Genomic DNA, 144,179 nt, shown 5'->3' on the forward strand with positions numbered 1-144,179 from the left:
ATATCATTATTACTGTCAAGAACAGAAGCAGCAATTGTGTCAGACACGCAGTTGTTTTTTCTTTTTTTTACCAAAATTCAAACTAGTTATCAGAAGGATAATTCAATAACATTTTTCTTCAGACATTGTTTTTTTATTGACTTAAAGATTAAATCGTGTTAGTTTCATATACCTATTAAAGGGTTGACGTTCCCCGCCCCTTCATCTATAGCATTGATGCAGAGTTTTAAGCTGAGTTCGTGGACTCACCATTATTTTAAGATATTTTATCGGAGGAAATCGTGCTAAAAATATCACTCTTATCTCTGGAATCCCATTCGCTTCGCAAACATGATTAAAGAAATATTGAAAACGCTAAAATATCCCAAATCGGCCTTCCAAAATAAAATGGAAAAACACAGTTCAGTTAGAATCGGCGGCAAAAAATCCCCATCATTTTTAATTGAATTACTTAATTTGGATGCGTAATGTGACAGGCATTGAGGCATAAAAAGTATTTTTGAATATCAAATAGATCCTCTAAGCAGTTATTCTTGAAAATTAAATATTTTTAGATCCGTTTCTAATTTTTATGATAAGATACGTCCGTCAGTCTGTCTGTTACTGTTCAGTTAAACAGTTTCAGTTTCGATCGATATACGCGCAAAACAAATGGGCACATCGTATGAGTAACTATAATCAGGTATCTATCTGTTAGTTACGGTCAGGTTTTAATTTGAAAAGTGAGTTGTCACGCTTGAATTCCCGTTAGTCTTCCACGAATCTAGATACATCAATGCATCCTTATAAAAAAACACTGATAGTTTGTATTCGTTTTCGCTAGGCTTTCACGATTGCTTCCAATAGCATTTTCATTGGAATGTCAGTCTACATAATTTCGATTGTTGTCTATTACGGAAACTGCTAACACACACACACACACACACACACACACACACACATATATATATATATATATATATATATATATATATATATATATATATATATATATATATATACTAGCAATGCGCGTTCGGCTTTGTTCAGGGTTAAAATATGTTTAAATATAATATTTTAATTTGTCCAGATTTCATCTATACAGTGTGTCCCAAAAGAAACCGATTGCTTTTAAATTTGATTAACTTCCTCAATATTTAAGTAATACAAACCAATTTTCATATGTAGGTAGATGAGCCCCTCCGTGACTTTTGAGATACAGTAAGATATCATAGTCTACTTATTCTAATTTTATTTACACACATTTATCTAGGATATGTTTTTCACAAGGTCTAATTTTAGTTATAAAAAATGATGTTACTCAAATGTCCACTATTTTCATTTTCACATTCTTCTGCTCTCTACAGGCCATTGTCGAGCACATCACTTAATGTTTCAGGACTTATGGACCTAATTTCCTCCTCTGCATTGTTTTTAAGAGCATTTATTGTGGCTGGTTTGTTTGCGTATACTCGCTCTTTGAGGTAACCCCAAAGGAAGAAATCTGCACATGTGAGATCTGGCGAGCAGAGTGGCCAATTTATCTCACAGCCACGAGAAAATATTCGGTTGCCGAATATGTCCTGAGCAGATGTAATGTTTCCCGTGCTGTATGCACTGTTGCACCGTCCTGCTGGAACCACATTGATCGAGAGAATTTGACTTGATTTCCTTCTTACTGATGGGGATATATCCCCGGCAACGCTCTCTGCTAATCTCTGACGATTCTCATCACTTCTTGCCGTACGGGGTCTACCAGATTTAGACCGAGCCACCATAGCTTTTATTGCATTGGGAGTAGGGGAATTACTTGTGTTCAAGTTTGGTCGAAATTCTTTTTGAGTTTCTGATATTGACTCAATCAACCGAAAATACGACTACGATAATTATCCGCTCCTAGCTAGTGAAACGACTCATAATGACCTTGAAAGGGTTACTCTAGAGTATCTGATAAAATAAAAGAAAAATATGAAAAAACAATAAGAAAGTTAGGAATTTTTAACCATCAGCTTCTTTTGGGAAACCCTGTATTATTATAGTATCGTGGCTTCAAAAGTAAAAACAACTGAATCGAAACAGAAAGCAAAACTGTAGCATTCAAAGTCAGACACGTTATCACTGTGCTGACGTAATACAAATATGATCTGGTTAAAATTTGGAAAGTTATAAATAACTAAGATAAATGTACAAAATGTATAACGATTTTTTTAAATTTTGACCTATTTGGATCCCTTTAAAACTATTTTCATCGACTAAAGACCTACAAAATAACAGCCAATAAAGATTCCAATGATTTGAGGTCCTGACCGGCGATCTGCGACGTTTTACAATAGAGATAAAGTTTGAAAATATGGAGACAAACAGACATGTAGCATGTTATATATGTATATATATATATATATATATATATATAGAGAGAGAGAGAGAGAGAGGAAGAGAGAGAGAAAAAGAGATTAATAGAAAAAGAGAGAGAAATATAGATAAATATAGTTAATAAGATGGTATTAATAACACGTATTATATGCAAAATTCATATCTATATATCCATATATAAAAGAAATGTAAATAATACATAAAATAATAAAAAAAAAATAGACAAAAACCATAATTTTCGATTGATTTCATGATCATAAGAACAGAACACACAAGGTGTTTGTATACATATATATATGTGTGTGGGTGGGGGTGTTTGTGTGTGTAAAATTGTATTTCTGCCTGGTTGCTTGTTCACAATGACCCATAGATAACGTCACATCATCGTGTAAATATAAATGCATATATATATATATATATATATATATATATATATATATATATATATATATATTAATGAGGAAGAAAATTAAAACTGTACGTTGAAATTTTAAATCAATATTTATTATTCGACTGAATAATCCAAAAAAAACAATTTACAAAGTTTCAAAAAATACTATTCTTGTTATTTTTCTCATCAGAGAACAGGAGGAAATCAGCAAATTATATGGTTTGAGGTACCACCTACGTGGCCATATATATATGTATAAACTCTTTAACCACTTTACATATCCTATATATCCACTATGTGATATAACCTATTTTCTATCTTTATCGAATTAAATGTAGTTCTCCTATCTCCCTCTTACCATATTTACAATTTATTACACTTTTCTTTCCTCGCCTCATTATTTCGTTCCTAATATAGTTATCGCTAGACGTCGCATGTTATCTAGAACATTCCCGCCTCTTCTGATGAGGAGAAACAAGCTTCAAAATACCGAAGTATTAATAGATTACAAATTACCCCTAATTAATTTACTGTCCCTATTGAATATCCGATTAAATTTATATGCATTAGTATATAAATTTATATTGTCGTTTTTTATTCAGTATCTTTTATATAAGCTCCACCTCAATTTGCTGAGCGTTGCATTATCCCGATACGTCTCATCTTAAAGAATTTATCTAATTCTTTTTCCTCTACACACACACACACACACACACACACACATCTATATATATATATATATATATATATATATATATATATATATATATATATATACACACACACACAGAGACCAGAATAATGAGATAAATTAGATCACAGATTAATGAATCTTATGGTTCCAAGTCTTACAAAATACTTTTGGGGTGTAATATGTTTGTATAAAATAATCCCGACTAAATAAAATTTTTCAATATACTAGACAGAGTTAATTAAAATTTACAGTTTATATATAAATTTCACTAAAAAAAAAAATACATAATTTTCAAAATAAAAATTTATTTTTTGGACAAAGACTACAATATTTATAATAATTTTCGTTGATGGATTTGCGATGTATGCTCATCCCCTTATCTACTTCTATCAAACCAGAATCAATATTTTGCAAATGACTTTTTTTTTTCCTAGGAGATCAGCCTACATCGAAAAACCATGGATTAAGGAAATAATTGTTTAATTTTGTATTCTTTATCCAAACAATGCATTTTTGTTTGGAAAATTATATTTATTTCTGAATGAAATTTGTACATAAAAACTGCAAATTATATATGTACATTATATATATATATATATATATATATATATATATATATATATATAGTATATCAATATATAGTATATTATAATATCAATTTTATCAACGTGGCTGTGCTTGTAACGGGCAGTGCGAGACTAGAGTTGTTGACATAGAAATAAGTATAAACAGATGACAGGGACCAAAATAAACTGGGATAAGTCTGGAGTGGGTACCTGGAGTGGGTACCTATTCAGGGACCATTTTTACTGGATAGATGGGCCTTGGCTTTACTCGGCATTTTGTTTGGCCCTGTCCTCTATTTGGTGAAAAAATTGGTCGGAAGAATTGGAAGCGGTCGAAACCACATCCCATAAGAAATCTAACATTAAAAGTCGAGCAGAGGTCTGTAATTCATACAATTATATTTCATCCTTTACCCTCTATCAGTGCTTCCACTCCCAAATACCTTAATAGTTTATCTGGTTTGTGCTCTTTTCGCGTTCTTATGGCGAGATTCGTAGACACACGCTTAGGCTGATGTATTTGCACTGAATGTGTACACCTTGTGAGAAAAACGATGACTTGTGGAAATAAGATATTAAGAAGCTTTCCCGGCTGTATAAAGTGCGTATTAGGCTGAAGGAAAGGCACAAAAGTTGCCCTTAAACGAGTGCCGCTTTTATTGCGAGTGTAGACAGTCCTTGGGTTGAAAGAAAGCCCCTCTTATATCCGTCACGTTAGAAACTATATAGTGCTCGTGTGTGGGGATCTGTTCGAGAAGAAAAGATTGAGGAGCTCGGTTTTACATAAAACGAATTTAATCGCTGTCTTCTATATTATGTATTGTGAGGTAATTCTGTTTTGGAACAAGTGATGAAGACACCCTGTTTATCCAGTTATATAATCGGTCTTCTGAACCTATTTCTTAGCTTGTACATAACCTATTTTTGTATATAACCTATTTTTTGTATATAACCTATTTTTGCATATAACCTATCTTTTTTATATAGCATACCTTTGTATATAACCTATTTTTGTATATAACCTATTTTTGTATATAACCTATTTTTTGTATATAAACAATTTTTGTATATAACCTATTTTTGTATATAACCTATTTTTTGTATATAAACAATTTTTGTATATAACCTATTTTTGTACATAACCTATTTTTTGTATATAACCTACTTTTATATATAACCTATTTTGGTATATAACCCAGTTTTTGTATGTAACTTATTTTTGTATATAACCTATTTTTTGTATATAACCTACTTTTATATATAACCTATTTTGGTATATACCCCAGTTTTTGTATATAACTTATTTTTGTATATAACCTATTTTTCCATACTTTATTCACTAAGACACGACTGCTCTTCATTTTCTAAATGGACTTTATTGACTAGGGAAACAATTGTTTGCTACATATTTTTCTTACTACTTTTACTTTCTGTGGAGTCTTTTATGATGTAGAAGATCGTCAGTAACCAACGGTGCTGATAATCACAGACAGTGGCTTCCACTAGCTGCCACTATAAAACTATACATGATAATGGAAGCCAGATTATTACATTTTGGTCCACGACTGCCACTGTCCGCTATTTTCCAGGGACGGCAGTGGCCACCACGAACAACCATAGTTTAATTTGTTTTTCAGGGAGGACCTTTAACGATTATGTTCTGGATCCGTCAGGCTTTCATCGCGCAACGCCGGTTAACAGGTCCTGCTAGTGTACAACATATGAAAACACGGCGTCGAAGGAGATTTTGTAGATGCATTAATATATTAATATATATATATATATATATATATATATATATATATATATATATATATAAATAATAAACAAGGTGGAGATAAAAATAAAATATTTAAACAGTTAAACAAAGCATTTGTTCGTTATCCTGATGCTTTTGAATCGTTTAAGATAAACCAGATTATATTGATAAAGGAAATCCAAAACTATATTAGCAATGTATAAATGTATTTATAATTACATATAATAAATTTATATAGTTAAAAAAAAAAAAAAAAAAAAAAAAAAAAATGTATATATGTAAAAATAAAATATTTTTAACCTTTATATATCTAATTTTAAATAAATAAGAATGTAAATATACAAACTACTAACTATAGTGGGGGTGATAAGTAGTTAAATGGATTAATCCAAATCTTATAAATACAAGAATGATAAATTAAAAAATTAAAAAATGTATCCATTTTAAATGTGGAAATTGATGAATCGCACAGGTAAGAAATTCATTTTTATACTATGAAAAGGTTAGTAATTACAATTAAGAATAGGAAATTGGGAAAAAAAAAAAAAAATTTTGTAACTTGTCTTCTTCCTAAGATTAAGGGTGGTGCTGTTTGATCAACACTGCTGGGGAGCCATGATGTAATACACTGTTTTGTTTTTAAATCCCCGAAACAGTGTTTCATGGTAAACAACTGATGATCCCTTAAAAAATATAAAAATTGGTATTATAGTAAATTTGAGAGTTGATGCAGTGATTGCAGGTGATTAAATGACTTACTGACTAGATGTTTTTTTAATGAATGATAAAAAATAATTTTTTGTGTGGTTTCAAATGTTAAAAACTTCAAAGACTATATATATATATGTATGTAGGTTTCATGTTTGAAAAATTCAGTTGAATTAAAAGGACACTCGCTTAAGAAAGAACAAAATACATACACCACTTTGATCTTACACTGAAAGCCGGAGATTAATAGATATTCCAATATAGTAAATATTAGTATTATATATCTATATGGTGATATATATATATATATATATATATATATATGTATATATATATAATATATAAAGCTGAATGTATGTGTGTGTGTGTGAGTGTGTGTGTGTGTGATTGTGTGTGGTCACGGTTGGCTATTTTAAAATAACTGATTACATATAATGATAGATGTATCGAGACACATAAATGGGTATGTTTGATCTGGCAGAACGGTAGTTCATTAAAAGTGAGGGGTTTGAGTTCGCGCCTGGCCCACAAAGTATGGAAAAAAAATTAAATAAAACCTTTAGAAGTGTTTTTGATATAGATGTACATAATAATACTTTGATAAGTATGTTTTAACTTAAATAGGGATGGTATAATAAAATTGTGGAGTCTGCGTTCGCGCCTGGCCTCCATAGAATGTAATAGGCACAAACTTTAATAAAGACTTTTAATATCTATTTGCGTAAGTATACTTTGATAATTACGTTTCAAGTTTGAAGAAATATGGTATAATAAAATTGTGTTGTTCGTTCGCGCCTGACCTCCATAGAATGGAAATATGTCACAAGGTTTAACAAGGTTTTTTGATATAGATCCACAGAATATTGTGATAAGTGTTTCAGTGTGAACAGGTATGGTATAATAAATTATGGGGTTTACCTATTTAATTTTTTCTTTCATCATATTTTGCTTTGGTGTTGATACACCCAAATTCGAAGCTATCTCTTTACAACGCTTCCTTTTCATTTTTGCTATTTGCCAAAACTGGTGGGAAATAAGCCGCTGCTCAGCTACTTTGGACTTGACGGACTGAGCATACAACTCTCTTGCGTTCATATTACTTTCTTACAATGGTTGCTGGCAGCCCTGAAAGCGGCTTTAGTTTCCATACATCTATTACGTTGGAACGAGTGGAAAAAGTGATTTCTGTGCGCAATGGCAGTAGCACATTCTGGAGAGAACCATGGCTGGCTGTTAGGTTTTTGCAGGAACTTTTTCGAGGGTATGAAATGGTCTATACCTACAATTAACCATTCCGTCAAGTCTGATACTATAGAGGACACATCCCACTTTATCATGGAACGCAGAGGTAGAACCGATATAAATGTACGGAAGCTATCCCAGCGGCCTTAGTGTATTGATATACTGTACGATGGAGAGGTACGTCTTGAGACTTATTACATTTCATTTTTACCTTAATTGATACAACAGAGTGGTCGGAAGATCCAAGAGGAGACATAGCAGAAACTGAACATAGTTCAGAACAAGTTGTGAGAAACAGGTCTACTAAACTCGCATACTGGCCCTCATTGTCGGGCACACGGGTGGGTTCGTGAACAATCTGAGTGAGGTAATAAGCAATGGAGAAATCATGACAGACCCTCCTCATCATCGGTCCTGTTTGAGTGGGTCAACAATTCCACGTTGTGAACCTTGAAGTCTCCACATACGTGAATGTTAGCTGAAGGATAAGCAGATAGGACATGCTCAATTTTCTCAGATATGCTTTTAAAGATAGTAACTCCGCTGTTGTGGGGGCGATAGAGAGTAAATATAAATGCAGTAGTGTGAGCTAATGCAACCCGGAAGCACATATAGGGTAAGTTAGGATCTTCTCTGGAGATGCCCCTACCACATGGAAAGCCATCTTTAATATAGGCACATATTCGATGTCCATGGTGATCTTGGGGTCAGATTTAGAAGTTAAGTTAGAGTATCCTTTAATTGCGAAATGGAAATAGCCTATCCAATGTCAGTTTCGCTTAAAAATAAAAGGTCTGGTTTAGTCTTCTGTAATTGGGTTTCAACCTCTAGAAGGTTAGAACGTAGACCCCTGATGTTGGAAAAAGAGACATGGTAGTGGGGTTCTACGTTGGAAATTGGAGAACCGGGTTTAATTGTGTATTTTTTCTTGAAACTTGTCATGATGGAATTTTGGAATTCGTGGACTAGGTCGTCAGATTTGCTTAGAGCAGGACAGAGAGGGGGAACTAAGAGAGAAAAAAAACGAAGAATTATTTTGTAGAACATGATAAGTTGTAGCTGTAACAATTACCCACTAATATGGCATCGAGAGGACCCACCAGAAGCTACTGCATAGTCCAGAATCCATTCACAAAATGGCAATACAGCAGCCCCAGTACTTTGCACCTCCTCATAGGACAGCCTCCTTAGTGTTTAATCCAAGGTTCAGGTCACTGACTATCATGCGGATAACGTCAGCCCAGGTAAAACGTTTACCACCAGCACCCTTATTAGTGACATGGCTACAAGGATAGACACAGAACCAGAAAATTTCCGCCATTTCTGCCAACTGTTTGCAAAAAATACTGCCAACCTGGAAAACAGCTTTTCTTCTCCCTTTGTCAGAATAATGACTTATTAAAAAATAAGGACCGAGGGACAAATAAGGAGAAGAGAGAGTAACGGAAGCTGCCGATAACGCATCCGCAATGCGTTTTCTACTCTTCATTATTTTTTTTAAATTAATGAGTATTATACTTAATAAAAGTCCAACGGACGTGTTTAAGGGAAAGTATGGTGATAGATTCCCCTTTCACAAACTAAAAATCAATACAATTACCTACTTTTGCTAGTATATATATATATATATGTATATATATATGTGTGTGTGTGTGTGTGTGTGTGTGTGTGTGTGTGTGTGTGTGTGTGTGTGTGTGTGTGTGTGTGTGTGTGTGTGTGTGTGTGTGAAAATACGATTGCACTATTCCCGATTCTGAAAGTTAGCGAGTTAGTGATAGATTTCATTAAATATAAGTTTAAAATTAAATTAAAGGGTCTTATTTCTAGTTTTCATACTCTTCATATGTGAGCATTTAAACCTTCTTTTACTCAAAACAGCACAATCTATGCACATGAAGAGATAGAAACGTGATAATATATCTGCACTCAGAAACTATTGAGTCGCTGGCACATCTATAGTCCTCTATTTCGTGCCGGTATCAGGATTAAGCTTGCGATTCAATAAGCTTCAATGAGCAAAACTAGACAACATTTCATTCATTGTGATATATGCATACAAGGAGAACATTAGGTCTCTTAAAGTAAAGTAAAAAGTTAAAATTGGATATTGCTGAAGATGGGCCTCAGTAGTAAATTCTTGGGGATTTAATATTCTTGATATTCATAATGTATCTTACTAATAAAATTGTGTCTGAGATTAGTATATTTGCTGATAACATTACACTCGATAATAGTCATGAGGAAAAAACGAATGTACACATATCAAAGACAGTGCCAGATACTCTGTTAATGACTATAAAAATAACTATTTCAAATACTGATTGCCACGACAAATAACATCCTATATGAGAGCCCATTTTTCAAACCTTAACATCCATAGCAAACAAGCTGAAAGGAAGGTGAGCTACTCACACACGAAATTATCTTATATCTTTACAAAGCCAGACTTCTCCCACGCATCTGGGCTGGAGCATCTTCCAATAGTTTCTCACTATAGACAAGGCCCTAAAAAGAGTCTCAAATCTAATAAGTCTCGCACTATCGACCAAGCTTCCACTGTTATATAGTGGGGGTGTATATAAACATTGTCCTCTTTAGGTATCTCTAACGTTGTGACTCTGCTATTGGCCAGCATTTGGTTGACAACCTGTGCTGTGCCGATAGATATAAAATAGAATGGTTCGAGGTGCTGCATAGAGCGGACTCCAAAATTCATTTAAAGATTGGAGTCTGTCTCTATTGCGGTGCGTCAACCTTCTTTGTGCCGGCAAAAGGAAACATCCAACGTATTGTTTCTGTTTGGGGAACTTTGAATCTTTTCTCCCGTTTTTTTTCTCCCTCTTTTTGCCAATATTTTAATCGTTTTTAAACGTTAATAAATTTATTTTAGTGTCCCCGTACTTTTGGCACATTTAATAAGTTCCCTATTAGTACTCTTTATTTTCGACATAATATTATTCTGTACGCTATCGATTTTCTCCTGATGAGATGATAGCCGAAAGAGCTCTTGAGAAACTTCCGCTTATTATTTTCAAAGCTGTATATAAATTCTGCACCTCTAAACATTTATATATATATATATATATATATATATATACATATATATATATATGTCTGTATATATGACTACTTCATTTAATCACATAAATTAATGTACGAAGATATAATTTTAAGCGTAAATTTTCAGTATTTACGTCAACAGTGCTCAATACATAGGGAGAGCCAGGTAGCAAGTTATGAAAATATATATTGCCATATATATATTTTCATAACTTAATACACAGATAATCTTTGCCAAATGAATGGATAAGATTATCGGTGGAGACATCTGCAAAAGACACATGCCTTTTCAAAGTTTCTTTCGTGTTTCCTACAATTGAACATGCTTCTATTTTAGAAAACGGAAACGTAAAGACCTGAGTTATATTTAGATATAATCTTTTATTTCCATTCTGAATTCCTTTCGTCGGAGTTGGGCACACTTCGGACAAGTCTACATTTTACTATCTCACCCCTTTGACTTCCGCGGCTGTCAAGTCCAAACCTTGGAACACAAGAACCCCGTCTATTCGCTAACGCGTAGAATACCAAACTAATCTCTCTACGTGTGTCTCTAAACCGTCTGTTTTTGATGACTTGACCAATAATAAATCTACTTAGCACAAAAAACAACCGTCCTATCATTGCCACGCAATTTTATTTATGTTAGTTTTGAAAACTAACATTCCTTTTCATCAATTAAACATTATTGGTACATATTTTAATATACATGTTTTAATATCAAATACCTAATCCGCTTCGATGACATTTTTATGATATTCAAACATTAATGTTTGTTATCGAAAAATTTCTCACGTACAATCGCTCAAGATCCCTAAAGAGCATGTTCCGGTAACCAATAACGTAAAACCACCCATGTTTCATCGCGACGAGATTGCATCCTTATACCCGTTTTACAAGTACGTAATGAAAGGTGATATGATTAACTCGTAGCATTTGTGCTACCTCGACGTACAATCTGCTGACTAACTACAACAGCAAAATCCCACCTCTTCACTATTGACCTCCCTAGACGTTTTACACTAATAATTTATTCCCTCTAACTGATAAACTTTAGAATTTCCTCCCTGTTTCCTGCTTCCCAAATCCTACTAGCATGCTGACCTATAAATGTAATTTAAACAGATATATTGCTGTTCAACTCCGGCCATTCCTCTCTTAAACACGACCCAAAATAGTTGTACCCTGTACTCCAGGTAACAATATAGTATTGTTCGGTGACGAAAAAAAAATAAAGGCAAAACAACTGCAAATACTTGAGAGTGAATTATATAATAAGTTATAGAGTACATATTATTTTCTGAAAAAAATGTAATACGATTATAAAATATAACTGTAAGTTTAGAACATTAAAAAATATTATTTTTACTGTATCTTTGTTTCAATATCTCTGGATATAAATAGAAATTATTTTAGTCTGTATGAATAAGAGACGAAATTCACTCTATATTCAAGCCAATGATGGCACTGATTCTTAACCACTAACTAAAGTATTAATAACGTTTGTAAACAAAACAACTATTTTCGAAGGTAAGTGGTGTTATTTCTAAAAAGGTGGAGGTAAGTTGAGAAGCAATGAAAATAGTGTGATTTTCTTTCGTCATTTATGTAGACGAGTAAATAAATAATTCTTAGAAAATAAAAAATCGTCCAGACTTAAAAATTATAAAAACAAGAATGAACGAATAACAGAAAGAAATGAAGAAAAACATGACACATACAAAAAAATATGAACGGTTAAGTGCTTGATACAATGGGAACATATACAAAACATAACAGATATACAAAACATAACAGATATACAAAACATAATAGATATACAAAACCCAATACGAATGCAAAATATTTTAGTTCAGTTTTTACGAAGCAGAATACTCAAAAAAAAAACATTATAAAAATGGCCAGGTAAAAGACAATGGAATGAAAGACGAAGGTAAAAAGTCCATAACATTATTTTCCAAAGTATGTGTGCGCATTTTTATTTGTTCCTGCATTTCAAAATCTGTTGCAATATTTAGCAAATAAAAAATGACTGAATTTAACTGCTGATTAAAAATATATAATTGATACTAAATAAATAATTATTGATAGATTTTATTTGATTGCTATTGAGCAATATAATTATTAAAATAATAACTTGAAAAATCAATGTATCTCGGACAACCGCAAAAATCACGAAGCTACTGCTACCACCACTCTAATCTATAAAACTACGCATTTTATTTGAGTTTCAAATTTGTGAGAGTATTCATTTTAAAATTATAGATAAAACACCATAAAACGTTTACTTTGCTGTTTATAAGTACGTAACTCTAACTTATTTGATGCGTGTATTTACAGTATATTTTTATCTGTTTCATGTCAATAATTCTGTTTTACAATATGATTTTTTAAAATAAAACAGTCAATATGTACGTTCTTAAGATCGTGTAAGAAACAGCCAAGAGATTTCGGAGCGCTGAAAGGTGCACTGAATACACCTCCTTATTTTACCGGAATAAACAATTCTTTTATGACTAAATCGAAACATTTGATCCTTCTTTTATTTTATGATTACTCATTAGGATTTTGGTATCAACCTAACTAGGTTGATATGATAAGTTTGCTTTTTGGGATGAAGTTTAAAATAATACGAGGGGCGTTTCAAAACAAATGGGTCCTACTTTTTTTTTCTCGAATTAGATGATACTGCACATTGTATGATTATGATGAATGAACGTATGCATTCATGACCTGAAAGTTTCGTCTATCTATTCCTGATATATAACAAGAAAGCATATCATAGAAAAGCATATATCATGTGTTAAAAGCAAAAAAAAACGCTACTGAATGCATGACAAAAGTGCATTTAGAAAGCTGGTGACAATGTAGAAAATAAATTCTGGAAAAGAAAAGGATGCTCGTTTTATTTGTGCGATTCCTGTTTTCGTAGCTCTTCAGTTTTTTGTAATTATAACATAGGAGGCTTTATATTTCAGACGACACTCGTAGTTTCGAGCAATAACACTGAACTGAAATAGAACTTGGTATGATTCTTTTGGAAAAATAATTTGTCTAACTATTTAATTCATAATATGCTAAACTTATACTTAGATAAATAGCTAATGTGGTTATTTATTATTAATATGTATTATAATATTATTTATTATGTTACTATGTATTGTAATATTATTTATTATGTTAATATGTATTGTAATATACCTGATCATATAAATAACGATAATGTTAGTCATACGAGTTTTTTTTAACCTTTTATGAATGAATATGTATGAATTCAGCAACATTAGGCTAAATATGGAAATAGCATTGTGCCGTGATTAGAGACGCGGGTTCGGCGTAATTGGTTTGATTTTTCATGGATGACAAATCAACGCTTAGGAAAAGCTATATATCTGCTTCCTGCTATTGATTAAAGAACCCACACTTTTTTTTACTTTTGCAATAAACATGTCAACCATTGTTAGAAATGCAAACAGTGATGGTTGAAACTTTAATATTTCAAATTGATTCAATAATAAATAATAATTTATGAATGAATTGTGTTTTAATAATATGCAGGTAGTATAACGCTTTGCGAGCCTGAAATTATTTATTTATTACTATTTTCAGTTTTGTTATAACTTCTGAATATGGCAATGATGTATGTCGAAATATGTGAACATTTCTTTACTGCTTTGTCACTTCAAACAAGACTCAGTGCCACTTGGATGTAAGGAGATATTATTTAATACAAATTTACCAGGGATACTATGTAAGGAGTTGAACAGTAAGATGTATGTTCACATTACAGTTAAATCTCTGCATATCAATACAGCCAGGGGAGCAGAGACACGGGAGGGAATTCTAAAATTTAGCTGTTCAAGAGTAAAAAACTATTTCAGCAGCCGACTTTCCGGCATCTAGGGATCTCTACAGTGTAAGGGTGGGATTTTTCTGGTTGTCGTCTTAGTCAGGGGTATTTACGCCACGAGGATGCAAAGACTCGGAGTTCGTCAGAGCACTTCCCACCAAAATACTTGTAAAATGTGCATAGAATGCAACATTTCGTCCATGAAACAGTGGCTTAAATTTGGTTGACAGTGAGTGACCTATTATGTTGCTGACTTGTTTTGAACCCAATCTTAGAGTGAGAGATTGGTAACCGGTGCACCAGATCAAATGTCGCAAGAATGGTAGCCTTAAAGAACATTCTCCTATGCGTAAGTAACTTACTAGCAGAGTAGAGACAGCCCACCTTCTTCGCAGCAGCCTTTGTAATGCACTCGATATATTTGTTCTAATTCATATTCCCTGGGAATGTTCGGTTTAAGTACTTTCAATTAGCATGACTGAATGATAGAACACATTATAAAAATGCTTATACAAGTAAAAACATGTCCACATAAACAGAAATATTTAAAATGTATATACTGATGAAGATGCTACTTTAATGTAATGGAGTGATATACAAACAGATAGAGGAAGGAACGGACGTATCTTACACATGTGTATAAGTGGTATATTAAGGTCATTCAATGATGGAATATACGTTAATGATTTAGAACGTTAATATTATTTGTGTTATGAAAACAATATTCGAACAAAGACACGGTTCCATTATTCGGTTAATATTTTGAGTGAAAGTCTCTAAATTTTCAACTGGAATTGTTGTGATCATAACATATCTACACAGATAAACTATTTAGCTGTTTCTCTCGGCAAATATAAAACTAGAAATGTCCCACAGAAACACAAACGAAGACTTAAATAAACACTCGGACACTGAACAAAACTTAACATCGTTCGGGCAGGTAAATATAAATCTATATTATGAACGGATATGTCCAACTCGGAGGTGCGTGCGTATTTGCATGGCGTCCGACTTCTCTTGTTTCTTCTTCTGTCTGCAAATTCATATTCATTTTGGTTGCCGTTGTGTCTCTCGAATCCAAAATGTCGTATCGCCTTCCCTCTTCCGACCAAAACCCAGCTTGATTCTGACTAGAATTCCGACTTTCTGGAAACACAGGCCTCAGGGGCAGTATGTGTATACGGTTGACAAAGCGAAATAATACCTTCAATATCTCGATATATATCAAAATGCTAACTGCTTTATTGAAGTGGTGACTACAGCTTTCATTTGAACAGTCTAAATTTTCCTAACCTCCGACATATTTTGCAAGATAGCCGAAACTGCCAATTTCCAGGATCGCTATCAGCTTCTATTTGTAATGGCGTTCCCTACAGAGAAACAAGGGGTAAACAAGAATAGATATATATATTAAGATATATGAACTCATGTGATATCAACATCTAACGTGACAGACTAAAAGATGGGTATTCCTTATTCCAGATGCTTATGGACGTATCAAAATTCTCGTCTGACGCATACAGATAAGAGTCCAAAAAGCGCATAAACCGCTTGTAGTGACGAGTGGGCATATATGATATAGTATTTCAAGCTTTACTCTAACGCATTGACGAACTGATATGTGTAAAACTTATATTTCAAAGGAAGAGGAGCATTTGTAATCGATTTAAAATGTTCAGAAACGTAGTTATAATAAAATACAGTTTAAATACCTGAAATCTACGATGTGTTTGATTATTTACTTCGGAATTTGATTAGATTCGAAATTTACCGTTTAAGTAAATCAATCGTTATTGCCATCTTTAAATTCATTAATAGTTTGATTATACCGAATTATACATAAAGGCTGCTGCAAAGAAGGTGGGCTCTCTCTACCGTGCTAGAAAGTTACTTACGCCTGAAAGTATTCTGTACATTTACAAGGCCACCATTCACCCATTTCTGGAGTATTGTTGTCACATTTGAGCTGGTGAATCTGCTACTAGTCTCTAACTCCTAGACAGGGTTCAAAAGAGAGTCGCCAACCTGATAGGTCCTGAACTGTCATCTAAGCTTCAACCTCTCTCCCATCGACGAAATGTTGCATCCCTCTACTTGTTTTACAAGTATTTAATGGTGAATGCTCCGACGAACTATAAGCCCTTGTATCCCCCTGGACAAACTTAACAAGCAGCAAAGTTCCACCCTACACAGTAGAGATCCCTAATTGTAAGAATGCCTTCTACGCTAATAGCTTCTTCTCCAGAACTGCTAGACTTTGGAGTTCCCTTCTGGGTTCCTGTTTCCCCAACTGTACTGACATGCAGAAGTTCAAGTGTAATTTGAACAGACATTTCGCTGCTCAACTCCCTACATAATATCCCTGCAACTTATGTTCCTGGTAGTAGCCCCGTATATCAAAGTGGCACTGTGATTTTTTTCCGGGTGGAAATGTAATAACAGAATTATTTGTTTAATGATAACTTTTATTATTTTTCAGATTCTAAAATTATATTTTTTGTACAAATAAAACAAATGCTGCATGTTCCATGCGTCTTATGCGGAAAGAACAAAGATAAAGCAGCTGGAAATTTCAAAGATAGCTGAGAAACGTGCACCTGAAGTCAGTTACATGTGAAGGAAACGTGATAATATAGTTTAAAAAAAAGACGTTAAAAATTAAAATGGTGCTATAATATTGTCACAGAATAAACTTGTATCATGTTATGCGTTTTGAAATTAGATGATTGGTTTCATCTCTTATATAATATTTTGATTGGAAAAACAGATGGTAAATACAAATGTATTATGTCCAGACTATTAGCATGTAACTCTAGAACAACATTTTAGACACATTTTGTCGTTATAATAAGATCATACACTTCATTCTAAGAGCAACACTATTACAATCGCAGTATCTTTAGAGGAAGTAGTTCCGATTTTTCCGTCTAAATCTAAAGTTCCTCTGCCACCCCCAGTCGTCCCCGGGTGAAAATATACACAATTATACCTATATTCTCATAACACCCTTAGTAATTGGATCATAAACTCATAGACAACATTATCTTCCAATTTCCCAATTAAGAAATAATAAATCTCCCCATCTAAAATTCCGCTAATTGTCATTGACTGAGAGCTGACAAATTCATCATTCCGGATTACGCATCTTATTTCATAAACGAATACTATACACTTTTTAAAACACGGCATCTCTCGCTACATGAGGCAATCGTTTTATTTATATTTAACCAAAAAACAAAATATTTGCTGCTAATAATCAGAAATTTGAGCAGTGATACCCTTGCAATTACTTTTGCACACATTATTCCCACACAACTACACCTACAAAAATCAATCACTGAAACAAAAAGCATAACATTTAAGCATTGTTTTTTCCGCTTTAGCTTCTGCTTAATGTACCGACAACGATGTATGTTTTGTATTTTCTTTTACTTTGTTTTCTAGCGGAGAGTTACCTTATTTGTTTTTTTTATTTCATTTTTTTCTGTGCCTATGAACACATTACCATCGTGCAAATATCCCTCCCTTATTAAAGAAACAAAGAAAAAAAACTAAAATATTATTTAATCCCTGTCGCATGCTCTCGTCCGCGTTAAATATTTACGGGTAGCATTGCCTTTCCGATTTAGATTCTCCTTGACGAACCAACAACGATGGTATTGTTTTTTTTTTTACTTTGTTGTATAACGAGGCGTGTCTTTTTATTATTTTTATTTAATTTTTTCGGTATACGGTACAATCACGTTGACACACCAGTTCCCGCTTGATCACCGAAGTTAAGCGACGTTGAACCTGGTCAGTACTAAAATAGGTGACCATTTGAGACTTCCAGGTGCTGTATGTGCTCTCCGCTTATCTCGGCATTGCTTCCAGTCATCCTGATTTTCTTGCCACTGGACTCAAACAGCGCCGATTCAGGAGAGGTGTGGTTGGAGATTGTGTAACCCTTGTCTCATAATTACAAGCACAGCTGCCCCTACGAGGGTATCCTATGTCTTTCGAGAGTGAACGGGTGCACAGATCTATTTATTTTTTTCTATACCTATCCACACATTAACATCGCGCAGATATCCCCCCCATTTTTTAAGAAGATACAAACCCCAAAACAGGTACCATTGTATATTTTTCGTTTTCGGCATTAACCGCTTAGAATTAAGTTGACGCCCTAATATTTTATGCAGGTATGTATTAAACTAAATTAGTTTGCCTACGAGATCACTTATTTATTATATATTTGATTATAGACTAACCCAGATCACTTATTTATTATATATTTGATTATAGACTAACCCAGATCACTTATTTATTATATATTTGATTATAGACTAACCCAGATCACTTATTTATTATATATTTGATTATAGACTAACCCAGATCACTTATTTATTATATATTTGATTATAGACTAATGGATCTTTTTTTTTTAAATAAAGTTTTACCTTACTTCCACCTACACACAGTTTTCTTTAAAATGACGACTTTTATGGGTTTTCGACTATACTGATTAAGAAAAGCTCATCTATATTTAGCAAATACAAGTACTTTCCAAAATATTAAGCCATACATTATGCACTTTAAACACTTTTCGTCAGATTACTACGCACAGGTGAAGAACAAATCTAATTTTACCCGACCTGCCACTTCTCATTTTTATTTTTGGTTCATATTATTTGCGCGTGGGGATCTGACAGCGATTATGAAGGTTATATTTGGGGCAAATATTTTTACAGTCCCCACCCACAAAATGGGTTGTCTATTCTGAATGCCGTTCTTAATATGGGGATTTTGCGGATGATCATTCCGAAAGCCGTTCCTTACATGAGGAAGTTGGGGTTGTCTATTTCGAAAACCGTTCTTAACATGAGGAGGTTGGGGGTTGGGCAATAACAAAAAAAACGTACTTTAATTTTTTTACGAGGGGAGGCATGCTTCCACCGGGCAACACCAGTTAACGGGTCATGCGAGTACGTAATATGAATGATTATGAGTTGTTGGTTTTTGGTTTAAGTATTTTTCGGAATCTATAATTAACTTTAACTTGCCTTCATTTTTTGTAGATGTTGTTAAATTGGGCTAGAGTGTAAAAATATGTATTCAGGCGGCGGTTTAGAGTAGTGTTCGTAAAATCAATGTAGGAGTAAGCTTTGTTTTTATGTAATGGCCATTATATTCCTCAAGGGACATCAAAATTTATAAATAACATTGGTTCTTTTTGAAGTTTTAAGGGTTGGGAAGGTGTTGCTTTTATACTATAAGACTATTTGAGGTAAAAAAAAAATATAGTTTATACATACCTACAGAACTAAAGGAAAAATATGATCTGCATTAATCCACTATTGCGCATGGAATATGATTACACATATGGATGTTTAGTTCGCGGGTTTGAATATAAAAAATATCGTAAATTTAAAAATGAGATCAGAATATAATTCAAACTTTTCACTTTGTTGTTCCTGTGTTTTATATCCTACACGGCGAATTAAATATTTACGTTTTAGTTGCAAATAAATATTTATATTAATTGCACCAAATATTGCACTGGCATAGAATCAACTTCAGACATAATAGATTGTACTTCTAAATATTTGAGATGAGAATTGATAATTCGTATTACTTGGATTTTTCAGAATATTGTTCACATCTTAACTATTATTTTCACAACATTTTCTTCAGGGGTATCTTGTCAAACCCAGGGATCGTTCTATCGAACTACAAAATGTGCTCTTGATTTCAAACGGAACTTTTTATTTTATCCCTGTCGCATGCTCTCGTCCGCATTAAGGATGGAACATTCAACCTTCAGAAGAGTGTAACTTACAACGGAATTTTACCAAGTACTTACCATTATGCAATTGGTTCGGACTTCTACCCGGTGATGAAAGACAGAAAAAGTTTCTGCTCGAAATTCTGTGCAAATTCCCAACTTCACTAGAAAGGTTCCCGAAGTCGATAAAATACACATGAAGAAGGTTGGTGTTTACATCGACCAAAAGGTTTTTGAAAATATCGGCAAAAAGTTTTTGAAAATGTCAGCAAAAAGTTTTGGAAAATATCAGCAAAAATTTTTTGAAAATATCAGCAAAACATTTTTGAAAATATCAGCAAAAAAGTTTTTGAAAATATCAGCAAAAAAGTTTTTGAAAATATCAGCAAAAAATTTTTGAAAATATCAGCAAAAAAGTTTTTGAAAATATCAGCAAAAAAGTTTTTGAAAATATCAGCAAAAAGTTTTTGAAAATATCAGCAAAAAGTTTTTGAAAATATCAGCAAAAAAGTTTTTGAAAATATCAGCAAAAAGTTTTGGAAAATATCAGCAAAAAGTTTTTGAAAATATCGGCAGAAAAGTTTTTTAAAATATCAGCAAAATTTTTTGAAAATATCAGCAAAACGTTTTTGAAAATATCAGCAAAAAAGCTTTTGAAAATATCAGCAAAAAGTTTTTGAAAATATCAGCAGTCTGAAGAATTTAAATAATACAAATAACATTTCTGTAATGTTTTGCTCTCTCTCTCTTTTTATCTATATATAACTCTGTATACCTATCTATTCATATATCTCTCCCCATCTGCCTCTTTCTCTCTTTCTCTTTCTCTCACTATATATATATATATATATATATATATATATATATATATATATATATACGAGAAAACAGTGAATAAAATATGTTAAAACAAGCACTTTGAAATGAGTTAAAAACATATTTAATCTGAAAAGGAAACACTAGATAAATGGATACTCCTTAATCCGCGGTGTTTCGAAGAAATACTTTCCTTCTCATCAGAGGGTAGGAATTAGCAAAATGCGGGATCGGATTTTGCATGCAGAAGTATTTGATGAAACAGCAAGTAAGTCAAAGATCTTACTTGAAAACAAAAAAAGTGAAGCAGAGGGAATCTGGTGAAGAAAAAGGTGATTACACATGAATGGATAGTCTGGTGGAAGATAAAAAATCGAGTAACGGTAAAATCCAAATGTAAAACTTCAAGAAAGTTAAAAGAATTTCCATTTGTACAAGTAAAATCCAAGGAAATCACGTAATTGGAAGATGGTCCATAATAATCCAAAGGCAGAAATCCATGGAATAATTCACAAAAATTTGTACAAGGAAAAAAGAAAAGATTCCAATAATATTAATAACAGAAAAATAAGATATGTTTCTTTTTCATAAATACTTTTGCATGCAAAATCCGATCCTGCATTTTGCTAATTCCTACCCTCTGATGAGAAGGAAAGTATTTCCTCGAAACTCCGCGGATTAAGGACTATCCATTTATCTAGTGTTTCCTTTTCAGATTAAATATGTTTTTAACTCATTTCAAAGTGTTTTTAACATATTTTATTCACTGTTTTATAAGCTCTATTTCCTATTTAGTTTTATCGAGCTTTTACATCTGGCTGAGATAAGTTTATAAATATTAATTCTTTGATATGCATAATAAACTTTAATTTACCATTTTGGATCATTTTTTAAATTTAATTGTAATTTATATATATATATATATATATATATATATATATATATATATATATATATATTCAAAGTTAAACGATATATGAAGCGTAAATTGACAAAACATTTTTCGTTTTGTATTATCCCTTTCTAACGAACGCGCTCGTAACAATTTGTTTAAAATGTACACCCTATACCAAGACGTCAGATATGATTCAATATTCAAGTCGTTGACCAATACAATATAAAAATGGATATTTTGTTTAATAAAGGCGGGGTAATTCCCAGTTGTCACAACGTCTCCATTGGCTTGACAGTCCCTTTGCAATTAGTGACAAATGTGTACAACGAGAACCTGTCTGTTATTATCCGATCGCCGTTGTAGCGCAGCCACGGAAAATATCACCGATTCCTGCGGTAAAACGTGTGGACGAACAAAAACGGAAACTTATTAGAACATCTATAGCTAAGTTTCATTCTATCGCAACGTGACTAGTTATATACATATATACAAATGATTATTAAAGAATTGTTCATTTGCATTATTGTGGATTCTTTGCATTACTTTTATCGTCTTGGGTGTTATTTTCAGAACGTTTAAGTCGATGTAACATTCAGATACATCTTGCGGAACTCTGAGACCTTTCTATCGAACTCGGGAATCTGCAAGTAACTTTGAATTGAGTCCTTTATTTAATTTATGGCGTAATGGGTAAAATGCGTGTTAAATGCATTTTATGTTACACTCTACTGGAAGTTTAAAGTTCAATCTTTAGTGCGGGCAACACTCAAAACACAACTGCAAATTACTGAGTACTTCTACCCAATCATGGCGAGATCATGCTGCCCCGTGAATTAAATAAAAATTCCGGTCAGATTCTCGAGTTCAACAGAAAAATTCATGAGGCTAATAATATATACAAGAAGGTCGGAGGTTATTTCGACCGGAATATTGTAAAAATAACCTACAAGATATGAACAGTAGTCTGGAGAATCCAAATAATACAACACAGATATCACAAATGTAACTCTGATTAATAACTGCTGAAATACCTGTTGAAAGAAAAATTAATGTTAAATTTTTAATTTTCTAGGAAAATGCGACGTCATGTCAATATATGCATTGGGCGAAGTCGGATATCGCATTATTTTTCCAAAGATTTTTTTAATATTTGTCAACGCCACGGGTAAATATCTGATGGCGATCACGATTCCTACCTTTTACGGTCGCACGACGCATGCGCATTCTGTGCTTTTATTAGAATTTACGACCCGGAAGAAGTTATTCGCAATTATTACTTAAAGGCGGCGTGTGAAGATTAAAACACTTCGGGCGATACGCGAATACCAATATTCGACGCCTCTCAATTTTACATTTTCACGGAAATAGTTTTCTTTATCCATATTGCGGTTCACATACACACCCACACACACACTCACACACATATGTGTGTAGTAGTAGTAGTAGTAGTAGTAGTAGTAGAGTTATCATGCCACAACTAAAACTAATATTTATGCTACTTTTATTAAAAAAAAACATATATATTTTAAAGCATTATACTAGTTCCTTACATAAAGTGGCTTCATGCATTGTCTGAAGCGATTTCTACTTGAAAATTAATATTAACAAAAAATTAGAAGTTTCATAACTCTTATAGTATCCTCATGATTATTAATTCATTAGCAGTCTCCAGAGAAGACATTATCAGCGATAGCTCACTGACAATAAGCAGTGGTGTCTCACTAAGGTGTCAATGACAATAAGTCATCTCGGATTTCAAGTCATTGAAGATCACTTTAGTTATAACAACAGCTGTTTACCATTTATTTTACGCATTGAATTTCTCTGGAATTAAGGTAACAGTATACTCCGCATATTTTGAGTTCTGTTTGATGCTTTTCCCCCCAGCCTTTCAGTATGTTTCATTTAGTTAATGAAATTCTGGCATCTTGGATTCATGTTATCTTTTCTATATTTTTGCTTTGTTTGTACAGCTGTTCAACATTAAACTGATTAAAACTAACATATCGGTCAGAAGGTAGTATGAGTCATTAAACATGCGCTGAACATATGGTACACCATGCATGATTTTGCAGTAATCACCGTTAATATATTATATAATGGCAATGTAGTAATATAATAAATAAATGCAGTAAATACCACAACTTGCACGACAATCAGCAAATCCCACCCCTTCACTGTGCCAGAAATATTTCTACTGTAATGATTTCGTCTTTTCGAACAGCTGGACTTTGGAAATACTTACATGTTTCTTACTTCCTTTGCATTACTTACACGCAGAAATGTAACATGAATCGACATCTCGCTACTCTACTTCCTATTTAGAGCGCCTTTCTAAGTATAGTCGCTACTAGTAATACATTAACGCCCCAGTTGCAATGTACGCTGTTTTAGAAGAATAAGAGAACAAGATTTGTATTATTTTATTATTTGTAGTATTATTCGCATTTTCTGTCTGGCTTTTCATATTGCCGGTTTTAGACTGATAGGCGGTCATAACGAATGAACATACGCTATCAGCATCTTGTTGTTACAGTCCTCAAGTTCTTCCGCAAGATTCTGGCAGTTTCCAACAACGCAGTCTTTTGACGTACCCTAACATTACAGTGATTCTCAATTTTATCAATCCACTTGTCAAATGATTTTCTTACACCCCAGGGCTCTCACCACAATAGATACAACTCCTACCTTTAACTTATTGGTCTTGCTTGATCACAGACGCCCTGTTGCGTTAATTCGAACGTTCCTCGTTCTCTCCATTCTCTAAACATACGTTTCCTGTACCCGCTTAATAGCCTTTCCATTTTCATCATAAATATTACTTCTGAAGGAATACTCCATAATTATCGTGCTAACCTCTTTACTCCAGTTCATTCTAGCAGTTGCAGGTTGGCGGCTGGATGCTCGCTATTGTTGCACCTGCGGGCGTGGGCCCTCCCTTTAAGTTCCAGTCCCATTGGTGCCGTTATTTTCAAATCGTTTGATTACCATTTTATTCATAAGAAGTTTAATGATATTTTCTTTGAAATCAGAATTTTCCTTCTACTAGGTGGTTGATCTTACCAACAACTAACTAACAGCTTTTACAAAAGTCGATATCAGTGCCAACTGACAATAACCAGTAGTGTTTGAATTGCAACATATCTTCCTGGATTTCTAGTACTCTTCAATCCTGCTGATGACTTTTGTAATCTATTTTTGCATTTTTGTAATAGCCGTTTACCATTGATTATTTCCTAACGGCAACTTTTCTGTCATTTGGCACTTACTTAGCTTTAGTTTCTCAGGACTTGAGTGGGTGTCAGTATATGGAATTCTGTATTTTTTTTTACTTTCTCCCATAAACATTTGGATGATAAGCATTTGTTGTTTATGTGAGTTAATTTCTGCATTCAATGATCTTTAACACGGGCTTTTTTTATCATTGCAATAGGTTGTATAAGTCGATCTGCCCTTTGATTCTGATTTGGGGATTTTTAGTTTTGAGTAATGTATACAATGTTCAACGTGCAGCATTTTTGTTTTACTATTTTCTCATTTATTTTTTATTATTTGCTTTTTTACTTTACTGTGTATTATTTTATATTATTGTATTTTATTTTATTGCACATTGTGCTATTTTATTTTATCTTCCCCCATCTTACTCTCATGTTATATAATATTTGCATCGCTTTATCTTTCCGTTTTACTTTTTAATTTTTATCATATTTATATTTTGTCATTGTATTCATTTATCAGATGATTTACAGCAATTTAGTATTATTCCCCCCCTCTAAACTCCATTATTTCCGTGCCCTTCACCAACGGTTTATTAGTTTTGACTGGTTTATTTCTTTACTTACTTTGCTTACATGAAACAATTCTTTCCCACTATATGACCATCTATGTGTTTTCCCCCAATATTACCACTCTCCTGCTAATATTATCCCCCATTTTCATGCTTAGTCAATTTCGTCATACGAACTCATCCTCCATCTTATTCCCTTTACATATAACACGATCGTTTAATGCTCCTCACGTAATTGTACAAATATCCAGCCTCACATTGGTCCAGCGCACCTGGAAACATGCAGATGTTCATACTACATATTTTTATAATTCCAACCCTACCGAATCTTGATTTAATACATTTTGTCAACCTCCAGATAACACACCCACCCCTTCCATCATATCCACGAATTAGTTAGATGTCAGACTGCATTGTATGTAAGCATCATCTCTCTTTTATGATAAGAAACATACGCTTTGAGGTATAAAGAGCGTCTATATAACCCGCTTCCCTTGATGCTATTTCGCTATGGATTGACAGATACATTTTCTAATATAACTCTCTACATATATGCATATAAAAAAATTGAAATGTATGTTTGTTACTTATTTATAATGTAAAGAACTTCTGAACTGATTGCCTTGACATTTTGCTATACCTATTTTAAAATATAATCCAATCGTGTTCTTGCATATTTAAGATGCAAAAATATTACAACAGAAAATAGGATTTATCCATGCTTTGAAAATAACTTATTCAATGTAAGAAATTTAGGTGCTAAATTAGGATTTATCCATATTTTGACGAATGTCTCAATAAAACTACATAGTACTTTCTGCGTTTCATCTTCGTTAGGATTCGTCAAGGCCCGGAAGCCACTCGGGGATAAAGATTATTGTGTGTACAGTCCGTTAGTGTTGGAGATTTGATGACGTGTCTTACTTAAGGAGGCGGTTCATCAGGAATTTGTTCACATTGGACTTGAATATATCCAGGTTGTAGTCAGGTGGGAAACAGGCAGACGGAACAGAGTTCCACAGCGTGCACTTCTAAGAAAGAAACTTTGTTTATGGAATCTACGTTTTGATTTCGGCACAGATAAGGAGTGTTGAAAAATTTTGACAGTGGTCTCAGCTACACGGGTGTTTATCGTGAAAGATTGCAAGGGGGGACCAGAGATTGGAGTTCAGACGAGCACCCGCCATGGTAGTAACGATAAAATAAAGACAAGCTCGCAACGTCTCTCCTGTGGATGAGAGGTTGCAGAGAAGAGAAAAGGGCATCACCCACTAGGCCACGAAGTCTATTCTGTACTCTGTCAAGGCAGGATAGGCTGTTTTTAGCAGCTCCTGCCCAGATGTGATAGCAGTACTCCATCCTTGGACGTAATTGGCTTTTATATAGATAGAGAATTGCATCAGGGGTGAGATATCTTCTGGAGCAGTAGGAGGATCCTATCATTTTTCCAGCGATCTTGGCAACTGACTTCATGTACGTATTCCATTTCAGGTCAGGGGTAAAGGTCAAGCCCAGAAGCTTATCAAAACATGGAGCTTCCCCTAGACGAGAGCCACCCATATCAATTAATGCCAGATGGGGATCAGAGCGTTGATGATGTTAAGATACGAGCTTGGTTTTAGATGCATTAAAAGTAACCAACCACCTCATCCCCCACTGTACCAAGCACTCAAGATCAGAGGAGAGAGAATCTGAGAGAACTTTGTCATTTACGGCGTTTGATGTGTTGTCATAGATGGTCGTGTCATCAGCATAGATGTCAAAGAATGATTTAAATGTGTGTTTTGGGAGATCATTGATGTATATCAGGAAGAGAGTTGGGTCTATGAAATAGGCCCTTATGCCATACCTTATCGAAGGCTTTTGATATGTCAAGAGTCATTGCCCTAGAGAGGAAGCCTTTGTCAAGAGATTCGCTAATCCTATGAGATATAACAGTTAGCACAACTGCTGTAGATCTGGCAAAACGGAAACCATATTGCATGTTACTAAGAAGGTTATTTCTGCTGAGGTGGTTGACTACTTCTCTATTTAATATGGATTCTAGCAGCTTGTAGAATCTTATGAGGATGAAACTTGGAAATATGTGTGGAAGCTGTTGTCATATATTTGTTAAAATTACCACCTAGCTCTTCTAATGTATTGAATATCGTCGAAATCAATACTGAAAATAAATACATAAATTTTTATGCAGAAACATAAAGCAATAATATATATATATATATATATATATATATATATATATATATATATATATATATATATATATAAAGAGAGAGAGAGTAAGTTATAAAATATATATGGCAATTAAGCTACACAGAATATTCTGCGTTTTATCAGGATTCGTCAGGCTTATGCGAAGAGTTGTGGTTGTCTCGCGTTTTTATATACGCACATTCTATTGAGTTTTCAGTTAGCCAATCAGATTCCTAGTTGCCACCGCGCCTTTCCTAATCAGCCAATGGACAGGCACTTACAGGACAAAGATCCAGTTGGCCTTGTGTTCACCCCTTCCTTTGTGTGTGTTTTTTAGCGGGAAGCGTAGATATCTAGTGATTTGACCTATTTAAAACCTAGATGTAGTTAAATGTGTTTTTTATTATTATGTTAGTTTATATATATATATATATATATATATATATATATATATATATATATATATATATATATATATATATATATATACATATAAGAGAGAGAGAGAGAGATAGAAAGAAAAAACCAGAGGCAGAAAGATCTCCAATCTCTGGTCCCCTCTCGCCAATCTTTCACGAGAAACATCTGTCTAGCTGAAACCACTGTCAATAATTTTCCCCACTCTTTATCTGTGCCTAAATCAAAACGTAGATTCCATGAACAAAGCTTCTTTCCTGGAACTGCACGCCTGTGGAACTCTCTTCCATTTGCCTGTTTCCCACCTTACTACAACTTGGATGTCTTCAAGCCAACATAAACAAATTCCTGATGAACGGCCCCCTTTTAGTAAGACACTTTACCAAATCTCCAATACTAACGATTACTACGATACTAACCTATTGATTACTGTACACGAAATAACCCTTATCCCCGAGTGGCTTCCAAGCCTTGATAAGTTGTGACTACAATGTAAAAAAAGGTGAAAAGAGGCGGAAATAGAGGGTGGTAAGGAGAGTCTGCATTGAGAGAAACTAAGTCTTCTTACTCTATCTTATTCATAAGATGCCAAGTTGTATGGAAAGATAGTGTCTAATATATTCGCTTGTCACTTTTGCTCATATTTATTCTCGCGTTTGCATAGAATTTACATAAAAAGTAGGAAGAATAACAAAACAAAAGTAAATAAAAAATAAATACTCTAGAAAAATAAATAGGAAAAAAAAAGGTAAATAATTATGTAAATTGTTTTTGTATATGATATTTTTTTTATAATTTAAACTTTTTATTAAAGGCAGAAACGATATAAATAAAATAACTAAATCAAATCATTGTTACAACAGTATTTCTTTTCTTATTTGTTTGTGTTTTTATATATATATATATATATATATATATATATATATATATATATATATATATATATATATATATATAGTGTTGCGTGTAGGTCAGACGACGTTGCCCGGTAATAAAATACGGTTAAATATGATGTTTTAATTCATGTAGCTTTCATATTTATTATTATCGAGCCAATTTCCATCGATTATTGCATTGTGCCCAATATAAACTGTGTCAATCGCTTTATTACAGATTAGTAAACTATCAATATTTACCAAATAACGTCACAAAAATGTTACAATTATATCACCAAAGGACTACTTTAAGGTTAGTTATTTCCCCAAATGTTATTCAAATACATACGATTTCACGAAGTTATGACATTTTATTCTTTATCAAAGCATGCACATTTTCCACCGCTTTATTGCAGGTCTCTTAAAATGTCGTTTTAGGACTTAAATACAATGTCGAATCATGAAAACTATTTTTTATTATATTTTTCTGTCAAGGAATGTTAAACAAAAGCACATCCTAGGTGCTAAGTCTCAAACAAATAAATTATTTATCGTTATATCCACCATTTTTTAAAATAATTTTAAACACCCTTTTGTTCAACGAGCAAGTCAATTTTTTTTATCTGAAAAGGAATTATGTCTCTGGCGACATAAACTATTTTCCTCTACAGGGCATCCCGTGAAGTAAATTGCTCTCTTCCCTCATAAACCCTTTTCTTTCAATATTGACCAGAGATTTTCAAATGGCGTGATGGTCTGGAAAACACGGTGGCTAGGTCATGAGGGTTTTTCCAATGAAGCTCATAGATTCAAGGAAGGTTGCAGTCGCCCTAGCAGAAAGGGATGGTGCTGTGTCATGCAATAAATATCATCTCAAAGCGATGTGACAACGGTAGCTCATCTAGCGATGATGATAAATGATTATCCAAAACAAGCCGTGTACGCATTGCTGGAAAGTTTTACACCCTTTGCCACTCAGATTGGTCTAACCAACTTATATCCAATGATTCCAATACAAAACATGATGCCTCCACTTCCTTGTTGGCGATGAATTCTGTAAAAGGTCGGAGTTCTCTTCTGGTTCCAAACTATGGCCCATCTATCCGAACCGTCAATAGTAACACGAGCCTCATCCATAAATAGCACACGTTGGAAATCAATTTTCCTGTAATTCTGTGCCATTCGTTTTACCTTATGTCGTTTGCTTAATACAGAACTTGGAATAGGTTTGATGTTCCTTACCATCTCATTCAACACATTGCATCAGGGCTGCCTGGATCTTGGAGTGATTCCAGCTCTTGTAAAAATGAAAGCCCTGGTGCTGTTATGTTTTGATTGACTTTTCCCTATGAATTTTCTGAATATCATGATCTTAAAGGTTTCTCCTGGTGCCTTTATCCTTTTTGGATTTCGTGTTGGGATTTTTCACAAATGAAGATCCCTGACTATATCTTTGATGGACAATCCTTCTGCAAGTCCAGCTACTCTTTTGTGTTTCAATAACCTTCAACTGCATGTTTTTGGCATTGTCAGAGATCTGCAATAAAGCGATGGACAGCATATATTTCTTTGATAATAAATAAAATGCTATAACTACATGACTGGAATAAAATTTGAGGAAATAACTAACCTTGAAGCAGTCGTTTGATGTTACAATTTTAATTTTTTGTGACGTATATTTAGTGAAATATTGATATTTTACTAAACTGCAATAAAACGATTAACACAGTTTATAGTAGTGATTTCAAAATTAAAAAAATATAACTTCTTTCTTGTTAATTAACCCCAAACAAAGCAAAGTACCGCTTGAACGTGAGGGGCTACAAGAACTCTATGTAGAGAGTCCAGTAGACAGATGACTGTTTAAACTCTACTTGAATGTCAAGGAAGCAGGGATCCAGGAGGGAATTCAAAGTTTAGGAGAAAAAAAAAAACTATAATGATTTTCGACATCTTGGGATCTTTACAGTGTAAAGGTGTGATTTTCCTGCTTGTTGGGTCAGTTAGGATTATTTACATCGGGAGAGGATAGGTGTCTTAAGTTTGTCAGAGCACATTCCATCAAAATACTAGTAAAACAGACACAGAGGCACAACATTTGGACGTTGGTACAGAGGTTGGATTTTAGTTATTATAAGATTGGTGCTACTTTTTAATCCTTGAGATTACTGATTGATGTATAAACCCAGATGTGGCAATAATACTCTATGCATCGGCGAATGGTGGCCTTGTAGCGATATATGATATTCTCAAGTGTAAGCAATTTTCTACAGTAGAGAGAACCAAACTTCATCACGTTAACACTGGTAATACCCTCAATGTATTTATGTCAATTCATGTGAATGTTAAGCTGAGGAGTTTGTTAACAAAGAGCTTTCAGGTATCGTATTATTCATTATGACGATAAGTGGTTGAGAACGTTTCTTGTAATTGGTAAAAGAAAGAAGCATTAAATGTTATCATTCATTTACGTTTCTATTCCACCACGGACTGGAGGTTTTCCTCTAAGGTTTCAGCTAAATACATGTTCGTTTTTTTCACCCTTGTATCCGTTATGGTGTCATCAGCAGATACACTAATTTCAGAAGACAATTGTATCAGGAAGATTATTTATGAATATTAATATTAAAGGTCGGAGAATCAACTCAAATGTAAGCAATTTTCTACGGTAGAGTGGTACACCCGCATTTATGCTGTGTTGTTTTTACGTACAACCATCGATAATATTTTTATTGTCTGAGTACGATCCGATCATATTAATCCAGTAATAGCATAAGAATTAATTTTTAAAAGAAGAACTTCATGCCAGATCCTGTCAAAAGCATTAGATATATCTATTGCTGCTGCCTTAGCCTCCTTTGTCTTATACAATGCATGGTATATATTTTCCGAGATTAAGGTTATAAATATCTGCAGTAGAACGAGCTTGCCTAAATCATACTATCGGAAATAAATTTATTATATATCAGGTGGTGGACCAGTCTTCCATGGGGCACCACTCATGTGATCCCTAATGGCTTTCCAGTCTGCCTTCTTGAACATCTTCTCGTTTTATGTAATTGCTCTTTAACTTAAGGTGATACCTATTAATATCACAGGTTAATCAGCATTCTCGAGTGGACTATGAACGTCATTTACACAATCCTCAGGAAATTTGGTCAGATATAGATCTCGAAGTAATGCGTGCTGATCCTGACAGTCGGGTTAACGAATGGGATATAGAAAAGTTATATACGATGCTACCAGCTGCAAAAGAGTAACTAGAGAAGGCAAGCCAATTACTGTGGTGGGCATTGTAATTACCAAATACATGTACTGTGTAGGGAGAGTGCTCGATCCATGCTGTCATAGACATGTTTTTATTAGGGTACAGCCAGTCCAGGGTTGAAGGAGGACGGCATAGAAAATATAAATAATGCAAGTTTAGTCTGAAGTACATGAAGGCTTGATCGTCTGATTCTAGTTTGAATTTTCGAATCAGGGGGAGAGTATCACGAATATAGACTCCAATTCAGTGCATCTGTTCGACTGAGTCTTTACGGCTAAGTGAAAGAAAATCAGGCATATTAAAGCGGTTGGATCGAGAGGAGGTGCATAGATTAGTTTCACTTAACGCTAAGATATCCGTTTGTTGGGAGAAATATCTACATCGTCCATGAATACGAACCTCAAGGTAGTAGGTGAGTTAAATTTGTTTGAGCGCGCATCTAGTTTGATCTTATTTCCTGTTTATAATATTTTATAGTTGCAATTTGAGAGTTTCAGTGTTAGATATAGTATGTATGCACACCCACACATACACACAAACCAATTAGCCACACATCATCAGCATGATTGTGACCACGGAAAAGTCCACCAAGAAATAGGTGCAAAGTTCCTTTCCATGCACGACAACTATTCCGATATTATACAGCAAATGATAGATCAGGCACTCGATGCACTAGCAAAGAGTTAGAGCTTCTGTACTGTCAGTTGGAATACAACAACCAGACCAACTCCTAAACCAGCACCATTAAATCAATCAAAGAATATCGATCCAATTAAATCGCGCAAACATATGTGGCACAGCAAACACCCCCAAAATGGGAAGGGAACAAGGTAGAAAGTAAGGGACGGCGTTCCTTTGTATAGTTATTACTCTGAAAACAAGACAAAGCACTGGGTGTTCCTGCTGAGTCCTTAAACAGTTTAGGTTTTCAAGACGATAATTTGAGTTACTAACTCTATGCAGGTTGTTCACTAGGACTAAGACTGAGGAAGCTTTTCTTTCTCATCATTTGATATCATGACGTAAGTGATCAGCAGCACAAGTTTGATGTCAGAGTTCTTCTCCTAGATGACGGGATCTATGGGTCTATCAGAACAGAGAGGGGTAACCCCGTACCTAGATTCAATTCCAAGTATTTTTCATTGTGCATGGCTAGTTAGTACTTAGAATTATTAGTATCTACAATAAAGTATTTCCTCTGCACAAAAAATTATAAGTAAAATAAAAATCGAAAATGGGAGACATTCCGTTATAAGTGAAAAGAATGAGGGAATATGTAAAGCATGGTTTGTAAACAATTGATTTAATTTGGGATAAAATGGTTAAAAATTATTAATAAACCCATTAGTAAAATATTAAAAAAAAATGAATAAAGGTGAGAATATGATTCAAAATGCTATAGAAAATAAATTGTGTATTCGTGCCATATCGGACAACACGGCATACTTAAATGCATATGTAAAGGAAACAAGATATTATATAGTTTGGCGTATAGATATAAACTATAAATAATAAATATCCACTTCATAATCGCATCTATATATATTAGCTATATATAAGTATTTACTTAAGTCCCTATTAATTGAATAGCCACTGAACATGCCATTAATAAGAATTAGTTGAATTGATGTCTTATTTTTTTTTCATACAAATAATTATTTTTCATACTGAAAGAGATTAACTGTAAAATTGCTTCCATCGAAAGTGCTTTTTGCCAGACTTTGAAGCTGTGAACACATTTCCGCGAGAGGGCTTCTCTGAGTGCTGCAACATAATTATCATGCAACCAAAGGTTAACAAATTCTTGGATTAAACCGCCCCATAGGTAATCAAACGCGGTTCACTGATCAGTGTTTGTACTCACATAGTTATGCACACATTGTGTCTGATAACAATACGATCTTATTAATCTGTATCCTCTGATGGCTCTTGGCCTTAATAAGTTATGACTAAATAGTAAAAAATACATTTAATTGCAGGAATATACGGCATACATTCCTAGCAGAAGTCCAAATATTGATATTATTCTATTTTGAACTAATCGTGGAACATCCAATTTTTTAATCGTTCTGGCTTTTCCGAATACTCAATGTTGTCATTGTCGTTGTGGTCGAGCATCATTGATGATGAATCTTAGGCATTCATTTCTCCAATATTTTTCTGTTACGAATTATTTGTAGAACTTACAGGATGGACAACGTAAATATTTCCAACATGCGTTAGTGAACGTGTTTCTGTGACACAACATGAATTCAAGATGCCACACTCATATTGTCAGTTCGTGTCGTAAGTCACTGAGCTATTGTTACCTTATTGCTTTCTCTGTTAAGTATACAATGATATTATAAAATTACTGCCTCAAAACGATATCGATACAGTTTCGGCGAAATTCTTGGTTAGTTTGTCCTGCACCCTACTTCCGATTCAGCCCTGCTCTTCTGTTTCTTCGTAACTTCGCACAGAATGACGGAGTCAAATATGGTTTCGATTCTGTTAGATTAACCTCAGTCCTAGAGCCGGTCAACCGAAACAAAGGAAATGGTTGTCGACAGAACAGTGTGAGGGTCTTTGCTTTTCGATTTGAAAAAACACTGATGTGAGCTGCCAACCACCCCTAACCATTTCATGCTGTCACGATTTGCGGAATCCGCTGTCAACTACCTTATCGCAGTCCACAAAATAAAAAAGAAATGATAAGTATAGTTCTTAAATTCAGAGTTTTGAAATTATCTAGTCGCAGTGAAAACGGCAGATGTGTTCAATCCTAATCCGTACGAGATATTAAATGGCATCCTTTAGAACAAAGATAGGATAACTGAGCACATGACGTCACAAATTTATGATGCAATACATCAAACCAGCGGGTAAATGTATCATCTATGCTGTTATGTGATATACTATGAGTACAAATAAATTCGATAATAAAGGTCTAATAAAGGGTAGATTAGATATGGAAAATTGGGATTAAAATGTAATCCTAAATATGTGTTCGATAAGTTCTATTCTACACATCTTTCACGGTCTCATTTTCCGGTAAATTTATTCACCCCCCATCCATTACTGTTTCGTATTCACCTGTTCGAATGCATTAGTCGTCATTATTAGTCGTAATTATCAGTTGTTATTTTTATTCGCCATTATTAGTCGTCATTATTAGTCATTATTATTAGTTGTCATTATTAGTCATTATTATTAGTCGTTATTATTACTTGTTATTATTAGTCGTCATTATTAGTTGTCATTATTAGTCATCATTATTAGTAATTATTATTAGTCATTATTATTAGTCATCATTATAAGTCGTTATTATTAGTCGTCATTATTAGTCGTTATTATTAGTTGTCATTATTAGTCGTCATTATTAGTCGTTATTATTAGTCGTCATTATTAGTCGTTATTATTGGTTGTCATTATTAGTCGTCATTATAAGTCGTTATTATTAGTCGTCATTATTAGTCGTTATTATTGGTTGTCATTATTAGTCATCATTATTAGTCGTTATTATTAGTCGTCATTATTAGTCGTTATTATTGGTTGTCATTAGTCGTTATTATTAGTTGTCATTATTAGTCGTCATTATTAGTCGTTATTATTAGTCGTCATTATTAGTCGTTATTATTGGTTGTCATTAGTCATTATTTTCAGTTGTCATTATTAGTCGTTATTATTAGTTGTTATTATTAGTCGTCATTAATAGTCATCATTATTAGTCGTTATTATTGGTTGTAATTATTAGTAATCATTATTAGTCATTATTATTATTCGTTGTTATTAGTCCTCATTATTAGTCCTCATTATTAGTTGTGATTATTAGTCCACATTATTTGTCGTAATTATTAGTCATCATTATTATTCATTATTATTAGTCGTTATTATTAGTCGTTATTATTAGTTATAATTATTAGTCGTTATTATTGGTTGTCATTATTAGACGTTATTATTAGTAATCATTATTAGTCGTTTTTATTAGTCATTATTATTAGTCGTCATTATTAGTTGTAATTTTCAGTCGTCATTATTAGTCATCATTATTAGTCGTTATTATTGGTTGTTATTATTATTCGTCATTATTGGTCGTTATTATTAGTCATCATCTTTAGTCGTTATTATCAGTGGTTATTATAAGTTATAATCCTTAGTAATCATTATTAGTCATTATTATAAGTCGTTATTATTAGTTATCATTATTAGTCGTTATTATTAGTTATCATTATTAGTCGTTATTATAAGTTGTCATTTTTAGTCATCTTTATTAGTCATTATTACTAGTCGTTATTATTAGTTGCTATCATTAGTCGTCATTATTAGTCATCATTATTAGTCATTATTAGTTGTCATTATTAATTGTCCTTATTAGTCACCATTATTAATCGTTATTATTAGTTGTCATTATTAGTCGTTAATATTGGTTGTCATTATTAGGTGTTATTATTAGTTGTCATTATTAGTCGTCATTACCAGTCGTTTTTATTATTCGTTATTATAAGTCATAATTATTAGTCGTCATTATCATTCATCATTATTAGTTGTTATTATTAGTTGTCATTTTTAGTGGTCTTTATTAGTTGTTATTATTAGTCATTATTATAAGCCATCATTATTAGTCGCCATTTTGAGTCGTCATTATTAGTCATCATTATTAGTCCTTATTGTTATTCAGTATTATTAGTCATCATTATTAATCGTCATTATTAGTCGTTATTATTAGTCGTTATTATAAGTCATCATTATTAGTTGTCATTATTAGTCGTTATTATTATTCGTTATTATTAGTTGTCATTATTAGTGGTCATTATTGTCATTATAAGTGGTCATTATTAGTGGTCATTCTTAGTCATCATTATTACTTTTTGTTATTAGTTGTTATTATTATTCATTATTAGTCGTCATTATTAGTCGTCATTATTAGTTGTTATTATTAGTCGTCATTATTAGTCCTTATTATCATCTGGTATTTTTAGTCATCATTGTCAGTTGTCATTATTAGTCGTTATTATTAGTCGTTATTATAAGTCATAATTGTTAGTTGTCATTATTAGTCGTATTATTATTCATTAGTATTAGTCGTCATTATTAGTCACCATGATTAGTCATCATTATTAGTTGTTATTATTATTCGTTATTATTAGTCGTCATTATTTGTGGTTATTATTAGTCGTTATTATTAGCCGTCATTATAAGTTGTCATTATTAGTCGTTATTATAAGTCGTCATCATTAGTGGTTATTATTGGTTGTCATTATTTGTCATCATTATTAGCCATTATTATTATTCGTTATTATTATTCGTCATTATTAGTAATCATTATTAGTCGTCATTATTAGTAATCATTATTAGTCATAATTATTAGTCCTTATTAGTCATTATTAGTGGTCAATTATTGGTGGTCATAATTTGTTGTTATTATTAGTCATCATAATTAGTAGTCATTATTAGTCGTTATTATTAGTCGTCATTATTAGTCGTTATTATTAGTCATAATTATTAGTGGTCATTATTAGGCGTATTTATTAGTCATAATTATTAGTCTACATTATTAGTTGTTATTATTAGTTGTCATTATTAGTCGTTATTATTAGTCATTATTATTAGTCTTCATTATTAGTTGTCATTATTAGTCATCATTATTAGTCATCATTATTAGTCTTTATAATAGTCGTCATTATTAGTTGTCATTATTAGTCGTTATTATTAGTCATTATTATTAGTCGTTATTATTAGTCATTATTATTAGTCATTATTATTAGTCATTATTATTAGTCGTTATTATTAGTCGTTATTATTAGTCATTATTATTAGTCATTATTATTAGTCGTTATTATTTTTCGTCATTATTTGCAATTGTTTTACATTTTCATCCATCTTTGTCAATATTATGTAAGAATTTCTTTTTACGTGTTTGTCCTCACGCATACATACACATACATGTATATTACATTTTTATAGAAAAAACTCTCAATCTGCTCGTATATTTTATTGCATCTATTTTTCATTTCCAAAACCATGCTCACTAAAACGTTTATTACAACAGATAAGTTTAGATGAAGAAAAAAGAATGTTTGTCTAAATATTCGAGGCTTTTTCAGCTAGAAAATCAACCATTAAATGAAATTAGTTTAAATTAATATTTTTAACTTTAAAACAAACAACTTACAACATATCATTAATTGAATAAACCATATCTTCGTATAACCCGAACTTCGTAAAATTTCCATAGGCGCGTCTAGTTTAATCTAAACTTATTTTTGCTTCATTTATTGAAGAGTCTTTTCAAAAACCAATGAAAGGATTTACATAAAAACACACGATTATAAAAGAATGAATAAAAAATATCAACTTTAAATGTATTCATTGATTTTGTTCATATTAATTTTTTTTTTAAATTTCCAAATTACACGTCAAAAACCTTTTTTAATGTGTTCATAAAGAGATGTTATTTTTTTTTCCATTTCGACCAATCACGAATCTCGGACGATGATGACTCGAGCATTCATCCTGTCACATGCAGGAAGAAAAAGAAGATATAAAATAAAAAGAAATGGTCTTTTAAAAGAGTGTGATACTTTTAATTTAAAACTTTTCACAAACCCACAAAACATTAAATAACTCTAAATTATCACACTAGCTGACCTACTTTCATGCAGAATGGACACATCAACCAATTATCAACCAATTAGTGATAATAAATATAAGAGCTGATCGACTGAGCTTCAATTTATTACCTAGCGCTAAAAATCTGCAAAAAATTACAATCTAGCTACAACAACTGTTAATAATTTCCCTTACTTTCTGTCAGAGGCTAAAACTAAACGGCAATTCGATGAGCTAAGTTTCTTACACTCATAAACTCTTATATTTGACCGCCTTGTAAAAAAATCAAAACAAAATGCCTATTTAACTTTTCTTGTATGATTCGACTCTCCAAGGAATGCAAGTAGTTGTAAATATTTTCTTATTCATGACCATTAGTGTGCACAGTGTTATCTGGTTAACCCAATCATAAATTCTTGTCTTTAGGTATGTAAATGATATCTTGAGCTGTACGGATTATCGATTATCCAAGGCCACTCTCTATGGCATTTCTTTCCACGTTGTATGTAACGAAGAGTCGCACTTTGTGCGAAATGTCGATGAAAATATTTTAACGATTTTCATTTGACTATGGATGCCAATGCGCGATTATACTGGGATTTAATTCAAATTGAACCTGTAAATAAAATATACAAATACCGAAACCAGTATGCAACATTGATGAGTGTTAATGGACTCATTAAGAAGATATACATGTTAAAATAACTTTTAAAATTACATATTTATGCTTAGAAAAATGGCGATACTTTAGTAGAGATTATTTATAAAAATTACACATTCGTTTTTGTATTTACTTTTGCTGTGATATTTCGTTTCATTACGCAGTTTATTTGTGAACGAAAACAGTATGTTGGACAGTTAAACTCTTTATTCATTATAAAATAGGGGAAAACCCTTAAAATCATAGGAGAAAAACGTTTTAATATATTGAATGATTAAATAGAAAAACATTCTCGATTCGAATTTATGATGAACATTACCGTATTATTAATAGATAAGTTAGAATGATACATAATTTTACTGGAAGCAGTTGCGATCATGTTTAAGCTTACGAGTATTTTGAAACCAAGTCCTGCAAGCATTTCTATTGATTGACTTGCCGACATTAACTCAGGACGAGTTTAGCCTAGCCCTCCCATAGAACAGAAGTCTTGGAGTAAGGCAGACCACAGCAGTCAAGACTTGCGACCACCGTAGACTTGATAACCTAGACTAAGTGTTACGTTAGCTTTGATGGTGTATAACCACGTCTTCAACTGGCCTCCCGAGCACCTTTGCTAATCTTGGAGCTGTGCTGATCCTATTGTCTCGTGTATGAGTCTTGTGTTGCACCGTGCAACAGCATGTCCGAACCAACGATGACTCTTCTTTAAAAGAGCTTAGTTCATGGGGGTGATAGTGCGTCGTGTACAGATTGGTGTATTGAGGATGAAATGGTGCTAGCGAACCTGAAGAATTCGGCGAAGCCAGTATAGGCGAGGCTAACGAAATAGGAGGCCAGTGAATCTGAGAGCGTGACGTCATCACCAAAGCAAGATATAGGTAAAGTGTGTCTATCAGTAGCTGTTTCGTCTACAAAGATTTCAGTTTGGTGTCACACATGGTTTATTCTTGTTTTGTTCCAAATTGTCGGGGAAATTATCCAAAAGGCCTCAAGGTACATATATTTTCTTTCCCTAAAGAGAAGGGGCAAGTCTCTATTTGGATACGTGTCATTAGAAGTGAAAATTTTATTCTAACCAAATATAGTAAAGTAATAACATTATTTTTATTAATTAAACGCGTATTTAACTAGAACTGTATTTAAGTACTTTCAAAACGTATGATAACATCTTTAATATAAATTAAAGAAACAATATTATTTATTGATGATACAGCAAATATTATGTTGATATTTTTAACTGTTTATTTTCTTATGAGGCTAAAAAGTCTATCAGGAAGGTTGAACATTTAATTTAATTTTGTTTTAGTTTTTAAAATTATAAACAAATAATTTTTACATTAGAATATTTTTCAAAGTTGCTCTTAATAATAAATAAAACTTTTCATTGAGTATGTCCACATATTTTAAAGTGACATGTACTTTTCGAAAGAAATGTCATGTTTTGAAAATGAAAATATGGAACACGTGGTCGTCGAAAATATGTTTTAGTCGTGGGCATTGAAATATATTTAAATGTGTTAAAATTTTGTTTGTGTGTTACCATTTTAAGCGTTAAATAATTTACGTTATTAAAAAATATAATTGTCGAAGAAATACTCAATTCTTTCGAAGAAGTTTAAAAAAATTAATTTTTAATTAAATGTTCGGTATGAACTAAAAATAAAGGGTACATTAAATTTTAGTTAATAGAACAAGAAAGGGACACAAAACAGGTAGTTTTTAACAATGTTCAACAAAACACAGACGTGGTGGAAAATAACAACAAATATAAAAAATAAATGTTCCTATTTACTTGCCTCCCCACGAGGGAACAGTTAGACACAAGGTCGGTTTTAATGTGGGGAAATCTAGCTCTCCAAAAAAGCTACTCTGAATAGGAACAACAGTTAAAATTAAAATTGTCTCAGTCATGAAGAATTTCTCCTCTACTGACCAAAGACAGAAAAAAATAAAGTGTAGCATCAGAACAGATACTACATTGTGATCTTGTCCCGAAAATAATTGTTACCAAAGACACGTTACTATTCTTCCAACTGCGTTTTAACTTACGTATTTCTTTACTTCAAAACAAAAATGGCGTCAAGTATATTGGAATGAAAAAATTGGTGATCTCCTTACAGTCATTGGTAATCGCTCAAAAATCCAAAATAAAAGAGAATGAAGAAATGTTAGTTTTAAAAACTGACGGGTCACCATGTTCTCCGTTTTGGGGCTTTTTTTTCTAGCAGTATCTTTCAACCCTCAAAAAATCCTTTAAAATTACCACTATCACAGATTTTAGGGGTGATAGAAAACGAAAATAACGCTTAAAAATCCAGGAAACAAGTAGTTTCCCTAATATGAATAAACTATAGTTTCACAAAGTGAGGTATCACTTTTCTATATCAATTTAACGTACAACAAGCATCCATTGCATGTTTTGGCAGATGCTAATCTTCTTTTTCATGTTAACTCATGTAATGATGGTCACAGTATTTAAAAATAGAAAAAAAATGATTATCTAGAGTTCTTCAAATTTTCTTTTAAACAATTTTTTATTAATTTTTGCATTAATAAAAATAAATTAATAAAAAAATAACATTTCAAACATTCAACTAAATTTTATTATTTGTAGTATTCTGACTATTGTACTCGCCTTGCATGCTTATCTCACAGTGATTTGGCTGATGTAACCTCCGATCTTCATCAGGAACAGATTCCCGAGTTTGACAAAACACATCTGATGAAGGTCGGAAGTTAAATCGGCTGAAACGTTGTGAAATAAACACGCAAAATAAGAACATTAGTCCGAATAATACAAATTATTAATCCTCATCTTCAAAGTTCCCAAAGGTAACATTCAACTCATGTGATTTTTCTCTAAAATTTATTAAACAAATATTTCTGCACTAGTAACTTTTATTAGTCGTTTGTATTTAAATTGTTATTTTATTTCAATTTTTTGTATTTTATCCTTTTTCATTCATTAAAATTATTTATCGTTTGTTTTCATTTTTTAATATCATTCATCGTTTGTGTTTAATATGTTTTTAATTGTTTGTTTCCTAAATTCATCATTCAGTTTTATCAGTATTAGATTGTTTATTGCTAAAATTACCTAATCTTGCATAGATAATATTTATATTTTATATTGAATAAAGTTCAGTTTCAGTATTGATCGAACATTGTTCCTTTCTCTTCTTTTAAAAATGTTTTAATACATTTTTTCAAAAGGTCCTAATGTAGTATCGATAGTCTGACCGTCTGACAAATCTTACCTACATTGGCTGCAGACATTTTTCAGTTAGCAGGCCTTCTATATCTCGGTGGCCGTGGTATAGGTCAAACATTAATCATTTTCCAAGATCCGAAGCTATTTCTGTCGAATAATAATGAGAACAGAACGAGTGAATCAATTGAAATATTTGGGAACAGAAATGACGGAAATTCACACTTAGATGAGCAATCAATGCAACGATCCTCGTTATATCTTTTTTTTTATGTAGGCATCACCACTTATCAAGGCCAAGTGGCCACTCGAGGATAAAGGTTAAAGAGTGTACTGTAGAAATTGGACAATGTAGTTATCGTTAGTAATGGAAATTCGGTAAATTTGTTAATTTATATGGAACGGCGCATCAAAACTTGTTTACGTTAGACTTATATTGTAGTCAGCTGGAAGGCGGGAAAACGGAAGACAGTTCCATAGGCCTCCAGTTCTAAGAAAGAAGCTTTGCTCATGGAATCTATGTTTAGGTTTAGGCACAAATAAAGAGTGCTGGAAATTAGTGATAGTGTTTCATGCGGGTGTTTCTTGTGAAAGTTTGGCGAGGGTTGACCACAGATTGGAGCTCAGCCGAGCACTTGGCATGAAAATAAGGATAAAGCAGAGACAAACTCGCAACATCTTTTCTGTGAGAAAGAGGTTGGAGGGACGATGTCTATTTTGAACTCTATCAAGGCAGAACAAGTCCTTTTTAGCAGCTCCTGCCCAGATGTGGCAACAGTACTCTATCCTTGGACCTGGCTCTTATATAGATAGAGAATTTCATCAGTAGTGAGATATCTACTGGATCGATAGAAGGATCCCACCATTTTTCCAGCGGCTTTGGAAACGGATTTAATGTATGTGTTCTATTTAAGATCAGGAGTAAATGTCAAACCAGAAGCTTGTCAAAACATGAGGCCTCCCCAAGACCAGAGCCATTCATTTCAATTGATGATGGGGATCAGAGCGTTGATGATGTAAATATAAAAGCTTAGTTTTAGATGCATTAAAGGTAACCAGCCACCTCTTTCCCCATTGAACCACATGCTCAAGATTAGAGGAGAGCGAATCAGTGAAAACTTGGTCATTTACGGTCTTAGGTGTGCTACCATAGATGGTAGTGTCATCAGCATAAATGTCTACGAATGATGATTACGAATCTGTTTATGATCAAAGAAAATTCCTAAAGATAATGGAATTTCGTTAAATAACCAAAATGCAAAATGTTCGAACATTCAAATGTCGTTGACACATATAAACTGCCAAGAACAACATTGCACTAATGAAGAATGAAAGCGATCAGATATATTTTGAGAGTATTTCAGAAAACTTCATTTGAGATCAGCTAAGTGTGCCATTTGGATGTTGCTATATTACTGGCATTAGAGATTTTGGCTTACAAAGCAGGATACATTTAATACAATTAATTTACGTATGTAAGTTTCAAAAGAAGAAAACCGTTGTTTATAAATTAAGCAGATCAATTTGTTTTCCGTGACCATTAACATAGACAATTTTACTTTTATTTTAATTGACTTGAAACGAAATATTCTTCCTAGATGACCTAGCTTTTTATTCTGTAATTGAAGTTTATTTGAAAAATGAATATAAATTATGTTTAGATGTAGTTTTTCCTCTGACTATTCGTTTGGTTCAATGCTGCTAAAAGTATGGCCACTGTACGTAACAATTATACCTTGAACGCTAGATTTTGTCTTCACTCATTAGTTGTTTTATATCGTGAAACGTTCTTCAGTCGAAATGCGTTTAATCATGAATAGAATATCTGTACGTAGGCAGTTATGCCACATATCTCAAACTCACTCGAATTTGCATACTTTAGATGCATTCATCTCCAAATAGGTTGTTATACAATTTAGAAAATACTAAATACTAACAATACTGACAAGCTAAACAATTTTATTAATAAATAGTCGTATAGTGGCCAGGCGTTGCCCTGGAGAGGATATTAAGTGAAGAAATCCTCGATCCTAACGTTGAAATATCGGATTATTTTGTAGTATATGCTTATCCGGTAGGAACGTCGACGCCCATAAAAATAATTAAGAAAACTCTTTTTTGTTTAATTGTCAGCCAGGACTTAGTGTTGGAGTTAATTAAACCGTGTTTCACCTAGAAATATATGGAATTGTTAAAAATCAATTTCACTAAACGGAGAAAAATAAACGATGAGGAATAGATAAAATATTACTTCTTTTCTGGTTATTTGGCGCGAATGGAAACTCCGGGATGTAAATAAAAACCACTTGTTTGGGGGAGTTGTAGCTCGGGAGGTACGGTGAAGGTTTCATTGGCAAGTTGTTTCTGTTGCTTAAAAATTAAGTGTGAATCTTAGAAGGCAATGCCACTAAATGTAAACTAAAAAAGAAAAATCGTGCCTAAAAAGCTAAAAGAAAAGAAAGAAAAATCAGATAACGGTAAAGAGTCCAAATTAGATACGGGAGTGATTCTATAAAGTAATATTTAAGTAGCAATAAAGATAAAAAAGAAAAGAAGAAAATATGTTTAAACGAGTGCTATACAAGGCGATTTGTACAAAATATAATGTGATCACAATGGATTGAAAATTGCACTGTTATGAAATTCTGCATTCATAACTTGAAAATTTTATCTCTCTGTTACAGATATTGACGGTTTGAGATTTTTAGAAGGGCGTGCGTGAAAAGCAGAGATAAATAATTACATTTCTTGAAAAGTGCATTGAGAATAGTGGTGTCTATATATAAAAATAAATTATGAATCACAAAAGAAGCCTCGTTTTAATGGTAGCACTCCCATCTTTGTAGTTCTTTCACTTTTTTAGTTAAAGAATAGGCTTCAATTTTGAAACGACCCTCAAATGACAAAGCGTTCTCCAGACGACCATGCACAAGCATCGTTCATCCGTGGCAAAAGTATATTGATAATGATGTTGACTATAGATGGAAAAAATAAATTTAGGAGCATAAAAGATTGCTCATTTTATTTCTACCATTACTGTCTTCGTAGCTCTTCAACTGTTTTAGTTATAAAAAATAAAAGACTATTTTTAGAAATGTTCTGGTAAACAGATATGTATACATGAAATTTGCTGAAAAATGGCGCATCTATCAATTTCTTATTTTTCTCCAAGAAAACTGTTTTTTAAAGAAATGAAAACTAAGAATTAAGAATAGGATCAAACGAGATTTCAAGACATCTTACGAAAACACATTTTATTTTGTTGTGTGTTCATAAACTATATTGTTATTATATTTCGTATTCTGATGACCTTTATAATGAAGCAGACATCGATGAGGAAAAATAAAAACGCATATGCAGGGAACATTCAATAAGTTTCCAAACTTTTTCGTACAGGTATTTAAAATTGTCATAGACTCTAGAAACTTCAGTATGGTATTGCTATACACCTTCTGAGATGACTGAACACTTTTTATAATTTCATGTTTAAATATCAGTTACAGCAAGAATTGAAATACACCTTACTAAAGTCTGATTTTCACAGCTGATGAACTTTACATATACTATCTAGATATGAGGATTATTTAGAAGAACAGTATGCAATAAAATTCTGTTTTAAACTTGGAGGAAATGCCAGAGAAACATATAGAATGATTCAGACGTCTTTTAGCTCATCTTGCATGAATAGAACATCAGGTTTTGAGTGGGATAAGATTCAAAGAAGGCAGCGGGGCTGTGATGCATGATGAGAGATGTAGGAGGTGTAAGAAAGTCAGAACACCAGAGTTGATTGGCCAAATAAAGAATTTCATAGATAAGAGCCGTCGTATGTCTGTAAAGACAAAAAGTGCACAGTTAGATGTCAGTGTGAGAATTGTACACAAATTTATTTGCGGGGAACTGAAAATGTCAAAGATTTGTGCAAAGTTTGTCCCATAGAACTCATAGAGGATTACAGACTATTTGACCAGCATGGGCATCACGACACTTACTCGCTCTCTTTATAATCAAGACCTTGCTTCCTGTGACTTTTCGTTAAGCTCAAGTAAAACCTTAGAGGCTGTCGTTATGAGATAATTGAGGAGATGAAAGACGCTGTGAGGAGGGTCATTTATATGCTTAAAGGACTTCCATGGGGCCTTCCAGAAGTTGTTGGAACCGAGGAACAAATGAATTGCAGTCGGAGGAGATTACTTAAAAAGGATTAGAGTTCCATGTGTGTACTATCAATACAAGTGGCCATACGAAAAAAGCCTGGAAATTTATTGAGGGCATCTCGTATATATATATATATATATATATATATATATATATATATATATATATATATATATATATATATGTGTGTGTGTGTGTGTGTGTGTGTGTGTGTGTACTTGGAAAAATTCAATTATAAGTGACACGCTTCTTGATGTTGTAGATTCAATACTCAATGCCAACGATAGTCAAAATACAATTGTGAATTGCTTAAGACTTCCACTAAGTCATGGCTGACGGAAAGAGAAAATGCTACCCTCGTTGTTTAAATAAAGAGTTCCGTTCAAAATTCCGTGCAACTTTTAGAAATCGACAGAATGATTCCCGAGTTCTACAAGATACATATGGAATAAGTCGACCGAAACCGTTTGAAAATAACATGACAGATAAGAACAGTCTCAAGAATAAATCCTTTCGTATGTTGAGGCTCTATCTCGAATAATGAGCATTTATTTGGAATATTGAGCATTAAGAATATGATTGAATCTAAAATTATTCATATTTTCATATTTATATCTGTAGATATCTATTTTGAATATATATATATATATATATATATATATATATATATATATATATATATATATATATATATACATAGTTTTAGATTTCGTTTAAACTTCATTGGTTACTTTGCCTCTAAAAATTATTTACCTTGAATTATGTATACATGGATAGATAGATAAAAATAGATAGATGGATAGATAGGTAAATAATTGATATGAATTGACGACATTTTAAAATACATACCTCAGTCAAGGAGAGTATTTTAAGAGAATTAGAAAGAAATAACGAGAGAAGTAAAGAGGATGCAGTTAACACCTTTTGTTACGTCTTTACTCGTCCGTTTTCTAAATATTCTTTCGAGTGAATAAATTAAAACTTCCCAGTATGCTAATGATTAAGTAATCCTTCCTATTATACATCTTTAAAAGGTGGCATTTATAACAGGTAAAACGTGGTCTCATTCGCCTAATTAAAGATGAGATGACTCAGAAAGCCCGGTCGTATAATACGCTTAAACATAATATTTTAATTTATGAATATTGCGTATGTCTTATAGAATCAATCCTCTATTGATTATTATATATTACGAGAAATAATTTTCCCGGTGGACTAATAAAAACTAAATAAAATAAATAAAAAATAATAAGGATAATGCCGTTCTTCAAATTCCGTCTTTGATGGTTTACAATAACACATCAGCTGATATTTGGGATTGGCGATGAATGCTCTGGAAAACACTCACTGCTGATAAATATTTAGTTTAAAAATATAAAAACGAAGAAATGATTTTCTGTGATATTAAATGGTTTCCCTCCTTAAATCGTAAATTGAACTCATCAATAAGAAAAAATAAAATAAAATGGTGAGGTACATCCGAGCTTGAACAGGAGGATCATTCAATCTGTACTTGAATGCTCTACCATTTAGCTATATCTCCAGATTGTAATAACTTTTTAAAAGAAGAAATGATTTGTTGATATTTTATTATCTCCCTTGCCGGTATAACGTAAAATATCTATATGTAAATATTTATTTTTTATCCATAAGAGAGAATTTTTTTAAAGATCGGATGTTTTGGATTTTCGATTTTTATCATGTGGATTTCTGTACAAGACATATCTAAGATTACTGCTAGACATGTAACGTAGCTTTGCTTGAAATTAAAAAAAAAAAGATAGGCCGAGCGGTTTCGGAACCTATGAGGAAAGAACTATAAATGATGTGACATGAAAATAACAGCAATCTTTCCACTGTTAATCGAGCGAAATAATTAAGAAAAAAATAATTCCTTTCAGAAATCTAAAAATGGGGAAATGATCTTCTTAAAAAGATTTTTATTATGAATTTTTATTCGAATTATCGATGTTTCGATTTCTAAAAATCGATCGTATTGTTATAAACTGATCAATCAGATGGCTGATGCCATACAGAACCGCCCTGTTTCATGTGAAAGATGCATGATCGATACTTTAGTGATTGGAGGTCGATCGTTTAGAAGGTAATTACTTTCCGGTGGATTATAATTAAGGTGATTCCGATTTTCAAATGACGAAAGATGAAAAAAAAACAGTAATAAAATCATGGTGAATACTGTAAAAAACATTAATAAAACAAAGATGAATAGTATAAAAATAATAAAACAAATATGAATAGTATAAAAATAATAGAACAAAGATGAATAGTGTAAAAACAACAATAATAATAAAAGAAAGAATAATAGTGTAAAAACAACAATAATAATAAAAGAAATAATAATAGTATAAAAACAACAATAATAATAAAAGAAATAATAATAGTATAAAAACAACAATAATAATAAAAGAAAGAATAATACTGTAAAAACAATAATAATAATAAAAGAAATAATAATAGTATAAAAACAACAATAATAATAAAAGAAAGAATAATACTGTAAAAACAACAATAATAATAAAAGAAATAATAATAGTATAAAAACAACAATAATAATAAAAGAAAGAATAATACTGTAAAAACAATAATAATAATAAAAGAAATAATAATAGTATAAAAACAACAATAATAATAAAAGAAAGAATAATACTGTAAAAACAATAATATTAATAATAATAATAATAATAATAATAAAATAAATAATAATAGTGTAAAAACAACAATAATAATAAAATAAATAATAATAGTGTAAAAACAATAATAATAATAAAAGAAAGAATAATAGTGTAAAAACAATAATAACAAAAACACAGTTAATACTGTAAAACACAATAATAAAACCATGTTGAATACTTTAAAAACAATAATAAAATAAAGACGAACACAACAAAAAAAACAATACTGTTGAAATGATATAGGTTGATTTTTGATAATAGATAACTCAAATCGTTTATGATTCACGTAACCCTTTGTAAAATACACGCATGCATTATTCATTTAAATTTACATATTTAAATTGTTCAAATTTTGTCTGATTGTATAACACAATTACTAGAGACTGCGATGTAATTATTTATTTGTGAATGCCTATAAATAAGCCGTGAAGAATGAAAGAGTACATGAACGGACACATTTTACCAACACTAAGAAGAAACGCATGAAATAATAGCGGTGATTTAGACAAAAATAGAACCGTAAGAATTAAAATATCTTCGGCGTCCTCTGTAAATAGCTTTCTTTAAAGAGGCAGCTTACTTGGAAAAGTGAAAAAAATTTGATCTAAGTGGTTAGCGTAATGGATGAGCATATTATAGTTTGAATTCGAAAGTTATAAGAGTTATTTAAATTTAAACCACCCATTTTATACCAGGTTTCACTCCCCTCAAGGTGGATATTTATATCGAGATGAGTTTTGCTGTCTTAAAGACAGTGTTATGTTTGCAGGTTGAACCAAATAACGTATAAGGCAATACAAATGAAGACTCAACAAACAAAGGTAGATCAATAAGAAGTGTATTAGGAAAAGTATATTTACAGTATATTTACATAATGGTTGTCAGGTAAGAGAGTCTTGGCTGGAGAACATATCTGCTCTCGGCTCGGCCTTCGGTGGCTTCTGGTTAACACACACCCAGACTAACCGAGTCTTGCTATTTATGTGTAATATTATCCACCTATGTAAATGAGTGGGTACCACCACAACAGATAGATTTTATGACAAGGGAGACAACAAAGCAAAAAGATTAAAATCCCCAAACAAAATTCATCTCAAAGCAAAAAAACTAAAGTTGGTTTGCCATGACAATATATATACAAATATAGGCAAATTTTTATATATATATATATATATATATATATATATATATGTGTGTGTGTGTGTGTGTGTGTGTGCGTGTGTGTGTGTGCATGTGTGTGTTTAACTTTAAAAAATTCATATTCTCCTTTTTCTTAAAAGTAAATAAATTATCTTATGCCTATTTGATAATTTCTGTTTTAATCACGAAAATATGAAAAGACTAGGGAATATTATTTAGTCAATTAAAAGTGAAATATTATATATTTTGTAGATTACTCCAAATATTGTTCTTCATTTTAGTGTTATATATCTCTATCATTACATCTTTGGAATGAAAAAATGTATAGTAATATATAGTGATATTTACATCTATAAATACAATAGGTTTAAAGCCCTTTAAATTCAGGATAGAGACTTCTACACAATCATTGCTTACAGGGAGAGAACGTTGAATAGGGGATTCCGTTCGGAGTATCATGCAGATTCCAGAATTTGTCAGGAAGATTGCTGAGTTCGACTTGAAAAATTGTCAGAGGTCACATGTGCAAATAACAATGACGATAAATACAGCAATTCCAGGAATTCAAATAACTAAGTTTGAAACTAAGTTATAAAAATCTTATTTACAAAAGAAATAATTTAATGCAGTAAAATAAAGCAAGATTAAAAGCAGGCTTAGACATTACAAGTAGATGGAGGGAGGAGGGAGTAACTGAGAGCAAATATGTAAGCAGTATTTAGTCTGTACTCGTTTTAAAGACCAACGTAGCTAGTTTCTTGCTGCTAACATTCGTCGAATAATCAGTATTTTTCGGCTCATTTTTTGCATGGATATCTGTGTTCCTAAACTTATAAATGTCAAATTCTAAGAGTTTAAAAATTTCGAAAAAAATCATGCTGAAACAACAGTAAAATTAAAAATGTCTTTAAGGCGTTCATTAATTATTTGCATAAAACTTACCTTTATCATTCGTAAAACGTAAGCCTTTCAATTAATAATTCAATATAATACAGTAATACAAAACAAAAAAAAAAACTTTCCAAAAAGAAATTGTCAGCAGGTGACATCATTGTTGACAGTTCTTGCCATACTTTAGGTAGATCAACATATTTGCCACCTGTTCTCGGGCGGCTCTTTTCAATATGTTAAGCAAGGAAGGAAAGAACAGCGAACCCCACGGACGTACAATAAATAACATGAATATGAGTGTGACTCAAAAAAGGATAATCAAAAAGTTACAGTCGTTTATCTAAACACAAACAAACAACTGATTAAACCGAATTGGTATCCGCAATACGTAATATGCTCCCCTAACATTTTATTTTCTAGAAATTAGAGAGTAAATTCTTTATCTTTTTGTCTTCGGCACCAACGTCACCTGAGGCCAAGAATATTATTGGGATGGTTTGTCTCCTGTTGACTGACATATAGCTTTAGGTATGTGCAGTTATAAGAGGCGTACAATCCCAAGCGTTGTCTTTTCCCTTTAAGAAGGGAATTGTTAATCGCATGAGACGCTCCTACCAGGGAGTATCGACGAGGGTTTCCATGCATATTTTGCAGACCATAGTATTCTGCTCGGTAGTGCTAGCTTTTAAATTCTACTTTCTAACCTCATCTCACACAATCTAGCCGTGGAAGGGAGATAGATATTAGGCACCTATAATCAGTTTTCAATAATGAAAGTATAGTATATGTTCTGATACTACAATTTCATCTGTTCTTCTTAGTCAGCGAATGATAAATCTACTAGACTGAAATCATTTATATGTTCCCCAATTCAAACTACCTCTTTATTAGGAAGCTGGGTTTTCCACACATTAAATACCATCCTTGTATGTAACGCTGCCCTCGTAGGGAGACGAGTTAATGAAAATTATGGAATCGTCCCATCACTACTTAAAACAGGGTATATATATATATATATATATATATATATATATATATATATATATATATATATATATATATAAACATATACGATTTCTTTGTGTGATATATAAATAAAACGCGCTCGATTTCTTCTTATGTTTTTATAGTATTGCTAACGCGGTTCATTTTGATGTCATTATAAATGATCTCTAAATAAAAAAAATGTATGATTATTTCATCACTCTCTTGATGCGAATGTCCATTGGGCAATACGTTGTGTGATGACATATTGGCTATTTTTTCCCTTCGTCTTTTATGTTCTTAGGCTCGCTTCTTCATTTTCGTAGTCTGCCATCATTTGATGTTGGTGACTTGAGCACGCAACAACTTTGCCTGCTTTATCCGACAAGAATTGCGCTATCTCTGATCTTATGGTAGCCACGATTTGCTCGCATGATAGATTTCTAAAGAGGAGTAACTATGCACATAAAAACTGAAATAGGTTAAAAATCACGTGATAAATCTAAGAAATATATCAATATATGCTTCCTGTTTACTTGAATAAATTGAATATAACTAAATATATGGATCGTTATTTGCAACATATATATATATATATATATATCCATCTATCAATCTTTGCATATGTCAGTGATTTGAAAGGTTGTATATATATTAGTATACGTGTTTGTATGTATGTATGTATGTATGTATGTATGTATGTATGTATGTATGTGTTTATGCAGCGTTTATGTGTTTATACGACATAATCACGTTGACACACCGGTTCTCGTCAGATCAGCCAAATCAAGCAACGTTGAACCTGGCTAGTACCAGATAGGTCACTATGGACTAGTACCAGATAAGTGACTTGGGAATTCTAGGAACTGTGCGATATATCCGCTTAACTGGGCATAGTGTACAGTCGCCCTGAACCTCTATTCCTCATTGGAATTTAACAACGGCGACTCAGGAGAGGTGTGGTTGAAAATTGCGCAACTCTTACCATTAAAACTTCAAGCGCAGGCACGCTTAGAGTGGGTATCCACAGTCTGTCAAAACTGAAGGAACCTACCATACATTTATGTAGAGAAATAAATCGTTTTTTTACATTAGCATAGTTTGACGTTATCAACATTTGAAAGTTTCTTCCTTTGCCTGTTTTCCTCAATGTAATGTGAACAAAAATCACTGTTAAACATGCACTTCCATGTATTCCATGTACTCCTTATTAACGTTAGCGATTTTGGTCTCAATAGCAGTTGCTGTTTTGAGATGAATGAAATGTAAAAATACGCATGTAACCAGATTGGTTGTCTGACGTTTTAATGGGTTTTTGGTCGTAAAAGATTTAGTAGATTTTATTAGAATAATAGAATGTTGCTAGGTTGTTAATGCTTGAAGGGTTGTTTTCTTTTGACGCTTAATTCAATGATGTAAGTAACTTAGAGTTGTCTCCCTTTGTCTGTTCAGTGATAACGTGTGTTTTACAATTTGGTTACCCAAGGTTGTCTCCCTTTTATTGACTGTTTTTTTTAAATAAAAACGTGTGTACGTGACGTATACTCCTTCTTCGTGTTTTAAACATGTAAAATAAACAGACGTGTCTGTCTGCGTATCTCTGTGTGTAAAAACGCTTAACAATGTTACGTTGTTAATTAATGTGTTTGCGTTGTCATCGTCAATATATCTTCCACTATGAGTTATTTAAGGAAGAAAAGTATGTTTTTCTTTATTTACTTCGTAATTAATTAACCAAAGGTTATTAATTAACCCAACAGATCTTTATATGCCATTTACTCTTTGTTGGTTAATTAATTATTAATTAATATCCTTTGATGGTTAATTATGAATAAATTTAAAATCTACGTTGTTTTTTCGCATAAGATTCATATTAGAAGTCATATCGACGGTTGACATAAAGAAAAATTAATTAACACGTAATATATTTTAGTTTAACACACATAGACAGGGAGAACAGAACCGTCTGCTTTATTTACATGATGAGAACGAAGTGCGAGAAATACGCGTAAAACACGCGTTTATATACAAACAAAGAGAAGATAACTCCAAGTTACCCAAACGGCCAAATGACACGTTATCACAAAATGCAGACAAGAGGATGCAACTTTTCATATGGTTCAAGAAAGATAACGAGTGTCGTCTTCGCAGTATTAAAAACCGACTAACATTGACAAATTCCCAATAATCTTAACATCAGTATCGATTTAGAAACCATAAGCTTAAGGTTAGTCGATATAAATTATAATGGCGTTTATGTGAAAACATATCTAAGTAAGGAAATAGCAAAAATATTTGCTTCCATTTATATTCATATTAAATTATAAAATAAATTCCTAAACTCAATTAGTCTTAATTTTCCACACATTCTTTTTAAGGTATTTCTTTCAAGTTACACTTAGACATTTAAAAATAATATTACAAACAATCATAAGCCAAGTACTCGAAATAAGCAACACGAATGATACTGAAACAAAATAATTGTTACTATAAAAACGAAAATAACTGTTACCTACATCAAACTATTACAACTAATGAATATCGATTTCAGATAAGTCTTACTGGAAATACATGATACGTTATATAAATACTAATGCTATCTGAACATTAATAATAATAGAAAGATTAAGAATAAAAAAATAATCAAGTTTAGGGACAGAAGTGATTTCTTAATTAAAAGACTTGAAATCACAACAGACATACACTTAAAGACACTTCCATATAAACCAAATAGAGACGCAATTGCTGAAAAGGAGCGAATCCAGTACTCTGGTTTAGACTTTCTCGCGAAAACTTTAACTTGCCAATGGTTAAAATGCTATTATTTATGTTCTATTTCAGTAAATAGCGATATTTTTATTCCTTTGTTTTAATATATTGGCTATATATTAAAAACATGCTTGACTGCATAAAACGACAATTTAAGCCAAAATATATTGTCAGTTGCTGGCATCATGTTGCTTAATCCAAAATCATCATGAATATGGTCCACAATCAGGTTAGTTTGCTGCATTTCTCATGAAAATATAAAAAAACATTATATGCATTGTAAGTACATTTATTTAACGAAATAACAGTTTAAAAAGTACCATCTTATTTAGCTGGATTGTTTAGGAAAACTCATAAACCATTCAAATTACCACAAACTCGAGAACATACATCCGAGGTCGACATTTTGCTGATACATACACACATACACAAATACATACACACATACATACACTACTACTGCTGCTGCTGTTGCTGCTGATGTTGCCGCTGCTGTTGCTACTGCTGTTGCCGCTGCTGTTGCCGCTGCTGTTGTTGCTACTGTTGTTGCTGTTATTACCCAGTCTGCTGATCATTGAGAAAATGTTTATTAAAAGGGAATCAAACATGTTTCGACTTTTCTGTCATACATTGCGTTCTATGATGCTTTTCGCATTTTCCGTTCGCCATTCTGAAAGCTTTCAACACGGTTGGATGTTGAAAGCATTCCCGTGTTATTCTCGTCATATATGATTTAGCAGCGAGATCGCCATCCGCTCGTAATCGGACGTGTTACAATATTGCGCTTTCATTATCTCTCATCACACAAATCTTTTATTTATAATTTATATTTAGGCTTTTCTAATTTTCTTTGGCATTTGTTCAGTCACACACCAATGTCTATGGCTTTCTTATTAATTCCAAAACCAGCAGTATTTACATTAACCTTTCAGACTTGGATTGGCTTCCTGCTTTTTCTGGCCAGCCAGTCCGGCTTTCTGTTTTAGCCACACGCCTAGTTGTATAAGCCTAGTTGGTGTTTAAATCGTCCTTGCAATACAGCATTGATTCTTAACAGTCGTTTCATGAAATACTGGTATAACGCGTGGTTTTCTGAAGTGCATATTCATCTATATATGAATAATATATGCATACAGGGTGTTTGAAATATTGATGACATAAATACATAATTATGTTCTATATATGAATAATATATGCATACAGAGTGTTTGAAATATTGATGACATAAATACATAATTATGTTCTATATATGAAAATGCAATAACCCGCCATTGAGTATAAAAAGGCCAACACGCAATCTAAACTTTAAATAGAATCCTGAGAATTCCTGAGAATAAGATTATCGTGCTATATCCTGACAAAAAATACTTAGATATATCAAGGGTTACCGCTCTACCCTCACCTGTTCCGTCTAGTGTATGGTATATACGTTCAGAGATTACAGTTAGGATATCTGATGTAGGACGGTATTACTTAAATTCATATTGTTCGTCGGTCAGAAGTTTAGCAGCCTTAAGGTGATGGACTAGGGCTTGATTAATTATGAATTAAAATATGTTGGCGAAAAGCGGGAGATGATAAATGGAGCGATACTTTAATGGGTCAGTTCTTTCGCCAGAATTCTTGAAAACTGGTACCACAGAAGCAGTTTTTCAGCATTCAGGAAATCAAGATTCTTAAAGGCATTTGTTGTATAGTTTGGAGAATACTGGAGCAACTTCAGCGGAGAATTTTTTAATAGCACAGCCGGGATGACATGCTTTATAGGTGTGTAGGTGTTTTATGATATCAAGAACCCGAGAAGTGGTAATTTCCAGATCGTCTAGTGTGGCGTCTGTCCGCAAAGAAAAATTAAGGAAGGAGTGATTTGTTGGTGCCAATCATGTTTGCCTTCTCCGTTGCCGTGCAAACAACCTCTTGATTGTTAGTGGGGGAATTGTTGATTGCCAATTATTTAGTTGTAGATTTTCCAGAAATTACGGGTTTCTAATTTCTGTGCTTCGATGCATTTTCTGGTGTTTTCTGTGTATTCTTTCTTAGCTTTAGCTATTTCCTTCTGACAATTACTTCTTGATTCTATAAACTTTTGTCTGCTTGTACTGGACTTATATCGCTGAAATTTGCTGTATGCATGCTGCCTTTGAGCAATAGCAGTTGCACAAGTAGAAGTAAAAAAAATTCCGCATGGGAACATGTGCTTCCGTTGCCGTTTTGAACTATTCACTCGTCTCATTTGCCAATTGTTCAGCGTGAAGAGAAAAGATATTTTCCCATGAGACATGATGAGATTCCTGATCGCTTCCTAGTCAGCCTTCTTATAATACCTTGTCGTTTTGAGCTATGACTCTTCAGTTTTAGGTCGAGATTAAAGGCGATTTCTACCATTATAAAAGCGTGATCAGCATTCCCGAGTTGCTATGGGCATTTATTACACAATCATCGGTAATTGTTGTCAGAAATAGATCTAGAAGTGAAGCATGTTGATTTTGCTGGTCTGGAAAACGTGTCAGAAATGTAACTGTCTGTGATAGGGAGTGAGATATAGAGAAGCTATATGTTATGCTACCAGCCGCGTTATTGAAACTGTATGCACTAAGCTACAATGCACAATGAACAAAATGGGGACTGAATTTATTTTATATATAAGAAAGAACGCAAGAGATATGACGCAAATAGTTACAGGTTGTCTAGGTTTCAATAAGCTTCTTGTACTTCATTCACCGACGCCGTATTACAGACTTTATTTTTACTGTAATTCGCCGTGTCGCCGTATCAGAGATTTTTTTTACTAAAAACATTAAGATGTTTCCAAGTGCTATTCAATGGTCGTATTTTCACTAGCTGAGACTCAAGTGACCAGCGAAATATATTCGCTTTTATGTCTAATCATAATTATCTGTCTACTTTCTCTGCTCTATTTGTTTATGAAGAGCACAGATAATAGTGTAACACTATTATCTAGTCATCTTTAAAGAGCTCGACTGAAGTGTAAATATATTTCAATCATTCACACTTATATTTTTATTAGAGTATCTATCTATCTATATATACGTATACACAAGGTTAAAAGTATCCTAGAGTAATCACTACTGAATTTAACGAGGTTATTAAGAGTGCTCAATAAAAGGAGAGCAAGACATATTTTATTTATATAAACAATATGGGCGCGACACTGGACATGCTAATGTTTCGGACAAATGGTCGGTTAAGACCAGAAGTGTTCGTCAGAAGACTTAATAAATAGTAGCTTTCCACGGTAGAAACCAGTCCTTACACACACACACACACACACACACACACACACACACACACACACATATATATATATATATATATATATATATATATATATATATATATATAAGTGTGTGTATGTAATATTATATAATTGCGTTTTATTAATTTAATAAGAACGCATGATGTATGTTCCCTTCAATATTGTAGATTTATTAAACAATTCACGCCTCGGGGAACATGGCTTAGATGAAATTGAGAAACTTCCACAGATTTACCATGCACATGATTCGTTCATACGGTGGAGCAGTCTCAGCTTCTAATTTGTGCCTCACACATAGAAACTCAAGGGAGTAAACGTATAATTATTCAATAAATGTATAATATTTAATTACACATACACTTAAGAGAGATATACTTATACGCACACACACGCATATATATATATATATATATATATATATATCTTAACTTAATATAATTCTTTGATATATATATATTTCTTATAAAATAATGAGTATTTTTACGAATTATAAACTCGATGAAGATATATTATCGACATCAGAGCATATGTAACCACAAAATGTTAATCCACGTCCATGACTTTAATAAATATATAAAACCAGTTTTTGTCTTTACTTTTTCTAAAAACAAGTACATTTCAAATTCAGTTCAGTAACTCACGAGGACCGAATAAAATGCCCTTGGATTGTGGTTACAATACCATCCCAAAAGGTACGTTTCAAGTGGCCACAAATGCTTATATAAAAACAACTGAGAAGTATATCGTCCTTGGTTAGCCATTACGCCGAGAAAACACTCGTTGCATTGCCGTGTGGTCATTTCTCTCCTAACACAGCAGCAATACAACAGTTACAACGTATTTTAATTCATCGTGTCAAAATAAGCAGTATGATTCTTTCGTAGAACGAATGAAATCATTTTCTACGAGAATATTCTGTATTGCATCCCACGTTAATAATAATAAAATCAACCGATTATGCAATCATTCTAATAATCTTTATACAATATTATAACTTAACATGACACTTAACTTTTAATCTTTCTCAAAAAATAAAATTATTTCATCTTTGAATCTGAATACGTGTTTATTTTTCATTGACTTACAATATTACTTTAAAAAAATCTTACAGTCTTCAAGAATTTCTTCGTACGCAAACTAAAATTAAATATCTTCCAAATTAATCACATTTCTATTTATCGGTCGATTTAGATCATATTTTTTACATAAGCAAACCAGGGACTTTCGGAAAAACACCTTCTTTGATAAATTCTTCTCTTATTTGAGGATTCCTCCTTTCACGGATAGATAGATAGAATGATTAACCCCTTAATCCTCCCGGGGGTAATGGGGGCGCTGTAATATTTCATGCAGCATGTTTTGGACAAAATAGCTCGGCGACGCTCACTTTTCTCCGGGCTACCGAGTATATACAGTACCTTGTATGATTAAATGACCACCTATTTTAGTATTGACCAGGCTCAACGTTGCTTTCTATTGGTAATCTGGCAGAAAGCAGTGTGCCAACGTGATTCTGCCGTATATCAAGTGACACAGTACATAAAACGAAATATAAATAGTTTTTAGCATTTTCGGTCTTAGTTAAAAATCACAATTGTGAATCGACATTTTTGTGGCAAATGAATTGAAAATTTAGTGTATAGCATTTCTATCTATCTCCATCTCAAAAGTTTGACTATTTAACTGAATTCTATTTATGCATGGTTTCTAAATTCTGTATAGTTGTGTAGAATATAATATAAAACGTTAAAACACCAAACATATGTGCATATATATATATATATATATATATGCATATAAAAATTTGAGTTTTGTCACGCTCTGACATCTCACTCTGATATTAAAGGCGTGCATTTTCTATTAAGAATTATTAAAACGATCTTATTGATATACTCAGTCATAGATATGCGCGGCTACATTTTCATAATCCTTAAAGATATCGTTAATTATTTATCTATGTTTAGTGTTTATTACGTTGAATTCTATGCATAGTAACTCGATGCATTCTTCATAATTGCGTAAAAGTTAAGATGAAAACGTCATATATATATATATATATATATATATATATATATAACAGTGACTTTGTCAGTGTGTGCGCGAAAAGGCTCTACTAATTCTCTCTTTGAATAATTGGTCTACAAAGTTAAAAATTTATTTATAGTGTATTTGGAGCTGAAACGTACTTTTGAGTTCGTTTTCTGCCGGAAAAAATGCCGCTAAAGGGTCAAAATTAAGAAAAATGATCAATCTTTGCCTAGCGTAAATCAACTATACACATTTAATTTCTGTGCGTGTGTTAATTGAAAGTTATTGGTTTAAAAACGTGTTTATCTTTTCAGTTTTCATATATGTATGACGTTAGGTCATTTGCTAACAGATAAGAAGCTATATCTTTTAGTTTCAATTCTAACTAATTGCCCACAAGTCATTGTTTCTTTAAGAAATGACTGCTAAATATTTAATATAATGGAATAATCGATATAGAATTAGTTCTATAATCATAAATACGTAACCTGCATGAATTAAAAATGTAGTGACTTTGTATGTCTATGCGAAAAGTATCTGCCAAACTCCTCTCTGGATATTTGGTTTAAAGTGTTGAAATTTTATATATCGTGTATTTAGACTTGTAACATACTTTCGATTTTTTTTTGCCGACAATAATTGTATTATATTGTCGGTGATATACATAAACGAGAGTATAGCATTTATATATACGACACCAGATTGAATAGATGTTACGTTGCGGGAGTCTTTATAATTGTATCGAGAGTGTACATGATTTATATATATAGGTGCCTAAATTCATATGTCATTTAGTGGTATAAAAGGTTCTAATGACTGTGCGTATACAGAGTCTATATACGTTAGTATATACGTGTTACACTTATCTATGTAACGTGTGTATATACCTTTGCCCGTGTATGACTGTCTAGCATTCTGATCATCTAATTTACAGTTCGTTGTGTGTATATGTACATCTAATTACAGTTTACGACGGGACAAGAATATACATAAATACTTTTACAACACAAAAGACAGAAAAATACTCATTTGGGGGTTTAAACATCAGGCCAAACGCGGATTCCATGAACAAAGCTTCTTTCTTAGAACTGCACGCCTGTGGAACTCTGTTCCGTCTGCCTGCTTCCCACCGGACTACAACTTGGATGTCTTCAAGTCCAATGTTAACAAATTCCTAATGAACCGCTCCCTTAAGTAAACACTTCATCAAATCTCCACACTATCGTAATGTACTTGCAATAACCCTTATCCCTGAGTGGCTTCCGGACCTTGATAAGTGGTGATCACTGTGTAAAAAAAATGGAACATATCTAGTCCATCTTTGGTCTTGTTAAACGGAAAGCTACAATAGAAATTCTTTCCGAAGAAATGCATAGAGCCTCGAGTTTTATTTTCGGCAAATTTTTATTCCAGAATGTTTTTCCCCCTTTTGGAAAGTGGCAACGCTGATTCTGACTATAGCCTAATTGGAGCCATTTGTATCTCATGCCCGTTTCTGTCCCTTTCTCGACTCCGATTGACTGACTGTTTGTATATCTTCAAACTAATACTAGCTATGACGTAATTCAACTCACATCTTTTAACATGTGACTTTTTAAATCACATTTTGTAAGTAAATTCTTGGTACAGCAAAATGGAAGGAGAAATTTCAGAGGAAACATAATTTAATTTAAATACAAAAGAAAACAAAAAAAAACGGGCAGGTGAAATTATTAAAATTTCCTTAAGGCCTTATCGTCTGACCCTCTAAGAGGAAACGTCAGAATGATAAATTAAAAACTAAGAATATAATGAGGAAAGAAGGGAATTTGGTTTCAGTTGGAAGACCAGTGAGGAAAAAAATATATATATATGTATGTATATATATATGGTGAGAAAGGCAAAAAAATGATATCGACACAAAAGATAGATAAAAAAGAGATAATCAAAAGCGTGAAAAGGGTCTAGAGAGTGTACTGCCGCATTTTATGATTAAATGGATTCAGCTCATCTTGTGATAAAATCCCTCCCGAAATTCTACCCAAGCGATGATCGTTAAACATCAAATAATTGCTTTGTTTTACTACCGTGCTTTCCTATTATACTTTATGAGGCAATGGGTAACAGATCCTGGCTACTTTGATCTCATACTTAATGCTCATATACACATAAACATGTAGAAAACAGCGTGTATGTATGTATATATATATATATATATATGCATATATGTATACACACGTACACACACACACACACACACACACACACATATATATATATATATATATATATATATATATATATTTACTAGATGCCGTCCAGCATTGTCTGGTCATAAAATACGCTTAAATATGATAGTGTAAGTTATGCAGATTTCGTATTAATTATAGAAACTCAATATATATATATATATATATAGTAAGGATTTTAAAATTTAAAAAAAAATGATGTGGATGCCATCAGCTAAAATCGAAATCAAATCCCCAAAATTTAGCCGCCATCGTTTGAGCTATAGGCAGAGGGATAAGAAAAGTAAAAAATTAAACGAAAAAAGCTTTTAGTGTCTATTTGCACACGTGCAGAAATAACAGATAAAATCGACCCACTCCTGCTACAGTAAACTGTTTTGTGTTTTTTGTTTTAAAATTTTAACATACAGCAGCTAATTTTATCGGCAAAAACTGATTGAATTTGTTCAACAGGCCAAAATACCATGTATATATATATATATATATATATATATATATATATATATATATATATATGTGTGTGTGTGTGTGTGTGTGTGTGTGTGTGTGTGTGTGTGAATATATATATACATGAAAATAAAATTTTCAATTATATTTCACGTTTTATTTATACAAGTCATTTCATTTATGAAGCTCAATGCTACTACAGAGTATAAAAACGTGACAAAAGTTTATATTACAAATTTGAAAATGTTGATTATTTTACAATGTACTCATCAACTAATTTTTATACAAAATTTTACCAAGAATTCTTCATAATTTTGGTTTCGATTTCTGAAGAAATTCCAGTCTTATATATATATATGGTACATATATATATATATATATATATATATATATATATATATATTCTTCATTAGTTTTGTTTTGGTTTCGATTCAAACTGAGGTACCGAAGCCATATGTGTATATTTTTTGTCCGTAACAAAATGTGGGTGTACCTGTAAATTCACTCTTGTCCGTTTGTTCGATTGTCCATTCATTAGTTCGTCCGTTCGTCTGTCCGCACTTTTCTCAATAACTACGCCTTGGAATTTTTAAATTTTGCACAAAAGTTAAACATTATATGAGTAAAAACGTAACAGAACGGATTTTCCGTGAAACTCTTTTGCCCCCCCCCCCTAAAGTTGCCTTTCGGGTTAAAATGGCTTAAATTGACACTTTTGTGCTTATTAAAAAAATTGATGGCTTGGATTTTTATAAAACTTTCTCAAAAGTTGTAACTAACTGGTTTCTACATAATTTTGTTTTCTATACTTCGCGATAACTCTTGGATGGTCTCCAGGGGCTCAAGGATTATTATTAGAGATAATAAATGTATTCCATTTTTGGGACTACTTTATCATATTTATCCAAAATTTTATGCATAAATCTATTTAGCAGTTTTTCATAGTGCTGAACTCAAATTTAAATATGTTATGGTCTTGGGGACATTGGGGCTAAATGAGGGGTCAAAGGATGGACTAAAGCATTTCGTTTTTGCATAGTGCAGAAATGAAATTTACATACGTTTGCTTATTTTTACCAGGATTTAGTGTCCCCTGAGGACTAAATGAGGTGGCCAAATGCTGAACTTAGTCATTTTTCATGTCTTGTTCACTGTGCACTCACTGAGGACCACACATGCTTCACTTATTTATTTCTGAAATCAAGCCTTTATGATATAAAAGAACTGATAGAAAAATTACTGTATAATAATGTGAAATCTGCATGAATTAAAAGAAAATATTTAAGCGTATTTTACGACCGGGCTACGCCGAGCGACCCTGCTATCTTAGATGAATACTTTTGGAGTTATAACAAAAGAACTATAACGATATCAGGGCGTCTCCATTTACACTGAACACCAAGTAAATGTCAACAAAAAAAAAATTACACATAAAGAAGTTCGGTATGGAATTTCCACAGATCCCGCTAGTATAGTTAACTGCATTTGCGTGTACCAGAACTGTTTTATCCTAAATGCTACTCAATTATAAATAATGTATAAAATATACATAGTACATAGAACAGTTAAATCAAATAAATCATCTGACAATGTAACAGAGCCGCTTGCGCTGTTTATAACAGACGAGTATGATCGCTAACATATGCAAATAACCAAACCTGATTCACGAAGTGACGTGAGAGCGGAAGAAAAAAATGTAGATGCAATAAAAGGGATATGTGCAGAGGTACTTCAATTATTCGCAGAAAGAGACTTGATCGAGACGTTTGTCGGAAGAGAGATGTTCGAAGCGTATTCGAAGAAGCAGAGAGGTGTTCAAGATGTGTTCGTAGCCGCACATGTCAAACACGTGATCAGAGAAAGAAATTGCATGCAAGTAGGAAGAATCGAGAGTGGTGCAATAAAAGCAGAAAAAAGTAATAAAAAAACACGACATAGAAAAATAACAAATAAATATGGGAATTCAATTAATAGTATAACCTTGTGTTATGAAGATTGTCAATAAGCAATAAACTGACTTTATAACTAAAATAAAAAATATCCCGTTTTCTTTGGGGAATTTACAGACGCAGTACCAATAAACATCAAAGACTATGCAATGGCATTTAGATTTGGTCTTGCTTCTATTTATTTGGCTTTGAACCATATTGTTAACATTTAAAACTTTCATTTTGATCAACAAAGCTAAAATATTTCGATACTTATTCAATGAAGTGTCTGAAAATACAAAAGTAGTATTGTCGCTATTGAAACAATTAACTGAGTGTGTTTTTCTTTCAACGAAGAAATAAGTTGAAATCCCACTTTTCTTACAAATAAGAAAAAAGAAAGAATAAATAAAGGAAGGAATTGTGTACAGAGAAAAAACGTTTTCAAGACGTGTCGAAAAAATAACAGTGAGCGAGACGTGGCTGACGAGAGATTCTTAAAACGACACGTTGATGCGATGAAATGAACTGTTTAAAACAAGAGGTAGTGCGTTGTTGAAAATATTACTAACAAATGACTTGTCTAAAACTGAAAAAACGAGTCGAATTTCTTCCTTCTCTATTTCTACATATTAACATGTAGCATTTCAATAAGAAAACATAAGACATGAATAATTAATGAACGTTCCATTTTTTTCTATTATTGTTCGTGACTTATCCCTACCGCCTGGAATAATGAACTATTTCATGATGTCACATTTGTCTATGATGTTACTTCCAGGTACGAGGACCGGTTAACTATATCAGTCAGTAACGGGCACACGGAGAGTATGGTCGTCACCAACTAGTCCAGCAGTTGTTCAAAGATATGGCCAACTTTATATTTTTCATGTATTTTCGTTAATACATATTTATTTAATTGTTACTTTGTTCTCCCTCGTCAATTATTCAAATACTAACATTACAGCAATTATTAAAATTTGATCCCGTGAAAATATTAATCGATTATTATTTTATTTTAATAAAACAAAAATAAACCTTGTGATAATCATTATAATTAAAAACATACTCAACAAGACGGAAGTGGGCGAATTTTTATCTGTTAAGAACTGTTCCACGAATGCGCATACAAGATTGGTTCATTATGTTAAAAATAAGTAGGTGTGAAAAAACAAAAACACATCGTAACCTGAAAAAAACGTATCTTAATGCCACTGTATCCCGGGGTTCTACTCTACTCGCATGCAGATGTCTCAGTTTTTGTATAATTTATGCATATTTTACCAGAAAACAACGCTTGGTGGCTTGCTAGTAACCTACAATATTTTACGTTTTTTCTTACTCTTTTGACGTTAAATGAACTCTATTTACCTTTTCACTATGTGATACATTTATTAAAATGTAGAATAAATTATTTTATTGATTTTTAGCCGAGAGGAGATATATTTTTAGTATGTTTTATTCACTGTATCATTTTCGCGCCAAAAGGATCCAATTCACGTCTGCTGGGTCACATTTTGTAAACAAAACAGGAAAAAAGGGGAGGAGGAGGCCTGCGAACAGGAGGAGAGGGAAAAGACAGAGATACTGTGAACGAAGAGTGGAAAAGGAAAGAGAAAAGAAAGATAGAGAGAAATAAACCGTATATATAGAGAGAAACTGTGTAGAGAAAGAGAGAGATAGATGGTCATGGTTCTCTCCAGAATGTGCTGCTGCCATTGCGCACAGAAATCACTTTTTCCACTGCTTCAAACGTAATAGATGTATGGAAACTAAAGCCGTTTTCAGGACTGCCAGCAACCATTGTAAGAAAGTAATAAGGAACGCAAGAGAGTTGTATGCTCAATCTGTTAAGTCCAAAGTAGCTGAGCAGCGGCTTGGTTCCCACCAGTTTTGGCAAATAGCAAACAGAATCCTGAACAGAAGCGTGTGCTCCATCCCAACTATTATCAATGGACCTGAGGTAATCTCGTCAGCATCAGACAAAGCCAAACTCTTTGTCAAGAACTTTGCAGCTAATTCTACCCTTTGCGACCAAGACCGCCAACCCCCAATATTTCCTCCTGTATCAGAAAACACGCTATGTGATATACGTATATCTGTACGTGATGTTGCCAAGCTAATCAAAAACCTTGATTCCAGTAAAGCAACTGGCCCTGATGGTATTCCAATTATAGTACTCAAAAAACTTCAACCTGAACTAGCGCCCATACTTACAAAACTGTTTAAACGTTGTCTTAAGGAGAATAGTTTCCCATCTCCCTGGAAAATCTCATCAGTATGCCCTGTAATTAAGAATTCAGGTGATCGATCATCCCCCTCTCAGTACAGGCCCATAAGTCTCCTGTGCGTCATGAGTAAGTTGCTAGAATCTGTGTTAAATACAGAAGTAATCAAACATCTCAACAAAAATAACCTTCTTAGTGACACTCAATATGGTTTCCGTTCTGCTAGATCTACAGCAGATGTCCTTACAGTTATATCGCATAGGATTAGCAAATCTCTCGACGGTGGCAATCTTTCTAGGGCAATTGCTCTTGACATATCTAAAGCCTTTGATAGGGTATGGCATAAAGGTTTACTTCATAAGATCGCTAGCTATGGTATAGCTGGAAAAGTCTTCTCAATTATTAAATCATTTCTTTCTGATAGGTTCATAAGAGTAGTAGTTGAGGGGCAAAAATCAGAAGCTCACAGTATTAATGCCGGTGTCCCTCAGGGATCCATCCTGGGCCCAACTCCAAAGCATGTGGACCCGACCTCATCCCAGCTGTGCTATTAAAAAAGTGCTCAGCCGAAGTAGCTCCAGTTCTCTCCAAACTCTACAACAAATGCCTCAATGAATCTTGCTTTCCGAGCTGTTGGAAAACTGCTTCTGTTGTACCAGTATTCAAGAATTCTGGCGAAAGAACTGACCCATTAAATTATCGCCCTATTAGCCTCCTCCCACTTTTTGCCAACATATTTGAGACCTTAATTAACCATGCTCTAGTCCAGCACCTTACAGATGCTAAACTTCTGACCGACCATCAATATGGATTTAGACAAGCCCGTTCCACGGCAGACATCCTCACTGTAATCTCTGAACGCATATACCATTCACTGGACAAAGCGGGAGAGGGCAGAGCGGTAGCTCTAGATATATCTAAGGCTTTTGACAGGGTATGGCATGAGGGTCTCCTCAGGAAGATTAGATCTTACGGTATCACTGGTAGAATACTTAACATAATTAAATCCTTCTTAGATAAGAGAAAAATCCAGGTTGTCCTCGACGGTCGTACGTCTAAACAATATAATATAAATGCGGGAGTGCCCCAGGGATCTATCCTTGGTCCTCTGCTGTTCCTGATATTCATAAATGACCTCCCCGACAAAACTGCCCCTGAGATGGGTATATATGCTGATGACACCACACTCTATAGCAGGCACGACAGGAAAACAAATGAACATATATCTAAAGTAATGGCAGAAACACTAGAGGATGACCTCAAATCAGTAGTGGAATGGGGACAAAAATGGATGGTAACGTTCAATGCCACCAAGACAAAACTGGTTTCATTCAATAATTACAAGAAACCTTCTCTACCACCTATAGCAATGGCCAACAACTCTTTAGCTGAGAGTACGTCTTTCAAGCTCCTTGGCCTAACGTTCACAGGAAACATGAGCTGGAACAATTACATCGAGGGCATTGCCAGGGCCGCTGCGAGGAAGGTGGGCTCTCTCTACCGTGCTAGAAAACTTCTAACACCCGAAAGTATCATGTACCTCTATAAGGCCACTATTCGCCCATGTATGGAGTATTGCTGTCACATTTGGGCCGGTGCATCGGCTACTAGTCTCTCGCTCCTTGACAGGGTTCAAAAGAGAGTCGCAAATCTGATAGGCCCTAAACTGGCATCAAAACTTCAGCCTCTGTCCCATCGTCGAAACGTTGCATCCCTCTGCCTGTTCTACAAGTATTATAATGGTGAATGCTCTGAAGAAATGCAAGCACTTGTGCCCCCACGACGTGAACACCCTCGACAGACCCGACAAGCTACACAATCCCACCCCCACACTGTAGAGATCCCTAGATGTAAAAGATCCTTCTACTCCAGTAGTTTCTTCCCCAGAACTGCTAGACTTTGGAATTCCATTCCAGGTCACTGCTTCCCCAACTGTACTGACATGCATAAGTTCAAGTGCAACGTGAACCAACATCTCGCTGCCCTAATCCCTACATAGTACCCCAGTAGATGTTTCCCTTGATAGTAGCCCCCTACATTAAAGTGGCAATGTGCCTTGTTTGGGGTGAATATTTAATAAAAAAAAAATAAATAAAAAAATAAAAAAAACTCTTTTCCTGATCTACATTAATGATCTTCCAAATCATATCCTTACATCATTTGTAGACATTTATGCTGACGACACTACCATTTATGGTACCACATCTAAGACAGTAAACGAGCAAGTACTCTCCAATTCTCTCTCCTCTGATCTTGAGCATGTAGTACAATGGGGAAAGGAGTGGCTGGTTACTTTTAATGCATCTAAAACCAAGCTTCTCTCTTTACATCATCAACATTTTAATCCACATTTGTCATCAATTGAAATGAATGGCTCTCGTCTTCAGGAGGCCTCAAGTTTTGACAAGCTTCTGGGCTTGACCATTACTCCTGATCTTAAATGGAACGCGTATATCAAATCTGTTGCCAAGGCCGCTGGAAAAATGGTGGGATCTTTCTATCGATCCAGTAGATATCTCACTGCTGATGCTATTCTCTTTCTATATAAGAGCCAGGTACGTCCAAGGATGGAATACTGTTGCCACATCTGGGCAGGAGCTGCTAGAAAGGACTTGGCCTGCCTTGATAGAGTTCAAAATAGACTTCGTAGCCTCGTAGGAGATGTCCTTTTCTCCTCCTTACAACCTCTATCTCACAGAAGAGATGTTGCGAGTTTGTCTCTGATGTATCGTTATTTTCATGGAAAGTGTTCAACTGAGCTTCAATCTATGGTCCCCCCTCGCCAAACTTTCACAAGAAACACTCGTCTAGCTGTAAACACTATCAATAATTTCCCCCACTCTTTATCTGTGCCTAAACCTAAACATAGATTCCATGAACAAAGCTTCTTTCTTAGAACTGCACGCCTGTGGAATTGTCTTCCGTTTTCCTGCTTTCCGGCTGACTACAATATGGTTGTGTTCAAGTCTAAGGTAAATAAGTTCTTGATGAGCCGTTCCATATAAGTTATTAAATTTACCAAATTTTCATTATTAATGATTACTATATTGACCAACTTCTACTGTACACTCTTTAACCCTTATCCTTGAGTGGCCTCTTTGCCTTGATAATGTGGTGATGCCTTTGTAAAAAAAAAAAAAAAAAAAAAAAAAAGATCGTATAGAGAGAGAGGGGCCTGAAAAAATTTTCAACAGGCAGTGGAGCTTCGCGCTTCCAAGCGATAAGACGTCAGTCAGGGAAGGTCGGGTTGGTGAAGCCGGCGACGACGTGGTAGCGGAGTCGCGAAGATAAATATCAACAACACCAGCCGAGGATCAGCGGTCAGAGTTAGAATATTGACCGAATAAAAGAATGAACCCAGCGAAGGAAAGAATCGTGGCGCAGTGAACCTTTTACAATAAATCAAGGACTTCGATGAGCTTCGGAAACGAATATTAGGAACAATTACTACGCACGCGGGTAATGAAACATAAATCATCCGAAGGACAAAAATATGAAAATTAACCTGCACGCGCGTAATCAAACATAAACAATTTACATGAAAGAAATATATATAAAAAAAGGAGACGAAAGAACGGTCACATTTCAAAGGACATTAAGTGAGTTTTTCAATCAAAACTTTCATTTCTCCAACATCTCTCTCTTACCTTAGAACTTGTATCTAATTGAGCAGACGATTTCTTGTTTTATGTGAACATTGACTGTTAATATTTTTCTCTCGCTATAATTTGAATCATTAAATCATTTCATTTAGTTAGGCATATTTAATTTTATTGAATTGAACTGAATTTTATTTTATTTTTATATAAATAAAAGTTCGTTAATTTTTCGACGATACTTGTCCTCGTTATTTCTTATGTGATTTCGTTGTCCAGTATATTTCATTTTATTGTTGTCTTCGGGACGGTTGTCCCATTTCCTTAACGTATTATCAAGGAACCTGGGAAACTTTATTTTTTTTATAATTTCGTTACATCACCCATCTCTACCGTCCCCAGTAGGATACGTCGTAACGACTATTTATCCTTTTACATAAAAACAAATTATAGCCTCTCTAGATTTGTTAAATCAATCAAGTTCTTATGGTTTCGTAGATTTGTTATGTCAGTCTATTTTTATGGTGCCTGTAGATTGGTTTGGTCAATCTATTTCTTATAGTCTCTGAGGTCTTTCTAAGTTTCCTCAATCCATTTCTTATGGTGTTTGTAGATTTTTTGTTCAATCTATTTCTTATAGCCTCTGTAGATTTGGTCAATTTATGTATTATGGCCTCTGTAAATTTCTCTGGTAAACTTTTCTGGTAAATTTCTTATAGCCTCTATCGTTTTGTTACAGCAACTTATATCTTATTGCCTCTATAGATTAATTTGATCAATCTATTTCTTATGGTCTTTGTAGATTAGTTTAGTAAATCTATTCTTTATTGCCTTAGTAGATTTTTTGATCAATCTATTTCGTATGGTCTCTGTAGATTTGTTTTGTCAATCTATTTCGTATGATCTTTATAATTTTTTTTTGTTAAGCTATTTCTTATGGTCTCTGTAGATTGGTTTGGTTACCCGATTTCATAGAATCTCTGTGAGTTTTTCTAATACATCTGATTATTTTACGCTTTGCAGATTTTATTAGTCAATTTATTTCTTATTGCCTCTGTAAGTTTCGCTGGTAAATCTGTTTCTTATGGTCTTTGTAGATTTGTTTAATTAATGTATAATTTATAGCCTCAGTAGATTTGTTTAGTTAACCTATTACTATTACTGATCTTCTATGTAGATTTCTTTTGGCAATTAATTTTTTATGGTTCTGTAGATATGTTGTGACATTATATTTCTTATTATCTCTGTAGATTTGGGGGGGTGAAACTTTTTCTTATGGCCTCTGTAGAATTGTTTGGTTAATCTATTTTTTATGGTCTCTGTAGAATTGTTTGGTCAATCTATTTCTATTTCCTCTGTAGATTAGTTTGATCACTATATTTCTTTGGTTAATCTATTACTGATCCTCTCTGTAGATTTGTTTGGTCAATCTCTTTCACATGGACCCTGTAGATTTGTTTGGGCAATCTATTTCTCATAGTCTCTGTTGATATGTTTAATAAAACTGTGTCTGATCTATTTTATGGTATTTATAGAATTCTAAAGTTAATGTATTTATTATGTTATCTGTAAATTTGTTTTGACACATATATTTCTATCATCAATCAATTTCTTTTCGTCTCAGTAGATTTTTTTGGTCAATCTATTTCTTTTGGGTCTCGTAGTTTTTTTTTTGTTTTTTGTCAATCTATTTCTTATGGTCCTGTTGATTTGTTTGGTCAATCTATTTCTTCTTTTAGATTTGTTTATCAATGTAGTTCTGATGGCCTCTGTAGATTTCATTGGTAAATCTATTACTGATCGTCTTTGTAGATTTATTTTGGCAATTAATTTTTTATGGTTCTGTAGATATGTTGTGACATTATATTTCTTATTATCTCTGTAGATTTGGGGGGGGGTGAAACTTTTTCTTATTGCCTCTGTAAGTTTGTTTGGATAACCTGTTTTTATGGTTTTGGTAGATTTATTTTGTCAATCTATTTATTATGGCGTCTACCAATTTGTTTTGACAAAACTATTGCTTGTGGTCTCTGTAGATTTTTTTCGTCAATCTATTTGTAATGTTTTTTTGTAGATTTGTTTTCTCAATCTACTGCTTATAGCCTCTGTAAATTTGATTAGTAAATCTATTTTTATGGCAGTTGTAGATGTGTTAATCTGTTTCTTAGTGCATCTATAGATTTGTTTGCTAAATGTATTTCCTATGGTCTCTGTAGATTTGTTTGGGCAATCTGTTTCTTAGAACCTTTGCATATTTGATCGGAAAATTTAATTTTTATTTCCTTTGTAAATATGTTTGGTCAATCTATTTTTATGGCCTTTCTAGTATTGTTTTGTCAATCTATATCTTGTAACCTCTGTAGATTTTTTGGTAAATCTATTTCGTATGGTCTCGACGATTGGTTTTCCCAATCTATTTCTTATGGTATCTATAGATTTGCTGTGTTAATCTATTTCTAAATGTCTTTGTAGATTTGTTTAGTCAAACTTTTTCCTATGGTTTCCTATGGTCAATCTTTTTCTGTGGTCTTCGATGATTTGTTTGCTCAATCTACTGTTTATTCAATCTGCCAGATTTGTTTGGTTAATATATTTCTTATGGCCCCTGTAAGTTTCTCTGGTACATTTATTTATAGATTTGTTTGGTCAATCTATATCTTATAGCCTCTGTACACTTTTTGGTCAATCTACTTTTATATAGTGCCCGTAGATTTGTTGTGCCAATCTATTTCTTCGTGCCTCTGCGGATATTTTAGTCAATCTATTTCTTATGGCTTTTGTAGATTTGTTTAGTCAATCTATATCTTATAGCCTATGTAAGTTTGTTTCGTCAATGTACTTCTTACGGTCTCTGTAGGTTTGTTTAGTCAATCTATTTCTTATGGTCTGTGTAGATTATTTGGTCAATCTATTTTTGAGGACCTCTTTTAGATTTTTATAGATTTCTTTGAACAATCTATTTTTTAGTCTCTGTGGATGTTTTTGGTAAATCTATTTCTTGTAGTCTTTGTAGATTTGTTGTCAATTTCTTTTTATTGTCTCTGTAGATTTGTTTGGGATTTCGTAGTTTTTTTTGTCAATCTATTTCTTATGGTCTTTGTAGATTTATTATGTCAATCTATTCATTATGGTCATTACTGTTTCTTATGGTCTCAGTTGATTTGTTTTGACAATTTATAGCAATTTACGAAATTACGTGTAAGATGTACAATCCAACCAACACAATAATATAAGTGTCATGTAAATATTATTGTGGTATTGAATATATATATATATATATATATATATATATATATATATATATATATATATATGTATATATATACGCCTATAAATTCGGGGATTTTGAATTGATATTCATATTAAAAACCGTTATTACAATTTGTTTAAAAATGATATTGATTTTTCTCATATATGGGCCGTGAAATTGCATTATCTCGCAAAACATCTACCTTATTGTCATATTCTTTTAAACATTCATTTTCAGTTATTCTTTTAGCTTTTTCTCGGTTTCTGATGATCATCTTTAGTTAACTATTATGTGTAATTATTTTGATTCAGATATTTTACATTACACACACACACACACATATATATATACATATATATATATATATATATATATATATATATATATATATATATATTAGGTACGGGCAATTAATGGTTGCTTCGGTAATGGGCATGGTTTTTAACGCCGATTAATCATATTTTTTTAAATTTTCGAATACTTGGTTTATTTTATTTGAAAGATTATAGTTTAAAGTTAATTTCTCAAAGAAAAAAGTGTGTGAAATAAAAAAAATATATGGAATAATTTTATCTCAAATCTGAAAGACCCTACATTTCACGTAAAAATTCATCATGACAGTTTTCTGGAATTATTTCCAAGTTAAATATTAAGTTAACGTCTTAAGATAATGAATTAATACAATAAATGTACTTAACTTTTGCTAAAAGCGTAATAATTATCCAACTGGTTCACCTCTGGCGGTAAAATTGAAATATGTACAGAAGGACAAATTAGACATAATATATGTCTTTATTTAACATTATTTCGGCATACAGACCTACTATTTTTAGTCGCTAAACCCTCTTTCCTTCATTTAAAAATGCATAAACGTTAATTAAATTTATTGATTATACTACTGACAATTTATTGTTTGAAAAAAAAGTTAGCACCATTATTTATTAATATTAATACAGAATTACAATTGGTTAAGAAAACAATTTATAATCATTGAAAAAAATTACACACTGAAAAAATACAGACTTACGTTTAAATTTATCATAATGTTTACGTGAAATTTAAAGTTGATAAACACAAACAGGCGGGTAGATAAAAAGAGGAGGAGGGTGGGCAAAACAGACTGGTTTTCTTTTCAACTCTGTACATCCGTACTTACCGACATGGAACGTTCGTATAATTTTTGCCATTTTTTAATTAAATTATTTTTCTATGTTCCTGCTTTCCAATTTAATCCTTTTACTTTATTTTCCAAGATTATAGTAACATTATTTTACGTTGATGATTATACGTCCTTGCGTGCAATGGAAATATAAGAATCTTACATGTAAAGATTACGTTAAAAATGTAAGCGTAAATAAAAGTAGAAATAATTTTTGCAATTATATTTTTGTGAAAATATTAAATAAATAATGGTTTATTCAATGATAATATTGGTAGTTCGAGAAATAAATTTTTCTTCGAGTTATATCGAATTCATTAATACGGAATTCAATTCAGGGGCTTTTTTCGCAATGTTCCTTTAAAAATTATTTTATTTTTATTTTATTGTTACAAATTACGAAGCTTTATTTATATAAGAAAAAGCAAAAATAAATTCTTGCGTTTTTTACCTACTACTGAGAACCATAACTTTAGTAAAGGTATTTTTTGTTTAAACAAAATAATACATTTTTACTAAGATTTAAATAAAAGTAATTAGTTTATTATATTCCGTGATCATTGTGAAACAGGGAAACAATACTGGACGTGTATCGTTTCACTGTTTTACAGCTCATCAGTGCGGCTTAACAAGCAACTACCTCAAGCTAGGATCGACACCCGACACCAATATTACAGTCATAGCTTAGTGGTGAAGGCTTTGTGCAGAACCAAACACATTTTTGGTATTACTGCTAATGTTTGTCGGTGCAGATGACTGCTACAAGGCAGAGTACACAATAAACCGCAGTTTTTTTCATTAGAGTTACCATCTCCTAGCCGCATGTCTTAACGAAGGGGTGCATTTCTCATAGTGAATTAATGCGCCCCCAAATACCAACCTGGAAATTTCTACGATTCGCTGGACATATAGCACCTAGCCTTTCCAAGTAGTCGCCCATCGGGTACTGGCAATGCTAAACGGCACAATCACGTTGACACATCGGTTCTCGCCGGATCACCGAAGTCAAGCAATATATATATATTTTGGTTGCAAGGTTGAACAATAATTAGTAAGGAAATACAATGAAGACGCAAACAACAAACAACAATGGGTAAATACAATGAAGACGCAAACAACAAACAACAATGGGTAATTGTTACGGCTTTACCTTATTATTAGCTACAAATAAAAAAAAATTCTTCGTTTCTTTTTCTCTCTTAATTTCCCCTCTCTGTCCTGCTCTAAGTAAATCTGACGACCTAGTCCACAAATTTTAAAATTTCATCATGACAAGTTTCAAGAAAAAATACACGATTAAACCCGGTTCTCCAACTTCCAACGTAGACCCCTACTACCATGTCTCCTTCTCCAACATCAGGGGTCTACGTTCCCAATTACAGGAGACTGAACAAGACCTTTTATTTTTAAGTGAAACTGGCATTGGACAGGCTATTTCCCTAGAATAGTTCGCAATTAAAGGATACTCTAACTTAACCTCTAAATCTGATCCCCAAGATCGCCATAGGATTGGAATATGTGCCTATATTAAAGATAGCTTTCCATGTGGTAGGGACATCTTCAGGGAAGATCCTAACTTACCCTATATGTGCTTCCGGGTTGCTTTAGCTCACACTACTGCATTTATATTTACTCTCTATCGCCCCCACAACAGCGGAGTTACTATATTTAAAAGCATATCTGAAAAAATTGACCAAGTCCTATCTGCTTATCCTTCAGCTAACATTCACGTAGATGGAGATTTCAATGTTCACAACGTCGAATGGTTGACCCACTCAAACAAGACCGATGATGAGGGGAGGTTCTGTCATGATTTCTCCATTGCCTATGACCTCACTCAGATTGTTCAGGAACCCACCCGTGTGCCCGACAATGACGGCCAGTATGCGAGCCTACTAAACCTTTTTCTCACAACTTGCCCTGAACTATGTTCAGTTTCTGTTCTGTCGCCTCTTGGATCTTCCGACCACTCTGTTGTATCACTTAAGATAAAAATGAAATGTAATAAGTCCCCAGACGTACCTCTCCATCGTACAGTATATCGATACACTAAGGCTGACTGGGATAGCTTCCGTACATTTATAACTGATCTACCTCTGCATTCCATATTTAAAAAGGATGCGTCCTCTATAGTATTAGACCTGACGGAATGGTTAATTGTAGGTATTGATCGTTTCATACCCTCGAAAAAGTTCCAGCAAAAACCTAACAGCCAGCCATGGTTCACTCCAGAATGTGTTGCTGCCATTGCGCACAGAAATCACTTTTTCCACTGTTTCCAACTTAATAGATGTATGGAAACTAAAGCCGCTTTCACGACTGCCAGCAACCATTGTAAGAAAGTAATAAAGAGCGCAAGATGGTTGTATGCTCAATCTGTTAAGTCCAAAGTAGCTGAGCAGCGGCTTGGTTCCCACCAGTTTTGGCAAATAGCAAACAGAATTCTGAACAGAAGTGTGCGCTCAATTCCAACTATCATCAATGGACCTGAGGTAATCTCGTCAGCATCAGACAAAGCCAAACTCTTTGTCAAGAACTTTTCAGCTAATTCTACCTTTTGCGATCAAGGCCGCCAACCCCCAATATTTCCTCCTGTATCTGAAAACACACTATGTGATATACGTATATCTGTACGTGATGTTGCCAAGCTAATCAAAAACCTTGATTCCAGTAAAGCAACTGGCCCGGACGGTATTCCAATTATAGTACTCAAAAAACTTCAACCTGAACTAGCGCCCATACTTACAAAACTATTTAAACGTTGTCTTAAGGAGAATAGTTTCCCATCTCCCTGGAAAATCTCATCTGTATGCCCTGTAATTAAGAATTTAGGTGATCGCTCATCCCCCTCTCAGTACAGGCCAATAAGTCTCCTGTGCGTCATGAGTAAGTTGCTGGAATCTGTGTTAAATACTGAAGTAATCAACCATCTCAACAAAAATAACCTTCTTAGTGACACTCAATATGGTTTCCGTTCTGCTAGATCTACAGCAGATGTGCTTACAGTTATATCTCATAGGATTAGCAAATCTCTCGACGGAGGCAACCTTTCTAGGGCAATTGCTCTTGACATGTCAAAGGCCTTTGATAGGGTATGGCATAAAGGTTTACTTCATAAGATCGCTAGCTATGGTATAGCTGGAAATGTCTTCTCAATTATTAAATCATTTCTTTCTGATAGGTTCATAAGAGTAGTAGTTGAGGGGCAACATTCAGAAGCCCACAGTTTTAATGCCGGTGTCCCTCAGGGGTCCATCCTGGGCCCAACTCTTTTCCTGATCTACATTAATGATCTTCCAAATCACATCCTTACATCATTTGTAGACATTTATGCTGACGACACTACCATTTATGGTAGCACATCTAAGACAGTAAACGACCAAGTTCTCTCCAATTCTATCTCCTCTGATCTTGAGCATGTAGTACAATGGGGAAAGGAGTAGCTGGTTACTTTTAATGCATCTAAAACCAAGCTTCTCTCTTTACATCATCAACATTCTGATTTCCATCTGGCATCAATTGAAATGAATGGCTCTCGTCTTCAGGAGGCCTCAAGTTTTGACAAGCTTCTGGGCTTGACCATTACTCCTGATCTTAAATGGAACACGTACATCAAATCTGTTGCCAAGGCCGCTGGAAAATGGTGGGATCTTTCTATCGATCCAGTAGATATCTCACTGGTGATGCAATCTTCTATCTATATAAGAGCCAGGTACGTCCAAGGATGGAATACTGTTGCCACATCTGGGCAGGAGCTGCTAGAAAGGACTTGGCCTGCCTTGATAGAGTTCAAAATATACTTCGTAGCCTCGTAGGAGATGTCCTTTTCTCTTCCTTGCAACCTCTATCTCACAGAAGAGATGTTGCGAGTTTGTCTCTGATGTATCGTTATTTTCATGGAAAGTGTTCGGCTGAGCTTCAATCTATGGTCCCCCCTCGCAAAACTTTCACAAGAAACACTCGTCTAGCTGTAAACACTATCAATAATTCCCCCCACTCTTTATCTATGCCTAAACCTAAACGTAGATTCCATGAACAAAGCCTTTTTATTAGAACTGCACGCCTGTGGAATTGTCTTCCGTTTTCCTGCTTTCCGGCTGACTACAATATGGTTGTCTTCAAGTCTAACGTAAATAAGTTCTTGATGAGCCGTTCCATATAAGCTATCAAATTTAACAAATTTTCATTACTAATGATTATTATATTGTCCAATTTCTACTGTACACTCTTTAACCCTTATCCTTGAGTGGCCTCTTGGCTTTGATAATGAGTTGATACCTATGAAAAAAAAGAAAAAGTCCAATGTAAACAAGTTCTAATTGAATCGTCCCCCTAAGTAATCCAAGTTTCAAAATTCCCACTGTTTACTATGCTAAAATAACAATGACTAATGTATACCTATTAACCCTTATCCTCGAGTGGCCTCTGGGCCTTGATAAGTGGTGACACCCTTGTAAAATAAAAAACAAAAGAAAACAAGATAACGCAATAATAAGTGTATTCAAGAAAAGGTATATTTACAATATGTACAAATGACGGTGTCGAGTCAGAGAGTCTTGGTGGGAGGACATGTACGCTCTTCGGCGTCACTTCCGGTGGCATTTGAGTAAGACACACCAAGGCCAACCTAGGCTTGCCATTTATAGTGTTATGTTATTCGTATATGCAAATAAGTGGTTGCCACCACAACACCCCCTTCCCAAGATTTGAAGTCACACAGATTTCAATATCTTTTTCTTTTTGGGTTTACCGTTAATGGTTCATTCACTTTTCTTTTCCTACCTGATCTTCGGGGTTCAGGTGCATTTTGAGGCGGTTCCAAATTAAATGACTCGTATATGATATCTATGGTGTCCTCCTGTTCGACTGTTGTCGTATCATCATCATCTTGGATATGACGTTATTTTATCTGATTTAGGTGCCTTTTATGTATATTCTGTGGACCTTTAATCATGTATGTACAATCACCAATGCGTTTATCCACTACTCCACATTCCCAGTAAGATGTGTTATTTCTGTAGCACTTAAAATATACTCGATCTCCCGAGTTATATTTCTTTCTTCTCGTGTGTGTAGTGTTTCGGATAATTGCCTGCCTTGGCAATAGTTTGTCAAACGCTGATTTTACCTTTCTGGCAAACATTAGATCAGCTGGTGATATGTTTGATGGTGTACTAAGATGTGGTGTAATCCTATATACTTGCAAGAATTGTTGCAAAGCTTTTTCTGTTGGTGTTCCAATGGATTTCTTTAACGCTCGTTTTATCGTGTCCACGAACCTTTCCGCGAGGCCGTTCGACCATGGATGATACGGCGGAGTCGTGATGTGCTTCACTCGGAACGTGTCGCAAAATTCCTTAAACTCTGCGGATGTGAACTGCGTTCCGTTGTCAGTGACCAGTGTGTCTGGTACACCGAATCTTGCAAACAACTCGTGTAGGAACCCTATTGAGTTGTTCGTTGTTGGATTCCTGCAACGCATTACCTCCGGCCATTTTGTGAAACTATCCACTACAATTAAATAATAGTTTTCACCTACTGGACCAGCGAAGTCCATATGGATTCTCGACCATGGTTGGTCGGTTTTCGGCCAAGGTTTGTGTACTATAGGTGGAGATTTTGCCGCTAACTGGCATCCTATACATTTATCAATTGTTGTCGCTATGTCAGTGTCCATGTTACGCCAGTACACGTAGCTTCTTATTAACGACTTCATTCGATTTATCCCCGGATGTCCTGTGTGGAAATATCTTAACATCCTATTCTGCAATGTTTTGGGTATTACCACTCTCTCGCTGTACAGTAACACATCGTCACATATGGAGAAAACTTCCTGCAACTTTGTGTCCGTTATAATTTTCTCTTTTATGTCCTTTATATATTCGTCTTTCTCGGCTTCCCTTTTAATGTCCGACAAAGTTACGGGTAGTTCCTTAATGATGTTTGCTACCATATTTTTTACTTCAACATTTGTCCGAATTGCTGCAATGACTGATTCTTCCAGATTGTGGTTCTGTGGTATCAGTCGTGACAGTCCATCCGCAATTGCAAATCTTTTTTGATGCTAGATGTTGTAGCTGGAAATCGTAATTAAGTAGTATTGTACCCCAGCGCAGCAATCTATTTGCGGTGTATACCGGCAATCCTTTTTTTGATCCATAGATCGTGACTAACGGTTTATGGTCGGTTTCAAGTATGAATTGTCTACCATATAAATATCGGTGAAATTTAGTCACGGCAAAGATTATGCTCAACGCTTCTTTTTCGATTTGTGAATATGCCCTTTCGGCTGGTATCAGCGTTCTCGAAGCGTGCGCTATTGGTTTTCTAGACCCATCCGGCATAATATGTTGAATGCATGCTCCTAAGCCGTAGGAGCTAGCGTCACTAGCGACGACTATTTTTAAGTTTGTGTCAAAGTGCGTTAAGAATAATTCGGATGTTAGTGCGCTCTTTATTTTGTCAAAAGCGGTTTGACATTCTTGCGTCCAGTTCCACGGTGTATCCTTTTTAAGCAGATTATTTAAGGGGGCTCGCAAGTTATGCATTCCTTCAATAAAAGATTGGTAATAATTTGCGAGTCCTAAGAAACTCTGCAAGGTTGTTACATTATCGGGTGCTAGCATATTTTTTATTGCCGCAGATCTGTCTGGGTCTGGACGTCGTCCATATTTGTTTATTATGTGTCCAAGATACTTAATCCCGCTCATACAAAAGTCACATTTACTTTCTTTTACTTTAAAGCCTAATTCTTGTATTCGAGTAAATACTTGTTTCAAATGTTCCTTATGTTCTTCTAGGGATTTGCTCCTGACAACAATGTCGTCCAGGTATGCACATGCGCACTCAATACCACTTAGCATGGTGTCCATCGCTTGCTGAAAGATGACAGGCGCTACTTTGATGCCAAAAGGCAATCGGTTGTATTTGTATAATCCCTTATGCGTATTGATGCATAGTATTTTTGAGCAATTCTCCTCGACCGGTATTTGCAAATACGCGTCGCTCAAGTCTATCTTGGAGAAGATATTACCCCCATTCAACTTCGTGAATATTTCCTCTGGGCTTGGTAGGGGGTAATGGTGATCTTTTAATAGGGAGTTGACCCCGGTCGAAAAGTCTGCGCAAACTCTAACTTCGTCATTCTTTTTCTTTACGTATACGGTGGGGGCTCCCTACTCGTTGTGTTCTATTTTTGATAGAATTCCCGTCTGTTCCAATCTATTTTATTCTTTATCAATGTTTTCCAACCCAGCGAACGGAACATGTCGCTTTTTTCTAAAAATTGGGCTGTCGTTTTCTTTAAGTTACAACGAGGCCTTGAATTTATTGCAGCGACCTAAGTTAGTCGTGAACGCCTCAGGAAATAATTCTTTTAAATCGTCTTTTATATTTACTGTTGTTGGAGAAGAACATTCTAATTTTTTACAGAATGTATTGATTGGCTTATCCCATAGTCCGAATTTCTCAATTAAATCTATTCCAAACAGATTTTCACTATTTTTTAGTACGAATATTTTTAATTTCTTCGAAATCCCTTTCAATTTTATCGGGAGGACAACTTCTCCTTCAAATTTTATACCACCACCAGTTACCGTCCGGGCTGCTTTACTAGTTTTCATCATGGCCGGTTTTCCCAACTTTTTCCACGTATTCAAGTTTATTATAGAAACATCGGAGCCGGAGTCGAGTTGTAACTTTATTGATGTTTTAAATATTTCCACTTTTACATATTTTCGCCGATCTTTGTCTAATTTTGTATTTGATTTTGTTTGCTGTACTCGCTTTCTGGTGTAATCTTTATATCTGCAGCAATCGCTTTTGTGTCCAACCTTCTTACAAATGTAGCATTTTTTCTTCTTATAAGGACAATCTGACTCCATATGCTTTTCTGCACATCTCTTACAGTTATATCTAGGAAGAGGCTTGTTATATTCTGTACTATATTTATGGTTATTATCTTTGGAATATCTCGTTCCATTGCTTTTCTTTGTAAAGTTCTTGGTTGGTGCGTATGGTTTTCTAACTTTTCTTACATATACTACTCCGGATTCTTCTATATTTTTTTAATCCTTTTTTAGTGTAATGGCCCTTTCACAGTCCTCTGCTAGTTTCTGGAGGGTTAAATCTTGCTCAGATTCCAGCTTAGACAACACTCGTCTGCGTATTTCTGCATTTTTCGTGGAAACTATCCCTTGAGCGATGATTAGACATTTAAAATCTTCTACCGTTAGTTCTGCAAGCTTAAAATTATCGCAGTTTTTATTGACAACTGATGCGTATGTCAAATAATCTTGGTTGTCCATCTTTCTTAGATTCATGCACAGCCATCTTTTATGAAAAAGAGATATATTTGGATTAAATAATTCTTTTAGTAATTTTACAGCTTCCATGAACTCTAATTCCGCAGTTTTTTTAGGTAATATGTAATCTACGAATTTGCTGTGTTCTGATGTACCCAATTCTCTGAGTAAGAGGCTCACTTTCTGACTATTTGGCCAATGTTTACAGTCCAGTTGAAAAACATCCTCGTATCTTGTGTAGTATGCTTCAAAATTCTTGTCTTCCTCAGGCACATAATGAAATGTGTCCATGCTATTAAAAATAGTTGTATGGGAGAAATTAACACTATCGACATTTTCTCGATTACTCTTTAGTAGTTCCAGTGTTTTAGCAAAACGTTCATCTTGTCTTTCTTCATATTTCAATTGTAGTTTCTTATGCCTTTCTTCCTGTTCCAATTGCATTTTTTTCTGCTTTAATTGTTCCATTTTCTGCTTTTCTTCTTGTTCCTGCTGCCATTTCAATAATCTGTCCTCTCTCTTTTCCTCGCGGTCAGCCTGTGCCTGTATTTGTGTTTGCAAAAGCTCGTTTTGTGTAGCTTGTCTGCGTTCATCCCGCTCAGCCTGTGCTTGTAAAAATTGCATGAACATTTTTGATAAGTCTTCTATGTTTTGTTTTTTTTTTGCTTTTTTTTAGTGTGTAGTTAAAAAAATATTGTACCATGTACAATATACACCGGTTTGGGTTACAACAAAAAAGCAAATTGCTGTAAGCTCCTGTTTTCAATAATAATATCGCTGCTTGCAATAATATATTCTTTTTGCGAGTCACGCTGCAAAAAAAAAAAATAAAACAGGTTTATCTGGAATCACGAAATGGAATTGACTTTCCGTTTTTAGGCACTTACTAATAAGTAACTCTTTCCACAAAATAAAAGTTTGTTTGTTTTTTTTTTAATCGAGTCACAATTGAATAAATGTATGCAGTACATTTAGTTCTTTGAGTTTTTTTTCTCTAGTATTTTAGTAACTAAAATACCTCTTAAATTGAGATTACCTTTTTTCCGTGACGTTTTACTGTATTATCCGTTATTCAGTGACAACTTCAAGAAAAAAAATCCTTTCCTTGAATTTTAGTTTTAGCTGTGGTATTTCCTTTTAGTACCGACGTCAATCAAAACATTAATTAAAAAGTCCTTTAGTTGTTGTTTTGTTTACGGAGAACAGTAATTAGAATCCACTGGTGAACTTTTTTCGTAGGTTACTTCCTTGCTTTTCGTAATACGGGTCTGACCTGTCGTTTTTGCGACAGAACAAAGTTCGCTTTTCGTTTGCAAGTTGGTCCTTTAGTAAGATTTGTCGTGTAGCGACAAAACAAAAATTCACTTTTACATTCGTTTGCAAGTCGGATTCCCAGAAAACGGCGTAAATTGTCGCTTTTGCCACGTTAGAGTTTTTTTTTCACTTGAGTTGAAACTTCTCTTTAGCGTAAAATCCGTTTGCTCGTCAACACTTTGCATTCCTTTAAAAAAAATGGTCAACCTTTGCGTTGTACTTTTTTTTTAAAAATAGTTCTTCGTCAAACTGTTATATTTGACGCTTCATATCTCGTCGCCAACTGTTGTGGTTGCAAGGTTGAACAATAATTAGTAAGGAAATACAATGAAGACGCAAACAACAAGATAACGCAATAATAAGTGTATTAAAGAAAAGGTATATTTACAATATGTACAAATGACGGTGTCGAGTCAGAGAGTCTTGGTGGGAGGACATGTACGCTCTTCGGCGTCACTTCCGGTGGCATTTGAGTAAGACACACCAAGGCCAACCTAGGCTTGCCATTTATAGTGTTATGTTATTCGCATATGCAAATAAGTGGTTGCCACCACAACAATATATATATATATATATATATTTCCAGTTAAGAATTTATTGTTTGACAAAAGGAATATATAGAAAGGGTTATAATTCTTAACTCGAATATATGTGTCTATATTTTTATTTTCAGAATTTAAATTAAACTAAATTTATATATTTCTCTATTCTTAAATATTGAGCTTTTCATTTTTGGCTGGGATCACCCTGAAAGTATTGCCTCTAGTCATATCTATCAGGATTTTTCATCGGATTTTAATCTGTGTCTTATCTCGCTTATATATATATATATATATATATACATATATATATATGTGTGTGTGTGTGTGTGTGTATTGTGTGTGTATTGTGTGTGTGTGTTAGAATTAAAAAATGATTAAATAAATATTTTTAAACGTTATTCATTTAGTAAATGTTTTGCCTTCTTTGATTTTACGGAGAAATACAGCGATTTATTTATAAAAAAATCTTTTAATTGTTAGAAAAGAGAAACATATAAACGTTCATTTCTTTTATTAAAGCATATTCAGATGATAAGTATGTTAAAAGAAATAGAAGATTGTACGTTAGCCATCGTGGAATTTCTACGAGTTCGTATAATAAGACAATATTATCGTCAATCACACACACACTGGTTGTTTATAGAAAAGTTGTTTTAATATGTTTTTCGCATTGCTCTCGGGGAGATTTTAGTAGTTTGAACTATCCGTGTTTCGCAGTCAATTTGCACCTGCAAATTGCGCATAGAGGCGTGCATACCTATTTGACTGTTTCAGCATATCTAATGATAAAACGAAGCACGGCGCAGTTTAACTATTGATCTTTACACAGTAAACAGTTTTATTATTGAACTGCGCAAGTAAATACGTTTGCTGTCCTAGAATTAATAATCTACTCATGGCTATTGCTTTAGCCCGGGGGTAAACAAACACACCATCGCTCACATTACGCTGAAAAAAAAGAGATGCTATCGCAAAGCTGCGGATCTTTTCATCTCTTCATTGCCTCGCGTCAAAGATTTTAGCGACAGTTTATGGAGTATAAAAATGAAAAAAAAAAACACGAGAGCGCGAGATGAGAAACAGCATATAATTGTGTATGTTTGGCTAATGTATACAATAAAAACAGAAATTGAATCTATACTTTAAATGATGAAAAATAGAATCAAGAACAAGTGAAAAGCACACAAAAAAAATCGAATAAAATGAATTAAATAAATTCAACAAAAATGTTGGATATAAAACGGGAAATTATATACTCGGATGTTTATGTCAATGTATTGGCGGGAATAATTTACTAGACGTCGATTAAGGGATATTTGAACTGCCTGCATCATGGAGGAAGAGCAGTCGGCCTTGCAATAAATGCTTAGACAGCCTTATCGATATTCCTAAATAAGGCCGATACAGAAGCGATTTGGAGTAAACAAACTCATTCCCAATGGATGAGAAGGCACATCCTGGGATGGGAGACCTCCTAAAACTGCACAAGACCACGCCCCAACAAACAGAGAAGTCACATCAACAATGACATAGATTCGGTGAGAAATACCCCATCATGAACTTTGATATTTTATCTAACATTAGGTGACAAGAAAATACCCTAGGACTACATTATTATTGGGCTAAAGACGTCAGTGTTTTAATTGTTTTGTTTTTTTGCTTTTATTGAATTCATTTAAGATGAGGCTTGATTATTCGTATATTCTTTTACGAACTATTATCCTTACCTTCAGAACTTTTCGGTCGACTCATCCTTTGAGCAGCTACTAAAGATACAAATTCAAGACTCAGCATTCATATTCCTTTGCGTTTAATAAACTGAAGAAGGCCACATGATGAGTTGAGCGAAGCATGGTGAAACACCAAAAACTATGAAGATAAAGATAACAGCCCACAAATGATTGAATACACGGCAATGTTTATCACATTTTTATAAAGTGTCATTGAACAACGGACGAAAAAATAATTAAATGTGGATTTAAAAAGTCAACATAAATAATCGTCGGGACGTTTCGTATGTGCAGACGCATGAACGTGTGTGCAAATGTCTCACCTCGAATGATGGCAGCCGCAATAAAAATATGAAACAGTGAATGTAAATACATAAGTAAGACCAACATCTCCAATAAAATGTACCCAGACGAACGTGTTGCATTTGTGCCCCTTCAACATTAATACCACGACAACCCCCATAGACAGCAAAATCACACTCCTTCACTGTAAACGGTCTCCAAATGTTAAAATACTTTCAACCATGATTATGTTTCTTCTAGAACTGACTGCGTTTGGAATCCCCTCCCTGTTTTCTTTGTCCCTTACTATACCAGCATAAAAAATTAAATGCAACGTGAGCAAAAGACTCGCTGAACAACTCCCACCATAATATGTCTCTATAAATTTTAGTCCTAATCACGGCAGCCCGTTACGTTTCATTTGCAGCGTAATTTGTTTGTGGTTAATTCACGTAAAAGAAAAAAAATGTGCATTTTTGTGCATCTTTATTAAACGAAAATGTTATTGACGTATATGCGATATATTTTACAAATAACGTGCTAATAGAAACGAAATTAATGCAACGACACATTTCACAGATTTCTATTTATAAATCTATAACTAAAAATACACGTCCCAGGATAAGTAATGTAATTTATTCCACAAACAGAAGAATATTACATAATTTTATATTGCATCCAAAGATGAAAATCAAGATAGAATTCTTCTAAGCCTCATGATTCTGTGTAACAATTTTGTTCAAAATTTATTAAATGATGTTGTGTTTAAAAATATATTTCACATAAAATGATAAATCTTAAAGAGATTTTAAGACGGAATTGAAACCCAGTAAATCTCCTTTCATTTGAGGTCAATTACTGTGGACCAAATTTAATTCAAATTTAAGATTTTAATTTTCTAATGAGAAGCTGTGTCCATATTATGCCCTATAAATCCCTAAATATTTTCAATAGAAACGGAAATTTGTAGATTTATTTGTCATGATCGCATTTTTTTTTAATTTGAAGAAATAAACACTCAGCCCATATTTACCAATAACATTAAATTAAACTAAATACAGCCCACACTGCCGATCCCTACACATAAAAGTTGTATTGAAAAATTCATAAATGAATGGTTAATAAGTTTAGATGTGAACCATGTACCTAGAATTATGTATAAACCTATGCATATATACATCATAACTAAATTAAAATCATGTTATAGTATTGCGTGCAGAAAGTGAAAATATTAGTTAAACACCTTTTAATAGATTTACATTAATATACATGCCATACGTTTCACATGTGATGCATAACGTTTTCATACAAACGCAGTAATGAAACTATTAATTGGAATGCTTTTGCGCATGCTTGCATTTAAGCTTAAGCAAGCTAATGCAATGATACGAACAAAATTATTATTGAGACGATTGGATTTATTCACGTGCATGCACTTTAGCATAACAAGTGTTGTATGTGCTCACTCACTACATGTTTCGGGATTGTTTTCAGTCGTCTTAGACTTCTCACCATTGGAATCAAGCTGCGTCGATTTAAAAGAAGTGGTGTTCGAGGACTATGCGACACTTGCTTTACAATTCCATGTGTCTATTTTATCTCAAGACTGAGCAGAGTCCATGGGTGCATTAAGACATTATCTTCGTGAACAACTATTAAAAACGTTTTAATGATACTTTCATCTAATAACTTTCTGATCGTTATTGAAACAAAATGATTTTTTGTTGTTTTATTATTTATTAATTGATTTTATATCAAACCCGCGGCGGGGAGAGTATCAGCTTTGCCAGGGCGTAAAATACGCTTAAATATATTTTTGTATGCCTGGATCGGATATTTTATTATAGAGTTGTGATTTAAAAAATCAAAACATGTATTTAGGTGGTATCAGCTAGAAACGAAACCGTAGCATTCAAAGCTGGTGACGTTACCACTATACCAACGTAACATGCATATGAACTGATTAAAAATTTAAAATTTAAAAAATAGTAAGATGAATGTACAAAATGAATAACGATTTTTTTTAATTTTGACCCATCTTTGACCCCTTAAAAATAATTTTAACCGACTAAAGACCGATAAAAGAACGGCCCGCAAAAAATTCAATTCTGCGACATTTTAGTTTCGGAGGAGATAGAGTTTAAAAGTATGGAGACAGACACACAAACAGACAGACTGACAGACCGAACGTCGGACAGACATATACACGTTTATATATTAGATTAATAAAATTCACTGTGTATGTCTGTTTGTCCATATTTTCGAACTCTATCAATTCCGACACTAAAAGTTGTGGAGTAGAGCTAGGCGCCTCAAAAGTATTGGATTTTTATGGATAATTCTTTTGTGGATCTTTAGCCGGTTAAAATAGGTATTAAGGGATCCAAATTGAAAAAAAAATGTTATACATTTGTTTTACATTAATATTAATTTATTTTTAATCAGTTCATATGTGTGTAACGTTGGCCCGGTGGTAACGTCACCAGCTTTGAATGCTACAGTTTTGCTTTCAGTTTCAGTTCTAGCTAATGCCACCTTTTTCTTTTTCTTTTTTTCTTTATTGTAAATAAAAATATCATATTTAAGCATATTTTACGAGCGGACAAAGATAGGCGCCCGTAACTTATTTGCTTGGTAGTAAAATACGCTTAAATATATTTTACTTCATGCTGAATTTCTGTTTATTTTTACAGAGCCAATTCTCTGTTGAATAATATAGTGTACCTAAAATATAGTTCTTATTTAAAGTTTAAATAAGACTTTGGTGTCATTATCCGAAATCAAAACTAAAACATTTAACACTCTAGACGCGTTTCCTACCGTTTGACCTATCGATTGTGGTGCAGTTATTTTGATGTAATGGTAGGGTAGATATTTACTTGCTGTCCACCTCAACAAGATGTGATAGAAGGTCGGATGGTGGGATGTTCAAGTCAGCGCTCAAAAAAAAAGAAAAGAAAAAAGGGAATTCTATGACCTAGCAAAAATTACCTGGATAGCCGTCGGTATTCCTGACAGGGGCGCCTCAAGTAGTAAGCCGAAAGCCAGATGGCAAGGCCTGGTGGGTGGACCGCCTGAGTACTACTAAAGCGGCGAACTTGTCGGGCTGACTGACAAGAAACAATTCTTTACTGGAGCCTACTGAACTCTCCAAGAAACAGTAGCACTAGGGATACTTATCCCCCAACATTTAAAATAATGGGAGAGTACATATTTACTTGTTGCTCATCTTAGCAAGATGTTATATATATATATATATATATATATATATATATATATATATATATATATACATATATATATATATATATATATACATATATATATATATATATATATATATATATATATATAGCTACTTATGATTTAATACGCTATATACTAAAATTCCGCACGAAAAACTTATAAAAGAATTAAATGATACTGTAGATTTAGCTTTTGAAGGTGGCAAAGGTAAATATATAGACTTTTCAAACTCTAAAATTTTCTGGTGTAAAAATAAAAATATCAAAACGAGTGTTTCTAAAGGTATTTTAAAAATACTTGTAAGTCATCTTATTAAAGAATGCTATTTTCAAATAGGGAATAAAATATTACTCCAAACGTTAGGTATCCCAATGGGATTGGATCCTGCACCATTTTGGGCAAATCTGTATTTACATAGACTCGAGTATATATATATATATATATATATATATATATATATATATATATATATGTCATCACTAATAAAAACTGATATATCTAAAACATGTAAATTTCATGGGTGTAGGAGATTTATAGATGACCTTATATGTATAAACGATAATGATGAATTCGAAAAAAAATAAGCATCTTATATATCCAGAGAAATTAGAATTGAATTGTGAACATAGCTACATTTCTGGATTTAGATATAAAAATTGAGGATAGGATTTTTCTTTATAAAATAGTTGATAAAAGAAACGCTTTTCCCTTTCAAATAGTGCGTATGCCGCATGTACCAGCCCTGTTTTTATGTTTTATGGAACCATTATGTCAAAGTTTTTGAGAATAGCTCGCGTTACTTTAAAATTAATAGATTTTATACAACCAGTTTCTAGCTTAGTAATAAGGATGATAAAACAAGGTGGGGATAAAAATAAAATATTTAAACAGTTAAATAAAGCATTTGTTCGTTATCCTGATGCTTTTGAATCGTTTAAGATTAACCAGACTATATTAATAAAGGAAATCCAAAACTATATTAGTAATGCAAAAAATGTATTTATAATTACATAAAAAAATGTATATATGCATAAATATTTTTAACCTTTATATATTTAATTTTAAATAAATATGAACGTAAATATAATCATAGTCGGGGTGATAAGTAGTTAAATGGATTGATCCAAATCTTATAAATACAAGACTGGTAAATTAAAAAATATATCCATTTTAAATTTGGAAACTCATGAATCACACAGGTAAGAAATTCATTTTTATAGCATGAAAAGGCTAGATAATGCAATTAAGGATAGGAAATTAGATTAAATATTTGTAACATGTCTTCTTCCTAGAGATTAAGGGAGGTGGTGTTTGATCAACACTGCTGGGGAGCCATGATGTAATATGCTGTTTTGTTTTTAAATCCCTGAAACAGTGTTTCATGGTAAACAACTGATGATCCCTTGAAAAATAAATTATTAGTGCTATGGTAAATTCCTGAGCGATCTGATGCAGTGACTGCAGGTGATTAAATGACTTACTGACTAGATTGTTTTCTAACGAATGATAAACATTTTTTGTATATTTTTAAAGGTTAAAAACTTAAAAGACTGTATATATATTATATTTTATTTTATTTTATATATATATATATATATATATATATATATATATATATATATACATATATATATAAAAGACAGCATGAGTGGATAATGATATCACAAAACCCATATATTGGTGAATATAGAATGATTCATTTATTTAATAAGGGTATACATACATTTAGTTGGGGAATGAATGGAACTCTTTATACTAAGGTATTTCGAAGCCTAATGCTTCGCATCAGAAGAGTAGAGAAGATGCTAGGTAACATGACGAGGATGTGGGGTCTTGCGAGGGATTCATCAGGAACGAAATAAATTAATAAAATTACTGATGTTATTAAGGGGAACTATATTGAATTCTAGGATAAAGAGGAGCGTACTATATAAAGTGTAACGTAAAAAGGTGTATAGGGTTTCTATCATAGTCTTAAATAATGCAGGTAGTTTATGTGTTTAAAACTCAAGAAGAGGTACAGGGGTGGTTGGGTTGCAGTTCTATTTTATCCGCATGAATGATGTATTGTATCTATGTAAAAGGTTTTTTCGACAGAGGTAACCGAAGCAACAACAGCAATATTATGATGATGAATTAAAGCGAGAGGTTGTATGTTAGGTAGTATTAATCAAAAGCAACGGGTATCACAACAATGCTTATAAGAGGACTAGGCGTGTAATAGGGTTTAAATTTAATCAGGTAGGGGAGGGTCCGTTGGTGAATTAAAGAGGTAAGTTATGAGGTGGGCGTGGGTAAGTATTTGTACGCGTATAATAATAATTTTCAGACGATAATATATAGTGGATGATATGTAGTAATAATCTTACGATTGCCCTGTTATTACGTATAAATGGGGATGAAATATAAGGAAAAGGAATAAAGATGATGTGGCAGTAAAGTTGATAAAAACACAAAAATAATTAGGATGCAGATCAATGGCTCGGTGTGATAAAAGGGGATAATAATGATAATAATAATAATAATAATAATAATAATAATAATAATAATAATAATAATAGATACTAAAATTAAAGGTTAACAGAAAAAATGAATATATAAATAACTAAACTGAAATTTGGTCAAGTGTTGGAGAAATAGGGTACATGTATGCAAAAGTGAGTCACAAAGGTATAATGTATATATATATATATATATATATATATATATATATATATATATATATATATATATATATATATATATATAGCTTTATCCAGCAGAGCAAAGCAGAGAGTTCGCTGAACGAGATAATAATCCGATACATACAAATCTTCAGACCAGGAAAATGTTTGCAGACGTCAATATTATAGTCCGGAATTTCTTGTATGCAAGATCCAGTGACATAAGTTATTTATAAGCAAGCAAGATATAAACAACAAATTGCATTTAGGCTCGTGTTTGACAAGAATGAGTCTTCCCTGAATAGCTTAAAGCGGATTACTAATGGTAATGAAAAAGATTTGCGAATTCTAATTTTATATGTGTTTAAGTATATAGCATAGAGTGGTTTAAATTAGTTCTATTTTTGGAGGGGTTTTGTAGTTGTAAGGAACGGGGGAGTGAATCCTAGGATTCTTAATTTTGGTTTGAAGGATGAGGTCCGGGGAAGGGAAGATGTGGTTTTGTTACTTTTTTATCAAGATTTGGTTTTAAATCTAAGAGGAAACAGTTTGGATATAATTAGTGTGAATTGCTAATTGGGGTGCGATTTAATATGCGATGTAAAATGCTATAACTGGCTTTAGATTGAAATTTCGTTAGAGATAGCTGTCTGCAAGATTACGAATAAAATATTTTTAGCGTAATTTTTATCTTGCAAGGGAGATAATGAGTTAACGTGGGTCTGATGTTGTAAGGTAATATTTATGTTCTATATTTAGATATTGTATTAATAATTTATATTTAAAAATGAAAGTGTATGTGGCGAGAGCAGCGGGAAAGATGGGAGGTGCTAGCCGTTTGCTAGGGGCAAGGATTTGCAAGTGGGGTTGTTAAGTGACTGTCTGGTCAACTTTAGAGATAATAGATACTAGTCCTTGTCTGGTGGTATTTTTCGGCGTTTTTTTTTTGTTTTTTGTTTTTTGTTGTTTTGTTTTTTGTATTTCCGTATATGAATTTTCGTTTGTGCCTGCAACTGTAAATTATCTCTGGCTTAGAGTTGAGGATGTTCAATTTATTCGTACCGTTATAATCTCGGTCGACAAAGCAGGCAGTATTTTGAATTAGGGCTGTATGATTTAGATTTTCTTGAAATTGCCAATTTGAATGAAAAGTTTATGTTATTTTCTTTCAACTTTCTAACTAAGTTGGATAGGGTTGTTTTAGTCTTGAGGGTCTCTCCGGAGAACGATTGCAAGTGGTTTGAAATTCAGGACAGAAGATAACTCTATGTACGTGCATATTTTTGGGTTTGATTGTGGTGTATTAGGTGTTTTTTCGTTTATGGGGGACCAATTGAGTTTAGAGGTTCTAGAGGTTGTTCGATGTGCTGTTCAGTTACGTCTATTCCTATTCCGCGAGTAGTTGTTCGGCGAGTGTGCTATTATTTATTGAGTTATGCGTATTATCATTGATATTTCTGGTTCTATGGGCTTGGGCAGTCAAGTCATTGGCTGTCGTGTTGAGTTTTAAACACATAAACTACCTGCATTATTTAAGACTATGATAGAAACCCTATACACCTTTTTACATTACACTTTATATAGTACGCTCCTACTTTATCTTAGAACAGGGGTCGGCAACCTTTTGCTGTGTGCCGACTTAGAGTTAAAAATTATTCAGTGTGCCAACATTCATATTTTATAGCAATCAAGGTCAATATACCTGTTCTCAGTGTATTTTATTTTTAAAAATGTATAATATTGAAGTTAATAAATAATGTGAAAAAACAGTTTCTTAAAAGTTTTTGTAAAGTTTGTATTATCAATGGGGCCCTTGTCCTTGCATGGTCTTTGCTAATTCCTCAATGTCGGGAACATACTTTGTAACTTTGAGCTTTACACAATTTTCTGAATGTTCATGCGTTAGACGACTTCGATGTCGAGACAACACTGCTTTCATGTGAGAGAAATTTTACTCACAAGAATAAGTTGAACCAAAAGCCGAGAGAAGAGCAAAGACAATTTTCTTCAATTATGAGCTTGGAAGAGAAGTTAAACAGTTCAAAATAGCACCAGACTTTTCTAAATTTTCATCTTCCAGAGACTTTCTTATTTCAGCAAATTTTAATGTCCATATTTCTGAAGACATAAAATCAACCTGTTGCAGCTAAAACACACCAATATCCATCCAGCCAAAAAGTTTCAGTTGGACATTTGTCAAATCAAGAATGGAAGGTTTAATAAGATATGATAGGATTCATGAATGTAGAAGTCCAGGCTTCGTTTATCAAATTGTTCAACCTACTCTTGAAGCTCATCTATGTTCACTTCAAATGTGTTTGCATGATTTTTCACATTTGGAAATGCTTTGATGCTTATGTCACGGGTAAAAATGTCAAGTTTCATTGTAAATGCTTTCCAATAGCTGGAAAGATCAAGGACTGTTTGACCCTGTCCTTGTAATTAAGCTCATTTAAATGTGTGTTTATTCCGGCAATAAACATTAACTTTAACAACCAGCTTTCATAATTCAGTTGAAGAAATGGTTTCTGTGTTTTTTTTAATCAAGAAACGCCCTAATAGCCTCAAGACAACAAACAAATCTAGCTAAAACTTTGCCTCGACTAAGCTAGCGAATATTATTGTATAAGAGAAGATCTCCATATTCACACTTATTTTCTTGTAGAAGAGATTTGAATTGCCTGTGAACCAATAAGAGTGAGAAATAAGAAAGTTGATTATCTCAACAATAGTTTTCATCACAGAAACCAAATTCAAAGATGAGGTATTTGCACATAAGCCCTCCTGATGTATAATACAATGGAAACTTAACAGTTTGCGTCCAACATGATTTTCAGGAAGTTTTACAAATCCTTTCTTCTTGCCAATCATTGCAGCAGCACCATCGGTTGTCACGCAAAATAATTTGTTCAAGTCAATGTTCTGTTTAGAAAAATAACCAGTAAATGCACACAGCATATCTTCTGCTTTGATGGTATCATGAAGGGGTAATAAACAACGCAACTCTTCATAAAGGTGGTTGTTCTCGTGATATCTTGCAACCACGGGTAGGCAAGATGCATCGTTTACATCAGTGCTTTCATCACGAGCGAGACTAAATACGTGGGATTGCTTTAATCCAGTTGTTTGCTTAGTTGTTACATTTTTAGTCAAGTCAGATATGCGCCTCTCAACTGATCTTGCAGAAACTGCTATTTCTCTAATTCGAGAAAGTATAATGTCTTTATTTCGGAAATCACGAGAAAACCTTCAAAAAGTGTCTTTGCTGTATTCATCAGCTGTAAAAGGTTTGCTATTCAAAGCCACACACTGGGCTATTTTGTAATTCCATTCAGTACTCTTCATTCCCACAGCTTGGCTCCAAATACCAGTATTTTTTGAAACCAGAAATAGCGTGTTTCACCTTTCTGTTCTGAGGTTTTAAGCTTAGATTTATGTTTGGTTTGAAATGCCTTTATACACTAGATGTGCGGCACACAACACTTTCGCATGAGAAATCAACAAACAAATCCTTTTGTTCTACAAAACCATATTCTTTTGTCCAGTTGTCTTGAAATGAGCGATGATCAAGTTTTCTTTGCGGCCATAACTAACACCTGGGGTATTCTGAAAATATAAATAGGCCTGATTATACAAACGTCAATTTTGATATATAAAATAATAAGCAAATTATCCTCATCCTTGCTGTAGGAAAACCATGATACATTTTAATAAAATTTGTGGAGAAAAATTATGTACAGGGTGTCCCAGAAGTAGCCTAAAGGTTTTGATTAGCTCCTATTCGTGCGTGACATTCACAATTCAAAATATATTCCATCCACATATTCCCCCAATCATATCATTTTGTTTCGTATATAGATTATCGAAATTGCTCATCTCTAATAACAGTTACGAGCTTGAAAATTAAAAGTATACTTTTAAGAATTTGAAAATTAAATGTACACTTTTAAGAATTTTAAAGTCAATTATACTCAATCTTGTATTCATATTCTGACCACTGAACAATTCTGTAACTCTAATAATTAACATGAAGTAAAAACGTAATTTTCCTATTATCGCCGCTCGCCGCTGATGCATCGTATTTCGCCGCTCAACAATGAATGAATCGACAATTATCTGCAACTCGTATGACTACGTCATCGAAGCCTGTGTGACGCCAGTTCTCCTTTCTCACGGTTTCATTGGCCCCGACAGCGCGCGTAGAATCAATTTTTCTTCTTCCCTTTGCTCTCGGCCATAGAATTGAATTTTGTTTAAATTATTCTCATAATAGGCGATCCAATTCTATATTCTCGGCTATATCGGAGCTTGGGAGCTGGGAGCTCGGCATGCCATTATAAATTGGTTGGCGTGCCACGTGTGACACGCGTGCCGTAGGTTGTCAACCCCTGTCTTAGAATTCAATATAGTTCCCCCTAACAACATCAATAATTTTATTAATTTATTTTGTTCCTGATAAATCCCGCGCTAAACGTAACATCCCTATGATGTAGCCTAGCATCTTCTTTACGCTTCTGATGAGACGCATTAGGCTTCGAAATAGCTTGGTATAAAGAGTTCCCTTCACCCCCTCCCCAACTAAATGTATGTATACCCTTATGAAATAAATGAATCGTTCTATATTTACCAATATATAGTTTTTGGAACTTCATTTCCCACTTGTACTGTCTTCTATATAAGCCCATTCAAATTTGTTGGGCTTTATATTATCCCGATAAGTCTTCTCTTATAGAATTTAATTTACTCTCTTCTTCTAACTATCTATGTTATATATATATATATATATATATATATATATATATATATATATATATATATATATATATATATATGTACTTTCCAATCATTATCTATATCCTCGAGTTGCGTTCTGGACTAAATAAGTAGTGGCTCTTAAGTAAAAGAATTATATATATAATGGCGAACCCGCTGAAACAAAACATGCTGTTGATATTCATGTGTACTGTTTCTATAATAATAACATTAGAGAATATATATATATATATATATATATATATATATATATAAATTCGTTTTTTTCTTTTGTGTGTAATGATATTCATATTAAAACCCCTCTTTTCTGTTTATTTAAAATGAAAATACAATGTTGTTATACATGGGTCGTAGAATTGCATTCACTAGCAAAAGATCTAGTTAATTTGTATATTCTTTTAAAGATTCATTTTAATTAATTCCCTAATAGTTTTTTCGGTGTTCTTATGGAATGATCATCTTTAGTCAACTATTACGTGTAATTATATTCATACTAGTATTCTACATGATTTATACTTGCATAATATTTGCGTAAAAAGTGTGCAGTAAACACAAAATTGCTTCCATATATATTTATTTATACGTATATATTTTTGTTTTTCTATCTATCTATGTATATATCTATAAAAGTGAACGTGTATGTGTATGTGTCTGTGTGCATTTCCCTACGCAATAACTCGTCAATTTTTAGTCTACAGACTCGAAATTTAATATACAGCGTACTGAGATTTGGGATAATCAATGTGATCAGTTTTGGGACAGAAATTTGGCGATTAAGGGGTCAAAGTTCAACGATTTGACCTTTGAGAACTCTACCGAACTCCTCTGACAATTTTGGGTCTACGCACTTGAAATTTTAGATATAGGTTCCTTTGACATGGATCTAACTTAATAACTTGAGTTGAGCTCAAAACAATAAATTTTAAGTGGTCATAATAGGGGTCATATTTAAAAAAAAGTTGACCTCTGCGGTCTCTTCCAAATTACTCAGACAATTTCGTGTCTAAATATTTGAAATTTTACATAAAGGGTATTCAGAGATAGGGCAAGCTTTTTCATCAGTTTGGGTTGAATATTTTTTGTTACCAATATATAAATGTATGTATGTATGTATGTATGTATGTATGTATGTATGTATGTATGTATGTTGCATGTCTGTCTTAAAGGGCAGATTTTACCAAGATCAGTATCGTTTTTAAGTTCGACCTTTCATACGACAAATATCGAAAAATTGACTAAAAACATTAATATCTTCCCCTTCAAATAGACACTTTTCTACAAGGGGGGGTCATTTTTTCGCCGATATTTTTTAAAGTTATCCTTTCCTTTAGATTGTCTAGCCTTAATTTTTTAAAATTTCGCTTCCGGTTTGGCGTTGGTCGTAACAGCATAAACGTTAGGTTTTACCCCGTTCTTTTCCCCATTTGTGGTACGGGTTCGAGCCTGCCTTCCTACTACCGCTTTTTTTTTTGCTCAACATACACATCCAAACACCCGGGCAACGCCGGGTTTAAATGCTAGTATATATATATATATATATATATATATATATATATATATATATATATATATATATATATATATCACATCACTCAAACACGGTAGTGTTTGAATATATAGTAAGGTTGCAGTTTTAGTCACTTAGAACTGCTTTAAATCTCCACTGCTCACTAATTTTTCGACCAAATTCCAAACAATTATATACAGTTTATAGATCACCTTTCTCAGGTATAGTGTGAAAAAGAATTCAATTTTCGTTCAGTACAAAAATTTATGATGAATTTTCTGGTGTTCAATATCGTAAAAATATGGAAGGAGGTGAGCGAAGCTTTTTATGACTGGTTTCCATAGCAACCATTCCGCTTCAGCAACGACTGTTGCTACTAATTCACTGCTGTCGCAAAAAGAGAAGTAACAAGTGAAACAGAGAGAATGAAAGCATGAAAGTTAGATAACTGGGGGATTTTATTTAAAGCAGACGAGTACATTATTAATGCATATCTGTTTATGGGGGCAAAAAAATAAGACTGAAATTAAACAAAGAACAAGTGAATTTATTAGAAGCCTGGAAAAATCATGAATTACAATAGAAAAATACAAGCATGTAAAGTAATATGGTTAAGCTTAAACATGGAAAAGTAAAGGGCTCGTTCTTAAAACTGGCAAAGAAAAGGACAAGATATTCTAGTAAAAAGAATAAATTTATGACTTGAATTATTGCAGTATTAAGAATTTTTTAAATTATATTTATGACATTACATAATCAATTCTTAATGCTGCAATATTTTAAGTTATAAATTTATTATATTTTTTTACTAGAATAGCTTGTCCTTTTCTTTTTTTTTTGTTTTAACAACTAGCAATTTACTTTTCAATGTTTAAGCTTAAACATTACTTTTCATGTTCGCATTTTTCTATTGTAATATATATATATATATATATGTGTGTGTGTGTGTGTGTGTGTGTGTGTCTTTGTGTGTGTGTGTGTGTCTTTGTGTGTGTGTGTGTGTGTTTATTTCTGTGTATTTGTGAGTAAAGCGGGGCTGGGAGAGAGATGAGTAGACAGGGTTGATAAAACAACAGAGTGATAAATGTTAGAAGAACAAACAAACTGAAGTGATAAAGTTTCCTTCAAAATCAACAAGTGTTAAGTAGAAAGGATGACGTCAGTTGTTTCTACCGCTTTCTTTGCTGTTTTCCTTTTGATCTCACCTGTCAACAAAATTTCACGCAGATGAAGACCTGATTTAAAGACGCAAAGCATAACTGATAAAGAGACGAACGCTTATTTGACACTTGTAAACGAATGAAAAAATCGTGCAGACATCGTCATCACGAGAGTTTCGAAAATTGTTTCCTATGATCTCATATTTCTTGTAAACAAAATGACGAAAAACAAGTAAATATACTAAAATCTAAATACAAGGGATTTTCCCAAAATAATGCATCTTATATTTTCACTAAAAATAAATGAAGAGCTATGAAAACAAGAGTAGCACCATAAAAACGAGCTACCTTTTGTGCTCGGCGTCTATTGTGCTAAATAGTCACTAACATTCTCAAAGCACTTTAGACAGCTATAGTATGTGGCCGTGCACACTTTTTCACTCACATCTTTCTCAGCCCTCTGAAATCGAAGAAGCTATCTCCTAACAGTGCTGGCATCAACTGCATCAGCTTCGTAAACGTTGAACATGCTCTGGTGAATGCTGATCTGTTCAATTTTTTTCTGCATAGAAGAAGTCAGTGACGCATTTCTGTTTCTGACGCATGCCCATGACAGGGGTCGCTTTCTTAGAGTCTTACACAGTTGATATCTGAAACAGATGATACATTCAGATCTTGAATGCATAAGTTCAGTCATTATACCAATGTAATTAGCAATTCTATTCTGATCCATTGGGACGAAGAAAAATAGGAGGCATTACTTTTAGAACATCCCTCGTATAAAAATACATAAGATTCGATATGTTAACCTACTTCTCTCCCCTTGGTGAGTTGGTGATATTATGTGTAGAAGAAATCTTTTAAGTGGTCCCGTTCTTTACTTAGTAGACTTCGTGGTGATATTCTTATAGTGCAACAAGGAATCGCATAATAACAGAATTACATAAAGAACGGGAACTATTTTAGCTCAAATAATAAGATCGTTTGTGATATTGAATAACTCTTATTGGTCTATTTTCATCATACATAAGATGAAAGTATCTTTTTAAAAGTAGCAATTTATTCATTTTTTGGTTGGCGAATTAAACACAAATAATTAACGTAATTAACTGTTTGGAACAGAAAATAACAATCTAGAAAAACATTTAATTACGAGAACATTTTGTTTTTGTTACTCATCCGAGGATCAACATATTTTTCCGAAGATCAACATCTCATTTTCTGAAGATCAACATATCATGTTCCGAAGATCAATATATTATTTTCCGAAGATCAACATATTCCTTTCTAAAGATCAATATATCATTTTCAAAGATCAACATATCTTTTCCGAAGATGAATATATCATTTTCTGAAGATCAATATATCACTTTATTAAGACTAACATATCATTTTCTGAAGATCAACATATCATTTTATTAAGACTAACATATCATCTTTTGAAGATCAACACATCATTTTGAATATCAATATATCATTTCCGGAGATCAACATATCATTTTCTTAAGATCAACAAATATTATTTTGTACATCAATATATCATTTTGGAGATTTATATATCATTTTCTGTAGATAAACTTATCAATTTCTTAAGATCAACATGTCGTTTTCTGAAGATCAACATAACATTTCTGAAGATCAACATATCATTTTCTGAAGATCAACATATCATTTTCTGAGGATCAAAATATATCATTTTTTGAGGATCAACATATTATGTCCGACAATCAACATATCTTTTTCTGAAGATCGACATATAATTTCTGAAGATCAAAATATAATTTCCGAAGATCAGAATTACGTTTCCTGAAGATCAACATATCATTTTCTCAGAATCAACATACCATTTTCTGAAGATCAGCATATTATGTCCAAGATGAACTTATCATTTTCAGAAGATCAACATATCCTTTTCTGAAGATCAACATATCATTTTGAAGATCAACATATCATTTTGAAGATCAATACATCATTTTCGGAAGATCAACATATTTTCCGAAGATCAACATATCATTTCCGAAGATGAGCATATCATTTTCTGAAGATCAACATATCATTTTCTGACGATCAACATACCATTTTCTGGGGATCAGCATATTATGTCCGAGATGTACATATCATTTTCTGAAGATCAACATATCATTTTCTGAAGATCAACATATCATTTTCTGAAGATCAATATATCATTTTGAAGATCAAAATATCATTTTCTGAAGATCAAAATTTCGTTTTCTGAAGATCAACATATCACTTTCTGAATATCAATATATCAATTTTTTCAGATCAACATATCATTTCCGATAATGAACATATTTCCGAAGATCAATGTAAAATTTTCTGAAGATCACCATGTACTTTTGTTAAGATCAACCTATAATTTCCGAAAATCAACATATCATTTCTATAGAGCAGCATAACATTTTCTGAAGATCAACATATCATTTTCTGAAGATCAGCATATCATTTCCGAAGATCAATATATCATTTACTGTAGATGCGCATATTATTTTCTGAAGATCAAAATATCATTTCCGAAGATCAAGATATCATTTCCGAAGATTAGCATAACTTTTATTGAAGATCAGCATAACATTTTCTGACGATTATCATATCATTTTATGAAATCAATATATTATTTTGAAGATAAGTTTATCATTTTCTGAAGATTAACGTATCATTTTCTGAAAATCAACATAACATTTCCGAAGATCAATATATTTTCCGAAGATCAGCATATCATTTTCTGAGGATCAATATATCATTTTATTAAGATAAACATATAATTTCCGAAGATCAGCATAATATTTTCTGAAGATCAAAACATAATTTCTGAAGATCAGCAGATAATTTCTGAAGATAAAAATATAATTTCCGAATGTCAGCATAACTTTTTCTAAAGATCACCATATAATTTTCTGAAGATCACACATATCATTTTCTGAAGATCAACGTATAATTTCCGAAGTTTGATATATAATTTCCGATGATGAGCATAACTTTTTCTGAATATCAACATATCATTTGCTGACGACCAACATATAATTTTCGAAGATCCAGTATAATTTCCGAAGATGAGTATTACTTTTCCTGAAGATCAGCATATCATTTTTCGAAAATCAACGTATAATTTTCTGAAGATCAACATATCATTTCCGAAGATCAAAATATAATTTCCAAAGATCAGCATAACTTTTTCTGTAGATCAACATATCATTTCCGAAGATCAAAGATCATTTTCCGAAGATCAAAATATAATTTCCGAAGATCAGCATTAACATTTCTGAAAATCAACATATCATTTTCGAAGATCAACATATCATTTTCCGAAGATCAACATATAATTTCTGAAGGTCAACATACCATTTTCGAAAATCAACATATCAGTTCCGAAGATCAGCATATCGTTTCCGAAGATCAACATATCATTTTCCGAAGATCAACACATCATCTTCCGAAGATAAACATATCATTTCCGGAGATCAATATATCTTTTTTCCGAAGATCAACATATTATTTCCGAAGATCAACATATAATTTTCGGAAAATCAGCATATCATTTCTGAAGATCAACATATCATTTCCGAAGATCAACCTATCATTTTCCGATGATCAGCATATCATTTGTGAAGATCCACATATCATTTCCGAAGATCAATATATCTTTTTCCGAAGATCAACATATCATTTTTTAAGATCGACATGTCATTTCTGAAGATCAACATATCATTTTCCAAAGATCAGCATATCATTTCCGAAGATCAACATATCATTTTCCGAAGATCAACATATCATTTCCGAAGATCAACATATAATTTTTCGAAGACTAAAATATCATTTCAGAAGAAAATCCTCAAATGTCTTTTTTTTTGCTCTGATGCATTTACCACTGGAACAATCACCAAAGGGTCGATAAAGTTTTTTTATAGACTGTCAGATATTTTTTTATATTTTATAGTGTAGTAATGATTAAGTCCAGAGTGACGCTTTCTGTTGATTTATTAAAAATAAAAACAGAACCAAGAAAATGAAAATGCACGCGCATTAATAATCAAAAAGCTTCTGTAAAATTTTACTTATCGTTTCGATGCCAGGAAGGCACACAAAATTCAGCAATTCCCCAGAAAAAAAAAACTATAAAACAAACGTAGCAAAAAGTAGTCCACTGAGAATTTTGCAAACGACTGCACTTCGAATATATACATGCTCGGTGTAAGAACAAAGCGAAACTATTATTTGAAACCCAATGGAAAATTTAATGGGTGTTGCATTACAAAATGAGAAACTCATCCAAGTAAAACGACTGCATGGGAAAATGAACAATACAGAAACACTTTGTTAAATTGTACGTTTTCATCTCTTATCGTAGCCGAAGCATGTTAAACCTATGTACAGAAAGATGAGTTGTACAGAACATGAAAGAGAAATATTGTAATATTAAAAATCGCAAAAATAAATAAGACAGACAGAATGTAAATCCAAGTGAAGGTTTTACCCCATATGATTCACGCCACTGATGAAAGCAAATGAATATTACGATAAGTTTCCAGGTGCGAAAGGCAATGCCAAATGGTAAATGGCAGACACACACACAACTAGCAGTTATAATCGAAGAACGTTGCGTAAACGATATAATATTGTTAGGTAATAGTTGACAACTGGCAACCGATTTTTTCTTATGAAAAGCTGAATCAACTATGCAAATGGAATCTTAAACGCCAAAAAAAATTTTAACTCAAAATGAAAAGAAAAAAAAGTTTTGCAATTGCTCTAATGCATTCAGTTTTTCAAAAAAAAGGTAGATATCGTATTTTAAAAGGAAATTAAATCTACAAAGAATGCATTAGCCTAATATCAGTGCATGCATTTAAAGCATAAATTATTCACAATTGATATCAACGCATTCTGAAAAATAGACTCCCCTTCTAATACAAAACCATTGTTTCCACAATTGAAAACGGCTGTAAAACGTTCGAATACCTTAAAACAGAAACAGAAATCATAGCTTATTCTATTGACATAATAATCCTTTCAATATAAAAACCGATGCTTAATATTACAATGTTTCAGCTTTATTGTACTGTCTAGTCAATCAGTAGCTTTTTTTTAGCACAGTACCTAAAACGATAATGAAAAACACCTATTTGCTGAGATGAGACTGTATTGCTTTACGTATTGGAACTGTCTATCAGAGTCGAGGGGTTCTCTTCATAAACGTTATGTAGCTGACATTAATAAGCATATGGGAATCATTTTAGGTAAATGAAAAGACGAAAATGGAAAGCGGCGGTGGAAATTTGAACAGTTCGGTGTTTGTTGGAGTGTTGTTGAGGAGTTTCTTTAATTTCATTACAGGACTAAATTAACACCAGTCAATGAAAATACTTCTAAAGATAAAGAGGCCCTAAGTATCGTGAAAGCTATTCGTAAATAGAAAGCACTAATTATAGGACGTTTCTAAACTCCAGAGATTGTATGAAAAACCAAAATACATTTCTGTGCTTCGTGTTTTTATAACATATAACTAGATTTGTATAAATAGACAGAGTAGTACATAAAACTATTGGAACTAAAACTGTGAAAGAAAAAAAAATATCATGTCCATACACGATTAAATGAAAGCATTCGCTGGTGATACAAAAACGTTCGTGTATGACTGAAAGCATTAGAGGAAAAGTAGCATATCGTATAACGCTGAAAACAGAAAACCTACATAAATAAGCTTTCAGAATATGCAAACGGCTACTATTAGCAAAAGCTCAAGATACAAAAGTTGCGAGAATAAAAGGTTTTATAGGCAGGAAACAAAGAGTACTGGGACAGTGTAGAAATGTTTGCATGATTTAAATTGCAGTCAACTCCACCTGTTCACGATCATTTGTAATAACTGCAGTGAGAAATCTTGTTAGTAAAAACATATAAGGAGAAAATGGGGGGGAGCAGAAGAGTAAAAATAGAAGTTTTACAGAAATCGAAAAAAAGTAGAATAGGGAGAAAATAAAACGAAATCAAGTCTGAAGACATGGTTATTTATCATGAAATCAACGTAGATATGTTATTATTTAACTAACAAGACCCGTGGAAATTTCGCGAAATAAGAAATATATTTTGATAAAGTTTATATTTTTTCTGAATAGCACAAAAAATACTTTTCAGCAGAAAAAAACAATAACACACAGCAAATATGAGTTTATTAACATTTCTATTAAATTAGTGTCTGTTGTAAACATAAAACTGACCCATATGAGATAAAGAAAGAATTACTAATAAATACTTATAAGTAATATTCCACTACAGAGTTTAATGTAAATGATACATTATATAATTATATTACATAACAATACGCATAACACATACATTACGTAATAAATCATATTGTAAAAGACCATCTTTAATTTACTCCTTCAATTCACACCTCTTGATAGGCACTATTCTTTTTTGTTTCTTTTAAATGTAACGTCTTTCACAAAATGTTTTACTGACTTTTTCTTCAGTGAATAACCGTTGCATATCGAAATTACTACGAGTTTCTTTCCCACGCCATTACAACTATGGTCTTATATTATTAAAATGATATTTGAAAATAAAACTGCATTAAATCACTCTGATATTCTTGTTCAAGGTTACTGGATTGGTATTTCTAAAACCAAATTTCTCGAATTTGGCCTTAGTAAAGCAGTTTGGCCTTCAAAAAGGGTATTGGTCTTATTAAAAGTGTAACGAATAGGATAACTAAGATAGGAACAAGCAGAATATTAAGATTATGATCAAGGATAAGAATTATTAATAAAATCCCATTTTACTTGACTTCCATAAATATGCATGGCAACGTTTTTAATAATAGAATATGTTCAGAAAAGACATTTGATTGATATGCGCAGACGCAACCGGAAGTTACAACTATTTATGGCGACGTTGTATTCCCGGTTTTACCAATGAAATAAATAACATTTTACTAAAAGCCTTTCCAGTACTTTTGAATTCTTACTAATTGTTTTTTTTACATGGGGATCACCATTTATCAAGGCTCGTAAGCCACTCGGGGATAAGGGTTATTTTGTGTACAATAATCAATGGGATAATATCGTAGTAATAGTTGGTATTTAAGGGGGCGATTAATCAGGATTTTTTTTATGTTGGACTTGAAGACAGGTGGGAAACAGGCAAACGGAAGATAATTCCACAGGCGTACACTTCTAAGAAAAAGCTATGTTCATGAAATCTACGTTTTGATTTAGGCACAGATAAAGAGTGGGGAGAATTACTGACAGTGGTTTTAGCTAGACGGGTGTTTATCGTGAAGGATTGGCGAGGGGGGACTAGAGATTGGAGCTCAGATTAGCACTTGCCATGAAAATAACGATAAAACAAGGATAGGCTCGCAACGTCTCTTCTGTGGGAGAGAGGTTGCAGGGAAGAGAAGAGAGCATCCCCCACTAAGCCACGAAGTCTATTTAATACTTTGTCAAGGCAGGATAAGCTGTTTTTGAAGCTCCAGCCCAGATGTGGCAGCAGTACTCCATCTTTGGACGTACTTGGCGTTTATAGAGCTAGAGAATTGCATCAGTAGTTATTATTATTGTTATTTACCAAGAGACTTTTTGTTTCGTTTTCTTTTATAACTGGATATTAAACCGCGGAGATGGATTTTCCTTAAAACGCTGAGACAAGTTTATCTCGACATCTTAAACGTACCATATTTTTCAGCCTATTATAATTTGTTATTATCAGGTCCAGCGCGTATATCAATTAGTTATAACATTGATTGTAGAATAGTTTTTAATCTAGAGGTTATAGGTTCAATATTTTGTGATGGAACTTGAGAAATAAAAAAAGTAAGTAGAACGTACTGAATGCGAACTTGAGACACCCTAGTTGTCAGTCTGTGTTGTTAACAACTGAACCATCGTCATTACCCAGTAAGGTAAAGAAGTATATCAGTTCAATATTTTCAGACGCTTAATGACTGAGACGTAGATAGAACAAACGGTAAACTGTGATTAGCTTGGTATCTTGCAATATAGTGATCAGAGTCTAACGCATTTCAATAAATTAAATACTATAGAACCCCTCGATATAGTAGTCCCTAGGATACGGTTTTTTCTAGGTTACAATGTGGAATATGATTTTTTTTCCGGACCCTGGTTACGGTATTTGCCCTGCCTTACGGTGATATTTATAATGTTATTTTATTATATACGTATGTATTATATACGGTATTGTATTTTGTTACTGTTTTCTAATGGTGTATCCCGGGCTTCTACTCTAACTTGTAACGTTGTTACTGAAGATGGTAAATTTATATATATATATATATATATATATATATATATATATATATATATATATAAACTTATTTAGGAATTTCAAATGATGAAAGTTGCTTGCTGGATGTTAGAGTGTCTGAGGAATGTCGTTTCACATAACTCGAAAATAATATTTTCATTTGATGAGGATAAAAATGTAACTGAATATCTGCTGAACGAATGTTTGCTTTTTGAAAAATCATGAGAAAAATGAAACTTATTTTAATAAACATAATTAATCGAAAATAGTGTCATATTCATTCCGAAAAAACGATGATATTTAAATGTAGATCTGGATAATTGTTTCAATTTTATGTTTCAAACAACGGTGATCAAAGTAAACAAACACAGAAAGTAAATAAATTCCAAATCAATAAAAACAATACGGTTTATTAAATATATGGTTATTATGTGTGATTATTTTGAATACGATTATTTTTATTTAATTGAAATATTAAGTAATATCTAGTATATTTCTAAAAGTACTAAACAAAATTATACGGTTTCCTTTCTTGTTTAGAAATCATACAGCAATTAACTTTACATTTATTTACATTATTCCGTTATTTATATTATTCCGTTATTTATATTATTCCGTTATTTATATTATTCCGTTATTTACATTATTCCGTTATCCAAAAAAGCGTCAACATTTTACTGATTCTAATTTGTACTCGAGTACGTCTTCTCGTTCTCTGATTTCTTTTATTTACATCAAACTTTCTTTTTTATGTAATAAATTATAAATTTAATATTTAATTATAAAAAAATTATACAATTCTAAATATAAAACCAGAATGCAACTGTAAATCACTTTGTTCATAGTAAGACGTAGATCTGTTAATGTTTGTTGATCGCTTTGACACATTATGACATCGTTCAAATGTATGTTTGACAATGTGTAAATATATCCACTGGACCATCTGTAGAACATTGAATTTCAAATATATTCACAAGTTCTAGAAACATACACCAGAAAGAACAGTTGGAAATACGCCATACGTCATCCGCTAAAACTATACAATTCTTACAATAACGTACTTAGACAATGGAACTATTAAACATGACATAGTGATATGGGCCGAAAAGATGAACTAATCAATCATAATAAAAGTGTGCGTCCCCAACAATGTTGTTGCTTAAAAAGATCCGAGCGAGAAAAGTTAACAAAATATCAAGGTGACATTTACGACGTGAAAAAAAATAGAATCTTAAAAACATCTGCATTATTCTCAAAAGTGCATGTGCAACCGAAGTCATGCAGCAGAAAATCAAAAACTGATTGGCGAATATACCCAGTGAATCAAGTGCAAGATAGGTACACACAATTTTAGTTACTGGAACGGTTGGAATGTTAAAAGGATTTCTCACTTGAAATACCTGCGATAACATTTCAGTCAATATGGTGCCCAACCCCCAGACAATGCAACCCATAATAAAATTTAAAAGAACTTTCAAAAGAAGACAGTTTCAATTAAATTGAGTGTATGATTGATATGTAGAATGTATTTAGAATTATTGCGGAAACTTACGCAGTAACACTGCTCGGAAAGCTAACGAGTTATAACAATCATAAGTGACGCTCTGCACATGTGGTAAACCAGTTTCTAGCTGTGAATGTTTTGCTAGAAAAAAGTGCATTCTATGGCATCTCCTTATCTTTCTCATATGTACGAATCGCACATATCCTTAATAGAGAAATCGGTGACTGCTAGGAAATTGATTGCTATTTTATATTATTATTTGATATGTTTGAGGGCAATTGCTCTTGACATATCAAAGGCCTTCGATAAGGTAGGCCTACTTCACAAGATCTCCAGCTACGGTATAACTGGAATTGTTTTTTCAATTATTAAATCCTTTCTCTCTGATAGGCTCATAAGAGTAGCGGTTGATGGGCAGAAATCAGAAGCCGACAGTATTAATGCTGGTGTTCTTCAAGGGTCCATCCTGGGCCCAACTCTCTTCCTGATCTATATCAATGATCTCCCAAAACACATACTAAAATCATTCGTTGACATCTAGCTGATGACACGACCATCTATGGCAACACATCAACGACCGTAAATGACAAAGTTCTCTCTGATTCTCTCTCCTCTACAATGGGGGGAAAGGTGGCTTGTTGCTTTTAATGCATCTCAAACCAAGCTTCTATCTTTACATCATCAACGCCTCGATCCCCATCTGGCATCAATTGAAATGGATGGTTCTCGCGTTGGGAAGGCTCCATGTTTTCATAAGCTTCTGGGTTTGACCTTTACTCCCGATCTGAAATAGAACACGTACATCAAATCTGTTGCTAAAGTTGCTAGAAAAATGGTGGGATCCTTCTACCGATCCAGTAGATATTTCACCGCTGAACCTAGAACTGATGAAATTCTCTATCTATATAAAAGCCAAGTACATCCAAGGATGGAGTACTGTTGCCATACCTGGGCAGGATCTGCTTAAAACAGCCTATCCTGCCTTGACAGAGAACAAAGTAGGTTTAGTGGGGGATGCCCTTTTCTCTTCCCTGCAACCTCTTGTCCACAGAAGAGACATCGCGAGCCTGTCTCTGTTTTATCGTTATTTCCATGGCAAGTGCTCATCTGAGCTCCAATCTTTGGTCCCCCCTCGCGAATCTTTCACGAAAAACACCTGTCTAGCTGAAACTACTGTCAATAATTCCCCCCACTTTTATCTGCGCGTGAATCAAAACGTAGATTCCATGAACACAGCTTCTTTCTTAGAAGTGTACGCCTGTGGAACTCTCTTCCGTTGCCTATTTCCCACCTGACTACAACTTGGATGTCTTCAAGTCCAACATAAAAACAATTCCTGATAAACCGCCCACTTAAGTAAGAAACTTGATCAAATCTCCATTACTAACGACCACTACGATATTATCCCATTGATTACTGTACACGTAATTAACCCTTATATCCGAGTGGCTTAAGGACCTTGATAAGTGGTGACTACCATGTAAAAAAGCGTGACACACAAAAGAACACACACATTATCGTATTAATATATAGATATTCAAAATAATAGCAGTTACCTTATTTAAGCAACGTAGAAGGTTTTTACGGTATTATATCTTGCTATTACTAACATACATGAGAAACAATATTTTTAACTAAGTATATAGTACAATAGTAAGAAGAAGAAGAAGAAGAAGAAGAAGAAGAAGAAGAAGAAATACTAAAAGTGTAAGGTGAAAGTACTAAAGAATCATTAAGGTATGTTCTTATCGTCTAACCCGACGTATTTCTAATGAACTAAATAACTGAATATAAAAGAAACGAAACCCAGGTCAGTGATCATTTCAAAACATTCAAAACATATTTTCAATTTCCTTGAGGATGTTGGTAAAGTTCAATATCATTTTAAATATCAGGCGAGACGTACTGCTGTTATTCTTAGCGCAGAGAAAACGACTCAGGTTGTGTCTTGCGTTTCAGGCGAAGATATATGGACTAAAGTGCAGCTTACATGTACGAAGCTGTGGTAAGTCGGACGCGAAGATCACGTCGATCAGCGATAAAATCAGTAAAAAATCATCCAATTTAGTAAACACAGTCAATGTTAGACATAAATCTCAGAGATGTAATGAATTAAACATTTTTATTATTATCGTCTACTGGAAAAGAATGTCTATGGCAGTTGCGAGTAATGAGATGATAGATGATTCTAGAATTAATGAATAAATATTCCAAGGATTTCAACGCATAGTCTTTATAAATAAATACAGGTATTCCAGATGCAATTCAGTCGAAATTCAATTTAGCAAAAGAAATCACAGATGGGTAATCCGGATGGTTTTATTGAGACGTTATAATATGTATATGAGGAGGGGTAATTAAGATTCATATTCATCATCATCGTCAGGGAATATTTTCAGTGATGAAGGAGGAACCCATCCCTATATTCTTTCCACCGTCTTTTATCCTATGCAAAGTATTTCCAAGTAGAACCTATTAGGCTGTTAAGGCGCCTCTGTGCTTGATTTGTGGCTTTCTCTAATACTTTTTAATTGTCTCTCTGTCCATTCAGTCGCTCTAGATGTTCATTTAGTGTCTAAACATCTGTGCTTTGCCATTCGTATTATTAGGGATAATTTTCTTTTCGTCCACTTTTCTATCTGGTCCAGGTGTTTCTCTATTAATCACATAAACTGTTGCCGAACATAATGCCTTTTTATTTTGTCTCATTCTTTGCTTTTTAATCCCTGCATTACTAAAGGCCCATGTTTCTCAACAAGATGCCATGATATTCATTGAGCCAGTTCTGTTTAATGCTCATAAAGTGTTTCTATTCCCCATAGTGTTATTGTCTTCAGAAAAAACAAACGCTATTCCAAGTGCAATTTATCGCTTGACTCAATGCATGATATCAGCATCGCTTCCCTAATATTTCCTTGTTAGATGCACTTGTAAACTTCCTCACAGTTTCATATATCACTCTGACTGCAGATTCTGTATCATAGTTTTTAAAAATACGATCCTTCTTTATACAGTGTGTATTTTCAGACCAAAATATGGCTAGAATTGGGAATGTCGTTAAGAATCTCTTCCGATTTTTGAGATATGTGACTTAATCATTAGATTAAAAGTAGGATATTCTTCATTTATATTGATATATCTTCCTTCCCAATCAGTTTTATTGATTACAGCATCTTGCATGCAGGCACTTAACGCACATGCAGGCACTGGTCTGGTAGCCAACGTTATATATGACCATCTCTCTTCTGGGACCTACCTTGAAAAAGAGCAGACAGAGTGCAGAAGAAAATGCCTCGGTACCAAAGACCAGCTATTGATCAACAAGACCATCCTAGAAGACTGTAGGAAGAGGAAAAGAAATCTGAGCATGTCATGGATCGATTACCAGAAGGCATTTGACAGCATGCAACACCCAGTGTTACTGAGTTATACAAGATACACCCAGTAATTGGACAAACACTGGCGGCTCATCTTCAGATGTGGAAAATCACAGTATCTTTACGTCACAATGAAGGAAATACCATTATATTTAAAGTAAAAATCAAAAAGGGAATATTCCAAAGTTACACCTTATCTCCGTTACTCTTCTGTATGGCAATAGACCCACTCAGCAAGCTCCTGAATAACAATCCGAGCGCCTACAAACTGTATGCCAGCTCTGACACGGATCTGCACCAGCTTCTGCAGCTAGTACACATCTCCTAGGAATTAAGTTTGGCCTAGATAAATGTGTCAAATTTAAACTCAGAGCTGGGAAGGAGGCCTACACAGAAAATATGCAGCTTAATGAAGATATTGACATCAAGGATCTAGAAGAGCACGAGACTTATAAATACGTTGGCATTGAAGAAAATGACAACATACTACATGCCAATATATGGGAGAAAATAGGCAAAGATTATGTACGCCGTGTAAGGAAGATCTGCAAAACACAGCTTACAAATAAAAATAAAATTACAGTGTCTACCCGGACTGTATTTGTCCAGGAGAGAAGGAGGACTAGGGCTCTCGGAGATCAACCACCAACATAGGGCAACAATAGTGAGCATAGGCCAGTATCTGAGAAGCTCCCAAAATCATACACTCCCAAAAAGACAAGAGCCAGCAGAAGAACATCAGTCACCCAGCTGGACAAGCAATTTGGTCAGAGCTATCTCATAGATGAGACTAAATCACTAAACAAACCTGCCATAGAAATAGCAAGAAAGAGTCAGCAGAAATATACTGAGAAGCTTCCTTGGGCTGACTCAAAAGGGGATCCCTCCACCACGACCAGGAAAAGGGTTATAATGAGTGCTCAAGGCCAGGGAATAAATGACCAATGACTTCAAGAAGATAGGAGGTCTCACTAATGACAACAAATGTAGATTCTGCCACACGGAATTGGAAAGTGTCAGTCATCTAGTATCAAGTTCAAGGTTCTTTTAGGGAATGGCTACTACATGACGGGACATGATGGATTCAGTACATTCACTGGACCCTCTGTAAAAACTTAAACATCAAATGTAGCAGAAAATCTTAGGAACATTAACCTGAAAGAACAGTTGAAAATGACTTATATACCATACATTACAAGTAGCCAGATTTACCCATTTGAGTGTAGCATCACGCTCAGCCAAGTTTATGTGGCAGGCGTCATTTTCTGACTGAAGCCAGCAGGTATCTTCTATGATAAATCCGTCGACTGCCAGAGCAACGCCAAGGGCGAGTGAGCTGGCGTCCACCCAAACTGTAAACTCGCTCCAGTCGACGCACCAGATCACTCGTACGGGATAAATCTGGCGCTTCAGTGGTAGGTCAGAGTGCTACACATCGTCACAGACTCCACGTGCGTGCATCGGTGGATAACCGATGCCTTGAGTGGGAAAGCACTGTTAACAACGAAGGCATCGAGCGAAATAGCTTGTTGTTGCAAAGAAAAAAGGAGTACACAAAACCTCAGCTGACTGAAGCTACGTCGTCCGTCGGTACTTTCCGTAGACTCGTTTCACGTCTGCTCCATCTGCTCCAGTGGCCTGGTTTTATAAAAGACAACACACCAGCGAGCCTCGAAACAGAAGGTCCCAGTGTTGGCGGAGGCTCGCTGGTGTGTTGTGGGGTGAGCATTGTCCATATAAGCGTTGGCGATGTCCCCCAGTGGCTCCGAGTAGTAATGGCGACCATAAAGTGACGTGCGACTTCCATGTCAACGGGATGGGACTATGAGGTGCGCGATTCGCCCTGCGAAGTATGCTGGTGGAAGCTGTGGCCAGATTCGACCCTGAGATTAGCAGCCTTAGGTTCACCGATCCTGAAACCGAGGGCGAAAACACAGGCCAGGACGAAGCCCCCGGTCCCATCTCCGAAGAAACACCCGAAGAAAAAGGCCACCGCATCCCTGCCGTTTCTGTGATAATAATATCAGGGGGAGTGTGGCGAAAATTGTGAGAATGCCGGCTTACCTTTTAAACGGCCTCGGTGTGCACTTTGCCAACGCAGCGTCATTATGCTGAAAAGGGTCCAAGATATCGCCTGCGGCCATACGTAAAAATGCAGGCTCACAGAATCTCGTGTGCTCTCGCGCACATATGCAAATATGAAAATTTGGAGGACTCTGTCTTTTATAAAAACAGGCCACTGGAGCAGATGGGACAGACGTGAAAACTAGTCTACGGAAAGTATCGACGGACGACGCTGCTGCAGTCAGCTGAGGTTTTGTATACTGTTTTTTTCTTTGCACAACAGTATTTTTAGTTTAAACAAAATAATACATTTCCACTAAGATTTAAATAAAAAATAATTAGTTCATCATATTACGCGATTGTTATGTGATAAATACTGAAAATTTCATTAAAATTGGTTAATTTCCTGATTTTTGGTGATTTTTTAAGTTAAGGGAGGGGTCAAAATGGTTATACATTTTGAGCATCGGCATTCATGTTGCCCGAACCCATCAAACTTGATATGTTGATATGTAAATAATTCATATTATTACTTTTTCGGTAAAACGCCGGCTATATTTCTTGAATTGTCCAGTATATGATTATATTTTTCATTTTAATAATTAAACTATTCAATCATACATATTTACACACGCAAGAACTGGATAACACAATAAAAGAATATGATAACCCAGCAACCCTAATCAACCGAAAGAAGAGAGAGGAGTATACAAAAAGGGAACTGAAGACAAGACTAGAAGGATGGCAACAACATAAGAGAGCAGGCAGGTTCATGGAAGAACTGAACCAGAACTACATTGACAAGAAGGCTTCACTACAATTGCTTAAAAGTGACAAATTACCATTTGATGAAGAACGATTAATTATAGCTGCACAAGACCAAGGCTTACTCACAAATGGATTTAAGAAAATGGCTGGTCTACAAAAAACCGACCAATGCAGATTCTGTCACTCGGCTGTTGAAAGCCCAATCCACCTAATGTCTTAATGCAAGATCCTTCTAGCCGATAGTCATTACACTGCCCGCCACAACAAAGTATGTAGATACTTACACTGGAAGATATGTGGAAAGATGCAACTAGATAGGTCGTCGAACGTCTGGGAACATGAACCACCATCGATAGCATCAACAGAAAAGTGGCAGTGTTCTACGACAAAGACATATAGGCGGGCAGATACATAAAAGACAAGGCCATCAAGCCAGATATAGTAATATCGAACAAGCCCGAAAGAACTGCGCTCATTATCGACGTCACAGTTCCAAACGACGTTGGCCTTAATAGAGCAGAACGAGAAAAGATAACAAAATATCAGGACCTAAAAAATAATCTAAAAACAACCAGCTCTCAGAAAGAAATAAGCATTATACGAGTTGTGACGGGAGAACCTTCAGAAATATTTAGAAGCAATCCCTGGAAACCCAAGCTGTAAGGAAATGCAGTCTAAAGAGAACAGTGTCTATCCTTAAAAGAGCCCTCAGATATAAATTTAAATTGTAATAGAATCAAGTGTTAGCCCCAGGAAGGAGCCCCTTGATCTCTTCAAACTAACAAAAGTAAAATAATAAGAAGAACGTATACATAGTGGATAAAACATGAATGCTAATTTGACACTATACTTGAGTTTCTAAAAATAACATAGTATTCACAGCCTTAAGAGAATCGTTTCGATATTCCACACACATATAAAGTGAACTTTTTCTAAGTAAGGTTGCCTGTAATATATAGGCAAACATACAGTGAATGAAAATAGAACAAAATTATATGTAGATATGTGTGTTTATATATTCATTAAGTTGTTGTTTTGTCCACAATGATAGATTACACAACTGCCTGAATCAAACTCTATATTATAGAAATAAATGTAGAGCAGTATATTGATTCAAAATATATGTTAATTATACAAACATTTCAGTTTATATATGTGCATACGTGTTTCGGCAAAAAGGATATTAGTCGATAATAATTGCCAGCTCAAATAAAGACAATTTTAAAGCAGGTTACCAAGATGTTAACAACCAGCTTAGAGTTTTCCACGTTCCATTCTAAAACTGTTATTATGTTATTACTTAAAAAATGTTATTACTTAAAAATTGTTATTAAGAAAGTAGATCATATTTTATTACCTCACACTTCCGATGAGAAAATATCACCATTATTAACATTTGTGGCTCGCCAGCATAATGAAAATTGTTCCATTTTATACTGGACTGTAAAGATGATAATTATCTATTTTTACTTCTATTTATCCATTACTACCTGGGCTACCCGACGTTGCTCGGGACCATATAAACAATGAGAAAATTGAAGTTGATTTTTAATATAATTGTTATTCTTTGGAGAGAGGATTTTTTAATGTCTATGTACCATTTGCTTTTTCGAGCAAAATAATATTTTACCTACCCTAGGACCGCTATTACACATATAAAATAATTGTGCCTTCCCTAGGACAGGTAATTTACAGAATATATATGAAATAATTTTACCTTTTTGGGACGGGTAATTCACAACACATTTTTATAATATGTTTACCTACATTCGGCGGGTAATTTATATACATATATGAAACAATTTAACATACTCTCAACAGGTATTGTACAACATATATGAAATAATTTCTCTTTCCACCAAGGCTACCATGATTTTAAGAAAATTGAAATCATTTTTAAAAGATGGATCATTAGGATTTCCAAATTAATACATAAATACATTGTGTTGGTTAATGAGTTCGCAACACTTGCTTCATCATAAATTTCAACATTACTGTGTTTCTTTCCTCCCCCACTATCGGCACTATTATTGTAAGACAAATTGTAATTTTTGGAAGATGTCTTAGAAGGTTTTAAAATTAATGCATAAAGACAAAGTTACGTGATTAGACAACCCTTGCTTCATTATCAAATTTTACATTACTCTGTTTCATTTTTTTCACCACTACCGACAATCAAACGTGACGTCATTCCCAGAAGTTAACATTGAAAATTCAGAAAAATGTTGGGTGATCACATACAAAAACTGATAAATTGGCTGGGCTTATTATTTCATTACAAACAAATCAATCAATTAACTTACATTGCATTATTTTTATAAATTCTTGGATATGGTACTAATCTCGACAATAATTTTTCATAATTTTAACCCACATTATCGCCCCCTCTTACGAAAAATAATAACATTGATCTATTGTCTGGGTTGATTATTTCATTACAAACACACCAATCAATTAACTCACATTTCATTATTTTTCATAATTCTTGGATATGTTACTAATTTCGACAATCATTTTTCATAATTTGAACCCATATTATCGCCTCAATCTTACAAAAAATACTAACATTGATTTCATTACAAACACACCAAAAATACTAACTCTTACTCTTACGAAAAATACTAATATTGATTTCATTACAAACACACAAAAAATACTAACATTATTTTATTACAAACACACCAATCAATAAACTCACATTTCATCATTTTTCATAATTCTTGGATATGTTACTTAGTTCGACAATCATTTTTCATAATTTTAATCAACATTATCGCACCCCCTTACGAAAATATAAACTTTAATATATAGTCTGGGCCGATTAATTCATTACAAACGCACCAATCAATCAGCTTATATTTAATCATTTTTCATAATTCTTAGATATGCTGCTAATTTCGACAATCATTTTTTATCATTTTAACCAATATTATGCCCCCCTTACAAAAATAATAACTTTTATATATTATCTGGGTTGTTTATTTCATTACAAACACACCAATCGATATATTCTTCATAATTCTTGGATATGATACTAATTTCGACAATCATTTTTGATATTAGTAATCCACGTTATCGCCTACCCCTTACTAAAATAATAACTTATTATATTGTCTGGGTTGATTATTTCATTACAAACAGACCAATCAATTAAGTCACATTTCATCATTTTTCATAATTCCTAGATATGTTACTAATTTCGACAATCATTTTTCGTAATTTTAATTCACATTCTAGGCATCCCTTAGGAAAATCACAACTTCCATATATTGTCTAGGCCGATTACTTCATTACAAACACACCAATCAATTAACTCACATTTCACCATTTTTCATAATTATTGGATGTGTTATTAATTTCTGTAATTATTTTTTATAATTGTAACATACATTATTGCTTTACCCTGTACGAAAAAAATAACTTTGATATATTGTCTGGGCCGATTATTTTATTACAAACGCACCAATCAATAAATTAACATTTTATGATTTTTCATAATTCTTGGATATGTTACTAATTTCGACAATCATTTTTCATAATTTTAACCTACATTTGCACTCGCCTCCCTTAAAAAATAAAACTTTGGTATATTGTCTGAGTTATTTATTTCATTAAAAACACATCAATCGATTTATTCACATTTCATCATTTTTCATGATTCTGGGATATGTTACTAATTTCTACAAACATTTTTCATAATAGTAACTCACATTATCGCAACCCCCCTTACGAAAATAATAACTTTGATATATTGTCTGGGCCGATTATTTTATTACAAACGCACCAATCAATAAATTAACATTTTATGATGTTTCATAATTCTTGGGTATGTTACTAATTTCGACAATCATTTTTCATAATTGTAACCAACATAATGTCCCTATCCTTGCGAAAATAATAACTGATATTTGGTCTGGGTTTATTATTTTATTACAAACACGCCAGTCGATTAATTCACATTTCATCAATTTTCATAATTCTTGGAAATGTTACTAATTTCGACAATCTTTTTTTTTATGATTTTAACCCAGATTTACACACCCCTCCTTACGAAAATAATAACTTTGATATATTGTCTGGTTCGATTATTTCCTTAAAAAAAAACAATCAATTAACTCACATTTAATCATTTTTCATAATTCTTGAATATGTTACTAATTTAGACAATCATTTTCCATAATTGTAACCAATATAATGCCCCCATCCTTGCGAAAATAATAACCTTGATATTTTTTCTGGGTTTATTATTTCATTACAAACACACCAATCGATTAATTCACATTTCATAATTTTTCATAATTTTTGGATATATTACTAATTTCGATAATCGTTTTTTTAAATAATTTTAACCCACATTTAGACCCCCCTTACGAAAATGATAACTTTGATATATTGTCTGGGCCGATTATTTCATTAAAAAAAACACCAATCAATTAACTCACATTTCATCATTTTTCATAATTCTTGGATAGACAATAATTTTTTTATAATTGTAACCAACATAATGCCCCCATCCATGCGAAAATTAAAACGCTGGTATTGTTTCTATGTTTATTACTTCATTATAAACACACCAATCTATTAATTCACATTTCATCATTTTTCATAATTCTTGGATATGTTACTAATTTAAGCAATCATTTTTCATAATTTAACCCACATTATCGCCTACCCCTTATGAAAATAATAAGTATGTAATAATCTCTGTTAAAAATATACACGAAATAAAGTAATGTTTAAATCGTAAACTGTTTCAACCATTTCCGGCACTGACTTCTTATCCCCCACCGCACTGTTATAAATATACATTAAAAAAATTAATGTCTAAAACGTAACATGTTGCAGCCATTTCCGGGACTGACTCTGTAAGCCTCACGCCACTGTTAAAAATGTTAATGAAATATAGTAATGTTTAACTCGTAAACGGTTTCGGCCATTTCCTGGACTGATTTTATATCCCCCACCTCACTGTTTTAAAAACATACATGAAATAATCTAATGTCTAAATCATAGACTGTTTCAGCTTTTAATATTAAATGTCACCTAATGCTTAATGAACATTTTACATGTAAATTTGTCGATGTCTGTATGCGATATACATGCATGTAAGCAAAGATATCATTCGTTATAAACCACCCTTGGTGCATGGATATTATTTCCTGGGAATTTTAGCTCTATGTGACCAGTACTTTCAGAGATTACCTGTTAGACACACACATACGCCTACTGTTTTATTTATATAGATTATGAGTACCTGATTATCCTAAAAAAAATCTTGTAATATGATGTACATACGGTCTGTTTCGAATCACTTTTCTACAAATCACATGCATGATGGTGGGGTAAAAGATTACTTTGCAGATATGAGCTGCATAGTTCTAAGGTATCTTAATTAATAGTAGTTGATGGTATATTTTTATACTTAATCCGCTATCATGAGTATTTGTTTCCCGAAGTTTATATCATCTTTATGTTTGTATCTTTGTGTTTTTATGTCTACATTATTCAATCTGTACTCTGTTATGAATCTTATTTTTCAATTCCATAAATGCGTTTGACAAATTAAATAAATTATCATTTTAAGTCCATCCTACTTCTGTCCGTTGTTGCCCAATCTAACCTTTTCCATTTAATTATCTATTTGTCCTTTACATTTGTTTTTTTTTCTTCTTTTTTTTCTCCTCGGCCGCTTCCTTCTTCCTCCTTTTTTTCTATTCCTTGTCCTTCATTCACTCTTTATTATTCATTCTCTTTTCCTTCTTTCTCATAATTATTGCTTGCTTTTCTTCCTATTTCTTGTCTTCTTGCCCATCTTCCCACTTTTTGATATTAACGTTGTCCATCTTTCTTATTCTCATTCGTCTCCTGATATCACATTTCTCTTCTGCATACGGAATGATGAGGTTATATTAGTCTTATCATTATGTGTAGACCTTGTAACCCAGCAAGAGAAACTACAACAGCATGGTCACTCCTTTGCCACCCTCCGTTTTCGAGTTCGATTAAACCACAATCATTGACAGCTTTCCAATCTGTCTTAACGAGTTTCTTTCTATCCTTCAATTAGGATCGTTTGTTCTCCGAAGTAGGGGTTAAGAGGGGTCTATTGCAAATGGCAGTGGCAACCCCACGGCGGACTGGGCGTAGATGATCCTGTGTCAAATGGCCGATTGCCCGCTCGACTCGATGAATACCACCGCTTGAATGGAATTTTAGAATCACTGCAAGCATGATAAATAATGGTTAATAATGAATTATACAAGAAAAGCAAAGGCATTTTATATGCTGATGGTGGTTGGAATAGTATGAATACTGTTGCCCGTATGGCAATAGCACGTTCCTTTCAATCAGTTAAATGAAGAAATTTGAAGAAAGAAACGGTGACAGTTGAATCAGTTGGTCCGTCTGTCATACTTTACTGCGAATAGCATTTTGAAATTTTATAGTATACATCTTATTTAATTTCTTCAATAACATTTTGTCAGCCACTAGTCCTTAAGTTTTAATATAGATTTTCATTGGTATATAACGCTTAATTGTTAAGTAACATGTTCGTATATCTGTCATGCATAAAATTTGAAATAGCAGTTCTCATTAGTCTGTCATGATTAAACAAGAAATAACATTTACAGCGTAAGTCTGGCTACGGTTGCAAAAGACTTAACGTGGCGTATTAACAGAATTTTTGAGTGTTAAATTTCTTTCGCATCCAACTTGGAGTCCCGAAGTTTCTCCGTCTCACTACATTTTTTATCAATGCTAATAGGTCCGCGATTTGAAAAAAATATTAGCCACGTCTAGAATGTAAAGAGTTCTGCGATTCGAAGTCGAAGATTTCGACCAAATTTCAAGGATTATTGGTCATAGACACTGATAATTCATTTTTATATAATATTTATTCTGAATAGTTTTGCATAATAATTCCTTATTTTAACAAGAAATATGAACATTTTATCAACTTACCCAAATTCAAAGAATCTGAGATAACAGATTTTACTTTCTTCTTTGCATTAGCAACGCGAGGATAATATTGTAAATCCTATTTTTTAACCAAAAAAGAATATAATTTACAGGATGTATTTGTCCAATAAGATTGGTGGGGTCTAGGTACGTCTACGCTGTAATAACACAAAATTAATGAGATTTAATTTAGAGAACTGGTTAAAAGACAAACGAATAAAACAACTAACACATCTGATCCATGAACATATGTTGGCGATTCCTGTATATAGTAAGAATCTTCGGATTCTCAATAGTTGCAATACTTTTAAAAAAACTTGCTGGACTTAGGCTCTTCACCCAATCTATTATGTTAGAAAAAGAAATGAAAACATCGATGCAGGCAATCTTTTAGGAGAGAAGGGTTGTTGTTTTAGCTTCCTAATAATTTAAAGCAAAGAACAAGGCACAAAAGAAACACCAACTTCCTTTTTAAACGATAACAATGAAGAGTATTTTATTTGTAGCGGGAACTGGCAGACCAGATGCTAAAAAGGGAAGAATGAAAAGAACGTTCTTTTAAGCTCGGTCAGTACCGTGTCGTCCCCGGCTGGATAGCAGTTGTCTGAAATAGACCGTCAATGCTATAGCGGGATATTTTATGACTGCTACAATCTCATATTGTCAGAAGAAATGGCTGTCCCCCAAAAATGAGGCGCAACCATTGTAAACACAAATGTTTACTTAAAAAAAAAACGCGTGTAAAGGATGGTTCTCCTGGAGATGTAAAAATGGACAGTGTCACCGAAAGAACTTGACTGAACAACAAGTCTTGAAAATAAAAAAAATTCGGTTTCAAAATAGAAAAAAAAATTGTACTTACACCTAACAATTATACGGTTAAAAAATCTCTTCTTTGAGAAAAATAAACTTTCTGTTGATAAATATTTTGAAAAAAAAAAATTAAATACTAAAATGAAATAAACATATTTTAATTTTTTAAGGTAGTTTTTTTTTTTGTTATTTTTGATTATTTGCATTTGTATTTTTTCCAGTTTTTTTTTTTTTTTTCATAAGTCTGCGTCTGTTATGACGCTCGGCTAGACACCTATAATTGCCGGTTTCGCCCGATCCATGCTTGACGGGAATTCACGAGAATTCGGGTCAAATTATGCAAGAGTTAAATTGTTTGTTAAATTGTTTGTTAAATTGTTTTTTTAACATTTGGTCTTGAAAAATAATTATAGTCTGGCAAATGTGTATCTCGGCCCGTGTCATACATGAGTGCCAAACCGGCTATAACTTTCTCTTTTTAAGTTATCATTTTTAATATTATTACAAACATGGTTTTAGTAGGGACAATTTGTTTGGAAGAAATGCCAAAATCATTTCATTCTAAAGAATTTATGTGACTGAAATAGGAATTAACGTGGCAATCCGGCAAAGTATTCTTTTTTTATTGAATAACAAAAATTATCAGCATTACTCGGTTTTCTCAAGTTTTTATTTTTTTTTATTTACATTTTGAACAAAATTTCTATAAATTTGATGCATTCTGGATAGATAATTGTTTTTAAAAAATTTGAGATGAGGATCGGTATTGATTTTGATTGTTTGGACTATCGCTCTCATCTTGGTAGTTGTTCTCATAATAGAATATTTTTCGACCTTTAGATTTTGCTGAAAATTATCCAAAAGCTAGACCATATAATATATTCATCTGGAAACGTAATATTTACCCTGGGAAAATTGTGGGGCTTGAGCCCGGGGAGTTATAGGGGTAAAAACACCCATTTGCGGCTAATTTTTATTTTTCTCCAAAAATTAAACCTTGTCTCTAAATAGGGATTTTGAATGGCAAAGAATTCAAAGTAATGAAACGGTGTTATTTGACTGCTTTACCCGGATGTTTTACATCAGGCAAGGTGTTTAAATGAGTGAAATAGCCAAAATCTGTTGGGGGGCATATAGCTTTTAGCTTGTTTTATAAAAAAAATTCAATAAAAGCGAAATATAAACTTTTATGGTGCAATCGTTATTTTCACTACTTCTTTGATGCATACTTTGTGCTCGACAATTGACGTGGGTATGTCAGGATGCAAAGACTTCTGTTATCAAAAGATACAACATCAGCTAGTACTAACTACAATTTCATTTATATTTTTAGTATTATATTTCATATTTCTTTACCCCGCGTATTCATAATATAAATAATGGAATACATTCGTCAAAATTTATTATTTTTTACTAATAAAAAACGTTTTACATTTTAAATAAATTAAATTTTAAGTATTAAATTTATTTCAAATTTAAAATATGTTAGTTTGAAATCTTTTTGAAAGATAAATCTTTAAGTTCATAAACGGTCTTAAAGAGCATTTGAGTGATATTTTATTTAAAAAGAGAAGACGCGAATCTGTTACGAATACAATCAATAATTATAATCATTTGGAAATAAAAAAATAAAATATTATAATAATGTCTCACAACGAAGGATACCGTATTCAGATTTTTAAATTAAAACATGTTCTCATTAATCGAATTGAAAGAATCTAAATAAAAGTCGTAAAAAATCAAAACTAAAAAAAATAAATCCGCGGTTTTTGTTTGGATTTGTGTTGTAAAATTTTCCGAGAGCAATTAGTTAATTACCGACTCAATTAATTAATATCCCCATTAAAAAGGCAAGAAAAGGTATGGGAGCCCATAATGACAATGTTGTCGATTTCTCATATGCGATGCAATAGAATGAAGAGGAATCTGCTGCTTAATGTAACAAGTGCATAATGATAGTAGCGTTGCGTTCAGTTACTTCCTTCGATGAAAAATTTGATTTAAAAGTGTGGAATGCAAAATATCAAATATGCCCATATTTAGTCATAAAAATATTCTCAACATTGGGAAAATTTAATTCATTGAATTTAAGCATCGGATAACCTCTGTTGGCTATAATTTGTTGACAAAATAATCTGTTTGTATTCCTTCAAAATATTTAAGATTAAAAAAAATAATAATATAATGTAATGACGTAATCATGTTTATATCTGCGGAACACTATGTTATGCCGGTGCATACAAATGGCACGCGTTGCAGTTATAGATGCTTAGCCAAAGGAAAAGGGAGGATATAAAAACTGAAATATTCCTGGCCAGGGTCAGAACATCCAAGAGATATTCCCTTTGAAGAAAATAAGACCATCACTGAGCGGAAGAGTCAACTTTGGGAGTGAAACAGTATCCAAACTCATCTACGGTAAACCCAAGAATAAAATGTTATCGCCATGGGAAAACTTTTCTGAGTGGCAGAGAAAAGATCAGACTCAATCAATAATGAACCTGGAAGAGAAACTGAAGGAGAAAAAGCAAGAGTGAGAGAAGGAATTGAACGTTTGAAGATGGTGGTTTGCTTTCGAATTAGCTACCAAGCAGTTTAGCCAAAAGTGCTTTTTCGGGCCGAGTTACTCCTTTGAAGGCTCTTGATTGAAGTACTGTATTAAGAGGATTTGTCTGTCGCGGGCTGGTCAGGCAAAATATTGCATTCTTCAATTCTGCCATTTTACCTTGGGGGAACGAGCACTACCTATAACCTTCAATAAATAAAAAAAACATTGCTAGATGTTTACTTGCTGTTATTTTTTTTTTTAATTTTGGATGGTGGATTTTTTCTGATAACGCCCACAACAACTTTGAACGGACACAAAAATACATGGACGAACACAACGAGTGCAGTAAAGCATGAATGCATATTCGCAATGTTTCTTTTGTTTCGTTTGAAGATATTTACTATTACGTTTAAATATAAAATTGCTGAAATCTAAAACCTTCTCTAAACTAAAAACACATTGTTACTAGTGTTGGGACGATTAATCGGAATCGGGAATCGCAAAATCGGAAGATAAAGGGGTATCGGAATCGGTAAAATTTACGCCTATTTTCCGATGCCAAAACGATTATTTTACGTGTCTTTTTATTTGATTTTGTTTAAATCAAAATATTTCATTGTTGGTAATAATGATAAAATAATAAATATTTATTGATTTTAAAATATAAGTAAAGCTAAAGTCGATAGATCATCCACGGCAAGTATATTTTTACGTTTAGGAAAATATTTGCATGTCTTTTACGAAAATTGGGGGAAATAACAATCTTATAGTTAAATAATTGGAGATTAATAAAGAATCGGAATCGGTAATTGTATCGGAATCGTTCCAGGACTAATTGTTACGTTTCTTAAATCTTTTTTTTTATTATTAGATTTTCACCCCAAACAAGGCAAATTGCCACTTTGGTGTAGGGGGCTACTATCAGGGCAACAACTACTGGGGTACTATGTAGGGATTTGGGCAGCAAGATGTCAGTTCACGTTACACTTGAACTTCTGAACGTCAGTACTGTTGGGGAAGCAGGGACCTGGAATGGAATTCCAGAGTCTAGCGGTTCTGGGGAAGAAACTATTGGAGTAAAAAGATCTTTTACATATAGGGATCTCTACAGTGTGGGGGTGGGATTTAGCAGCCTGTCGGGTTTGTCGAGGGTGCTCACGTCGTGGGGGCACAAGTGATTGCAGTTCGTCAGAGCATTCACCACTAAAATACTTTTAGAAAAGGCAGAGGGATGCAACATTTCGTCGATGGGACAGAGGCTGAAACTTAGATGCCAGTTCAGGGCCTATCAGGTTTGCGACTCTCTTTTGAACCTTGTCAAGAAGCGAGAGACTAGTAGCAGATGCACCAGCCCAGATGTGGCAGCAATACTCCATACATGGGCGAATGGTGGCCTTATAGAGGTACAGGATACTTTCGGGTGTTAGTAGTTTTCTAGCACGGTAGAGAGAGCCCACCTTTCTTGCAGCGGCCCTGGCAATGCCTTCAATGTAATTGTTCCAACTCATGTTTCCTGTGAACGTTAGGCCAAGGAGTTTGAAAGATGTACTCTCAGATAAAGAGTCGTTGGCCATTGCTATGGGTGGTAGAGAGGGTTTCTTGTAATTATTGAATGAAACTAGTTTAGTCTTGGCAGCAGTCTTTATTTACTCTGTTATGACATACAAAAATAAACAGCACGATTTGGAGTCAATGTTGCAAAGTTATGTAGAATGCAAAATTATATTTCTTTAACGATGTGTGGTTCATTGCTCAATGACTGAATGCGTTCCCACTGTCAGCTCTGCAATCGTTCTCCGTCCACAAAGTGTTTAAGCGATTTTGGAAATTTCGTACTGATACTGAATCAGGAAGTTGAGTAAAATACCCATTCTTATTGACGACTTCAAAACAAGAAACAATGTGAACAATAATATATAAATCATTATGTTTCTATCTAATATATATTTAATCTTGTTACAAATGCAATGACTGGAAAACTACTAACGCACACAAAAGGTTGGTTCAGAGTGAATTATGATTAGCCATTTGCTATGTGTCTTATGTAGAAGTGAACTTTGTTCTAACTCACTTTATTTCATTATGTTAATCTATATATATAAAAGCGAAAATGTGTGTCTGTTTGTGTGTTTGTATGTTCGCCGAAAACTTTCGACACAAGCCACAGATTTTCGCCAGATAGGTATCATTTTCAAGCAGGAACCTTCGCCCGACAAATATCGAAAATTTGGCCCAAAACATTAATTCCTTAACCCTAATTTTTGTACAGGCAGGGGTAGCCAAAAACCGTCCTCTCATGACAAGATAGCTCTACGCATGCGCATATGACGTCGGAACATGAATTAGTTGAAATATCTTCTTTTGCTATTTTTCTTGTTTTTTAATCTTTTTGTCAATGATGCCTGGTCCTACTCTAAACCAGTCCTTAAATAAGATTATATAATCCGAAAACATAAGCCGACTTCGCAATTCCCATTAATGAACTTAATTATAAGGTGAAGCTCGAATATTCTCCCTCGAAGTATCTAGAGCAAAAAAAAAAAAAAACCTCCACGGATTAACAAGGGAGGGGAAACTATCTTCAAGTATTATCCTAAACTGGAAATGGGCAAATGACATACTAATTAGATATTAACAAGTCCCTCTTACCTTTTTTTAATGGAGAGTAGATAATGCAGTGGATGTGTTATCGGCAGCTCCAGTAACTCTCGTTTCTCCTTTTCTGTCCCTCATTCCTCATTTCCAATGAGTGATGTTTCTGACAAAGGGTGAAGAAAAAGCTGCTACCCAGGTCAGTAGTACTTCGTGAACAGTAGTCTGAGATGCCGTAAATTTTTTGTCTATGTGTCTATCCTTGCGGCCATGTCACTTATAAGGGTACTGGAGGTAAACGTTTTCATCTGGGCTGACGTTAACCGCCTGATAGTCAGGGACCCGAACCTTGGATTAACCACTCAGGAGGCTGTCCTATCAGCAGGTGCAAAGTGCTGGGGCTGTTGTATTGCCATTGAGTGAATGGATTCTGGATCATGCAGTAGTCTCTGGTGGGGTCTCTCGATGCCATACTACCTTATCATGTGCTACAAAAAAATTCCCTTCTTTTCTCTCTTACTTTCCCTCTCTGTACAGCTCTAACCAAGTATGCAACTCCCAAAATCCTCAACATTGAATATCTAAAAAAAAAAACGCGAATAAACCTAGAACCCCATCCTCCGACGTAGACCCCTACTACCAGGTCTCCTTCTGCAACATCAGGGGTCTACGTTCCAACCTTCCAGAGGGTGAAACACAATTACAGGATACGAAACCGGGCATATTCTTTTTAAGTGAAACTGGCAAAGGGCCAACCACTTCTCTAGACGAATTCATTATTAAGGGATACTCCAACTTAACATCTAAATCTGACCCCCAAGATCGCCATGGGCATGGAATATGTCCCTACATCAAAGATGGCTTCCCGTGTGGCAGGGATATCCCCAGAGAATACCCTAATTTACCTTATATGTGCTTTCGGGTCGCACTTGCTTACACCACATCATTTATATTTGCCCTCTATCGGCCCCACAACAGTGGGGTTACTATCTTTAAGAGTATATCTGAGAAAATTGACCACATCCTGCCTGCTCATCCAGCGGCTAACATTCACATTTGCAGTGACTTCAATGTCCATGATGTGGAATGGCTAATCCACTCAAATGAGACTGATGATGAGGGGAGGTTCTGTCATGATTTTGCCATTGCCTATGACCTCACTCAGATTGTTCGCGAGCCAACCCGTGTGCCCGATACTACCGGTCAGTACGCAAGCCTTCTAGACCTTTTTCTCACAACTTCCCCTGAGCTATGCTCATGTTCCGTTCTATCTCATCTGGGATCCTCCGACCACTCCGTTGTATCAATTAAGATAAAAATGAAACAAAATAAGTCTTCAGACGTACCTCTCCACCGTACTGTAACCGATACTCTATGGCTAACTGGGATAGCTTCCGTATATTCATATCTGATCTACCTCTCCATTCAATGTTTAAAAAGAATGTGTCCTCTATATTATCAGACCTTACCAAATGGTTACATGTACGCATAGACCAATTCATACCATCTAAAAAATTCCAACAAAAACCTAACAGCCAGCCATGGTTCTGTCCTGAATGTGCTGCTGCCATCGCACACAGAAATCACTTTTCCATAGCAACCAACGTAATAGATGCACTGAGACTAAAGCTTCTTTTAGGACGGCCACCAACCACTGTAACAGAGTAATAAAAATTGGAAGAGAGATATATGCTCAATCCGTTAAATCCAAAGTAACTGAGCAGCGGCTTGGTTTCCACCAGTTCTGGCAAATAGCAAATGGGATCCTGAACAGAAGCGTTCGTTCTATCCCAACCATTATCAATGGACCAGAGGTCATCTCGTCAGCATGCGACAAGGCCAAACTATTTGCCAAGAACTTTGCAGCAAATTCTACCCTATGCGACCAAGGCCATCAACTCCCTGTATTTCCTCCTACAACTCACAACACGCTAGATAACATACAAATATCTGTGCATGAGGTCGCCAAGCTAATCAAAAGCAACTGGCCTTGACGTTATTCCAATTATAGTGTTAAAAAAGCTACAACCAGAACTTGCTCCCATACTTACCAAACTGTTTAAGCGTTGCCTTAAGGAGAAGTGCTTTCCAACACCCTGGAAAACCTCATCAGTTTGCCCTGTATTTACGAATTCAGGTGATAAGTCATCTCCCTCTCAATAGAGACCAATAAGTACCCTGTGTTTCATGAATAAGTTGCTACAATCCATATTAAATAGAGAGGTAGTCAACCCCCTCAGCAGAAATAACCTTCTTAGTGGCACGCAATATAGTTTCCGTTCTGCAAGATCTACAGCAGACGTGCTAACGGTTATATCACATAGAATTAGCGAATCTCTTGACAAAGTCTTCCTTTCTAGGGCAATTGCTCTTGACATATCAAAGGCCTTCGATAAGGTATGGCATAAAGGTCTACTTTACAAGATTTCCAGCTACGGTATAACTGGAAATGTCTTCTCAATCATTAAATCATTCCTCTCTTATAGGCTCATAAGAGTAGTGGTTGATGGGTAGAAACCAGAGGCCCAGAGTATTTATGCTGAAGTCCCTCAGGGGTCCATCCTGGGCCCAATTCTCTTCTTGATCTACAGGAATGATCTCCCAAAACACATACTAAAATCATTCATTGACATCTATGATGATGACACGACTATCTATAGTAACACATCAAAGGCCGTTAGTGACAATTTCCTTTGTGATTCTCTCTCCTCAGGTCTTGAGTGGGTGGTACAGTGGGGGAAGAGGTGGCTGGTCACCTTTAATGCATCTAAGACCATCTAAGCTCCTATCATTACATCATAAACGCTCTGATCCCCATCTGGCATCAATTGGGATGGATGGTTCTCGTCTAGGGGAGGCCCTGTGTTTTAACAAGCTTCTTGGTTTGACCTTTACTCCTGATCTGAAATGGAGCACATACATCAAGTCGGTGGCCAAGGTCTCTGGGAAAATAGTGAGATCCTTTTACGGCTCCAGAAGATATCTCACTAGTGATGCAATTCTCTATCTATATAAAAGCCAAGTACGTCCAAGGATGGAATACTGTTGCCATATCTGGGCAGGAGCTGCTAAAAACAGCCTATCCTGCCTTGACAGAGTACAAAATAGACTTCGTGGCTTAGTGGGGGATGCCCTTTTCTCTATCCTGCAACCTCTCTCCCACAGAAGAGACGTTGCAAGCCTGTCTCTGTTTTATCGTTATTTCTATGGCAAATGCTCGTCTGAGCTCCATTCTCTGGTCCCCCCTCGCCAGTCTTTCACGAAAAACCCGACTATCTGAAACCACTGTCAATAATTTTCCCCACTCTTTATCCGTGCCTAAATCCAAACGTAGATTCCATGAACAAAACTTCTTTCTTAGAACTGCACGCCTGTGGAACTCTCTGCCGCTTGCCTGCCCCCCCCCGACTTCAACCTAGATGTCTTGAAGTCCAACACAAACAAATTCCTGATGAGCCGCCCCCTAAAGTAATGACACTGTATCAAATCTCCAATACTAACTATTACTACGATACTATCCTATTGATTACTGTACACACAATATCCCTTATCCCCGAAATAAAGAAATATCGAGCCAATTTTGTCAACGTTCTCTTATCTCAATTAATTATCTAAAGTCAGTGAGTTCGTATCGTGGTGTGAGATGTCTTTTTTCTTCTTTTTTTTCGATTTTTAAAGATTTAATGTTGAAACAGGGTTATTTAAGCTATTTTTCACGTTCTATGTTTTTTTTTTTTTTCAGATTTTTAAAGGAGTTTTGACGTTCGTTTTCCTGGGGGGGGGGTTCCATCACATTCGCGTTTTCTTTTTATTTTGTTTTTGTTTCTCCTATTTTAAGAAATTTTAACATCGTTCGTTTGCCTTACGTTAGTTTTTTTTTGGGGGGGGCGATTTTTTTCGAGTTTTAATATTTTTTCATAATATTTAAACAGGGTGATAACTTCGCTTATTTTTTTGTGTTGATTTAACCCCCCTTGCCTGAGCACACACACCTCTAAACACCTGGGCAACGCCGGGTACCCCCGCTAGTATTTTATAGTTTTAACACGTTTTTTCCTTTTAATGTTATTTTTACTTTTTATTTCAACAATCACTGGATGACTTTCGATTTTTTTAGTCGTATAAAAAATAGACCTTAAACAAAAAATACTCACCTAAAAATAAAAAATAGCTTTTTTGTTTCACTCTGAGTGTGTCTGTTTTGTTAGTATATTTTAAAACAATTTCGAATTAAAAATAATGAAATTAAATATTTACTTATTTACACTCATTTTGCGTATGATATATTTATTGTTACTTCGATAATTTGTAAAAAATCAGGTATATATGAAGTGTGGTTCAGAATTTTCTTCTAGGCTAAAGGTTATTATTGACTCAGCCTATTATAATCGATGTTACAAAATTATTGTGCTGTTTTCAATTGACCGGCTGCAAATGTAATGGCTGAGTGCAATTAGATAAGCTGGTATTTATTATATGCATGGTATGAATCAAATATTAATATTATTTAAAATACATATTTCAATTGTCATTGCAAGTATATATATATATATATGTCTAGCCGCACTGATGAGCTGTGAAACAGCGAAACAGTACTGTATGTGGATGACTATAATGCTCCTCACCTTGAGTTGAGCATATTGAGAAGTGAAACACGAATTACCATTAGCATATAAGCGACGCTCTTTGTGTAAACAAATCGAGCGGAGGTATTTCGGACAATGTCAAAACATCGTTAAACTCACTACTCGTTCAAGCAGCCGCCAATAGCGTAATGGTTAGGAGCCTTGACTGCCGTACAAACGGTCGGGTTTATATCCTGGCTTGAGGTAGCTGCCTGTCTAGCCGCACTGATGAGCTGTGAAACAGCGAAACAGTACTGTATGCTGATGACTATATATATATATATATATATATATATATATATATATATCTGTAGAAATATATTTTCTTATAATATATATCTATCCTTATTTAAGAAGCCCAATTTAATTACAGAGCAAAATAGAGAATAAATAACAGAAACTTATATTCCAAAATTCATGATATTGACCATCTTATAATTTATTCCTTCAATTCAGTTGACTTATACAATTTTTGACAGTATCTGTTTCGTGGTGCAACATCAATCACTTAATTATTATATCAATCAGTTAATCTATTATGCCCTTTACTCATCAGAAGAAACAGCAATAATCAATCCGTCAAAAGGAAATGAAGTGTTATTTTACATAATCAAAATCCAAAAATTGGAAGAGAAGCTGCAAATACCTTTTTTATTTTTCCATTATGTCATTTCGAATTTTGGAATATAACTTTTTGTTATATATATATATATATATATATATATATATATATATGATGCGCCGGTCCCCTCTCGGGGAGGAGGGAAAACAACCGCACGTCAGCCACGAGCCTTCCCTCTCCTCTCTCGGGAAGAGAAAAGGAAAAGTGCGGGCACCGCAGCAGCGACGGCGGAAGGCCGAAAACGCCGCGCCGGCGGGATCGGGCACGGCTCGGAGGCGGGTGAGGCGAGGAGAAGACGACGGCACGAGACCGACGACATCCCCCGACGACCCCCGGACGACTTTGCCACGACACCTCTCCCGATCGACGCCCTCCTACACGCTCTCTTCCATTCCAGGTCCCTGCTTCCCCAACAGTACTGACGTGCAGAAGTTCAAGTGTAACGTGAACCGACACCTTGCTGCCCAAATCCCTACATAGTACCCCAGTAGTTGTTGCCCCTGATAGTAGCCCCCTACACCAAAGTGGCAATTTGCCTTGTTTGGGGTGAAAATGTAATTAAAAAAAAAAAAAATATATATATATATATATATATACATATATATATATGTATATATATATATATATATATATATATATATAGGGTGGCCTATTTGAAAATAGCCGGATCTCTCATAAATTCGATCAGATTAAGCGGCCCACTAAAAAGTAGCCCGATCTCTGTAACCTTCCTCTTACCGACCAACTAACACCATAAGACAAAATACAATTCTTTTTCCAACAATTTGGCGCTACAAGCCATACGTCTCACAGATCAGTGACACGAATTCATGACATGTTTACGGAAGAGATAAAAATAAGTTCCTTGGACTTGTCATCATGTCATTTTGATGTCTTAGAGACTTTAAAACAAAAAGTTTATGCAAATAATCCCTACAATCTAGACCAACTAAAGAAGAACATTACCAACGCTATCAGAAGAATCACTAGAGAATATCTATAGGCAGTATCGGCAAACGTTGTTAAACGTTACCAAAAATGCATAGATGTCAACGGAAAGCACTTTCAGCATCTTTTATAACACTACAGGTAATTTAAACAATAAAAGAACGTTCCTTCTCTCTACTACATGTTTCTGGGCTACTTGTAAGTCGGCCCTCACACACCCACTCTCTCTCTCTCTGTCTGTCTCTCTCTCTTTATATATATATATGTGTGTGTGTGTGTGTGTGTGTGTGTGTGTGTGTGTGTGTGTGTGTGTGTGTGTGTGTGTTTGTGTGTGTGTGTGTGTGTGTGTTTGGATTCTTAATCCGACAGGGGGATGTGATGCGTCTAGTGTATTAGGTATATGTTAGTGTTAAGTTCATGTTTGCATGCCTTCTCGATTTCAGCTAACACCGCTGGCTATCCTCACGGTGAAAAGGGAGCAGCTATGCATCAGTTCTTCCTGCCAGTACATAGCCTCTTCATCATCAAGACTCCTACAGCGTCTCCACTTTGGCAAAACACGGTAACTGGGTGCCTTGCGTTCCCAGGCTAAATCTTTAGGTGATCTCCGAGTAGTAGTGGGCGCCAGAGGTAGTGCGTTATGGCCCACCGATGTGCGGACACGCCCTGGCACACTACCAACCCCTACTCCACTGTCTTGTGGGTGTCCTTGGATGGACGAAGACTAAGGGAATCCACCCCAAAATCAAACACCACTGCCTTGTGGGCCTTATCAAAGGAAAAGGCTAAGAGATGGGAACTTTGACTTCAAATCCTTCTGTTGCCTTGCAGTTTTCGTTAAAACGCTATGAAACCTCATCCAGCAAGAAAAGGCGTAGTAGCGGACACGATAAGGCGACTGTCTACCTCACTGAGATTACTTTAGGCCAGAAACTGCGGCCTCCTCTGCTACCATTCGTCGCGGGTTCGCTCCACTGGACATGAGCATTGGAGGTTCGGAGGGTGTTTGTCTGATGCGCAACAGATACTACCCTAAACTGCGCGAGCAAGTTAGGAGCCAAATTGGAAAGTCTTGTACCAAAGGATAAAGCACTGAGGTCCCGATTCGTCATCGTCCAAGCTGACGGACTGCATGATGATGATGATGATGATGATGATGATGATGTGTGTGTGCGTGTGTGTTTATATATATCCAAATGGTTTAGTTTTTTCGACCATATAGGCGTCTGTTCAATCCAGACAAAAAAAATCAAAGAAATTACTGTTCTAAACTCAATCGTGGCCAACAAAAAGGCGTACTATCAGACTTTAATATAATTATTAAACAGCTATTTAAAACATAATCGTGTCAAATCAATCTAAATGTCGTTTCAAGTTCAAGACAATGAAGTTAGAAAACATTTTTTTTCAAACTGTGTAACAAAATAAAGTAAAAAAGCTCTTTGAAATTTGAACATTTAAGATAAACAAAAATCCTTTCAAAAGTTTAAATTTCTATCGTCATTTTAATAACATGTGCTCGACTGAGCATTAATTTCAAATCCCTCCTGTAAAAAATTATCAACAAACAATTATTTATCTAGAACTACATATAGGAATTTCCCCATCTCTCTATCTGTGCTTAAAACTAAATTCAGTGAATAAAAGATTTTGTCTTAGCTCTACCCGCTGCTGGAACACACTTTCGCGGGGCTACTTTTCAACTTACTACACCATAATTTTTTTAAGTGCAACCTTGTCAAGCCGTCTCCTTATTAAATATCTACCCAATTTTACCCAAGTTTTACCATTACCGATCGTGACGATGATTTTTTTTTACCGCCCAGAAGACATTGTTTGATATTTACTATCAAGTGGCCTTTGGGACTCAATAAGCGTTAACGCACTAGTACAAAAACGTTAACGCACTAGTACAAAAACGTTAACGCACTAGTAGAAAAACATTAACGCACTAGTACAAAACCTTAACGGACTAGTACAAAAACGTAAACGCACTAATACAAAAACCTTAACGGACTAGATCAAAAACGTTAACACACTAGTACAAAAACGTTAATGCACAAGATCAAAAACGTTAACACACTAGTACAAAAACCTTAACGCACTAGTACATAAACGTTAACGCACTAGTACAAAAACGTTAATGCACTAGATCAAAAACATTAACGTACTAGTACAAAAACGTTAACGCGCTAGTAAAAAAACGTTAACGCACTAGTACAAAAACGTTAACGCACTAGTACAAAAACGTTAACGTACTAGTACAAAAACATTAACGTACTAGTACAAAAACATTAACGTACTAGTACAAAAACGTTAATGGACTAGTACAAAAACATTAACGGACTAGTACAAAAACATTAACGCATTAGTACAAAAACCTTAACGCACTAGTACAAAAACCTTAACGAACTAGCACAAAAACGTTAACACACTAGTACAAAAACCTTAACGGACTAGTACAAAAACATTTACGTACTAGTACAAAAACGTTAACAGACTAGTACAAAAACCTTAACTCACTAGTACAAAAACGTTAACAGACTAGTACAAAAACCTTAACGCACTAGTACAAAAACGTTAACGCACTAGTACAAAAACGTTAACGGACTAGTACAAAAACATTAACGGACTAGTACAAAAACGTTAACGGACTAGTACAAAAACATTAACGGACTAGTACAAAAACATTAACGTACTAGTACAAAAACGTTACTGGATTAGATCAAAAACGTTGACGCACTAGTACAAAAACGTTAACAGACTAGTACAAAAACGTTGACAGACTAGTACAAAAACATTAACTCACTAGTACAAAAACGTTGACGCACTAGTACAAAAACGTTAACAGACTAGTACAAAAACGTTAACAGACTAGTACAAAAACGTTAACAGACTAGTACAAAAACGTTAACAGACTAGTACAAAAACGTTAACAGACTAGTACAAAAACCTTAACGCACTAGTACAAAAACGTTAACAGACTAGTACAAAAACGTTGACAGACTAGTACAAAAACATTAACTCACTAGTACAAAAACATTAACGTACTAGTACAAAAACGTTAATGGATTAGATCAAAAACGTTGACGCACTAGTACAAAAACGTTAACAGACTAGTACAAAAACGTTAACAGACTAGTATAAAAACGTTAACGCACTAGTACAAAAACGTTAACGGACTAGTACAAAAACATTAACGTACTAGTACAAGAACATTAAAATGTGACGAAAATCTTAAATGCGAGAGACTTGCAAGCTGACAGATTCTCTCATAGTGATGCGAGGACGCATTTCTTTTTCTTTTCTAATATTTAATTTCATTGTCAAGTTTTCATTTTAAATTGAATTCCATAGGGTCATATTGATTAGGAAATAAAAACAAAGCACAAAGATACACTTCCATAATTTAATTCGATGCTTTTTTTTCCTGTTTTACACCTTTTCCTTAATAGCATGAAAAAGAAAACATATCACTATATTTCTTATACTCCAAACTATATATAAACGAATTGTGAATAACTTTTAGCTTAATATAGAGAATTATCCAAGTGCAGAATGATTTCATCTTTTCGTTACAATATTGTGTTTCTAATGATTCATAAAAGTAGTAAAAGTTGGAAAACGCAATAACGATCCAAAACCTACCATACATGGTTATATATTTCCTTCTTTTATTAAATGGTTGACATAATCATCTTGGTTAACTGGGAAGATCTACCTCCTCGACGTGTCTAGCCGCGATAAACCCGACAAGCAACTAAGTCCCACCCCTTTACACTAGAGATCTCTAGGTGTAAGAAAGTCTTTTACTCCAATAGTTTCTTCCCTAGAACTGCAAGACTTTGGAACTCCCTTCCGGGATTCTGCTTTCCCAACTGTTCTGATATGCAGAAGTTCAAGTGTAATGTGAACAAAGATCTTGCTACTAATCTCCCTTAATAATACCTCTACAACTTATGTCCCCGATCGTAGCCCCGATCGTAGCCCCCTACATCAACTTGTTTGGGGTGAAAATTGATGAAAAAATAAGGTGCACATTATGTTACAATAAATTCATTTATAAAATACTAAATAAACTCACCCTCCGTGGCCGAAAATACTATTATTTTTTCTTAAGAATATATGATTGAATTGAGGAAGAATATTGAAACAAAAATATAATAATCGTTTTCCAAATTAAACAGAAAAAATACTATACTGATAAAAAGGACAAACATTTATACAGAGATATGATCGGGGACAGATGATTACCATAAATAACGCGCGAATTGTGTGAAAGATTTTATTACTATGATGTGATAAGATTTAATATAAAATAAACCTGAAGTAAAATAAAATATCACCTTGTTATGAAATATCACTTTTCTATGAAATATCACCTTTCTTTGAAATATCACCTTGCTATGAAATATAACCTTGCTATGAAACATCACCTTGCTATGAAATATAACCTTGCTATGAAATATTATCCTGCTATGAAATGTCACCTTGATATGAAATATTACCTTGCTATGAAATATTACATTGCTATGAAATATCACCTTTCTATGAAATACCACCTTGCTATGAAATATCACCTTGCTATGAAATATCACCTTGCTATGAAATATCGCTATGATATGAAATATTACCTTGCTATTAAATATGACCTTGCTATGGAATATGACCTTTCTATGAAATATAACCTTGCTATGAAATATCACCTTGCTATGAAATATCACCTTGCTATGAAATATCACCTTTCTATGAAATATCACCTTGCTATGGAATATCACCTTTCTATGAAATATCACCTTGCTATGGAATATCACCTTTCTATGAAATATCACCTTGCTATGAAATATCACCTTGCTATGAAATATCATCACATAAACAAATTCGTATTGAACCGCCCTCTTAAGTAAACACTTCATCAAATTTCCACAGTAACGTAATATACTTGCAATAATCCTTGTCCCTGAGTGGCTTCCGGGCCTTGAAAAGTGGTGACCACTGTGTAAAAAAAATCACCTTTCTATGAAATATTACCTTGCTATGAAATATTACCTTGCTATAAAATGGTACCTTGCTATGAAATATTATCTTGCTATTAAATATCACCTTGATATGAAATAGTACCTTGCTATGAAATATTACTTTGCTATGAAATATTACCTTGCTGTGAAATATTACTTTGCTATGAAATATTACCTTGCTATAAAATATAACCTTGCTATGAAATATTACCCTGCTATGAAATATTTCCTTGCTATGAAATATCACCTTTCTATAAAATATTACCTTGCTATAAAATATGACCTTGCTATGAAATATATAGTTGCTAGGAAATATAACCTGTCTATGAAATATACCTTTCTATGAAATATGCCCTTACTATGAAATATGACTTTGCTATGAAATATAACCTTGCTATTAATTATTACCTTGCTATGAAATATTACCGTTCTATGAAATATCACTTTCATATGATATATTACCTTGCTATTAAATATCACTTTGCTATACCATATTACCTTGCTATGAAATATTACCTTGCTATGAAATATCACCTTTCTATGAAATATTACCTTGCTATGAAATATTACCTTGCTATGAAATATCACCTTTCTATGAAATATTACCTTGCTATGAAATATTACCTTGCTATGAAATATCACCTTGCTATGAAATATAACCTTGATATGAAATATCACCTTGCTATGAAATATGGCATTGCTATGAAATATTACCTTGCTATAAAATATTACTTTGCTATGAAATATCACCTTGCCATAAAATATTACCTTGCTATGAAATATCACCTTGCTATGAAATAATACCTTGCTATGAAATATCACCTTGCTATTAAATATCACCTAGCTATGAAATATTACCTTGCTATAAAATATTACCTTGCTATGAAATATCACCTTGCCATAAAATATTACATTGCTATGAAATATCACCTTGCTATAAAATATTACCTTGATATGAAATATGACCTTGCTATAAAATATTACCTTTCTATGAAATATCACCTTGCTATGAAATATTACCTTGCTATAAAATATTACCTTGCTAGGAAATATGATCTTTCTATGATGTAGTAAAATGCCATTTTAACTCCAAAGAATGACAAAGTCTACTTTACAACAGCGTAATAAAATGTAATGTTAAATAAGCAGACAAAATATATAACGTTACCATGGCGTACTCGATGCCTCCGTTCAGTCCTGAAAGACAAATCATACCTCTACAGGAGCAGCTGCGCCTGTAATTGTGAGGCAAGTTGTGCAATCTCTAACCACACCTCTCCTGAATCGGCACTTTTTGAGTTCAGTGGTTAGGAGAAGTCCAGGACATCTGGAAACAATGTTGAGATAAGCGGAAAGCGCATAAGCATCTGGAAGTCCCAAATAGTCACCCATTTAGTACTGACCAGGTTCAACGTTGCTTAACGTCGGTGATCCAGCGAGAACCGGTGTGTCAACATGATTTTGCTGAATTACCATGACGTAGTATGGTGTAATATCGTTATATAGCAGGGTGAGTGTATATATAGAGCTTCTATTTAACAGATGTTTCTTTAATATGGTGATCTATACAGTGCGTCGTCTAACGGTTAAACGCTTATTCTATTGTTGTATGTATGTTAAATGTCTTATTTTACAAAACCACATAAATGCCATAACTACAAGTTATATTTTACATGTTTTTTTTCGTCGTATGGATTCTCTTATTAAAATTTAGCACGGCGAGTCTCTTTCTACATTTTCACTCGTTCCCCTTTCTACTACCAACAAGGTCGTCCACAACGCGTTTCTCGCCAACCCATTATTTTGATCTCTGCGAATGAACTATTACGTCCGCAAATAAGACCAAATTACGTGTCGTTCAAAACTTTGTTTATTTAACTAACGAAGTTCTAATCTACTTTAAAATTCCTGAATCGACGTTGTTTATTTAATTTATACATATTAATATACATATATATGTGGGATACATTTTAATTTTAATACATATTAATAACCATATATATGTGGGATAAATATTAATATTAATACATATTATATACATATATATGTGGAATAAATTTTGATTTTAATACATATTTATATACATATATATGTGGAATAAATTTTAATTTTAATGCATATTTTTGTACATATATATGTGGAATAAATTTTTATTTTAATACATATTCAATATGCATATAGATGTGGGATAAATTTTAATTGTAATACATATTTATATACATATATATGTGGGATGAATTTTAATTTTAATACATATTTATATGCATATATATGTGGAATAAATTTTAATTTTAATAAAAAATTTCATGCATATATATATATATGGGATAAATTTAAATTTAAATACATATTAATATACATATATACGTGGGATAAATTTTAATTTTAATGCATTTTTATATGTATGTATATGTGAGATACATGTTCATTTTAATACATATTTATATACATTTATATGTGGCATAAATGTTAATTTTAATACATTTTTATATGCATATATAGGTGGAATATATTTTAATTTTAATACATATCTATATGCATATATATCTGGGATATATTTTAATTTTAATACATATTTATAAACAGATATATGTGGGATAAGTTTTAATTTTAATACATATTTATACATATATATATGTGGGATAATTTTTAATTTTA

The sequence above is a fragment of the Euprymna scolopes genome, chromosome 11 (genome assembly GCF_053919585.1).
Source record: "Euprymna scolopes isolate OS-2025 chromosome 11, ASM5391958v1, whole genome shotgun sequence".
Lineage (NCBI taxonomy): Eukaryota > Metazoa > Mollusca > Cephalopoda > Sepiida > Sepiolidae > Euprymna > Euprymna scolopes.